Below are 144,179 nucleotides of genomic sequence, written 5' to 3' on the forward strand. Positions count from 1 at the left end.
GACCTCCGGGGTGATGGGATGGCAGCTGGGATGCTTTGGCTCCCCACAGGCGGAGCGGGCCCCCGGGGCAGGGTTGATGGAAGGGATGCAGGTGAGAGGTGGCCCGGTCGGGTCAGGGGGAATGGGGGCTACGCACACAGGGGATTCGCTTCAATACCTTTACTGGTGCGGATGTCAGGTACGGTCGAGGGTAGTCAGTAGGAAGGGTGCACTTCTGGACTTCTCCCCAGTGAGCGAGTATAAGGCCTCCTGATCCGTTTCTTCCTCTCTCTAAATCTCCTGGCCATCCTGGAACTAGGCCTAGCTTCTGTGCTGTTTCACTCTCTCACCTGTCGGCTTCGTAGTAGAACTTTTCTCTGGCAACCACTATCCTTGGACGCTGGGGCCTTCTTGGTTCCTAGTTCTGTAAATGATTATAGCTTCAGGTTGACCAGGGGTCTGTAATCCTCCTGGTATGGCGGTTGTCGCTACTGGGTGTAGAGGACCCTGTTGGCGCGGACCCAGTGTCCGGCTTGTGTCCTGGGGTGAGTTTAAGGTGCTCCTCTGCCCCCTTAACTCTTCTCTCCTCTCCTTGCCTCCGGCCACACTCTAGGCCCTCAGGCTTCAGCACGTGCTTTGGGCCCTGGCTTGCCCTCAGCACAGTAGCACGACAGGTGCTGCCTCTTCACTGATCTCCAGTGCCAGCACACTCTGCCTACCTAACTCCACCCTCCAGTATATATATCCCTAACAGGGCTCCCTCTGGTGGTATGAGGTGGGAGGGTGGAGGTGTCTGTGTGCAGTGAGGGCCTCTTGTGGAGAAGTCCGTCGATGCACCCTTTTGGGTCCTGTGGTACCTGTGGTAGCAGGGTGCCACAGACACACACAATATTTTATCACAGAGTGTATTGTACATACTGGGAGTTCTCTGCTAAAGGGAACAAGAGAATCTGTCATCTCATTTGTGCTGTCTGATCCGCGGGCAGCATGAATCAGTCACCGTGTGTTACTGCAGCTGTGTATATTTTACTCTGAAACACTACGGCGTCCGAGAAAACATAGTTTCAAAAGTCAACCGGGGACCATGTGTCTGAGATGACTAATGTGACGCGCCCCCTGGGGCCATGGGGTACTCAGTAGTGTTGAGCCACCCCCGTAGTGTTCGAGTTCGGTTCGTCGAACACCCGTGTGTTCGCCGAACTGTTCGTCGAACTGTTCGTCGAACACCTTCGAACACCGTTAAAACCAATGGCAGGCAAACAAAAACGCATAGAAACACATAGAAAACACCTTCAAAGGTGTCCAAAAGCTGACAAACTGCTCTGAAGACACAACTAACACATGGAAAAGTGACAAGTACATATAGTCATGCGAAAAGAAAAGAGGTGGAGGAGTAAAAGGAGGGGGAGACACAGATATAGGCATGTCATGCCCTTCTAAAATCCAAAAAGTGAGAAGCCGACACGTTCAGTCCGCTCCTGCCCGTGCCACCTCCGTGTCGCTGGGTTTGTGCCAGAGCCGCGATGAACCCTGACGGCCAGCCCCCCTCTCCCAATACTGGTGCCTGTCCGCTGGTGGGTCGAGCGAGCCCCCCTGTGGTGGAGGCAGCTCTAAGCTTTTTAATTTAAATTGTCTCTCTAATTTGAATGAATACACTTTAAATCCATTTACAAGGATCTTTTGGAAGGCAAGTCTCATGCCAGCAGCCGCGTAATTCCAGCTCCAGTAGCGTCCACTAAAGCTGCTGCAGTTAAAAAGCTTTTATAAGGATCGAGCTCGGCTGTCCACCGCAAGGCATCCTACTGCCAGTCCCAGCCCCTATGCCTTGGGGTGCCTCCTGATGCTCTTCACTGAGTATCCCGTGGTCCCGAAGCATTTCCTTTGAAAAAATTAAGTGTCAAAACTACAGGTGGTGTAGCTTGCTTAACAGCCGGGATAATCCGCTGACTAGCAGACACTGCTACTAGGCACAAAGTATTTCCTGGGCTAGATGCAGTTAAAAATTTGTAATTAGATACTCTCGTTGGATGCTGAGAAAGCATTCCATATAGTCTCCTGGCACGCCATATATGATTCTCTTAAAAAGCTTGGGGTAGGGGTCTAGGGGACCCTTTTATAGCCAAAATCACGGCCCTGTATCGCAATACGTCACCTAGGCTGAAGATAAATGGAACTGTATTACCCTGAGGGCTCGGTTGCTACAGAGGTATTGCACCTCACCCAGAGGTGTGATATCTCACTCTCAGGTAAGGATGGAGTGTGGATCAGGACCCGACACCTGCATGCATTACACCACATTGCCGTGGGGCAGGGCGACCAATATGCCCCTGAGATGGGCACGACAGTCCCTGTCCCTGGCTGGAGTGGGGGGAGGGAACACTGAGGAAGGGGAACGCTGTAGTGCAGGAGCAGGGAGGAAGCAGTTCCTGGGTGCATTGAGAAGGGAGTATAAAAGGTGGGCACCATCTTAGTTCAGTGCAGAGAAGTCTGAGCAGAAGTGGCAGGGAGCAGGGGCTCTGCATGAGCTCTGCTCCGGAGGCGGGCCTAGTAACAGAGGCCCAGGCCTGGAAGAGGGAGAAGGAAGGAAGAGGAGCGGAGAAGGCTCCAGGAACGAGGAACGAAGGGATCCCAGGGGTGCAGACGGGCGAGTCGCCACCGCACGCCCGAATCCACCTGCGTGGAGGGGTCAGGCCAAAGGGGGAGACCGGTCCCTGAAACTAGTGGAGGCAGGAAACGACCCTCAGCTAGAAACAGGAGGCTGTGACATTTTATGTGGCGCAGCCCCTCGCTACACCCGCTAGGAAGGCACCACATAGGGTCAGGGAAACTGGCGCCAAGTTTACCAAGAGGAGGCCCGAGGCAGCCGGACAGAAGGGTTGGTAAGAAAGGCCAGACAAAGGACACACAAAGGGGGTCCTGTGAAGCACTCCAAAGTTATCTGGGAGTTGTATGAGCCCCTCACCTGGTGAGCACAGTATGACGTGGGCAGCCGTTACCTGCAGACGTGGTCTGGATAATAAGAACTGTGAGTAAAGGCCCTGGACTGCATCACTGACTCCGTGTCATTACTGCTGCTGCCCTGCACCATCACCCCCATCCTCCGCATACACTGCCCTGAGGCTATACTCCTCCCGTGGGGAGTTATGCTATGCTCTGCTGCACCCACAACACCAGCCTCAGCGGTCTGCCCTGGAGCGGCGGTTCACTCTGACCGCAATCCACGGGTGGCGTAGTCGGACATTTAAACATCAAAACCACATAAATAGTTCCGCCACTGGTTTGACCGCCCTGAGCCACGGAACCGGGTCGCCGCCACGGAGACTACAACCACCAGCATCCACCAAAAAGGGTCCGGCTCCGGGTGTCCCAAGGCCCAGGGGGCGCGTCAGAACATTTTCATCACCTTTCACAATCACCAATGGGACAAGGCAGGGATGTTCTCTGTCCCCTCTCCTATACATCCTAGTGACGGAGCACCTGCTCTCATCAATTCGCCATAACCCCAATATTAGGTGGATTGAGGTGGGAGGCACCGAGTACAAGTGCTCTCTATTTGCTGATGATGTCCTAGTATATATCACTCAATCACATATATCCATCCATGCTGTTATGGCTGAAATAGATCACTTTGTTACATGGTCAAATTTTAAAATCAATGCAGCGAAGTCTGAGGCCCTCGATGTCTCCCTCCCCAAATCCATATAGGATTCCATCCAGTCCAACTTTCCCTTTGCCTGGCCCTCACAGGGTATCAAATACTTAGGAATTCCTATTCATAGAGACCTCTCCCATCTATGTTATCTTAATTTTGGGCCCTTTATTGAACAACTCCATACAGACCACGGTTGGCAAGTTAGAACTGTAAGATTTACTACGTGAACCACTGGTGTTTTGTGGAAAAGCACATGTACACTGTGTTCCAAATTATTATGCAAAAAGTGTTTAGGAGTGATAAGGGAAGAATTTGTTTGTTTGTCAGTTAAACTCATTGATGGTGATGTGTGTCAGGGCTCTTTATATCACTGTAAGCAATTGCAGACACCTGTGCTAATTAGTTTGGCAGGTGTGTCCAATAAAAGGCAAGACTACTTAAGAAGGCTGTCTCACATTATTAAGCAGCCTACATTTTCTGCCAAAATGGGAAAGAAAAAGGATGTGTCGGCTGCTGAGAAGCAACAAATTGTGGAGTGTTTAGGTCAAGGCATGACTACAATCAACATTGTGCGATGATCAGGATGAAGTGTCTTGGCAATCAAGAAGTATGTAGCTGATTCACAGTACACACGTGTGCGTGCTGATAAGGGCAAATTGAGGACTCTTTCCTACAGGCAATTACGTCAGGTTAAAAGAGCAGCGGCAAAAAAGCCTTGTCATAGCAGCAGACAAGTTTTTGAAGCTGCTGGTGCCTCCAACGTCCCCCGAACAACAAGATGCAGGGTCCTTCAGAGGTTTGCAGCTGTGCATACGCCATCCTGTCGACCTCCTCTATCCACTTCACACAAGCAGAAACGGCTCCAGTGGGCCAAACATTACATGAAGACGGATTTCAAAACTGTTTTGTTCACGGATGAGTGCCGTGCAGCGCTCGATGGTCCAGATGGATGGAGTGGAGGATGGCTGGTTGATGGACACCCCACGCAAACACGGCTACAGCGCCAACAAGGAGGAGGTGGAGTAATGTTTTGGGCTGGAATCATGGGGAGAGAGATTGTCGGCCCCTTTAGGATCCCTGAAGGCGCTAAAGATGAACTCCATAATGTATGTGGATTTTCTCAAACAGCACTTCCTGCCATGGTTCAAGAAGAAGAACCGTGTATTTCACAGCAAGATCATTTTTTTGCATGATAATGCACCATCTCATGCTGCACATAAAACATCTGCATCTCTGGCTGATATGGGCATAAAAGGGGACAAACTTATGGTGTGACCCCCATGCTCCCCTGACCTCTACCCCATTCAGAACCTCTGGAGCATCATCAAAAGGAGTGTCTATGATGGCGGGAGGCAGTTCACATCTAAGCAACAGCTCTGGGAGGGTATTCTGTCCTCATGCAAAACAATTGAAGCAGAAACCATCCAAAACCTGACAAATTCAATGGACGAGAGAGTTCAGAAGCTCCTTTCGAACAAGGGGTCCTATGTGAAAATGTAACATCACCTAGAATAAAGTTTTGAGTTGAAAACTGTTTGATTTCAGTTTCTAATAACCTGCTAATGCTTATAATTTCAAAAATGACCATTTTTTTGGTCTTTATTAAAATGAAAAGGTTGATCAAAAAGTTTGGGGGATCTAAGAGTGTGGCAACCCAGTAGTCATGATTACTTCGAATTCTGACAATATGAGGGTCATGTTGCAGGTAGTGCAGCAAGAAGGCACTTATGTGTCTTGCGCATCTCGGAGCCCCAAAATTATTTTCCGGGCTAGATGCAGCTAAAAATTATTATTAGTTTTAAATCTGGTGGAGCTTAGTATAGATGGCCTAATAGGATCAGTGCTGCACACTGCTACAAAGCCCAAATTATTTTCCAGCCAAGATACAGATAAACATGATTAGTAATTTTAAATCTGGTGGAGCTTATTATAGATGGCCTAATAGAATCAGTGCTGCACACTACTACAAAGCCCAAATTATTTTCCAGCCAAGATACAGATAAACATGATTAGTAATTTGAAAGCTTAAAACGGTTGGTAGGGTGATTTTAACCAATCATCCATCTTTTACTCTCCCCAGGATGACACAGGGGTAGAAAAGTCGTTTCGGATCCATGATTTGTTCATCTTTATGAACGTGAGTCTGTCTACATTATCAGTGGAGAGCCGCGTGCGCTTATCTGTCAGCACACCACCAGCAGCGCTGAACACACGTTCAGACAGAACGCTGGCTGCGGGGCATGACAAGATCTCCAAGGCGTAAGTGGCTAGCTCCGGCCATTTATCCAGATTGGAAGCCCAAAAAGAGCAAGGGTCCAGTGACACAGTCATGGCTTCAATGTTTACTTGGAGATACTCCTGTACCATCGTCTCTAGGCGTTGACTATGTGTCAGACTTCTTGTCTCCTGTGGCCTTGCAAAGGATGGGCTAAAAAAGTGGTGAAATGATTGCGCAAAATTGATGTTACCAGCAGATACTGTGGTTCTGTTACGGTTTGAGTTCTGAACACTTGACGGTCCCACGGTTGGCAAGTTGGAACTGTGAGATTCACTACGTGCACCACTGGTGTTTTGTGGAAAAGCACATGTAAGATTCTGCAACAGTCTCTGCTGATACTCCTGCATGCGTGCATCCCTTTCTATGGCAGGAATAATTTCTGCAAATTTACTTTTGTACCGGGGATCTAACAGTGTGGCAACCCAGTAATCAGGATTATTTCTAATTCTCACAATTCGAGGGTCATGTTGCAGGTAGTGCAGCAAGAAGGCACTCATGTGTGTTGCGCATCCAGGAGCACCAAGTCCCTGTTGTGTTGGTGGCGAGGTAACAATCATGCTTCCTTCCTCTGTCCTCTCCCCCCAACCTCGCACAACAGAAATGTGATCAAGGTCTCCCTCATCTGATGAGTCTTCCATCAGTTCGTCCTCCACTTCTTCCTGGGCTCCTGCACCTTCCTCACTAGTTTGGCTGCTACCATGCGCCCTGGTAAAACCATCTCCCCCACCCTCACATGCCTGCCGACTTGGTGCTGCCGACCGTCTGGACCTTGCAGATGTTAGCCCTTCCGCATACAACTCCTCCTCCTCTACTTCCTCCACCTCCTCTTGTGCCACCACCTGACTCCGAATTCTGTTTAACATGTGCTCCAGCATGTAAATCACCGGAATAGTCATGCTGATAATGGCATCGTCAGCACTAAACATCTTCGGCGCCATTTAAAAACTGTGCAGAAGGGTGCATAGGTCCCTGATCTGAGACCACTCCTCCAGCGTGATTTGCCCCACGTCTGGATCTCGTTGGCCCAGGCTATATGTCAGAACGTATTGCACCAGGGCTTGTTGGTGCTGCCACAGTCGCTGCAACATGTGCAGAGTTGAATTCCACCGGGTAGGTGTAGCACCCTGAGGACTCGGCTGCTACAGGGGTATTGCACCTCACTCCAGAGGTGTGGTATTCCACTCCCGGGTAAGGATGGAGTGTGGGACTGAGCTCAGTAGGCTGCATGCACTACATACATCCCATTTCCGGGGGACAGAACTACGGTACTCCCACCAAGTAAATATGCAGGTACGACAGCGTCTGTCCCTGGCTGAAGTGGGAGGGGGGGTGGAACATCCCAGTAGTGTAGGGGCAGATAGGGGGAGTACTCTGGGTAAAGCTAGGAGCCCATTGGGTGCTGGTCACCTGGGCTCACACATAGAGGGAGTATATATGGTGGGCACCATCTTAGGACAGAGTCAGTCAGTCTGAGGAGAAGCTGAAGGAGAGTTCAGCCAGGAGGGCTGACTAGGAGCTGTGGCTCCGGCTGGGCCCAGCTCCAGGGCCAGGCTTGTAGTGGAGAGGAAGAAGGAAGGCCCAGAGACGCAGAAAAGAGGGAACCCTAAGATCCCAGAATTAAGCCAAAAGGGTGAAGGGTTGGCAGAAGAGGGCACCGGATCCCAAGCTGGCGGAGGCAAAAGTAACCCTTAACCAGGAACCGGAGGTCGTGGTCAAGTTTTGCCACGACCCTCACCACATCCACCAGGAAGGTACACCAAGAGTAGGGTCAGGAAAACCAGAGAAGGTTTTACCGTAGAAGGCCCAAGGGAACCGGACAAAGGTGGATCCCTGGTGGGGACGGCCAGGAGAAAGAGAGTGAGAGGGAAGCTCAGGACCACGCTCCGGAACTGCCTGGGGGTTAGCCGAGTCCCGCACCTGGTGAATGCAGTACGGCTCGGGTGGTCACTCCCGGCCGAAGTGACTAAAGCAACATCAGTGAGTAAAAACCCTGAAACTGCATCTCACGTCTCTGACTCTCCTTTCTGCACTATCACTACCTCCATCATCCGCACCAGCTGCCCTGAGGCCATACCCCTCCCGTTGGGGGTTATACCACCATTGCTGCACACATACTACCGGCCTCAGCGGACTGTTCTGCAGCGGCGTCCTTGTGACCGCAAATCAACGGGTGGCGTAGTCGACACTGAAACAACATCTACCAAGACTGCCACACACTTAGTTTGACCACCCTGGGCACGGACCGGGTCACCGCCACAAGGACTACTACCCCTATCTAGATCCGGCTCCGGGTATCCCTTGAACATGGCCCAGGGGGCGCGTCATAGGCACATCGCATTTTAGCCGGTGAAGTGGCAGGCCCAACGACTTCTGTAGAGATGTAAGTCGCTGAGCGGCGGGATGCGAACGGCGGAAGTGAGCACACAGCGACCGTGCCCTCTGCAGAAGGCCATCTAGTCTGGGATAGTGGGCTAAAAATTGCTGGACAACCAGGTTCAACACGTGAGCCATACAAGGCATGTGTGTGACATTGCCCCGGCGAAGGGCCGCACCCAGGTTTGCAGCATTGTCGCACACGGCCTTCCCTGGTTTCAGGTCCAGTGGAGACAACCATTCATGAAATTGGTTCTCCAGAGCTGACCACAACTCCTCAGCTGTGTGACTCACATTTCCCAGACATTTCAAAGTAAAAACCGCCTGATGACGTTGAGCCCTACTGCCAGCATAGTAAGGAGGTGTGCAGGATCCCTTCTGCGCAGTTAGAAAGCTTGTGGCATGACCAGACAGGCTTTGGGTGCAGGTGGAAGACCGAGAGGAGGTTGAGGAGGCAGAAGCAGTGGAGGAACTTTGACATAAAGAGGATTGACGCACAACTCGTGGGGACGGCAAGACTTGGACAGCAGCCCCTTGTCCTGCTGTCACCATAGTTACCCAGTGCCCAGTCAGCGACATGTAACGCCCCTGTCCATGCCTACTCGTCCAAGTGTCTGTGGTGAAATGCACCCTGTCACACACAGAGTTTCTCAAAGAAGCGGTGATGTTGTGTGCGACATGCTGGTGGAGCGCAGGCACACCTTTCTTTGAGAAGTAGTGCCGACTGGGCATCTGGTACTGGGGCACTGCGACGGACATAAGGTCTCGAAAATCCTCTGTGTCCACCAGGCGGAAAGGCAGCATTTCTGTAGCAAAGAGCTTGCAGATGGTGAAATTCAACCTCTTAGCTTTCTCATGGCTAGGAGGAAATGGTCTTTTACTTGTCCACATCTGAGGGACCGAGGGCTGGCTATTGTGCTTAGACGGGGTTGATAAGGGTGTCCCCGGCAAACTGCCGGTCTGTGAGGAAGATGCAGGCGGACATGTTAGGTTGCCTTGATCCAAAGGTGGTGCTATCGATGTCGGACAACACTCAACACCAGCTGGTGTTACCACCTCCAAAGAAAATGATGACCTGCCAATCACGCTGGCTGTTGCGGGTAAAGAGGTGGCAGGTCTGCGCCCCAAAACAGGTGTGACTGCTGTCCCCCCAGTCACAGAGGATGAAGAGGCCGCGGATGCACAAGATATGGCAGACGGTGGTTGGCCCGGCCGGCTAGGCCGCATTGTAGCACACTGAGCTTCCCACTGCAACTTATGCTTAATGTCCATGTGCCGGTTCATGCATGAAGTACTCAAACTATGTATTTTTTGGCCTCTATCTAGCTTTTGCTGACAAATGTTACAGATAACACGAGTTGGGTCATCTTTATCGATCTGAAAAAATGCCCAGGCTATGCAAGGCTTAGCACCCATGCGACCTGAAGAGCCACCACGACTTGTGGTGAGAGGCAGAGTTGTGTTTGAGGATGCAGTTGTTGACGTGCTTCCAGTACTACGTCTCTGTCCAGGAAGGCGCAACCTGACCTCGTCGTCACTAGCATCTTCCTCCACCTCCTCTGCTGACCTCATCTCTTGGCTGACTGTGGGTTGACAGTAAGTGGGATCTCCAACCTCATCATCATCACCCTGTGCGTTATCACACCCGTCGTCCTCAGAGCCAACCTGTTCCTGCCCTGACAAAAAACTAAAGTTGTCACTCCAATCAGGTATTTGAGTCTCATCATCGTCTTCCTCATTGTCTCCACCAACAGGAGTTACAGTTTGGGAATGAGGGTCTACATTATGGTCAGAACCTTCTGCGTCTGTTCCTGGATCCGACTCATAAAGATTCTGGGCATCAGTGCAGATCATTTCCTTGTCTGGATTCACAGAAGCGCTGGAGTCGACCTCTGATTCCCAGGCTATAGTATGAGTAAAGAGCTCTGCAGACTCAACCATCTGTTCTACCTCATACTCAGACGGGCAGCTGGAGATTTGGGAGCTGTGAGGAAGCAAGTGCGATTGGGGTGACACCTTTGAGGACTGGAGTATTTGTGATGTTGAAGTTGATGTGGAGGAGAGCCCACTTAAAGGAGCACTTGATATCCGTTGAAGCACCTGCTGTTTTTGTGCCTCATCTGGAATTTGTAGCGATTGGCGTGGCCGTAAGAAAGGGATCTTATCACATTGTCCGCTAAAAGAAGTAGACATTTTAGTTTGGCTGGAAGATGGTCTTTCTTCTGCAGATGTTACTGTTGCTTTAACACCTACCCCACGGACACAACCTTTTTTCCCCTTCCCAACATGCCTATTCCCCTTTCCACCAGCAGCAGGCCTTTTTCCACTCATTTTGGTGGTTAACTAATTCACAACTCTGGAGTTGTTTGCACAAAAAAACAATGGATGGGAACCGAGCAGAGCTGAGTGGCCAAACTGTGGTATTAGGCCAAAACTATTGGCTGGGTTAGATGCAGAAAAAAATTATATTCAATTTGCAACCTGATGGAGGTCAGTATAGATGGACTAATAGAACAAGTCCCACACACAGCTAGAAGCCCAAATATTTTTTCAGAGGTAGATGCAGAAAAAAATATATTCAGTTTGCAACCTGATGGAGGTCAGTATAGATGGACTAATAGAGAAAGTCCCACACACTGCTAGAAGGCCAAATATTTTTTCAGAGCTAGATGCAGAAAAAAATTATATTCAGTTTGCAACCTGATGGAGGTCTGTATAGATGGATTAATAGAACAAGTCCCACACACAGCTAGAAGCCCAATATTTTTTCAGAGGTAGATGCAGAAAAAAATATATTCAGTTTGCAACCTGATGGAGGGCAGTATAGATGGACTAATACAACAAGTCCCACACACAGCTAGAAGCCCAATATTTTTTCAGAGCTAGATGCAGAAAAAAATAATATTCAATTTGCAACCTGATGGAGGTCAGTATAGATGGAGTAATAGAACAAGTCCCACACACAGCTAGAAGCCCAAATATTTTTTCAGAGCTAGATGCAGATAAAAATTATTTTTATTTTGCAACCTGATGGAGGTCAGTATAGATGGACTAATAGAGAAAGTCCCACACACTGCTAGAAGGCCAAATATTTTTTCAGAGCTAGATGCAGACAAAAAATTATTTTGAATTTGCAGCGTGATGGAGGTCAGTATAGGTGGACTAATAGAACAAGTCCCACACACAGCTAGAAGCCCAAATATTTTTTCAGAGGTAGATGCAGATAAAAATTATTTTTAATTTGCAACCTGATGGAGGTCAGTATAGATGGATTAATAGAACAAGTCCCACACACAGCTAGAAGCCCAATATTTTTTCAAAGCTAGTTGCAGAAAAAAATATATTCAGTTTGTAACCTGATGGAGTTCAGTATAGATGGACTAATATAACAAGTCCCACACACAGCTAGAAGCCCAATATTTTTTCAGAGCTAGATGCAGAAAAAAATTATATTCAATTTGGAACCTGATGGAGGTCAGTATAGATGGAGTAATAGAACAAGTCCCACACACTGCTAGAAGCCCAAATATTTTTTCAGAGCTAGATGCAGAAAAAAATTATATTCAATTTGCAACCTGATGGAGGTCAGTATAGATGGACTAATAGAGAAAGTCCCACACACTGCTAGAAGGCCAAATATTTTTTCAGAGCTAGATGCAGAAAAAATTATATTCAGTTTGCAACCTGATGGAGGTCTGTATAGATGGATTAATAGAACAAGTCCCACACACAGCTAGAAGCCCAAAATTTTTTCAGAGGTAGATGCAGAAAAAAATATATTCAGTTTACAACCTGATGGAGGTCAGTATAGATGGACTAATACAACAAGTCCCACACACAGCTAGAAGCCCAATATTTTTTCAGAGCTAGATGCAGAAAAAAATTATATTCAATTTGCAACCTGATGGAGGTCAGTATAGATGGAGTAATAGAACAAGTCCCACACACAGCTAGAAGCCCAATATTTTTTCAGAGCTAGATGCAGAAAAAAATTATATTCAATTTGCAACCTGATGGAGGTCAGTATAGATGGAGTAATAGAACAAGTCCCACACACAGCTAGAAGCCCAATATTTTTTCAGAGCTAGATGCAGAAAAAAATTATATTCAGTTTGCAACCTGATGGAGGTCTGTATAGATGGATTAATAGAACAAGTCCCACACACAGCTAGAAGCCCAATATTTTTTCAGAGGTAGATGCAGAAAAAAATATATTCAGTTTGCAACCTGATGGAGGTCAGTATAGATGGACTAATACAACAAGTCCCACACACAGCTAGAAGCCCAATATTTTTTCAGAGCTAGATGCAGAAAAAAATGATATTCAATTTGCAACCTGATGGAGGTCAGTATAGATGGAGTGATAGAACAAGTCCCACACACAGCTAGAAGCCCAAATATTTTTTCAGAGGTAGATGCAGAAAAAAATTATATTCAGTTTGCAACCTGATTGAGGTCTGTATAGATGGATTAATAGAACAAGTCTCACACACAGCTACAAGCCCAATATTTTTTCAGAGGTAGATGCAGAAAAAAATATATTCAGTTTGCAACCTGATGGAGGTCAGTATAGATGGATTAATAGAACAAGTCCCACACACAGCTAGAAGCCCAATATTTTTTCAGAGCTAGATGCAGAAAAAAATTATATTCAATTTGCAACCTGATGGAGGTCTGTATAGATGGAGTAATAGAACAAGTCCCACACACAGCTAGAAGCCCAAATATTTTTTCAGAGCTAGATGCAGATAAAAATTATTTTTAATTTGCAACCTGATGGAGGTCAGTATAGATGGACTAATAGAGAAAGTCCCACACACTGCTAGAAGGCCAAATATTTTTTCAGAGCTAGATGCAGAAAAAAATTATATTCAGTTTGCCACCTGATGGAGGTCTGTATAGGTGGACTAATAGAACAAGTCCCACACACAGCTACAAGCCCAAAATGTTTTCAGAGGTCGATGCAGAAAAAAATATATTCAGTTTGCAACCTGATGGAGGTCAGTATAGATGGACTAATAGAGAAAGTCCCACATACTGCTAGAAGGCCAAATATTTTTTCAGAGCTAGATGCAGAAAAAAATTATATTCAATTTGCAACCTGATGGAGGTCAGTATAGATGGACTAATAGAATGATGCTATGCCCAAAAGATTTTACTTCACTAGGTGCAGTAAAAAAAATTCTATTCTATACACAGGTGGTATATCTTGCAACACAGATAGGCTACTCCACTGACTAACACACTCTGCAATAGGCCAAAAAGGATTAGCTTTGCTAGATTCAGCCAACTGCTGTGAAAAAAACTTGCACAGCACTGGCACAGACCTGCCTGGCAAAAACTGATAGGAACTGATGTAACCTAGTCCTGAAAAGGACTGCAATTACAATTAGTCTTTACTCCCACAACCTATCTATTTAAGAGCACAGACCTGCCTGATAAAAGTCGTAGGAAATGCTGTAACCTAGTCCTTAAAAGGACTGCAATCACAACTATTCCCTACTGCCAAGCTATCTGTAGATTTGTGCGAAAATTGGCTTGAAATTAACAAGGTATAGCGCACAAAGCAACAGCGGTGCCGTCTAACACGCAGCTGCAGCAGTGAGAAAATGGTGGCGACGGGGAAAATGGCTTGGTCTTATAGGGCAAGGACATGTGACATACACTGCCAATGACACATGCCCTTGCTTGTGTGAAAAAAAGCACTTCGCTCCGTGTGTGCGCTGCTGATAGGCTGACAGATTGCACCTCCCCACTGTAAATGCGGGAAAGAGAAAAAAAAATGGAGATCTTCATTATTCCTGCAGAGATCCATCCCCTGCCCCTCCCCCCACCCCGCTGTACACTCAAACTGCGTATTAACATTAATTTTCATCATTACTGAGAAAAAATCCAGTTATGATTTTGGTGCACGAACAGTTATCGAACATAACCTCGAACAGCCGAATTTTTCTCAAATCGTTCGTGTTCGCCGAACGGCTCGCACACCGCCCAAAACAGCTCGAATTTGTGATTGGCGAACAGTTCGAGTAGAACAACGCTCATCTCTAGTACTCAGTAGCCGGGCCGGTCCTTTTTGGGGTAGTCACGGTGGCAGTGACCCGGTCCGTGGCCCAGGGCAGTCAAATAAAGGAAAAGTGTCAATTGGGGAATAAAGTTTTTGGGGATAAAGTTCGTGATGCCACCCGTGGTATGCGGCTATAGGGGGCCGCTGAGGTGCAGATCCACTGGGGCTGATGGTGACACAGCAGAGATAATGCAGCTCTCCACGGGCAGAGCTAAGCTCTAGGGCGGGCAGTATATAGGATTTGATGAGGTAGATGTTGTTGGCAAGGACAGTGTAGTGCAGGGCTGGTGATGCAGCAATAAATCAAGGACACAGTGGGGTGCAGTCTTCAGGCTTTACTCACAGTTCTTAGGCAGTTCCAGGTTACCGCTGCAGCCGGTCATAACCGCCCACGTCCTGTGTCCTCCGGGGAAGTGATCCAACCAACTCTCAGATAACTTGGGTGCACTTGAACGGGACCCCTTCCTTATGTACCTCTCCAGGTCGTCTCTCTCTGTTCTGGCTCTCTCTCTCTCTCCTGCCCTGCGCCTCATACACAGTGTCCCAAGCCAGTGGCCCCGGGCCTTGTTGGTCGACGTCCTCTCTGTCCCCTTTGTCCTATATGGCCACCTTTTCAGTGATTGTGTGTGGTGTTTGGCTACGGCACATGAAGATACCGCAACCTCCGATTTGCTAGCTGAGTCTTGCAGTACTCCACTAGTCTGGGGCCGGTCCCCTTCTGCGGCCTGATCCCTCCACGGTCAGCGTGAACTCGGGCGCATTAGTGGCATCCACACTCGCAATGCCCACCTAAACTACTTCCTCCACCCACCTCCTCTACTTAGTTCCACCCTCCTGACAGGGACCAGGCCTGTGCTCTCCCTTAGGAGCTATTTGGACCTTCCCTCATGAAGTGGTGTAGTGTTGGATGTGAGTGGTTGGGTCCCGGCTAGTGCTCCCTCCTTACCTGAGAGTGGGGTACCACACCTCTGGATGAGATGCAGTACCTCTGTGACAACTGGACCCGCAGGGGCGCCACAAATGCAAGGCAGGTCCTGGTGGCTTCTGCCCTCCCCGATCCCATTGACAAGTCTCTCCCTATACACACACATAGAGAGACCTGTCAGTCTAGGGGAACAGAGCAGGTAGAAGCTTCCAGAGTCCAGTACTTGGACTAGTCATCTGAGACACAGTCCCCAATTGACTTATCAAAACTGTTTTGTCTGACGCTGGAGCATTTCAGAGTAAAACCTACACGGCTGCAGTAACACACAGAGTCTGATTCATGCTGCGGTGCTTCACACAGTACAAGTCAGACAATAGGTTCCTTATAACAAGGTACTGTATATTAGTCACTGGCTGATTTATGCTATTAATATCTAGTAGACAGTACTGATATGAACAAAGCTTAACCTTTAAAGGGGTTGTCCAGTCTTTGCGGAAGCTGCAGTGGTTGTCGAATAATAGCAGTGTGTAGCAAAGGCGAGAGAACTTGTAAGGGAACTCCTACATGATGTTTCAAAGATGGAGAGAGGCTGCCATCTGCTGGCCAGACACAGTCAAGCGGAACCAAGATATGCAAGGGAAGTTGAAGGGAGAGCAGATTTAGAGGCTGGACCCGATCAGGTGACTTCCAGAAAGGAGCAGACGTGTTCCCGGCGTGCTGACAAGCCCCGCGTGACAGGCCTAAGCCAGAGGCCTGTGAGGTGCCACAGCCGGGCACCGGTAGAAGAGCTCCGGATCCCTCACAGATGTGACCCGAGTGCTGCGCCTGCTGAGGAGACTCGGCACCTGCTTGCTGTGCTGAGTGAGTTCGCGGAACCCGACGTCGCCCGCCGACAGACGAGGTCTGGACCCTCCTCCACAAGGCTCCAACAGCCAAGCAGAGAGGAGTTGAGAGACGGCTGCCCCAGGAAAGTCACGCCAGCGAGAGCAGAGGAGCTGCATATGTGACCAGGGCCGTCACTTCTACTGTTCACCCACGGTACCGGGGCAAATTGGGTTTAGGTATTCAGGTTGGGAGGGGAACGGTTGGGGCTAAAGAAGCTCAACGTGATCTAATTGAATTTATCCGGAAAAGACTCACGGCCTAGCGGGAATAACCGGTGACCCCCGCTAGGGCCATATGCACAGTTAAGGAACTCACGTGGTGTCTCCCATGATCTGGGGCACCACATTACCTTGAGAGACTTCGCATTTTGCTAATACTTCAAATTACTGTTTATTATAATAACAGTGTGCAATATAAACACTGTTGGGGCTTGCTCTCATTGCGCAAAAAAATTAGCTCCGATGTTGATTCAGAAAAGTAGGATGATTGTCATACAAGTGCAATGCGATTTTTCTCTCCTAGCTTCCATATGACATGCGTTTTTAACATCATTTTTTTTATACTGGAATTCTCTATGTAATTTAAAGCTAGTTTACAAAACGAATAAAGCAATCTTATATACAGTGTGGTAAAGCGACTTGCTCAGCTCTAACTGAGGCACACACAGGAAACAATTCTTGGGTTAACTTCCTGCTAGTTTATTAATACATGGCATAAACCATGGCAGGGTTCCACAAAATAAATATCTGGGACAACGGGAAACAAAAAGATAAAGTTTAGTACAGTTCATAGGTGAGCGGGGCTTCGCCCGCTTCGGGTATCATAATAAAGTTTCACCACAAAGTCCTTCTGTGGAGCTCTTTGGTTTCCACACACATAGTCTGGAGACTTCCTTCTCCAAACCACACCTGAGAAAAAAAAAACTGTAGCTGAGCATTTAACTTCTCCAGCCACACCCTTGAGGTGGAGATATGGAGATATGGTGAGTAAGCATCCCGCCCATCTCACACCTAATCACAAAGAACCAGACCCAAAATGGCTGATTAACCTCTTCAGCATCTAACATGTTGAAGAAACTTCTAGGTTCATTTCACTGACGCTAGTAGCCGCAGTGAAACATATCTTCCCTCACGTACATCACCAGTGACTCTGTCACAACATATATAGATAGATAGATGGTGTAGCGTCGGCGTCCCTGCCTCCTGTTAGGCAGGGACGCTGTTCCCCTCACCTCTCTGCTCCGTGCCCGGCGGCTTCCTTCCGCTCTGCTTGCAGCGCCCGCTCTCCCCCGGTCACTGTGCTTAGGGCGCGCGCGCGCTCCCCCTCTCTTGAAGGGGCCGTGCGCGTCGCCCTAAGGAGTCCCCGGTCAATGGCCGGAGGATCCCTCCATATATAAGGCACCTCCTCCAAAATGGAGGTGCCCGAGCAATGTTGTTGCACTGTTCACTACTCTGCTTCAGCCCTCAGGTCCCGTTTCCAGTTACCTGCCAGTTTCCTGTCAGTTTCCTGCCAGTTTGCTGTCTGATTCCTGCCTGTTATCCGCTTACCTGTTTGCTAGCCTGAGGTCCAACGGTCTGCCTTCCGACTCCTGTCAGTCTGTCTATGGACCAGCTAACCCGCTCACCTGGGAGCGCTCATCTGCTACCTGCCTGTTAGCCTACCTGGAGGCTCCGCTGTCACGTGCTGTGACCACCTGCCAGTCCAGAGACTCTTGCCCGCTCACCTGGGAGCGCTCATCTGCTACCTGCCTGTTAGCCTACCTAGAGGCTCCGCCGTCACGTGCTGTGACCACCTGCCAGTCCAGAGACTCTTGCCCGCTCACCTGGGAGCGCTCATCTGCTACCTGCCTGTTAGCCTACCTGGAGGCTCCGCCGTCACGTGCCGTGACCACCTGCCAGTCCAGAGACTCTTGCCCGCTCACCTGGGAGCGCTCATCTGCTACCTGCCTGTTAGCCTACCTGGAGGCTCAGCCGTCACATGCTGTGACCACCTGCTTATCCAGAGACTCTCGCCTGCTCACCTGGGAGCACTCATCTGCCATCTGCCTGCTAGCCTACCAAGAGGTTCAGCCGTCACAGGTCGTACCTGCCCGTCTACCCAGAGACTGTCCCGGTCACTTGCTGTGACCTCCTGTCCGTTTACCCAGAGACTGTCCCGGTCACTTGCCGTGACCTCCTGCCCGTTCACCCAGAGACTGTCCCAGTCACTTGCTGTGACCTCCTGCCCGTTTACCCAGAGACTGTCCCGGTCACTTGCCGTGACCTCCTGCCCGTTCACCCAGAGACTGTCCTGGTCACTTGCTGTGACCTCCTGCCCGTTTACCCAGAGACTGTCCCGGTCACTTGCCGTGACCTCCTGCCCGTTTACCCAGAGACTGTCCCGGTCACCTGCTGTGACTGCCTGCCTGTCTTCCCTGGTCGCCACCCGCTTCCTTACAAGGACCGCCCCCTTGTATAAGTTGCTCAGAGGTTCCGTCTCCCAGACCCGTTACAGTTTGCTCGGGCCATGGAACCCGGTGGCACCCAAGCTCCCTCGCTCTCGGACCTTTGTCATGAACTGTCCCGACAGAGGTCCCAACAGGAGTCCATCCTGGGTCATCTGCGGAATGTCAATACTCGCCTGGACACTTTGACTGCCCCACCAGCAACCACCGCTAGTGTCATGACTCGCAGCCCGGCTGCTCCGCTGCCCACCAATACCATAGTATCCTGCTCTGGAATCCGGCTTTCTGCACCTCCTCGCTTCGGAGGCGACTCCGCTCAAGCTCGGGGCTTCATTAACCAGTGCACCCTGCACTTTGAACACCAGTCCCACCAGTTTAATTCCGACCGGGCCAAAGTAGCCTTCATCATGTCCCATCTCACGGGGGAGGCACTGGCTTGGCTAAATCCTCTATGGGAGAGAGGAGACCCTCTGGTGTCCGACCTGCCAGCCTTTCTCACGGCTTTCCGGAAGGTCTTCGACGAACCCGGACGGAAGACCTCATCCGCCTCATCTCTGCTACGCCTCCGTCAAGGGAGTCTCACCGTTGGCCAATATGCCATACGGTTCCGTACCCTTGCTTCGGAGCTGGCCTGGGATAACGACGCCCTGGTGTCCGTCTTCTGGGAGGGTCTGTCCGGCCGTATTAAAGATGAACTCGCCGGTCGGGACATTCCTACCACTCTCGACGACTTGATTACACTTGCCACCCGGATTGACATCCGGTTCCAGGAGCGCGCTAGGGAGGTCACCCGTGAGAGGAGGATTCCACGTCTAGTCCCTACCTTCCAGAGACCCGTCACTCCCTCTGTTACTCCCCAGGCACACTCACCTGAGCCTATGCAGGTCGACCAGACCAAGATGGTCAAGACCCGTCAAGACTTACGTCGTGCCGAGGGGAGCTGCTTCTACTGTGGCAGTAAGGAGCACCGGATCCGTTCCTGCCCTGAGAGGTCGGGAAACGCCTGTGTCTAGGATCGCTCAGAGAGGTCGCCCTAGACAAAAGTAAACCCTCTCCATCCCTGATGCTGTCTGTTTCTATCTTCTGCGGAGAGAACCGCTATTTTGAACTGGCTCAACTTGACTCTGGAGCTGCTGGAAATCTCATCTCTCAATCCCTGGTAGAAAAATACCGCATTCCCACCAAACCTCTGGCCGTACCTTTATCTGTCGCCGCCGTGGATGGGGGTCTCTTACCACATCCCATCCAACTCATCACCGAATCTCTGACTCTACAGGTGGGAATGCTGCATTCTGAGAGCATCTCCTTTCATGTTCTGCCTGGACTCTCTCACGCACTATTGCTTGGCCTGCCTTGGCTCCAGAAACATGCACCCGTGCTTGACTGGCAGACCGGAGAGGTCCTTCGCTGGGGACAGGACTGCCATAAGATTTGTCTAGTTCCCGTTCGTCCTGCCCGTCCTTCTCCTACCCCAGCCAATCTGCCCGGTCTTCCGGTTCCCTATTGGTCTTATGCGGATGTCTTCAATAAAAAAGAGGCAGAGACTTTACCTCCTCATAGACCATACGACTGCCCAATCGACCTGATGCCCGGCTCTACTCCTCCCCGTGGGTGAATCTACCCTTTGTCCGCTGCTGAAACCCGGTCCATGTCTGAATATATTGAGGAGAACCTGGCCCGGGGATTTATCCGGAAATCTACCTCCCCGGCGGGAGCAGGCTTCTTCTTTGTCAAAAAGAAGGACGGCTCACTCCGTCCATGTATAGACTATAGAGGCCTAAACCAGATTACTGTGAAGAATAAATACCCCCTTCCGCTTATTCCTGAATTATTTGACCATCTGAGGGGGGCTAGAATCTTCACCAAACTGGATCTCCGTGGGGCGTATAACCTGGTCCGTATCCGTCAGGGGGATGAGTGGAAGACGGCATTCAATACCCGGGACGGCCACTATGAGTACCTTGTGATGCCCTTCGGTCTCTGTAACGCTCCTGCCGTCTTTCAAGAGTTGGTCAATGACATCTTCCGTGATCTTCTCTACTCCTGTGTGGTGGTGTACCTGGACGATATCTTGGTCTTCTCTCCGGATCTTCCTACTCACCGGAGGGACGTTCGTCAGGTCCTGCTCAGGCTCAGGCAGAACCACCTCTACGCTAAATATGAGAAGTGCTTCTTTGAGCAGACCTCTCTTCCATTTCTGGGCTACATAATCTCTCAGACTGGTCTACAAATGGATAGTGAGAAACTGTCTGCCATCCAGAAGTGGCCCCGACCAGAGGGGTTGAAGGCTATTCAGCGGTTCCTGGGCTTCGCCAACTATTACCGCCTGTTCATACCGCACTTCTCTTCCCGGACCGACCCTATCTCTGCTCTCACCCGTAAAGGTACGAACCCCAGAGAATGGCCGCCCGAAGCAGAGGAGGCATTTCTTTCCTTAAAACAGGCCTTCCTCTCCGCCTCGGTGCTGCATCGTCCGGACGGCAACAAACAATTCTTCCTAGAAGTTGACGCCTCCTCCTCCGGAGCTGGGGCGGTACTTACCCAAAAATCTTCTTCCGGAAGAAAGGTAACCTGCGGCTTTTTCTCCAAACTTTTCTCCTCTTCTGAGCGCAATTATTCTATAGGAGACCGAGAATTGCTGGCCATTAAGATGGCACTGGAGGAGTGGCGTTACCTGCTCGAGGGGGCTCTCCACCCGGTAATAATTTACACTGACCACAAGAACTTGGCATATCTCCAGAGCGCCCAGAGACTTAACCCGCGCCAAGCCCGGTGGTCTTTGTTTTTTGCCCGCTTTGATTTCATTCTTCATTTTCGTCCGGCTGACAAAAACATCAAAGCTGACGCCCTGTCCCGATCCTTTCTGGTGTCTGATCTTGAGGAGGAGCCTAAACACATCATCGATCCCGCCAGAGTAATGCAGGTAGCCCCCGTGGGCCTAAATCATCTCCCTCCCGGTAAGACGTTCGTAACGGAGTCCGATCGGGAGAAGATTCTACACTGGGGTCACTCGTCTAAGCAAGCTGGGCACGCCGGTCAGAAAAAGACCCTCCAGCTTATTACCCGGCACTACTGGTGGCCTACCCTGCACAAGGATGTAATTGACTTTGTTTCTGCCTGTGTGTCCTGCGCCCGCAACAAAGTTCCGAGACACCTGCCTGCCGGCCGCCTTCTTCCTCTGCCAGTGCCTGCTGCCCCGTGGCAACATATAGCTATGGACTTCATAACAGATCTCCCCGTCTCTGCCGGTTGTACGGTCATTTGGGTGGTCGCTGACCGCTTTTCCAAAATGGCTCATTTTATTCCTCTGCCAGGCCTCCCGTCTGCTCCCGAGCTAGCTAAAGACTTTATCCGCCACATCTTCCGTCTCCATGGTCTGCCTCTCCACATCGTGTCGGATCGTGGGGTTCAGTTCACCTCACGCTTCTGGAGAGCCACATGTAAATTGCTCGATGTCACCCTGGACTTCTCCTCCGCTTACCACCCACAGTCCAATGGTCAAGTGGAGCGGATCAATCAGAATTTGACCAGTTACCTCCGGCACTTCGTTAATGCCCACCATTCAGACTGGGTGGATCTCCTACCATGGGCCGAGTTCTCTTACAACAATCACGAGAGCGAATCTTCTTCTAAATCCGCGTTTTTTGTAGTCTTCGGTCAGCATCCTCGGATCCCTTTTCCTGTCTCCACCTCTGTGGACAACCCGGCCGCGGAATCTCTCGTTAGCAAATTTTCCTCCATTTGGGAGAGTACCCGATCCGCACTCCTTCAGTCGTCCGAGCGGATGAAGAGACACGCCGACAAAAAACGCCTGGATTCCCCACAATTTCGTCCCGGAGATAAAGTCTGGCTCTCATCCAAATATGTCCGGCTCAAGATTCCTTCCTATAAGTTAGGGCCTCGGTTCATCGGCCCACTGGAGGTTATCAAACAGATCAACCCGGTGGCCTATAAATTGAAACTCCCGGCCAACTTACGGATCCCTAACTCCTTCCATGTATCTCTTCTCAAACCCGTGGTACTTAACTCCTTTTCCAATTCTACAGGTACGCCTCCTGCTCCGGTTTTTGCTGAAGACGAGTTTGAGGTAGAGAACATTCTGGCCACCAAAAGGGTAAGAGGAAAGACCTTTTTTCTAGTGGATTGGAAGGGGTTTGGTCCTGAGGAGAGAACATGGGAGCCCCGGGAGAACATCCATGCCCCTCTCATCCTTGCTAAATTTCTGTCTGGCCTAAAAAGGGGGGGGCCTAAAGGGGGGGTTACTATAGCGTCGGCGTCCCTGCCTCCTGCTACGCAGGGACGCTGTTCCCCTCACCTCTCTGCTCCGTGCCCGGCGTCTTCCTTACGCTCTGCTTGCAGCGCCCGCTCTCCCCCGGTCACTGTGCTTCGGGCGCGTGCGCGCGCGCTCCCCCTCTCTTAAAGGGGCCGCGCGCGTCGCCCTAAGGAGTCCCCGGCCAATGGCCGGAGGATCCCTCCATATATAAGGCACCTCCTCCAAAATGTCTGCCTTCCGACTCCTGTCAGTCTGTCTATGGACCAGCTAACCCGCTCACCTGGGAGCGCTCATCTGCTACCTGCCTGTTAGCCTACCTGGAGGCTCCGCTGTCACGTGCTGTGACCACCTGCCAGTCCAGAGACTCTTGCCCGCTCACCTGGGAGCGCTCATCTGCTTCCTGCCTGTTAGCCTACCTGGAGGCTCCGCCGTCACGTGCCGTGACCACCTGCCAGTCCAGAGACTCTTGCCCGCTCACCTGGGAGCTCTCATCTGCTACCTGCCTGTTAGCCTACCTGGAGGCTCCTCCGTCACATGCTGTGACCACCTGCTTATCCAGAGACTCTCGCCTGCTCACCTGGGAGCACTCATCTGCCATCTGCCTGCTAGCCTACCAGGAGGCTCAGCCGTCACAGGTCGTACCTGCCCGTTTACCCAGAGACTGTCCCGGTCACTTGCCGTGACCTCCTGCCCGTTCACCCAGAGACTGTCCCGGTCACTTGCTGTGACCTCCTGTCCGTTTACCCAGAGACTGTCCCGGTCACTTGCCGTGACCTCCTGCCCGTTCACCCAGAGACTGTCCCAGTCACTTGCTGTGACCTCCTGCCCGTTTACCCAGAGACTGTCCCGGTCACTTGCCGTGACCTCCTGCCCGTTCACCCAGAGACTGTCCCGGTCACTTGCTGTGACCTCCTGCCCATTTACCCAGAGACTGTCCTGGTCACTTGCCGTGACCTCCTGCCCGTTCACCCAGAGACTGTCCCGGTCACTTGCTGTGACCTCCTGCCCATTTACCCAGAGACTGTCCCGGTCACCTGCTGTGACTGCCTGCCTGTCTTCCCTGGTCGCCACCCGCTTCCTTACAAGGACCGCCCCCTTGTATAAGTTACTCAGAGGTTCCGTCTCCCAGACCCGTTACAGATGGATAGATAGATAGATAGAATGGGGTAGATAGATGTGAGATAGATAGATGTCAGTGAGATATATCATCAGTGCTTTGTGTGTGTAGTTTACAGTACATGTATTTAGCTAATAAATAAAAAAATAAATGATCAAAATGGCGTGAGGTCCCCATTATTTTTTAATAACCAATAAATATATTAATAGACTGGGAAGCTCTGTGGTTATTGGCCCCTTCCCAGACTAATAACACCAGCCCCCTGCGGTCTGCTTTCCCTTAGCTGGTTATTAAAAATAAGGGGTACCCCACACCACTTTTTTCATTTATGTTTTTATTTATTAACTTAATACATGTACAGTAAAATACACACGCAAAGCACTGATTATATATATATATATATATATATATATATATATCACTGATGCATTTCTATCTATATATATATATACTAGATGGTGGCCCGATTCAAACAAATCGGGTATTCTAGAATATGTATGCGGTACACCGGGCGCAATCAGCAGAGCGGTGTTTAAATTTGGCGCCAATATCGCTGAATCGTCGTGGCCGGCGGCTGCAACCAATCAGCACAGCGGTTTTTAAATTTGGCGCCAATATCGCTGATTGGTCGAGGCCGCGAGCAATCAGCACAGCGGTTTTTACATTTGACGCCAATATCACTGATTGGTCGCAGCCGCGAGCAATCAGCACAGCGGTTTTTACATTTGACGCCAATATCACTGATTGGTCGCGGCCAGCGGCCGCGACCAATTAGCGAACTGTGTTAGTGAGGGCCGGAGAGCGTGTTTAAATTTGGCGCCAATATCGCTGATTGGTCGCGGCCTGCGGGCGCGACCAATCAGCACAGCCGTGTTTAAATTTGGCGCCAATATCACTGATTAGTCGCAGCCGGCGGCTGCGACCAATCAGCGAATTGTATTAGTGAGGACCGGGGAGCGGCGCTGCGGGAGATGACCGGCTGCTCGCAGCAGAAGTATCCCGACCTGCGGCGCCGCTACCCGGTCCTCCCTTCACACTTGCCGTCGGGAGATCAGTGGCCTAGCCGCTGATCTCCCGACGGTAGCCGCATGGAGGTCAGCGGCACCGCCGGTCGGGGTACTTCAGCTGCATCGCCGCTGACCACTGTGAAGAGCGGTGTTGGCGTCGGCAGCGACCAATCAGCTATATTGGTGCCAAATTTAAACACCGTTGTGCTGATTGGTTGTGGCCTCCGGCCGCGACCAATCAGCGATATTGGTGCCAACTTTAAACACCGCTCTTCACAGAGGTCAGCGGCGATGCCGCCGAAGTACCCCGACCGGCGGCGCCGCTGACCTCCATGCGGCTACCGTCGGGAGATCAGCGGCTAGGGCCACTGATCTCCCGACAGCAAGTGTGAAGGGAGGACCGGGGAGCGGCGCCGCCGGTCGGGATACTTCGGCTGCGAGCAGCCGGTCATCTCCCGCAGCGCCGCTTCTCACTAATACAATTCGCTGATTGGTCGTGGCCGCCGGCTGCAACTAATCAGCGATATTGGCGCCAAATTTAAACACCGCTGTGCTGATTGTTCGCGGCCGCCAGCCGCGACCAATCAGCGATATTGGCGCCAAATTTAAACACCGCTGTGCTGATTGGCACAGAGCGGTGTTTAGACTTGGCGCCAATATAGCTGATTGGTCGCGGCCGTCAGGTGCGACCAATCAGCGTCGTATTAGTGTGGGCCCGGGAGCGGCGCTGCTTGTGCGGGTACTGGGAGATGACCGGCTGCTCGCAGCAGAAGCGTCCCGACCGGCGGCGCCGCCGCTCCCCGGTCCTCCCTTCACACTTACCGTCGGGAGATCAGCGGTCCTAGCCGCTGATCTCCAGACGGTAGCCGCATGGAGGTCAGATGAGCCGCTAACGGCCGCCATCTTTTTTCTGAAATCCCTCGTCGCTGATTGGCCGCAGCCGGACCAATCAGCGACGCAGGATTTCCTGGACAGACATACAGACAGACGGGATAAGATAATTATATATATTATATATATATATATTTATCACTGATGTATTTCTATCTATCTGTATATCTATTTTATCTAATCTATTCTGACGGTTCAGGCTGTGAATTTACTGTACTTGGCTGATGAAATGTCGGGTTTTCTTTGAGATGTCTGCATAAAAATCAGACGGCATACACATGGTCCGTGTGCAATTTTTTTCTTGCACCCATTGCCTTGCATTGGCGAGTCTCGTCCAATATACGCAACCACTGGCAGCATGCTGTGATTTTTTTCTCATCCAGATTCTAGGTGAGAAAAATAATTGCAGATGAGCACAGAATCTTTGAATAACATTAGTCAGAGTGAAATCCGATATTTTATTGAATTGCACTCTTATGATTTATACGCAGATGAGAACGAGCCCTTAGGATTCGGCTCTGCTTATCGATTTCAGCGATCATCATGTGATCTGCATACTTGAGGTCACATTCCAATTAAGGTAATCAGTTGCAATTTTTTAATCAAAAAAGCCTTAAAGCCATCCCACCACGACAAGGTGTACCCAATCAGAATGGTCCCTAACCCTGGTAACTCACCTAGCTATGTGCCAGCAGGCCTCAAAATAGACCGAGACAGAGGTGGTCTTGGGCCTAAGTGTGTTTTACACCTTCCTGTGGAAGACTAAACCAACATGGTGCACAGTCCTGACTGCCAGGACCACTCCAGCAGAGGACCACTGCTAAGAAATGTGACACTTAAAAGAGTCCTTCATCTGCTCTGGTGTGTGCTCGGCTGCTATGTGGATGAAACAAAGAGATTATCTATATGAGAAGGAATGGCTGCTGAAGTATTTGCCAGCATTTTGCCACAAGTATGAGCAAAGTGTCAGCATTGTTAGCTTGTTGCTGTAAACAAATTGCCAACCTTGTTAAGGTCTGTTATTTAATTAGTAAAATTCACTTTCACTGTTGCCTGTCAGCATTGCTTTTGCCATTTCTCAGTGAGGAAAAAGCTCTTTCCAATATGGGCTATCACTTAAAGGGGTCACACACACAATCCCTGACATTACTCCAGACTAGTAACAGCAATGGTTAGGAGATTGAATTGATAGCCATGGTAGCCGGAAAAATGACTAGCTTAGGAATGCATGATCACTTATGTGCACTTTGGTCATATATACTTTATCTGGATATGACTGGGCTTATTTTTCGTGGGGTCATATAGAATTTAGTGAACATTGAAAATGCTGAAGATTATTCAGTAAAATAACTCTAATGATTAGCAAATAAAAGCTTTATTGGCACATAAAATATCCAATGAGAACTATAGCAAAATAGACACAAATGTGAGGAGCTTTTATGTTCCTATGTAGCGCAGCCATTAAGCTCCAGAGCATCAGAAAGTTCTTCAAAATCGTCACACTGCCCCCGGTTTTCTTGTTCCTGGCACTCTCTGTCATTTGGCCACCATTCAATCCAGGTGTCTCTTCCAATAATGTAGGAAAAACTAAAAAGAGGAAAGATAAAATATGCAACTAGGTTTCTATCTATAGTACAGTATAAACGGCCCATTACAAGACAGGAAAAGGAGGACTATTACATCCCTACCACATGGCAATGTAGAAAGGACGTCAAGGATGAACACTGACTGCAACAGCAGAATAATGAGTGCAGCCATAGGCGGATTATAATGAGGACGATCTGGGCTACCGCCCGGGGCCTGAGGCTCCGGCAGGGCCCACGGCCAGATCGCCCTCATTATAATGTTTTCTGGAGAGGCAGGGGCAGGGGGACCGCACATTACCATTAGACGCCGGCCGGCCGCATCAGGGAGACAGACACGCCCCCTGCACGCTGTGGCGGTGTCTCCAGGGCTGAGGTCACATAGCAGCTCCTGGAGCTTCTTCACTTCATCCTGCCAGAGAGGAGCTCGTGCATCAGTGGATGGCGGTAAATACGAGGTCGAGGTCGGGCCCTGGGCAGGATGTCTGGAGTTTGATGAGTTCACACGGATCCCTTAGTGTCAGGTCGGTGGCCACTCTGCTGGGGCTCTGTGTGATTTATTGCAGGACCTGACCTTTGCTGCAGATCAGGTCACTCTGGGTCATCGGCTCCAGAGTCACCAGATCTGCAGGAAAATTCAGAGTCCTGCAATAAATCACACTGAACCCCTGCAGAGCGACCACAGACATCAACAGAGCGGATCCTGCACTGACTGATCAACCCTGAATCTACAGGACGTCACATACTATACTGCTCCATATATGATATGTGAGGTCCTGTAGGCAGGTCCAAGTGTGATCAGTACAGTGTATACCCATGTACAAAAAATGTCATCCAGTATATCGATTACTGTATGGTATACTGTAGTACAGACATCAGATGGGATATAACAATGTGTATAGCATATAACATCTAATGTCTGTATCACAGTATATCATACTAGCTATTGAACCTGCTCTACGCCCGGGTGGCTACCTTTTTTATTGGTATATGCTCTCCCATCCTGGCCCCGTATCCTGGTATATGCTCCCCCATCCTGGTATATGCTCCCCCATCCTGGTATATGCTCCACCATCCTGGTCCCCCATCCTGGTGTATGCTTCCCCATCCTGGTATATGCTCCCCCATCCTGGTCCCCCATCCTGGTGTATGCTTCCCCATCCTGGTCCCCCATCCTGGTATATGCTCCCTCATCCTGGTGTATGCTCCCCCATCCTGGTGTATGCTCCTTCATCCTGGTCCATGCTTCTCCCCCATTATGGTATATGCTCCCCCATCCTGGTCCATGCTTCTCCCCATCCTGGTATATGCTCTTCCATCCTGGTATATGCTCCCCCATCCTGGTCCATGCTTCTCCCCATCCTGGTATATGCTCTTCCATCCTGGTATATGCTCCCCCATCCTGGTCCATGCTTCCCCCCATTCTGGTATATGCTCCCCCCTCACTCTGGACCATGCTCCACATGTCCGCATAGCGCAATATCTGGTTTCATTTGAATGAATACAAATGTGCAGAGTGTATTCAGCAAAATGGTGCCAAAGTACGCGCATGCGCATACCACGCTGTCCATTTTGTCGAAGACACTGTTCATATTTGTCTTCACTAAAATAGTGCCAGAAATCGGCGCCTGCGCCACACTCCTCCCCTGGCCTCTCCAGAGATGACAGGACCGAACACGTATGTGTTTATGGTGCCGGAGATTGCGGTATATGCTCAGTGCTTATGCATACCGCGATCTCCGGCGCCACACTCCTCATCTCTGTCTGGGATGTGGATGTGTCTTTCTGTCTGTGGCCAGACTGCGCAGGTATTGCGCTTGCACAATCTATAGAGGCTTCTGGCAGAAGGACACATCCCTGATTATACTATAGATACCAGTCATGTATTGTCATATAAACTATACAGGGCCATACCTAGGGGAATCAGGGGGGCATGTGACCTGGGTACAGCCGTCAGGGGGGTGCCTTCAGGCCACCTCATGCGGTGGCCAGAGGTGTCTTCCAGGTAGCTGCATTTTGCATTCGACCATTCTCTGAGCTGGCTGTGGAACCGACAGTCGATCAGAGAAGGGAGCTATGTACAGGCTCATATTGTATATAGGGAGCTATGTGGGTGCTCTTAATGTATATAGGGAGCTATGTGGGGCTCATAATGTATATAGGGAGCTATGTATGGGCTCATACTGTATATAGGGAGCTATGTGGGGGCTCATACTATATATAGGAGGCTATGTGCGGGCTCATTGTATATAGGGGCTATGCGGGATCTCATACTGTATCTAGGGAGCTATGTGGGGGCTCATACTGTATCTAGGGAGCTATGTGCGGGCTCATACTGTATCTAGGGAGCTATGTACGGGCTCATACTGTATCTAGGGAGCTATGTTCGGGCTCATACTATATCTAGGGAGCTATGTGGGGGCTCATACTATATATAGGAGGCTATGTGCGGGCTCATTGTATATAGCGGCTATGCGGGATCTAATACTGTATCTAGGGAGCTATGTGGGGGCTCATACTGTATCTAGGGAGCTATGTGCGGGCTCATACTGTATCTAGGGAGCTATGTGCAGGCTCATACTGTATCTAGGGAGCTATGTTCGGGCTCATACTATATCTAGGGAGCTATGTACGGGCTCATACTGTATCTAGGGAGCTATGTACGGGCTCATACTGTATCTAGGGAGCTATGTGGGGGCTCATACTGAATCTAGGGAGCTATGTGAGGGCTCATACTGTATCTAGAGAGCTATGTGCGGACTCATACTGTATCTAGGGAGTTATGTGGAGGCTCAAACTGTATATAGGGGGCTGTCGGCATACTTATTTCTGCTCAATATTAAGGCTTTGTGCCCATGATGCGTTTAAGCGCTTCCACAGTGGCAAAAACGCTGCAGAAACGCTTAAAAAATGCTTGGTAGAAGGTCTGCCATGTTCCCCAATGATAATCCGCATGTGCTGTGCACATGCTGCGGAAATTTCCGCTGCGGATTATCATTGCGGATAAAAGCGCAGCACTACCAATTATTTTGCGGAAGCGCTGCGTTTATGCCACCATTGACTTGCATTGGAACGCATGGATTACGCATCACTGTATATGTAGATGCGGAATTCACGCGTTCCAATGCGCGGATGGTACCCAGGTCTAGAGGACAGGAGACTCTCCTCCGCACCCGGATACCATAGAACCTGTGAAAAAAAGAATAAAATAAAAAATAAATGTTATATTTACCTTCTGGTGGCCCCCGGTGCGCTCTTCCTCTCATGCCGGCAGTTCGCGATGGACTGAAGGACCTGCGCTGATGTCATAGTCATGTGACGGGTCACGCAACGCTGACATCGGCAGGTCCTTCAGTGTACCGCAATCTCCCGACAAGGGAGAATGGAGAGAAGCAAGACTCCGGGGGCCATCAGAAGGTCAGTATAGATTTATTTTTTATTTTTAAACATTCTTTTCGTCACAGTATATAAATCCATGCCGGTTGCCGGTTGCATGGATTTATATAGTGTGACCAAGTTGTCAAGCACTTTTCCAAGTGATGCTAAAATCGCTTGGAAAGCGCTTGTCAACCCGCATGCGGAAATGCAAGTGAAGAACGCTTCACACCTGCATGTCCCTGGCAGGAAAAACGCATGTACAATCCGCATGTACAATCCACATGTACAATCCACATGTACAATCCGCATGTACAATCCGCATGTACAATCCACATGTACAATCCACATGTACAATCCGCATGTACAATCCGCATGTACAATCCGCCTGTACAATCCGCATGTACAATCCACATGTACAATCCACATGTACAATCCGCATGTACAATCAGCATGTACAATCCGCATGTACAATCCACATGTACAATCCGCATGTACAATCCGCCTGTACAATCCGTATGTACAATCAGCATGTACAATCAGCATGTACAATAAGCATGTGCAATCCGCCTGTACAATCCGCATGTACAATCCGCATGTACAATCAGCATGTACAATCCGCATGTACAATCCGCATGTACAACCCGCATGTACAATCCGCCTGTACAATCCGCATGTACAATCAGCATGTACAATAAGCATGTGCAATCCGCCTGTACAATCCGCCTGTACAATCCGCATGTACAATCCGCCTGTACAATCCGCATGTACAATCCGCATGTACAATCCGCATGTACAATCCGCCTGTACAATCCGCATGTACAATCAGCATGTACAATAAGCATGTGCAATCCGCCTGTACAATCCGCCTGTACAATCCGCATGTACAATTCGCATGTACAATCAGCATGTACAATCCGCATGTACAATCCGCCTGTACAATCCGCATGTACAATCAGCATGTACAATAAGCATGTGCAATCCGCCTGTACAATCCGCATGTACAATCCGCATGTACAATCCGCATGTACAATCCGCATGTACAATCCGCATGTGTTTTTTCTGCCAGGGAGATGCAGAAACACTCAGGAAAAATCCGGAGCATTTCTGCATCGTGGGCACATAGTCTGAGTCATACAATTAATATATATTTTTATTATTTTGTTAATATTATTAATATTGAGCAGAATTAATTTCAGCCTATTGATTCACCTTCCACAACAGTCATGGTCTCTCATGTGGCCCTTCAAGGAAATTAATCTCCCACCGCGACTCTACTATATATAGCGCTATGTTATAGGGCTGTGTACATAATGGAAAAAAATTCTATAATTTTCCGTCTACACATGTCACCAAAGCATCTGTGTTAGTCACATGACCTATCACATGATCTATCAAAGGGGATCATGTGACATGTCACGTGATACATCGGGTACCTGTGGGGGGGCCCACACCTTCTAAACTGCCAGGGGCCCTGGCTACTCTTAATCCACCCCTGAGTGCAGCTCTGGAGTATAATACAGGATGTAACTCAGGATCAGTAATGTATGTACACAGTGACTGCACCAGCAGAATAGTGAGTGCAGCTCTGGAGTATAATACAGAATGTAACTCAGGATCAGTAATGTAATGTATGTACACAGTGACTGCACCAGCAGAATAGTGAGTGCAGCTCTGGAGTATAATACAGGATGTAACCCAGGATCAGTAATGTAATGTATGTACACAGTGACTGCACCAGCAGAATAGTGAGTGCAGCTCTGGAGTATAGTACAGGATGTAACTCAGGATCAGTAATGTAATGTATGTACACAGTGACTGCACCAGCAGAATAGTAAGTGCAGCTCTGGAGTATAATACAGGATGTAACTCAGGATCAGTAATGTAATATATGTACACAGTGACTGCACCAGCAGAATAGTGAGTGCAGCTCTGGAGTATAGTACAGGATGTAACTCAGGATCAGTAATGTAATGTATGTACACAGTGACTGCACCAGCAGAATAGTAAGTGCAGCTCTGGAGTATAATACAGGATGTAACTCAGGATCAGTAATGTAATGTATGTACACAGTGACTGCACCAGCAGAATAGTGAGTGCAGCTCTGGAGTATAATACAGGATGTAACTCAGGATCAGTACAGGATAAGTAATGTAATGTATGTACACAGTGACTGCACCAGCAGAATAGTGAGTGCAGCTCTGGAGTATAATACAGGATGTAACTCAGGATCAGTAATGTAATGTATATACACAGTGACTACACCAGCAGAATAGTGAGTGCAGCTCTGGGGTATAATACAGGATGTAACTCAGGATCAGTACAGGATCAGTAATGTAATGTATGTACACAGTGACAGACCAGCAGAATAGTGAGTGCAGCTCTGGAGTATAATACAGGATGTAACTCAGGATCAGTAATGTAATGTATGTACACAGTGACTGCACCAGCAGAATAGTAAGTGCAGCTCTGGAGTATAATACAGGATGTAACTCAGGATCAGTAATGTAATGTATGTACACAGTGACTGCACCAGCAGAATAGTGAGTGCAGCTCTGGAGTATAATACAGGATGTAACTCAGGATCAGTAATGTAATGTATGTACACAGTGACTGCACCAGCAGAATAGTGAGTGCAGCTCTGGAGTATAATACAGGATGTAACTCAGGATCAGTAATGTAATGTATGTACACAGTGACTGCACCAGCAGAATAGTAAGTACAGCTCTGGAGTATAATACAGGATGTAACTCAGGATCAGTAATGTAATGTATGTACACAGTGACTCCACCAGCAGAATAGTGAGTGCAGCTCTGGAGTATAATACAGGATGTAACTCAGGATCAGTAATGTAATGTATGTACACAGTGACTGCACCAGCAGAATAGTGAGTGCAGCTCTGGAGTATAATACAGGATGTAACTCAGGATAAGTTTGTGTAGAATAAAGTTATACATAAATTGGCCAGAATTAAAGAAAATAAACACAAGAAAAGTTTAAAAGTAAAAACCATGTCTCCATTAAATGCCCCCACTGTATGTATGCCGCCTGCTCTGGCTGACGGGCTACAAATAACCCTTCTCCGCTTGCGGACGCTAAACAGCGGCGTGTGCACAGATTGTCACTGTATCTATGGTCTACAGTGTCTCATATGTTAATAAGCCCTAATACGGGTGATTCTATAATATAATGAATATATTGATTATGTCACTCACCCAGCAGGTTGGTCCCAAAGGTCAATTCTTACTCCCCATATCAGGTAATCGCGCCCTTTCTTCAGATCTAATGCTTTGCGGCACTTTATATGGCTGATAAAATTCTTCCGTTTGTTCAGAACATTTACGTCTGTACCTATTAACGAGACAAAAGATGGAAAATAAAACTCCAACAGATTGGAGGCAGAAGTATATACGACGAATGCCACAGATGTAACTTATTGGTGTCACCTGTAGACGTGAGAATGAGCAGCAGCACCAAACACAGCGGTGACTCCTGGGCCCTAAATCAACATTTCCTACAGGGCCCCCAACGTCCATGGGGTTTTAATAATAATGCTCTACTCATATGGGTCAAATGTCCGGGAGCGACCCATGCACGGACTATAGTTGTGCCCCTGCACAATCACAGGCAGGGGTACATCATAGATGCTTTGTTCTGCTTATTAAGGGGGGTCCAAAGATTTAGGTCACAGCCGATCACACAACCATAACTGGGACTGTGGAATCTAAAGCCCCCCATACACATTAGACCAACGACATCTGAACCTGCCGATAACAGTGGGCTCGGCTGATAATCTTAAGTGTACTTCCCGGTAATCCCTCGAGAACTTATATCAAGGCAGATAGGGATCTAGCATGTCCGATTTCATTCTGACTATTCTTTTCTGTTCTCGGAGAGATAAGCTGCCGCCAGAGGAATCTGGCAGTGGCTCTTTTGTAAAGAGCGAGAAGGAACACTTCTGTGTATGGCGGAGTCAGGAGAGAATCTGTCAGCTATCTATTCCTTATGGGCCCCCTCAGACATTTGACAGATGAAGAAGGCTTTCTGTGTTACACAATTGGCTCCTTCGAGATTACATGGATAGGTTACTATGGCAGTGAGGGGGATGTCATAATGGCAGCCATCTTAGTCCAGAGGCCCTGCCTCTGGTTTTACACTAGAAAGTCTAATACATTGCCATACAAATGTATTGCAGTATATTGTATTAGTGTTATGTATCGTGATTCGAACCCTTGAGCCTGTGGTTTGTGGTCGGCTTCTCTGTCCACCGAGCCCCAGCAGATACACCTTTTCTTTGGGTGTTCAATTTCTGTTACCCTAAAAAGACTGCAGCAAGGATAAGAGGTGTTTTCATTTACTCATTTGTCTGCCCTATCACCTTTTGGGTGCGGCTTTATATACTTTCCCCCTGCTGGTATTTCCTGCTGGTGATAGTCTCATTTGAATGTCCAGCCATACTGCTGTAATATAAGCCAGTCAATGAAAGACCAGCTAGGGTTTATCTCTCTGCTGATTATGTTCTTTACCCTGCACCTATCCTGTGTTTCTTTTTAGGAAGTAGGCGGCATATTCTCTAACAGTACGTACTTAATCCTTTATTTTGTATTTCATGATTTGTTTTACTCACTCTGGGATCTTTTTCTATTTCAACACACTTTCCCTTCTGTAGGCAATTTGCACTCTGCTCTTTAGTAGGAACATGAAGCTCTCGACAGCCTTTCAGGCAGCATAGGGCCGAGTTGTCATTGTCTAGTCTGTGGTTAGGGCTATCTCAGCTCACGCGGGAACCACTAGGGACTATGGGGTTGGGATCTCTAGTCAATACAGGAACCGGCAGGGACAGTTGCAGTTTTTAGCATGGTACCTATTTTCCCGAGTGATTTGCTGCACTATCATAACAATTAGCAATCAAAATGTGTAATGGTTTAGACCCTAACAGGACCCCAAAAAAGTGAAAAAGAATTAAAACATTAACTCCTTCACGACATATAACATACATTTACGTGATATGCCAGCTTCCTGTCTTTGATGCGGGCTCGCACACAGAGACCGCATGTTTCCCGACAGATGATGGCTGACATGAAGAGGTTGTCCACTACTATACATAATGCCCCCATCGATTTACAGAGTGGATGGAAGTGTTTTTGTAATTACAAAAAAGTGAGAAAAAAAACACAAAAGTTCAAATTCCTTTTGCCCCATTAAAAACAAATAAAAATAAAAATACACATATTTGGTATTGCTGCATTTGTAAAAGTCCGATCTACCAAAATATAAAATAAATGAATCCAATCAGTAAATGTCATAACGAGAAAAAAATCTAGAAATGGCAGAATTAAGTTTTTTTCCAATAAAATGCAATAAAGGGCTATAAAATGATCGTATCTACCCCAAAATGGTATCAGTAGAAACATCAGCTCGGGGCGCAAAAATACCCCTCAAGCGGCCTCAGATCTCGAAAAATGTTGAAGCTGCGAGTTTCGGAAAATGGCGACATAAGCAAAATTTTTTTTTTCTTTACAAATTTCCGAATTTTTTTTACCACTTGAATTAAAAAAAGCAACCTATACCTGTTTTGTATCTGCGTAAATGTAATGACCTGGACAATGATATTGCCAGGTCAGTTGTATAGTGCACATGCTAATAAACAAACAAAACAATTGTGAAATTGCACTTTTTGCTTGAAATTGCATTTTTTTCCTGCTTTTCAGTGCATCACATAATAAAATGAATGATGTGATTCAAGAGTACAACTCGTCCTGCAGCAAACAAGCCCTCATACGGCTATGTGGATGGAAAAATAATATAAAAAATGTCATGTCCCAAAATGGTAAAGTGTCAGCTCTTTCTACCTATAAACTGGGAATCTCTAGTGACAGAAAAATAAAAAATTTCCATCTGTCAGATTTAAAAGAAGTAATAATAAAAAAAAGTAAAGTTAAAAGTTAAGTTTTTTGTTAAAAAGTATTTTTCATAGGAAAAAGCAAAATTGTTACCATAATCCATCTGACCCAAAGAATAAGGCTATGTGCACACTGTGCGTTTTTGATGCGTTTTCGCTGCGTTTTTTTCTGTGCATAAATGGACCAAAAACACTAGGTAATCCGTCTGCCAGCTAATGCAATGACAATCCTGATGTGCTGTGCACATGATCTGGAATGTTCCGCTCCGGATTGACATTGCGTTTAAATCCGCAGCATGTCCATTCTGTAGCGTTTCCCGTCCATTGAGGTCAATTGAACCGCAGCAAACCCACAGGTATAAATATATCTGCGGATTTGCTGTATATTTGACTGACTCAATTCAAGTCAATGAGTCAAATACACCGCAAAAATGACACAAAAATGCACAAAAGAATGGTACCCGGGTCGAGGAAGAAGACTACTCCTCCCATCAGCTGATCACCACTCCCACTGATAACAGCGAGAGCGGCACGGCTGAGTGGAGAAGTAGTCTCCTCAGCCAAGCTGGCTTCTGTGCGTGGTGTTAAAAAATAAAAAAAAGTAAAAATCTACATTAAAATAACAAACACCTTATTCTCACCTGTCTGCCGTCCTCCCGATGTCCCCCGGCGACCTGATCACCCAGCAGCTGGCAATACACTGATGGGCTCGCTCCCAGCAGTATACATCGCTGCTGCCTGGACTGAGTTCACTGGAGTTCATCCGCTGGAGATCAGCTGAGAGCTCCGGGACCTCACTTTACAGCGCGGGAGCTGTGTGGGATTATTCCCATGCAACACTGATACTGTAAATGAGGTCACCAGAGGTGATCAGATGATCTTCAGCTGATGAACTCAGGTGAACTCAGCCTGCAGCACAGCGATGTACACAGACAGGAGTGATTACACTCCTGTCAATGTATAGTGCTGTCTGTGTAAGTGATTGATGTAGCTGCTGTAGAAGTGACCCAGATCGCCGTGGGACACTCGGATTATGTCATGACGGCGGACAGGTGAGGGATATGGTTGTTTTTTTATTTTTGTTTTTTTTACAGGAGACGAGGGATTCGGTGAATAGGCGAATAATAAATTATTAAAACCGTGTGTCATTTTATTTCAATAAAAGACTTTATTCTGGTCATGTCTTTATTGAAAAAGCATTGTAAACCTTTCTATGTCAGTCGCCAATACAAAGCTGACATGAACCCCAACCTTTTTACCCACTCGCCGCCGTTACACGGCAGTGGGAAGAGCGAGGCTAAGCGCCAGATTTGGCGCATCTTATGCACCGTTTCTGGGACTGCTGAGAGCTAATATTATTAGCTGCGTAGGGGGCCAGGATCCATGGCCCCTTCACTGGCTATTGATATAAGCCCGCAGTTGTCTGTTTAGCCTTTGCTGGTTAGATTTTATAAGGGGATCCTAAGTCAATTTTTTCTGGGGTCCCCCTGTAATCAAGCCAGTAAAGGCAAAGCAAACAGCTGTTAGCTGTTATTAATAGCCAGGGAACATTTTTGGCTAATGGCCCCTTACTCGGCTACTAATATTAGCTCCCAGTGGTCAGCTTTCCCTCTGCTGGTTATGAAAATGACTCAGGAGCCCACAGCATTTTTTTTCAATTTTATGTTATGTGCCCACGATCCGGACGTAGCAGCGCTTTGGACACAGCATATTTTTGCTGCATCCAAAACGCTGCATTCTATTGAACTCAGGTAAATCCGTATTTGTTCACTGAACCATGTGGATTTACCGCATTCAATACATTCTAGTGGTCAAATTTCTGTTGCGGAGACTAGTGATTCCACAAGAGAAATTGACATGCTGTGGTCCTGAATGACACGCCACATGTCAGTGTCCATGGGTGATCCACAACCTCAGATGCACGCATAGTGGACATACACTATACTGTAACATCTGGATGCTGCGGGTTCAATGCTGTATAAACACGCAGCTTCAAACCTGCAGCGGCTCCTCATCATTGCCAAATACCCAAACGCACCCACAGCCACCCGCAGCATGTCAATTTCTGCAGATTTTGACCGATTGAAGTGTCATTACATGCAGTGAATGAATTGACAACAAAAGTGAAGCATTAGAACACAATGTTTTGGACGCAGTGAAAATATGCTGCATCCAAAGCGCTGCTGGTTGCTGATTGTGGGGACATAGCAGCTAAACAAACAGATGTGAGCTGTTATTAATAGCCAGGTAACATGTTTGCCTAATGGCACCTTCCTATGCTAAAAATAGCAGCTCTCAGCTGCCCAAAAAATTACATGAATGAGAATGCTAATGAGATTGGGTTTAGCTGAAACCTAGCCATTTTGTTTAGTGATAACAAGGTGTCAATCAGACACTTTCATTACTAAACCTTATTAAAGTAAAGTAAAGAGTTAAATAAACACACACACAGAGCAAAACACTTTATTTGAAATACAACAGACACATTCTTTAATCATTTAATTTAACCAACATACTCACCCCAGGTCTGACGGCAATCCAAGGCTTAAAACGATGTCCCACATTTCTTTTTTCAAATATCTTTATTTAGCTCCAAAAAACAATCATTGATGTACAGAAACGCATTAAAAAACGCATCAAAATTCAGGGCAAAACACATATTTTTCCTGCAGCATTTTTCCTGCCAAGAGATGCAGAAATGCTGCAGAAATTTCTGCAATCAAATCCTGATTGTGCGTGCATATCCTAAAGGTAAAGAGATTAAAGAACAATAATATTACTCAATATTACCTTCCTTAATGACGCTGATTATCGTCATCACGTAATTATCATAGTTGTCATTCTCTTGTATTTCTTCCAGCCGCGTCTTGTAAACTATAGCAGGAAATAACATAGAAAGATATAATGGATGGTTAGTGAGCGCCTCGGCATTTATTCCAGCAAGTAGCAAACTGGCGACTCAGACGTGTGCGCCCCTCACCATAGTCCACTCCTGGGGCACATGCCCGCTCGTATCGTCCTTGAGCATTTATTCTCCCTTCCAGCTGTTGCTGCAAGAAACAATTCTCTAAAAGACAAAATACAAAAAAAAATCAATTTCAAAAGGTTTTAAAGTCAACCGACAAAAATTAGATTTTCGTCTACCTCAAAGCCCATCCGTCCTGTGCTCCTGAATGCCTCTGTGTACTAATCAATGCAAGTCTTGTTCTTATAATCTCAGTACTTTGTGCTGTTCTAAGTTTTTGTGGACAGTTCTTTTGATTTGTCTATCAAGCAGAGTAAGTATTGACAGCAGAGAGTGACTACAAGTCTTGTCCAGTTCCTGAATGATGGCTATTCTTTGGATCAATGGTGAACCTGGTGGCTAGATCGTCATTGATTGAAGTTACGACCACTCAGACTGACGTTGTGTAGGTTATACAGCATTTAGTCCAACACTACTGAATAGAGATGAGCCGATCTTTTGAAACTTGAATTCACTGTTTTCGCTGAGTTTTCCCCAAAAATTTCATTTGCCGAGAGGACCCCACTGACCATAAGAGTTTACACTCTACAGTAGAGATAGAGGACCCCACTGATCATAAGAGCTTACACTCTACAGGCAGAGAGGACACTGACCATATGAGCTTCCACTCTACAGGAGAGAGAGGACACTGATCATAAGAGCTTACACTCTACAGGAGAGAGAGGACCCCACTGACCATAAGCGCTTACACTCTACAGAAGAGAGAGGACCCCGCTGACCATAAGAGCTTACACTGTACAGGAGAGAGAGAGGACCCTACTGATCATAAGAACTTACACTCTACAGGAGAGAGAGGAGCTCACTGATCATTATAGCTTACACTCTACAGGAGAGAGAAAGTACCCCACTGACCATAAGAGCTTACACTCTACACGAGAGTGAGGACCCCTCTGACCATAAGCGCTTACACTCTACAGAAGAGAGAGGACCCCGCTGACCATAAGAGCTTACACTCTACAGGAGAGAGAGAGGACCCTACTGATCATAAGAGCTTACACTCTACAGGAGAGAGAGAGGACCCCACTGACATTAAGAGCTTACACTCTACAGGAGAGGGAGGACACTGATCATATGAGCTTCCACTCTACAGGAGAGAGAGGACACTGACCATAAGAGCTTCCACTCTACAGGAGAGAGAGGACACTGACCATAAGAGCTCCCACTCTACAGGAGAGAGAGAGGACACTGATCATAAGAGCTTACACTCTACAAGAGAGAGAGGACCCCACTGATCATAAGAGCTTACACTCTACAGGAGAGAGAGGACTCTGCTGATCATAAGAGCTTACACTCTACAGGCGAAAAAGAGAGGACCCCACTGATCATAAGAGCTTACACTCTACAGGAGAGAGAGGACCCAACTGATCATAAGAGCTTACACTGTACAGGAAAGAGAGGACCCCACTGATCATAAGAGCTTACACTCAACAGGAGAGAGAGAGGAGACTCTGCTGAGCATAAGAGCTTACACTCTACAGGAGAGAGAGGACCCAACTGATCATAAAAGCTTACACTGTACAGGAAAGAGAGGACCCCACTGATCATAAGAGCTTACACTCAACAGGAGAGAGAGAGGAGACTCTGCTGAGCATAAGAGCTTACACTCTACAGGAGAGAGAGGACCCAACTGATCATAAGAGCTTACACTGTACAGGAAAGAGAGGACCTCACTGATCATAAGAGCTTACACTCAACAGGAGAGAGAGAGGAGACTCTGCTGAGCATAACAGCTTACACTCTACAGGAGAGAGAGGACACTGATCATAAGAGCTTACACTCTACAGGAGGGAGAGGACCCCACTGATCAGAAGAGCTTACACCCTACAGGAGAGAGAGAGGACCCCACTGATCATAAGAGCTTACACTCTACAGAAGACAGAGAGGACCCCACTGATCATAAGAGCTTACACTCTACAGAAGACAGAGAGGACCCCACTGATCATAAGAGCTTACACTCTACAGGAGAGAGAGAGGACCCCACTGATCATAAGAGCTTACACTCTACAGGAGAGAGAGAGGACCCCACTGATCATAAGAGCTTACACTCTACAGGAGAGAGCCTTACCCAGTAACTCTGGAGATGGATAATGACTCATACAAGCTGTGCTCCACTGGGAACTGCTAAGCTGTTATGGCCCAAATATTGTCCACCACTGTACAAGGTGTGATGATCTCCTAGATGTCGTAGCTGCAGGGCATAATGGACACTTGGCTACATAAAAAGACATTGGCCCACTTTCTGATGCCTCACCAGTTTGGGAATTGGTGGTGAGTTAGTTCTATTTTGCAAACCGCGAATCGAATCTCACATATTTGACTTTGTGTGAAACCGCGAATTTCCGAAAATTCAGCTCAATATCAATTCTCTGTAGATCGATCCGCTCTTCTCTACTGCCGGACTTTATTTCGGTATGTCACCGTCACTTACATGTTTTCTTTTCTTTTTTTCATACACATGAATTCCATATTTTACTATCAGTAACACACAGTAAATCTCAATAATGAACCATTGGACGATTCATACAATTCACAGGGGATGTCCATCCGATACCATGATGTGAATATACCTCATTTACTGTATGTAGAATTTTACTCTCTTTAACCTTTGCTTCTGTTGTGACTTATCTTGTACATTAGCTGTTCGGGGACTTACCCTCCGCACACCGGCACACATCATTTTGACAGATTTTGCCCAATAACTTGCTGTTCTTATCCACATGGTAAAATTTAGTGCAGCGGTTTTCTACAAAGGGGAGAAAGGTAAAATATAAATTATACACATACACAGTATATAACACTCACATCTCAGTGATTGTCCGTTTGCCTTCTTTAACCTCATGTCCTTTCTTTATCTGAAACTGAAATGTTCTTTTCTGAAATTGAGCTTCTTAAGTTTTTCTTATAAGTGACCTCAACTTTCTATTACTTCTCAGTGTGTGTCACTGCCATAACTACAGGGGGAGCACTCCGGTTATTTTGGTCTTAAATTTGATTCAGATCTTTCTTTCAGTCCATTTATCCAATCACTTTGGACGCTCTTGTCAATTGCACCCTAAAAACATTACAAGAAACTTCCTTTTTCTTACCACAACAAAAACTCCTTGATCGGACTCATTCTTATCTTGATTATTATACTGCACTTCTAAGAAGTCTCCCCTTTTGTAAACTCTCCCTCTCAAATCTGAGTCGGATTTCTGTCCAGCTGCTACACCGATGCCTCCTCTTGTGCTTTTTCTAATATGGCTGCTACAGAATACACTATAGACTTATCACTCTCACCGGCACAGTTCTGCACCACCCTACATCTCCTCAGTTATCTCTGTCTACCTTCTTACTCATACTTGAAAAACCATCTGGTGACTAGTCGAAAAGGCCGGTCCCCTGCGACTTCTCACCACCTGCTGCAAATGACTGACTCTCCCTATGAATGTACGTAGAGAGGGATCCGTCACTCACGAGGAGCGGGCAAAGAGAAGCTGCTAACGATTCGCCTTTCAGACTAGTCTTCTATGTGGCTTGATCATTTTAAACCATGTTTTATACTAAAACATTTTAGATTCAAACATGCATGGCGGAAGTCATGCAGCCAGTGTCTGATACAGGCTGTTCAAGGTTCCTTTTAGGCAATCTCTAAAAGCACTAATTTCAGAAATTTCAGTAATTGTCACTATGCTGTTGTCTGACAACCCGGAACCAGGGGCTCCTACCCTGTCCCTAGCACAATGGGTGCCCTATCTATCCCTGTCCCCCAGGTTACTTCTAATGGTGAAGATGGTGGGGCCACATACCTTGTTGTTCTCCTGAATAAGCGCTTATCTGTTCCCTCCCCCACCCAGGAAAGTGGGGAGGAATAGTGTATGTAAATACACCAACCAGACAAACAAGGGAGGACCTACAGGGATAATATAAAATACCAAACACACAAAATATGCACTCACAGACAACAGAGGGAAAACACAGAAGGGATTAGGAAGATAAACAAAAATAGAAGAGGATGGGACTATGTACACAACCAAAACACCAAGCAACAGTCACAGATGAACGCTTCTTAAACATGTCTATCGAACACTGAATCCTCTACTCCTCACCAGGCAGTACAAGACTTAACACTAGCAATCAAGATTGTCATAACAGAGACAATATAGGAGAGGGGAGTGGCTAATGCTGCACAGCTGAGAACATCCAGAAGGAAGCTACAGAGACTCAAAGCTGAGCAGATTAACTCATGCACTGCTGAAAGAAACTAGCACCATTTAATAAGGGGGGAGAAGTGCTTCTACTCAATGCAGGAGTACGCGAACTCAGACGCTGCGGTCTTCTGACTCCTCTCTGTCACTGTAAACCTGGGACAGTAATCTAATTACTCTCTATTTCCTTTTTCTTTACTTAACGGGAATATATCAGCAGGTTATTTTTGCTATGTAATGTAACAGCAACAACATGAGGTAGGGAGAGAGACTCTGATTCTAGTAATGTACCACTTAGTTCACTGGGTGCAGCAGTTGTAACAGAACCATAGCTTTCTCTGCTGCAGATCTAGCAGCTCTCAGAATGCTGAGCTGTGTATAACCCTACCCACACCACTGATTGTATAGTTATATAAAGCTGCTAATCAGTGCTGGGGGCACTAGCGATAATCTCCTGTTGATAAAACGCTGATTCTATTGAAACAGCAAAACACAGCCCAGTAAGTGACACATCATGGCTGTCTTCCCCTTCATCATGATGCTCTCAGATTACTTACCGAAAATCTGCTGACAGATTCCCTTTAAAACCAGGTCACTTTTTTCAACAGCTTCCCACACACACTCCATGCACTTCGTAACACTTCATATTAGAGTAGCAACACGTTTTGAGGCTTACAACCATTTTGCTGAGGACCAGGAAAGGGGTTGAAATAATTATGGTCAATTAGCCATTTTACTTGCCGTCCAATTCTATCTGGCCTGTTTTATGTTCTCTTTGGGCATCTTTACTCTGCACTGCAGTTTCCGTGGTCGAGTAGCTTCTGATGACACAATATGAGTTGTGATGTCGGAGGTCTACTAACCAGAATCCTGGGCAAAGAGTGAAAATACCCAAAGAGGATGTTGTGTGCTGAATCAAAGAGGCTGAACATAGCCAAGAGCCAGCCAAGGGGCAGCAGCCAGCCAAGGGGCAGCAGCTGGACGGGTGAGCCGAAATGTGCTTGTTAATTTTCTTTTTTAACACCCTGTATTTATTATTATTTCTGGGGTCATCACTACTTCATATATGTACATACTTATAGCTGGTGACCACTTCATGCAGCTTTCCATATACTGCTTTATTTATTGTAAAAGATGGCTGGACCACACAACACCAGAACTTTTTATATCTTTTTGTAATTCCCATTTTGTCACAGATTGTAAACTCTAAACTCTAAGTCTTCTTTGTCACCTACCAGGGGTGTAATAGTCGTAGACAGTGACAGATGCCGGTTGAATGAGGCCAACTTTAAAGATCTGTTTAGTGGTGAACTTGATGCATTCCTCACGTTTATGTGAAATCTGTCCACAATAAGAGAAAAGTTAGTAGATCATTTAACAATGAATGAAAATGAACCGATATTGAGTTCTTTTTCTTGATCAATACTACATATATCAGATTTTCTAGGATCATCACTGCTAAACACAAAGATCACTGACTTGACCAAGTTGTTTTAACCCTTCGTAACCCTGGGATTTTCCGTTTCTGCATTTTCATTTTTTGCTCCCCTTGTTCCCAAAGCCATAGCGTTTTTATTCTTTGGTCAATATGGCCGTGTGAGGGCTTTTTTTTTGCGGGACGAGTTGTACTTTTCAACACCATTGCTAGTTTTACCATATTGTGTATGGGAAAACGGGAAAAAAATTCCATGTGTGGTGAAATTGCAAAAAAAGTACAATACCACAGATGTTTTTTGTAATTTTTTTTACCACGTTCACTGAATGCTAAAACTGACCTGCTATTCTTATTCTACAGGTTATTACGAGTTCGTAGACGCCAAACATGTATAGGTTATTTTTTATTTAAGTGGTGAAAAAAAATTCCAAAATTTGGTAAAAAAAAAAAAATGGCGCAAGTTTCCAAGACCTGTAGCGTCTCCATTTTTCGCGATATGGGGCCGGGTGAGGGCTTATTTTTTGCACACCGAGCTGAAGTTTTTATTGATACCATTTTGGGGTAGATATGATGTTTTGATCGCCCGTTATTGCATTTTATTGCAATGTTGCAGCGACCAAAAAACGTAATTCTGGCGTTTAGAATTTTTTTCTCGTTACGCCGTTAACCGATCGGATTAATACTTTTTTTATATTGATAGATCGGGCGATTCTGAATGCGGCGATACCAAATATGTGTATGTGTGTTTTTTTTTTTTATTATTTTATTTTGAATGGGGCGAAAGGGGGGTGATTTAAACTTTTATATTTTTTTAATATTTTTAAAAACATTTTTTTTCACTTTTTGCTTGCTTCTATAGCCTCCATAGGAGACTAGAAGCAGCAACTGTCCGATCGCCTCTGCTACATACAGGGGATCAGCAGATCCCCTGTATGCAGCAGAAATGGTCCTGTGCTATGAGCGCCGACCACTAGGTGGCTCTCATAGCGACCAGCTCATGACAACCACAGGCGTCTGCTGCAGACCCTGAGTTGTCATGCCTGCCCATCGATGACCCGCGATCACATGACGGGGGTCATCGGTGGGCGGGGTGAGTGACGTACCTCCGGCGCTGTGCTGTTAAATGCCGCTGTCAGAGATTGACAGAGGCATTTAACATGTTAACAGCCGTGGGTGGATCGCGATTCCACCTGCAGCTGTTGCGGGCACATGTCAGCTGTAATAATCAGCTGACATGTGCCTGGTTCAGTGCGGGCTCACCGCCGGAGCCCTCACTGAACCGGGGGATTACAGCCTGTGCGTACTAATACGGCACAGGCTGTAAAGGGGTATCTCATTGCCTTCAGAAGATCTAGAAAAATCGGCATGAAACGTATAACTGTCCACAGACGATTCTGATAATGTACAATGGAAGGTGTATTGGAAAATATTGGCCCATTTTTAACATTTGAAGGCCCATAAGAAATAGACGCCAGCACCAGGTGATTGGCTCTAAATGCAGCTCCAGATTGTCTTCTGCTCTACCTTCGGGGCCATTATTTTTTAATGCTTCCTTCTCATTCATAATGGTTGTTAGTACTTTGGTGAGCTAGTCCGACTCTGTAGGTTGATATTCTTTTACATTGTACAAGTACAGTACAGATCAAAAGTTTGGACACACCTTCTCATTTAAAGATTTTTCTGTATTTTCATGACTATGAAAATTGTACATTCGCACGGAAGGCATCAAAACTATGAATTACCACATGTGGAATAATATACTTAACAAAAAAGTGTGAAACAACTGAAAATATGTCTTATATTCTAGGTTCTTCAGAGTAGCCACCTTTTGCTTTGATGACTGCTTTGCACACTCTTGGCATTCTCTTGATGATCTTCAAGAGGTAGTCACCGGAAATGGTTTTCACTTCACAGGTGTGCCCTGTCACGTTTAATAAGTGGGATTTCTTGCCTTATAAATGGGGTTGGGACCATCAGTTGTGTTGTGCAGAAGTCTGGTGGATACACAGCTGATAGTCCTACTGAATAGACTGTTAGATTGTGTATTATGGCAAGAAAAAAACAGCTAAGTAAAGAAAAACGAGTGGCCATCATTACTTTAAGAAATGAAGGTCAGTCAGTGCGAAAAATTGGGAAAACTTTGAAAGTGTCCCCAAGTGCAGTTGCAAAAACCATCAAGCGCTACAAAGAAACTGACTCACATGAGGACCGCCCCAGGAAAGGAAGACCAAGGAAGACCACCTCTGCATCTGAGGATAAGTTTATCCGAGTCACCAGCCTCAGAAATCGCAGGTTAACAGCAGCTCAGATTAGAGACCAGGTCAATGCCACACGGAGTTACAGCAGCAGACACATCTCTACAACAACTGTTAAGAGGAGACTTTGTGCAGCAGGCCTTCATGGTAAAATAGCTGCTAGGAAACCACTGCTAAGGACAGACAACAAGCAGAAGAGACTTGTTTGGGCTAAAGAACACAAGGAATGGACATTAGACCAGTGGAAATCTGTCCTTTGGTCTGATGAATCCAAATTTGAGATCTTTGGTTCCAACCACTGTGTCTTTGTGCGACGCAGAAAAGGTGAACTGATGGACTCTACATGCCTGGTTCCCACCATGAAGCATGGAGGAGGAGGTATGATGGTGTGGGGGTGCTTTGCTGGTGACACTGTTGGGGATTTATTCAAAATTGAAGGCATACTGAACCAGCATGGCTACCACAGCATATTGCAGCGGCATGCTATTCCATCCGGTTTGTGTTTAGTTGGACCATCATTTATTTTTCAACAGGACAATGACCCCAAACACACCTCCAGGCTGTGTAAGGGCTATTTGATCAAGAAGGAGAGTGATGGGGTGCTACGCCAGATGACCTGGCCTCCACAGTCATCAGACCTGAACCCAATCGAGATGGTTTGGGGTGAGCTGGACCGCAGAGTGAAGGCAAAAGGGCCACCAAGTGCTAAGCATCTCTGGGAACTCCTTCAAGATTGTTGGGAGACCATTTCCAGTGACTACCTCTTGAAGCTCATCAAGAGAATGCCAAGAGTGTGCAATGCAGTCATCAAAGCAAAAGGTGGCTACTTTGAAGAACCTAGAATATAAGACATATTTTCAGTTGTTTCACACTTTTTTCCTAAGTATATAATTCCACATGTGGTAATTCATAGTTTTGATGTCTTCAGTGTGAATGTACAATTTTCATAGTCATGAAAATACAGAAAAATCTTTACATGAGAAGGTGTGTCCAAACTTTTGGTCTGTACTGTACCTGAACCTTTGTGCTGTTTCAAGTGTTTTACATTTATGATTTCGCAATGGTAGTAAGGCAAAGCCTTGAATTTTATCAATTATGGAGATCATCAGCTTAATAAGATCTCATGGTGAAGTAATTCCCAATGCTTGGTCCCGTCCTATCGCGTAACCTCTACTCAAGTATTGAGAATCTCATCTATATTTTGAAGAATGTGTAAAAATATCAGATGTCCATTTCCGAGATCCATTTACATGGTCCGATAAGAACGTGGATTCCTGATTATCAGGTTGTGGAAACAAGTCATCGATCAGCTGCTAAGCAAGAAAATCTCTTGTTCTTTGGCTGATTGGACTATTTACAACGGCATAAAATGATCATTGTCAGGAGCACATCGCCCCGTATAAACAGAGGATGTACTAAAGACTACATGCATGCTGTATGGGCACAAAATGATAGTCTCGTCCTTACACAGTTTGCATTGGCTTGTGTGAACAGTTCTTTAAATGAGCGTCAATCTATTTATATATAGTTCATCAGTGCTCATTTATGGGCAGAAATATGCCCATCTAAATGGACCTTCACATACTTATGTATAAGTTACCCTTAAACCTTAGAGTAGTAGTGCGGTTATGACACTTCATACCTTGTCCAGGTAGATGATGAGTGTTCCCTTATCAGTCGATTCCTTATTAATCTCAAACTTGGAGATATATTTGTCCACTCCCTTCGATAACTGTGTATAAGAAGAATGTAAAATTAGACTTCATTTATAAAGACAATACAAAGATATTTAGAAATATTTCATCTAATAATCTTACTTTATTAAGACTTTCAATATCAGGGGCGAATCCAGTCATCATGGAAATATCCAAGATAGACATGGTTGCATCACTGTCCTTAAGATGTCTACAGAAAGAGGACAATATGAGATTGATATCAGGTGACAACAACATCTAGATGACTTGCAGATATCTCGTGACTTTAGTGCTGTGTTTAGAATCGAATCAACACATGTGATTAGAGACAGTGGGAATTAGATGTTACCATTGGCTCCCTAATGAAAAGGTTTCAGTCTACAATGGACTTTTTTTGCTGATGAAAATTAAGTTTAATAAGAGGAATCCTGGGAATATTTTTTAAAACTATTGTCCTCCAATGGACATTTATCATATATCCACATCCGATGCCTACAATTACTGGAGTGGGAAGTCTGAACCCTCTTCTTTCTCACTGCACAACTCTAGAAAGGAGTGTTAGAGTGACCCTAACTCCAGCTTAGAAGTTTCTGTGATTCAAGTTATGGTTGATGAGAATTGAAGGAATACAAAGGCAAAGGATTTCCAACAATCTCCATGGGCTTCCCGGAATGTTTATATATTTATAGGCTTCATGAATATAGGCGCTTTGTACATAAATTTAGGAGTTTCTTACATAATAGGAAATAGAAAAATTAACAGCCGCAAATTTTATGTAAAAGGTACTCCTTGTAGCCCCCCAACTTAAGCTGGCCATGCATGTTAGACTTAAGTTGGCGGAACTCATATATGGTAGTGCCGGCCAAATGGTGTTCGGGAGTGATGTTGATCAGACATGTCCAATTTTGGACTGCCGAATGGATTGTTCTCTCTCAGATGAGCCATTGGCTGATGTGTCAGTTGGCTGCTTTCTCACAGAGAACACAGGAGCACTCGGCTGAATGAGTGCGATTTGTCTCGCTCCTGAAACCATTAACCCATTCCTTACTCTAACAGGAGTGTTTGTACTAGAGGTTGAACATGTGTTGTGCTGCTTCTTTTATGGGGTTGACAAACAACAAAGTGTTGTACTTGGCTGTCTCTGCCAGTCTCATAGACTTTGAATGGAGTGGCAGTAGACATGCTCAGTCACCACTTGATTATTTGACCTTCTCCTTACTTTGGCCTTACAGTGTAAAAGAACCGAGGGCTTTGAACTATTATTCTAGTGATCAAAGATACATTTCCTATCTATCCTGTGAAGAGATCCTAAATGGTCACTTAGCATAATCATTTTAAATAAAATGTTATTGCTTCATTATATTATTTAATTTATACATAAAACATTTTATTTCTGTGTAAAGATCATTTTGGAAACAAATTGTAGTGAATGTGCCAATATTATTGTTTAAAGAGGACCTGTCACCAGGTGAAAAGTGGTCAGTTTTATTCCTGTCGGACCCCTGAGTACAAGCGTCCTTGGGTTACGAACTAGATGACTTGTGTAGATTTGTTTGTAACCTAATACTCACCTAACCGCTCTAGTTGACCAACTGCTTGCCACCCATGATCCAGTCCTCTTCTTTCCATCGTTGCATGTTGCATCTCCATCCTCTTCACTATAGACCAGGATTTCCAGGTACATCCAGGCCTCAGAGGTTACTGCGTCATAAGGTCAACACCAGGACCTTATGACGCAGAGTGACCTCTGAAGCCTGGACGTGGCTGGAAGACTTAGAGATTTGGTGTGTGTTGATGGAAAGAAGAGGAACGGATGGCGAGCAGGAGAATCGCTGGAGAGGCGAGTATTACTTTTTTTATCCAATACTCAACACTTCAACCATTCCCAGCTGCTCGCTGCCTGCTCCTCTTCTTTCTGTTGTCGTTCTGCTGCATATTTGGCTTCTTCATCATAGGCCAGGACTTCTGGCCGTGTTCAGGAAAGAGCTCACTTCACGTTATAAGAATGTGATGATGACATGACCTTATGACACGTAGTGAACTCTGGGCTGGATACAACTAGTGGTCCTGGTCCACAATGAAAAGTCTGTAGATGTGGTGCTTTATGGCAAAAAGAAGAGGATCAGATAGCAACAGAGATATCAACGGTGAGTTGAGTATTCCATTTATTTTTTTGAACATTCGTAATTAGGAGGCATACATAAGTCGAATGTTCTTAAGTCGGGGACAGCCAGTATTCTGTTTTATTTGTGTTTTAAAACTGTCATACAATTCCAGAGATATGGGCATTTTTATTTAGTGCTAATTTTTCCATAGTTTTACCAAAGGGGCATTGCTCACAGGATTCTCTGGGGAAGTTTCTTAAGACTGATTTGTATAATTACTTTGTAAGCAGGTCCCCCTTTATAAGGACCATAAAAATTAGCACCAAATAAAAAATCTCACATTTCTGCAACCCTAAGGCGGGTTTACAAAAAAAAAAAACAACAACAATAACTGGTGTAGTCAGGGGAGCAGTGGGAATAAAAAAAAAAGAGCAATACCTTCCCATTTGTGACCGGGTGACAGGTCCTGCTTAAATATTCCTTTTCTGATCTTATCATGTAATAATGCTAGCATAACTTTCTATTATTCCCAAATGAATCAATTATAATTTAGTAAATCAATTTTTTACAGGAAATATTTCCTTACCTTGCACAAATCTCCATTGATGCTTTTGCCAAAGCATTTTCTTGGTCCCTATCATCTAAATAAAAATGTAAAAAAATCATTATTCGTATTCAAAACTGGGCCCTATGTTACAACCTATCCTACGCCCAACACATATCCTTCATAGCACTAGTGTCCTAATCTGACACAGGGCCAAAGGGCTAAACATATTCAGGCACACAAATTGGATGCAGGGGGCACTTATTTTTTAATTATACTCTTACCATTTGGTATATCCTTTATTGTAACTGTAAGATCAAAGTTTTTGCACTCCTTTTCTTTCTCTGTCACAAGAGCATGGTAAATCGACATCACCTAGAAAGTCAATGAAGAAAATGGAAACATTGAAAGCTTTCCCACATCTTACTTTAGATGTTTAACTCAATGTTGATGTGTACACAGAATTTTTTTGGAGCATAAACTGAGCGGAAATTCTCCAAATTCTCCTCAAAAGAGCAAAACTCTCCAAAAATGTGAAGTTTCCATTCAGTTTCCTATCCAAAAACACAGCAAAAAGACTCCATGTGTACATACCCAACGATGGACAACAAATCCCATATTCTAATCTGGTTTTGAGGTTTACCCTCTTGTTATTGGTGTAAATGAAGGCAGTGATGAGGCAGACCACACCACAGTCATTGGGCATGGGGAGTAAGGGAGCTTAGATCTGAACCACCTAACCAAATGTTGACACCAGCTCTTTGTAATGGTGCACTTTCTTTCCATGCTTACTTGATTTGCTTCCCTGAGTAACTAAGACCTCCAAATCATTTATTTTAACTTGTGATATCGGGTAGTCTCTAGTGTTGAGCGAATTTGTTCGGCATTTCAAATTCGGGTACGTGTTCGGGATTCCCACTTGTTTGTGCCAAAAAAATCGGATTCACCCATGAATATCCCTGATTTGCCACGCTGTCAAGCAGATGTCATCTGACTGACAGTGTGGCAAATCAGGGATGTTCGTGGGTGGAGCCAATTTTTTGGCCCAAACAAGCCGGAACCCCGAACACGAACTCGAATTTGAAATGCCGAACAAATTCACTCAACACTAGTCGTCTCCATTCAGCGTATGCACAGTTTCTTCTCAGACACTGTTGATGTGTTTTTTTTTTAAACATTGCAGAAGGCCATAATTTAATTTGACACAAAGATTTCAGCCAGACCTTTTCTTTGTAGCCCAATTACCATCTGACTCCACTGCAGTGCCTCTGACTCCTTAAAGAGAACCTGTCAGCAGAATTTTACTAAGTAAATTACAGACGGCAATATTGGGACTGTCATACTGATTAAAATGATACCTTAGGTGAAGAAATCAATTTTGTAGATTTTCTTTAGTCATTGTTTGAAGTTTCCTTGTATTCATATCTTGGTGCATCGGGACGGGCCTGGGAGCGGGACTGTGGGTGGGGTCTTCAGCTATGTTCCATCCCTTTCCGCTGTGTCTGGGTGTATTTTCTTCTAATTTATTTAAAATTTCACACTGGTGTGTTCGAGCCACGGGCGGCGCTTGCGCAGATTGAGCCCTTGAAAGTCTTCAGGAAAATGGTGTTGGTGGCTGTGACTAGCCCAGAGGAAGATGGGGGATAACTCAGTACCCGGGCCTTTAGCCTGGCCTTTAGGGATGTCGCGGTGGTCGGCTCCCGGGCCCGTACCCTGGGCCTCTCTTTAAAAAGGGGTTAATATTTGTAAAGTTTATAAAAGAGTTCGTGACGCCACCTGTGGCTTCTGGTTAGGATCACCAGCGCTGCACAGTCCACTGAGGCCGGTGATAAGGCAGCTTGATGGTACAGCTCCCCACAGGTAGAGCTAGGCCTCAGGGCAGTATAGGAATGGGGATGCAGGATTAAGAGACTACGCCGGGCCAGAGCAAGAACAGGGACGGACACGATAGTCACTTCAGTACCTTTTACTGGTGGAATTTCAGGCACTCTCCGGAGCACTGTAGGGTGAAGGGTGTATGTCCGGATCCTCCCCAATGAGCAGGTTTTGGGCCTCCTGGTTCTGGCTGCTGCGTAGTAAGTTTCTGACCTGCCTGGAGCTAGGCCTAACTTTGTCTCTGTCCTGCGCTGGCTGACCTTGTGGTAGGGCCTTCTCTTGGAGTGCACGCTCCCGACTTAAGGGGCCTATGTGTCTCCTGGCTCTGGTACGTATCAGCACTTTAGCGATCCTGGGACCTGTAGTTCTCCAGGGATTCCGGTTTATCTTACTGGGTCGTGGAGATCCCGGCAAGCTTCGGACCCGGTGTCCGGTAACTTGTTCTTAGGGGTGAGCTAGTTAAGCTCCTCTGCCCCCTATGTACTAGCTCTCTACTCCTTCGCCTTCGGCCTACTCGAGCCCTCAATAGGCCACTCACAAAAACGGCAGCGTGCCGCGGTTCACCGATCTTATGGCGCCGGCACACCTACAGCTCACCTCACTGAGCTACAAAAGAGTCTAGAACTGGATAAGCTCCACTGCAGGGTAGCAATTGCAGGAGCTGGCACAGGCTTTTGTCCTCTGAGGTAACACGTCTCAGACTGCACTGGACTCACTGCTAATCCAGCCTCACACAGACTTGGACTTAGACTCACTGCTGCCTGGCTCCACCTTCCCTTATATATCTCCCTAAGGAGCTCGCTCTGGTGGTCTGATGTGGAAGGTGGAGATGTGTGAATGGTTATGGGGGCCTCTTGTGGAGGAATCCTTCAATACACCCTTCTGGGTCTGTGATGCCAAGCACAGCTGGGCTTCACAGCTGCACATGTTCAGTGCCACCGGCACCATTTTACTGAAGCCCACCATTAGTGCTAGCTGGGGTTGGCACTTGGGCAGATTGATCTAATGGTGGGCTTCAGTAAAATGGCACTGGTGGCACTGAGCAATCTACAAGGCGCGAAATTTTAAATAAATTAGGAGAAAATACACCCAGACGCAGCGGAGGGAATGGAACAAAGCTGAAGACCCCACCCACAGTCCCGCCCACAGTCCCACCCCGATGCATGAAGATATGAATACAAGGAAACTTCAAATAGCAGTTAAAGTAAATCTACAAAACTGATTTCTCCACCGGAGGTATCATTTTAATCAGTATGACATCACCAATATGGCACTGTCTGTACTTTATTTAGTAAAATGCTGCTGACAGGTTCTCTTTAAGGGATTATTTATATCCTTTTGTTTTTGCCACATTTTTCCCACACTTTTTTCACAGCCCAAAAAAAAAAAACCTCTGCAGCACGACAGGTTAATAAAGTTTTTTTTAAACATGACAGGTTCCCTTTAAAGTCTCACACTTGCCTCAGACGAGGCTTTGTAATACCACTGCTGGGTTAAAGGGAACCTGACAGGTCCCTCATGCCCTCCAACCCATCACAGTTTGCATATTCCTTTATAAATTCCCTGCCTAACAAGCCGTTTATCCTGAATGATACATAAACAGGTGTTTAAAAAAAGTATTTTTACAGTCCATTTTTAATATGCAAATTAAGCTTTTGACTAGTCGATGGGTCATTTGTTTCAACAGACTAGTCGCCCCACTCAGCATGTTCCCACTCCCCTGTGGGCGTGATAACATGATTTGCAAGAGCCGTTGTCCTACATGTCTTTGCGCTTCTGAAGCCGGGTGCACGTCCCAGCTTCAGAGGCGAACTTCGAGAATTAAGCTTCCTCTTTGTTTTGTGGATAAATCCTGGAGCAATTCAGAAGGTTGAGGAGGGTATCTAAAGGGACTGACAAATCTTTTTAAATGGGAACAATTGCAAAGTGCTTGTAAAACAAAGAACTTTGGAATTTCATCTCTTTAAAATCCACTCTTTTCTCAAGATTGGAGATATTTGTAATCTCATAGTTTAGGGCTCGTTGCTTAGGTTACCGGCCACTTCTGAAATCTATCAGCGGTGTCTGGTCTCCAAGGCAGGGAGCTCAATGCTCTTGCAATGTAAGCAGGCTGACAATCACCTAATGAACAAGCAAAATACGTTATTCTCGGTGATGCATCGTCCTATGCAAACAGAACTAGTTCTGCCAAGAACCAAGGTGGCCTAAGCACACTGAGTAATCTGCTATAAATCACATTCTTTACTTTGGTCTACATGTGTAATCAGGACTTTAAATCCGCCACTAGGTAAACATTTACCGTTCGGCGATCGTATTGTATCGCGAGTGTAAACAGACCCCTTAGGTTTAGTAATTATGTTTGCTGACTGCACATATGAACTTACCGTCAATGTACCTTGTCCTTTGCCCTTGGCTTTCACAACAAACTCTTTATTCACTTTGGTCTGTAAAATGGAGTTACATAATTACATTTAGTTTATTCTGCATAGAAAAAAGTGCTCTTAGATAATAGTAATTTCACATTTATTTTATATGTCTTGAGATTTTCTTTGATTCTTTCGCACCAAATTCTTCCAAATGGCGCACAGGGTTTATGAATGTGGTTCCAAATTAAAAATGCATTTTTGTTTTCGTCTTTAATCACTTTTTTTTGTGACTTTTCTACAACATAACTCGCAAATCCTTTAAGGAAAATCGCCAAATTGAAAATTCCTCTAGAAATCTTACTCCCAGGTTGGGACTGGAATGAAATGTGGCAAAAAAAATGCCACCTTTGGTAAAAGGGCATATTTCACGAATTTGTGCAAAACATCAGGATAAGGAAAGTTGTCGAAGAAAAATAAAAAAAGAGAAAAAAAAAGAGACCACTCAAAACATATAGAGAATAAGTAGAAGATAATAAAGTCACTAAAAAGGAGAAAATTACTTCAGAAAATTGGAGAAATAGCATTGATGAATCGAGGGCCTGTGTGTCTTGACTGACTAATCCAAGACACGTCACTATCCCGCCCATCTTCAATTGGCTGCCAGAAGAAGAGACATGTCAAAGGCATTTGGTGGAGAAAAGTCGACTAGAGTAGTCATCCAAAACACATAGGGGCTGATTCATCAAAGCTTGGTCAGGTGACCACCGTGCGTTCCACTGCCGTTCACCTAGCACTATTTTGGAAGTCCCTTTAGATAAAGGAGGCAGAGTCCGTGCGGCAAGCGCCATATGGAGACACTGAAAAATAAACGCCCCCCAGTGCACGACGGGTCTCTATTGGTTAATGGGCATATATAAACATCTCATGGCCCTGCTCTGGTATGACATGCCCCCAGAAGACGGGAGCAGCACACCACTTTGGATCAGCTCTGCCAAAATGGGCAAAGATGGGCAGGATCCAGGGCGGGACTGGGCGACCACACATCTTATTCATGAAAAGTAACAATTTTTTTATTATGCCAGAAATACTACTTCAATCCCTGACTGGAGTAGCATTTCTGGCATGGCACTCGGAGGAGCACGCATCATATGAATTAAGTGAATCTTCTACTTCATCAAAACTGGTGTGCACTATGCCAGTCTTGATGAATCAGCCCCAATGTCCCCAACACACAGTTCTCAGTGTTTCAGAGTAAACCATACCCGTCTGTAATCGCATAGCCAGTTTTTGATTCATGCTGCCCTCGGTTCGGGCATCATGCCTCTAATGGCTCCCTTTAAATGTTACAATGCCTTTTTTACATGCCCTAATCCAACAGCTAATGAGAAATATAAATCATTTAGCCAAGAGAGTATAGGGGATATATAACATGACCAAATGAAGACTTTTGTTAACCCTATGTTAGGCAACTAGGAAGGTGGTGGCGGTCTTACCGACGCAAGCATGCCCCTTGTGCTTCGGGGCGTACTCCAGCTCCCCTGGTATCACCTTTGGGGGGCAGAGCTGGTGCAGGGCTCCGCCTTGCCCCATGTACTGATTCCAGGGGACCTGCCTCACGGTGTGGTGTGCTTCGGAGGCGGGCACCCATTGCTCCCAGTGCTGACGCTATTCAGGGGTCCTGGGACACTGGATTCCCCAGCGTCAGCTGTTGCCAGAAGACATGGAACACTATGTCTCCTGGCTCAGGTATGTGGATCGAGATTCCTTTATCTCCACCCTCCTCGCCCCTTCCTCTGTCTCTCTAGAAGGGGCGCCAGATCCTCTTGTTGATTGCTGATTATTCAGTTGCGTCTCAGTGGTACGGTTGGTAGTTCTTTAGTGAGTGTTTCTTTGCTTTGTCTCTGACTCTGGTGTATGGTGCCCTCTGGTTCCTATGTCCCTGTTTTATGCTCTCTGACTTTCCAAATTTGTTTTTTAGGTTTGATTTTTCCGTACCATACTGGTATAGTTTATCGGTGTGTTTGACCCAACTGTGGCCAGTGTGCCCAGCCATCAGCCATCCCGCTATTGGCACCTGGGTAGGGCTCTACAAAAATCCCCTTCTCCTTAGTATGAGCCGGTGAAGAGTACCGGGCACTCAAGGGTGTGCATAAGCGTGGCGACTTGTGTCAAGTGTGTTTAGCATACTGCTGTTGCTGGCCTTCAGTCATCTCCACTCGAGTGTCACACCCTAAATAAATCAGGGAAAGGGAAGGATATTTCCAAATGTAGGTAAGATTTTGCTAAATTTGGTCAAATCCCCTGACCATGGTTGGATACCTTAACTCAGGACAGAAAGCCATGTTCCTAAATAAAAGGACAATAGATCTAGAGGGAACAAGACATATTATGACCTCAGGTCATCAGATTACCATACAATACCAAATTCTCTGCATCCACTTTCAGAACACTTTTATATAAAAATCATTCTTATTCAAAACAACTCTGTCAATTCCATATATCTTACATCACCATTGTATTTTGAAAGTCAGCCCATAACTTTTTTTCTATTCATACAAGCAGAGTATCCTGAAGATTGTGAACACCACAAAGCTCACCTCAGAAGAACGTGAAAGCATAGCATTGTCCATGTTGATACGATAATTCAATGGAGAAGACCGTCCTGGGAGATTTATGGATACATCGAGGTCTAACTCATTTAGAGCTGGGATGTCTATCTGATATTGGGCCAAAGCTTGGAACATCACGATGGTAGCCTACAAAACACAGAAGCACACGGAAACCATAAATAACATGAATGATGAGGAAAGAAGATGAAGAAAACTAAAGTCAGACTAAAAGCAAAGCCTACATGACTGGGTTTGGAGAGAAAGAAATTGGAAGGACTCAAGATTGGCAGATCAGACCACATTAGGACGTGAGAGCGGATATAAAAGTGAGTCTGGAACAGGCTGAGGTGCCGTTTAATGGTTTATGACATATTAGAATGGAGTAGTATAGAAACAGATGGTTTATTTTCATGTGTCATAGCAGCTTTTGGTGGAAGGGGGTCCTCAGAATCAGTTTAGATATATTCATATTGGAAGTTTGTGGAAGAGGGGACCAAAAAACGGTTCTGGACAGCAAGGATTTTTGGTCTAGTGTGAATGGGGTCTCACCAGCCTTAAGTTGGTGAAGCAGATACAGACATGCATACTAACAGGAGCCTATGAGATGGAGTTAATCAGCTGAAGATAGGAAAAAAGTTGGTGGACTAATAAAAATTTGTAGACTTTGAAGATCACCACCCTTAACCATTGTCCAGTTCAATTTTGTAGTTTGGGAGGGACCTTGAGGGACCTTACGAGATCTATGAATGATTAAATGTGTTTAATATCATTTACTAAAATGGCTGCCAAGACCATTTCAATCCATTCCATTATCATGTCTTTATTTAAAGGGAGTGGGTTGAATAGTAAAGAATTGACAATACCCTTCTGAATTATTGACACGACTTACTTGAGTAGATCCATAAACTGCTCCATAATATCTTTGCTCGGTTATCCAGCGAACAATTTTTCCCGTTAGATCATATTCCTTCAAGCGCAAGAGAGTCAGAAGAGCGTATGATGTGGCCTCAATAGTGATGAAACGGGATCCTGCATCCCAATGAACTTTGTCTTGTAAAAACAAAAAAAAAGTCACTTGTGAAAAACATTTCTGGTGGAAGCGGAATAAGTCGGATGATTCTTCTGTGGACTATGAGAACTTTGTAGAACATACTGAGTAGGTCCACCAAAGAAAAAAACATCCTCTTTATATCCATATGTGTGACAAGTCAGTTCTATGTAAACTTTTTCCTTTAAATGGACGCCCTTGGGAAACTTTTTTTTTTGCTCATATAGATAGATTTGTAAAAAAAAATTCTTTGTAATTTTGTTTTATGAAATATTTTGCACCATTTGGCTTTTATGGGCTTCTTGGTTTCTCTGGACATTTCTTGCTACAGAATGAGTAGTAAGATAAAATGCCTGTTTACTGGAAGCAAAGATTTTTAACACGGCTTAAAAATCATCATTATCGACTGCACATTGTATTTTGTAAACCAGAGATGTGCTGCTGATAAGATGATATCCTAAGTGCACAGAACGATCATATTAACGATTGTTCTGCTTCCTTTAAATGTTTATTGGACTGTATGAACAGGTCAGTAAATGACCGCTGTTTATGTTGCATGCAGCTCATCATCTGTCAATAAACAGTCTGGATTGAAAGAAGTTTACTGATAGATTCTCAGATATCTCATTCTACGGCCAGCAAGAGACAGCGCTACACGAAGGCAAATGATGCTAAATTTGGTGGTTGTTCATATCATTTAAGTAAAGGGTCTCAAAAAAGCGGGCGTTGAGGCGAAGCCGGCAGGGGCCACCGACGCCAACGCTCCTTGTCAACTGAATGTGTGGTGTCCTCGGGAGCACATTCAATTGAAATATGTCTGGGCACAGAGACCAGCTCTCTGCACCGTAATACCTATACTAGCCACCAGCCAAACAGAGGCCGACAGCTGACATCAGCACATCGTGGGAGACATTATTACGGCATGGGAGCCAGCATGGATGACATTACTAAGAGATGAGGACCAAGATGGCAGACAATACTATAAGAGGTTGACCAACATGGGGTACATTACTACAAGATGAAGACCAAGATGGCAAACAATACTATAAGAGGTTGACCAGCATGGGGGACATTACTAAAAGATGAGGACCAAGATGGCAAACAATACTATAAGAGGTTGACCAGCATGGGGGACATTACTACAAGATGAGGACCAAGATGGCAAACAATACTGTAAGAGGTTGACCAGCATGGGGGACATTACTACAAAATGAGGACCAAGATGGCAGACAGTACTATAAGAGGTTGACCAGCATGGGGGACATCACTACAAAATGAGGACCAAGATGGCAGACAATACTATAAGAGGTTGACCAGCATGGGGGACATTACTACAAGATGAGGACCATGATGGCAGACAATACTATAAGAGGTTGACCAGCATGGGGCACATTACCTGAAGATGGGGACCAGTATGGGGGACATTACTACAATATGGGGACCATTATCGGTGAAATTACTACAAGATGAGGACCAGGATGGTCTATCTTACTATAAGATGGAGACAAGGTGGAGACCAGTAAGGGGAACATTAGTATAACATGAGGATCAGGATGGGGGAAATTACTAAATGATGGTACCCAAGGTGCGGGACATTGTTACAAGATGAGGACCAGGATGGCGGATGTTACTAGAAGATTGGGACAAGGATGGGGACATTAGCACAATATGGGGACAGGGTTGAGAAACATTACTACAAGATGGTGACATTATAAAGAGATGGGGATCAGAATGGGGGGCATTATTAAAAGATAGGAACTAGTATGGGGGACATTTCTACATGATGGGGTAAGGATGAGGGTCATTACTTCAATAATGAAGACCAGGATGAGGGATATCACTACAAGATGGATACCACGAAGTGGGACATTGCTACAAGATGAAGACCAGGATGGCGGAAATTACTGCAAAATAGGGACCAGCATTGGGGACATTACAACGGAAAGGGTGAGAGGATGGGACACATTCTCACTAAATGGAGGCCAAGATGGGGAGATATTACTGCAACATGAGTACCAGAATGGGGACATCGTTACAAGATATTGACTAGGATAGGGGACTTACCACAAGAAAGGGATCAGGATAAGGGAGATTACTACAAGATGGGGACCAAGATGGGGTACACTACAATAAGATGGGGCCCACAATGAGGGTCATAATTACAAGATGGGGGGCAGAATTACTATATGGAGCTTAATGTAACACAATATTACTGTACAGAGTCAATTGCTGGATAAAAAAAAAGAAAAAAAATGTAACAATGTAATTTTTTTTTAAATAAAGTATTAAAAGATAATGGAAACATATTTTGCCACTAAAAATGCGGTTTTATGTGTAAACGAGAGTAAATCCCTAAAATCCCATTTTATACGGTGATTTCCGGTATTAATAAAGTAGGGTTGTGTATAGTCTACAGAACATTTTAGGTGAGTTTCAGTACCTGTTGTTGCAGAAAGCAGCTTCTCTGGTTCGGCTATTGCATCAGCCATAGCAAGAGCATATGAGGTAATAGCGATGGTGTATGGTTTTTTCAGACCTGGCAACTGACCCAGCAGGAAACTGGTCGCTTTTTCAATACTACCTTTCAGGCTCTATAATAAATTATTATTTTATGTGATTACGGGCATGTGTTAGATTGTGGTTCCACTAAGGGTTGATGCAGATAGGAAACTCACGTTGACATGTGGAGTGCAAGTCTTCTCACTTTGCAACAAAGCTATAAGGACAAAGGCAGTGAGAGAAACGTCTTCTGATGCCCCTTTAATATCTCCCTGGAAAAAAATAATGAACAAAATTATTGTAAGTGTAACACCATATTTTACAGAGCACTAAAATCAATCAAGCTAACGTGAAGGAAGTCCTCTGCCGATACATACCACCATCTCCTGATGAACAACTGGGGCGTCTTCTTTGAACATTCCATCCGGCTTCTGTTTATCAAGTATCAACCATTTGATTGCACCACACAAAACATGGCTTTCAATATCCACCAGTGGTTGAGCCATCGCAAAAACTTTGGCTACGTAAGCAGTTAGCCTGGTCATAAAGAAAAGGTATTATCCAAAAAGGGAAATATTTACAGTACAAAATATATAATCCTAAGCCAAAATGAACTGTGACTAGTGATGAGCGAGTATGTTCTGTTAACCTTTTCGCCGAGTATGCTCAGGCGAGCACCGAGTAGTTACAGCTGCTCGGTGTTATGTTTGAATCACTCCCGTGTGCATGATTTGCAACTGTTTGACAGCTTTAATACATGTGAGGAAGAAAGAAACAGGCATTCCTCACACGTATTAAAGCTGTCAAACAGTCGCAAATCATGCACACGGGAGTGATTCAAACATAACACAGAGCAGCTGTAACTACTCGGTGCTCGCCCGAGTATACTTGGCGAAAGGGTTAACAGAACATACTCGCTCATCACTAACTGTGACGTCTTCTCATTATCCAGATTCACCAGAAAGTTGCTGCTGCATTTCCTGCTTCTGCTTTTATACAGACTTTAATAGTCTCTCCTATTTAGCTGTGCTATATGATGGGATATGATAACTGCAAGGCATTGTGGGTGAACCTTCCTGGGGTCATGTGATCCTACTGTGGCTAAATGTTTAAAATGATAGTGGCATTCTTAAGCCATGCATGCAAAATGAATGGCATTTTTTTAAATTGTTTTGAATTCATAAAAATTTGACACTTATTCCATTTGTATCAAATCAATTCTCTCATTTCTTGTCTTAATCATGATTTTTTATGCTTAAGAATAAAGCTCAGATTTTAAGTGTTGGATTCTCTTGAAGTTATTCTGGAGGACATATGGCAGGGATTTCAAACTCAAACACACCAAGGGCCAAAATTAAAAACTTGGACAAAGTCACGAGCTGATCAGTATACAGTAGAATGGGCCTCACAAAGTCCTCCATACAGAATAATGAGCCCACATAGTCCTCCATACAGAATAATGGTCCCCACACAGTCCTCCATACAGTATAATGGGCCTCACAAAGTCCTCCATACAGAATAATGAGCCCACATAGTCCTCCATACAGAATAATGGCCCCCACACAGTCCTCCATACAGAATAATGAGACCACATAGTCCTCCATATAATATTATGGGCATCACATAGTCCTCCATACAGAATAATGGGCCCCACATAGTGCTCCATACAGTACAATGGCCTCACATAGTCCTCCATACAATATAATGGCCCCACATAGTCCTCCATACAGAATAATGGGCGCCACATAGTGCTCCATACAGAATAATGGGCCCCACATCGTCCCCCATACAGTTTAATGGGCCCCACATCGTCCTCCATACAGAATAATGGGCCCCACATAGTGCTCCATACAGTACAATGACCCCACATAGTCCTCAATACAGTATAATGGCCTCACACTGTCCTCCATACAGAATAATGGGCGCCACATAGTGCTCCATACAAAATAATGGGCCCCACATCGTCCTCCATACATAATAATGGGCCCCACATCGTCCTCCATACAGAATAATGGGCCCCACATAGTGCTCCATACAGTACAATCGCCACAAATAGTGCTCCATACAGAATAATGGCCCCACATAGTGCTCCATACAGAAGAATGGCCCCACATAGTCCTCCATACAGAATAATGGGCCCCACATAGTCCTCCATACAGAATAAAGGGCCCCACATCATCCTCTATACAGTATAATGGGCCCCACATCGTCCTCCATACAGAATAATGGGCCCCACATAGTCCTCCATACAGAATAATGGGCCCCACATAGTCCTCCATACAGTACAATGGCCCCACATAGTCCTCCATACAGTAGAATGGCCCCACATAGTCCTCCATACAGAATAATGGGCCCCACATAGTGCTCCATACAGAATAATGGCCCCACATACTGTAGTCCTACATACAGTATAATGAGCCCCACATAGTCCTCCATACAGTATAATGGGCCCCACATAGTCCTACATACAGAATAATGGGCCTCACATAGTCCTCCATACAGAATAATTGCCCCACAAAAGGGTGGTCATTCTGGTGTCACTGGCCAAATAAAACCACCCTGCTGGCCAGATTTGGCCCACAGGCCAGAGTTTGACATATATGGCATATGGCAAGGCAGGAGGTGATATCGTCTCCACAGAGCCCTAGTCTCAACATCATCATGTCAGGGAATTACATAAAGAAACAGAATGGTTTGTGTAAGCCGACATCCATAGAAGCTCTGCGGTTAGTTCTCAAAGATGTTTGGAACTTTCTTCATGAGTTGTGTGTAAGTGTACGGGAAGAGTCAGACTACGGCATAACTTGGACAAGAATCGCATTGCAACTTTTGGACTGGCTGTCGGCTGTCCCGGCCTGAGCGTGACAGCTGCATAGAAATGCATGCTGTCAGATGCGGGTCAGGAAAGCCAACGGCCAGTCCAAGCATTGTGATGCGATCCTCGTCCAAGTTATATGGCCATCTGACTCTTCCTGCCTTGATACTATTTTGTAGGCAAAAGTCCATCACCAAATATTGATTTGCTTTAGACTTCTCTTTTGTTCATTCCACTTTGCATTTTATTAATAAAAGTAAACTATTAACACTTCTATTTTTGAAGCATTCTTACTTGCAGCATTTTTTTCACACTTGCCTAAAACTTTTGCATAGTAGTGTATAGTATATACTGTAGTATATAGAGTTAACGGGTGTTTTGCCTGGTTATGAGCTGATATGTCTTCATGAAGTATTGGCTTTTGGAACATAAAATGACTAACAGAAATTAACATTTTCTTGTCCATGGTTTTGACGATCTGTAAATATCCCACGTCCGTACAGATGGCGCTCACCATGTGCTGGCTGGCCTCTGTACGAAAGCTGCATAGGAACCATCTGCTTTACGGTAGACAAGTTGCTGTACATAACCTAAACAGAAAGATAAGAATCAAAAATATCCTCCATCATAAAAAATAGATATGTTACCATAGGTCACAAATCTATTAAAAGGGGTTGTCCACTGCTCGGAAAACCCCATCTCAATCACTGTTTTCCCACTTGTAAAATAATAACACTTAGATTCATCTCGCGGCACTTTTCCAGCAGGTTCGACATTGTTTCCCCTGGGGATCTTGTGACATTGTTATGTCACGCGATTCCTACAGCCAATTAGTGGCCTCTTCATTTTATAGACAAATCACATACACGCCGAGGAAGTGAGAGGGCAGCAGATCTCACTTCCTTTGGATGTATGTGATTAATTTGAAGGAGAGGAGAGTGAAGTCAGTGCTGATTGGCCACAGGGATTGCGTGACATGTCACGAGATCCCCTGGAGAACCAGTGTCAACCCCGCTGGTACAGAGCCAGCATGAGAGGCAAGTATAGGTGTTATTATTTTACAAGAAGGAAACAAGGGGATGAGAAGGGATTGTCTGAGTAGTGGACAACCCCCTTAAGAGAAAAATGACCGGTAACAATTCCATATAAATCGATACAAAAGTCTAAAAATATATAAACAATTCCAGAAGATAACAGTCTTTAAGATCATGCCCTTTTCAAGTTTATCAGAGAAATTAAGGAAAAAGGATTCAGGCATGATTTTGAAAACTTTTTTTCTCCATGAAATGTTTGAAATATACAATAATGTGACACTTTTTAATCTTCAGGGCCGTCCAACCCCCAATGGAACCAAGCATCAAGCAAATCTGCATTATGACTACTTCTGAAAGTTTCTAATTAAGGGAGTATCAGCATTTTAAGAGGGTCTAGTCTAGGTTTTCACTGTCTAAGAATTAGACCATTTTCATAAATGTGTCCCACTGTCTTATCTACTGTACATCATTGCATCTAACATTGTAGAATACATGTTATGTCATAGGGAAATATTTAGTATGCCCGTTCTAGGCGATGTCATGATGATTGCATTCCCTTGTTATGATGATTGCACATCATTTTGGAGCTCTGAAACATTTATTAACCCCTTAAAGAAACATTTTTTTCCTTCCAAGAGCCATGATAACCTTTTTCATTTTTCCATTGACGTATCCTTATGAAGTCTTGTGTTTTTAATGTGGGTCAAGTTGTCAATTTGAATGACAACATCCATTTTACTATGTGGGTGAAAGTGTGAAAAACAACCCGTAATTCCATCATTTTTTTTGTTTTTATGGCATTAATTGTGTGGTAAAAATGATCCAGTAAAATGGTTCTCCAGGTCTGTACAATTGTGGTGATACTAAACTTGCATATTTTTTTATATGTAAAAAAAAATTTTAAATTCTCAAAAAAACAAAATTTTGCTTGTGCTAACATTTACTGTAACTTTTTAACTTTTCCATCACAGGAGATGTCTGAAGATTGTTTCTGTGTTGCGAGCTAATGTTTTTGACACTATTTTGAGGTATATACAACTTTTTGATTGTTTTGTAGTGCATTACTTTTCTACAGCTTTGATTTTATTCACTTTACGTTTTCTTACCGATCAGTTTAAGTAACGTTATATTTTGATAGATCAGACATCTATGGATGCGACGATACCAAATATGTATTTTTTTTTAATATCTCGAACCTGCAATCATTTGATCACTTATACTACATAAGAATCACTATCTCACATGAAGACCCAGGCACAGGCCATAGGCATCATGATGGCAGGCAATAGAAATATGGCATTTTAGCTTTTGAATTCAGTAATGAGTCGACAAAAACATTTACATTTTGGAATTCCACTCTTTTATGTAAAACTTTTACTATGAAGCCATGAAGAAGAAAAAAATATAGAATAAAACAAGGAGAATGTTTAATATTTATTAACTAGTTCTTCAATTTTTTTCCTTACTTTTTCCATTACTTACCCTGCCTGATGTTCTTGATGGCTTCATCTCTACGGTTTATACCAATTCTCTCCCATTGGTTGGTGGCATCAAGGTAAATGGTTGCAATTACACTGGGAGTCATAGAGATCATGTTTTGTTCTCCACAACCACGTGGTACAACAATCAAAGGGTTGAGATTAGAGCCATCAATGGCATCCTCCACTATTTGAGCGATTGAGTTTCCTGAATTAATGTATGAAAAAAAAATTAGACATGATGTAGTAAGAAAATTCTAGTCTAAAAATTCTGACTTTTGTTAAAGTTGAGGTGTAATGTTATTCTGGGAAAATAAAAAATATAAAGAGATAACCACCACTTATTTGAAGACAACCTATCATGGGACTTGTCTTCTTTCCACTGCTCAACTGCATAGACTGATGTAACGATTATTGTATCTTTATTTTCATTTTTGTCTTTTACTGGTACAGGTTTATCAAGTTATTTTCTAATATTGAAAAAGGATGAACTTGATGGACCTGTCTTTTTTTCCACCAATGTAACTATACAAATATAAAAGGCCAGAAAGTCAACTCCAAAGTCGCCTAATTTTCGGCTTAGTAAGTACAGTAGGTTTAAAGTGGAGGCTAGAAGATATCTTAGTAGACTTTTTCCAAGTATGGCTAAAGATAAAACATAGATCATACAGTAATAGAAACTTCAGAGTAGAGGTCGATGTCATTTTTGTATAATGGTTTATGTTGGTTAGAAGCCGGTGGTTCTTGAAGCTTGGCCAGCAGGCTGTTTTCTTGTTGTCTTCAAGAAGAAGATACCGCAGGGGGCAAATGGCCATTGGATAACTACATGTTTAAGTGTGTGTTTGACCAAACCTTGTCTGTTGTTGGGGCATTGTAAGTGACAAGTGAGTCTCAGCCAATGCTATTATCAGATAGGGTTCCACAGACCATTATGACTTAGATACATTATAGCAGGGCACATGGGAGAAGTAACATGGTCAATGAGGGAGAAGGCATAAAGGTTAATCAAATGCAAAAGTTCTCACCTTGTATGGTCACGATTGTGTCAACATCTGTCCTCGGTACAATGTTTACGTCCTCCAATGCAGACACAAGCTCTTCCTGGACACCATCTATTAACGGAACACAGATCAGTCTATGACTAGTAGTGTGTGCATGGCTAGTAAAAAAAAATCATATATTTCATGTTGTAAAAACATTACTGGGGTCATTTAATGACTTAAGGAACGTTCTTATTAATGACTTAAGGAATGTTCTTATCATTGGAAGCTTTTAAGATATAACAGAATAAAAGTTGACTTCACTTGGGTCGTACTCAACTCTTGTTTGAAAGTCCATCATCAGACAATTAAATACTAAGAACTATATACTTCTACTCTTAAGATTTTTAACTCTTCTAATACCAATTTAGATGTGCATTCTAGCAGCCAATTGTCATTCTTCAGATAGATCTACAATATGGAAATGTAGCGACCTTGCAAATGGTTTTTATCAGTAATATTCTACCATCATAGGATTACAGCTCTGGTGGTGACCTAAGATTTTTCATGGTAACAGACACAAAATAAACCTAATGTGTAGTCTGATTCTAATCAGTCAAGTAATTTTCTACTTCTTTTGCCTCCTCGATCATTTATAATCTTGAACATTGGATTCACCTTTTCCTTTCGTCTGTGGTTCCAGCGTCACTTGTTTTATATTCTTTGTCAAACGAACACCTTCTGGCTGAAAGACAGTATACATGTATATATAAATTGTGCCCTAGTGGATGAGTAATATAATGAGATCTAAAAAAATACCTTAAATTAATACCTACAGTGATGTACTCGTAGGATATGCTCCACTCGATTGTCCACAAAGACAACACTGTATCTTGGTTTTCTTTTTAGGTCTCTGACAACTAGGCTCCTCAGAGTTTAGTCCTTGGTGCTTTCCACTCTTCTTTTTATAGAGTTTGGACAAACTATCCACTGATTTGGCTTCCAGAACTATCTCTCTGGAGTTGTCACCCAATTATATTTTATTTCTTGTGACATCTATTTCACACAACTACAGCAGGGTGGTGATTGTCTGTCTTCTCTGTCTAAGGCTAAGTGCCCACGTTGCGGAACTTAAGCATATTTTTTACGCTTCTCCCTGGCGGGAAAATCGCATGCGGAATTTACATGCGGTTTTCCCGCCAGGTAGAAGCGTTTGTGAGGCGTCTTTGCAGCGTCTTTGCATGCATTTCAGCATGCGGGTTATCAAGCACTTCTCCAAGTGATTTAAGCATCACTTGGAAAAGTGCTTGACAACTTGTTCACACTATATAAATCCATGCAACCGGCATGGATTTGTATAGTGTGACCAAGTAATAGTTAAAAAAAAAGAATCAGAATGGTAAAAAATAAAAAAATAAAGTTTATACTCACCTTCCGATGCATGCTCTGCCCCGTCCGGAGTCTTGAGCGGCTCACGCTGTTGTGTGCAGGACCTGCGGTGAAGTCATTGAGTCATGTGATGGGTCACATGACTCAATGACGTGGCAGATCCTTCACACAACAGCGCGACGGAGGGAAAACATCAGAAGATAAGTATAAACTTTATTTTATTCTTTTTTTTACAGGTTCTTTGGTACCCAGGTCTGGATGAGAGTCTCCTCTCCTCCAGACTTGGGTACCATCCGCACATTGATTCCGCATGCGGAAACGCAAAATTAATGAACATGCTGTGGATTTTTGACCGCAGCATATACGCTGCGGAAAAATCCGCAGCATTGGCATTGACATTGCGGGATGCCATTGGGGACCATGGGGTGCGGATATACATGCGTTTTACAAGCGTTTACGCGGTAATACGCAACATGGGCACTTAGCCTTACTTGACTTTTTTTCTATCTGAAACCAAGTTTTTTTAAAAAGTTAACATTTTGAGCTTTCCTTTTGAACTAACTACTTAAAGTGTAACTATCATTATATAAAAGTGCTGCTGATCTTGGTCTTGGTCTTGAGACCCCCACAGATCTGAAGTCCACAGCTCCTGCAGTAGCTGTACATACAGAGCAGTGTCCAGACTCAATAGTATCTATTGATTACTAAATTCAGTCTTACAGGGTTGTCTATGGCTAATATACTTACTATTCAACCTGCAGAGAGCTCATGCAGGAACTGTGGACTTAAGAGTGGAATTTTGACTGACTGGTGGGGGTCTCAGGCCCCAGAACCCCACCGATCAGTAGCACAGTGAAGCACCCGTCAAATATAAAAACGTTGATATAATGACAGCTATAATTTCCATTTTGGTGGTACACTGGGCTACATACATGCTGTTTTGGGCATCATTTTAGTTATAAGGCTAAAGTAATCTTGATTTTACACAATTTGGAATGGAGCTGATAAGAACGATGACTTTTTTTTAAGCAAAACCTTTATATATTTTTAGGACAGATTTCATTGCGATTCGTAACCACTCATCCCTCAAAATAGTCATTTTGTGTGGATTATAATTTGTGGACATACTTAATAATACATGTACCTCATGTTTTATGTAGTGTATATTCACCATCTTCATGCTTACTTACCACGACCTTCAGCTTCTTTTTGACACCATCTGACACAAACTGTCCAAACACCGCAGCCTTCACCTCTACGTCATGAGAACCCAAGCTTAAGGGGACAATAATGAAAGACACAGCAACAGAAGACTGTGATCTAATTTCTACAGTCTGACGGAATTTTGCTTTGGATGTAGAAAGACTGCAAAACTCTGGATTGTGGGTTAGATCCACTCGGACCTAAGATGAAGACATGAAAAGTTAAGACAATCTGAAAAAGAATATGGGAATGCAAAGCTTGTGCATATGGAAGTTTTGCAAGAGCATAAACTGTGTGCGGAATACTAGGAGCATAAAGAACATTTGATCCGCATCAAGTCATAAGGGTTAGCAAACTATTTTTAATCTAAAGAACATTTATTACACATTAAAAGTAGAGATGAGTGAATCAGTTTTAGGCCAATTTAATTTGTCTCAAATTTTTACATTTGTCTCGAATTTTACAAACAGTTCAGATTCTACTGAATCAATTTTTTTTGTGATTTGTTTTGTGCGAATCGATCAAAATGGTTGCTAAATTCTAGAGGGCTGGGAAAGTGGTGAAAAAAAATAATAATACGACGTCACGATGTGCATTGTCTGAGGTCTAGTTAGTGCCTTGTGTGACGAATGCTGTGACGATTTGCATCATGACTTTAAAGACCTACTCAGTTCCAGAAGCTCCAAAGTTAAGATAGCGGAAGGTGATGTCAGGTGCTATGGAAAAGTAAAGAAGAGGCTGGAGAAAGGAGCTGCGCCGGAGTGACAGGTGAGTAATGAGGTGAGTATTATTATTTTTTTTATTTTTTTTTAATGTTCATTACGTTCTAGGGTTTGGAAAGACCCCAAAACATAATATAACACTGTGGATTTGCATCTCATAAATGTAATGTGAATAGAATTTTCTGGCCAAATTTTAGTCAACGTTCAAATTCGAATTTCTGAAGTCTCTTTTATCACAAGTTTAAAGGAAGTGGAATTCTCTCCATTATCATCATCTAATAAGTAATACTGACTAGTAAAAGTTAGGAGTTACTGGTATAATCATGGAACCTGGAGAAGTCATTTCTTACCTTGATCTTGTCCTGGCCATAGTTGTAAAGTACGGCTCGAATTTCCACCTGCTCATTTCTCACCACAGAGTATGGGAGCTTCAGATCAATAAAAAAGTCCTTCATGACCTGGATTTCATAAGGCTTGGCTATACAGATACCTGCAAGGCAGAAAACCTGGTGATACTTGAACGTATACTGTACATTAGTCCGGGTTGTCCAGGACTGACATATTGATGACCTAGCAGTAGGATGGTGGTATTTTCAGTGACAGTATGGCGGCACTATGTTCTTATTGTATTTATAAACATTTGGATTTAGGGCCAATCTTTGTCAGATTGGTGAGCGTATAGCTGGAATGTTACACAAGTTATTTTAACGCCCTGTATGTGCGATATCCTTTTGTCTTAGGCAACCCAGTGAATTCAAAATGTACAGTAGGCTTTGGAGACATCTTAAGTCTGTTTGTTATATATTTTGTGACTTTAAGATTAAATTTAGGGTTTTCCAATTCTGGATACAATTTGTGATGACCACTATTAGCCATCACTTTCTCATGAATTTGATTACCGTATATTATGAGACATACCATATCGGTTATAATTGGGTGTGATTTTTCCCTGCTAAATATATCTTTGTGATCACTGTCTGATATAATAATTTGCATAATATATATATATATATATATATATATATATATATATATATATATATATATAGCTTTACAATCTCAGCATATCACTTAATAATTATGCTATATAACTACAGACATAGACTGTCATTTTGTACAATCACACGGCCATTACACAAAATATCATACAGAACAAAGTCCTAACTATTATCACCTCCTTATTTTCCCAAAATATACAGAATGGTTATATTGGTTCCCACCTTTATTTTGAGAGAGACTCACAGCCAGAACCTCCCAAGTAGTGATTGAGTCCTTCAAAAAGATGTTAAGCACCTTGCTTGAAATTCTATAGAAATAAAAAAAAGTCAGTGGTGAAGAAATATCAAATGACCAGTATGTATTATACAAGCATGTATTTCTTTCAAAGCCAAGTCCAGCAATACCTTTGCATGGCCAGTCCATTCCTCCGTTACTGAGAACTCGGCATTTGAATTTATATTGAAATAAGGCTGTAGATCCATTTCTAGATCTGAAGCCTCTATCACTCCAGCTCTATTCCCCACCCAGAACTGGGGAACAGGGCTTAATTGAGAACTTCTATGCTGTGTGACAAAAGAGCTGTCAGTCAAGCAGGAGGTGGAAGCGATAGGCGGGGCATAGAGCTGGAGTGACAGAGGCTTTAAATCTGCAAATAGTATTTCAGCTTAATTTGCATAGAAATTCAAACACTGATTTCTCAGTAACAGAGGAACGGACTGACCTTGTGAAGGTATTACTGGACTTGTCTCTGAAAGAGCAACATGTGCTCATAAATAGTTTAGGGAGAATTATTGGATGCCTCAAAAAACTCATCAATAGTGTAGCCGAATGGTAGTAGGGAGAAAAACAGTGAAGGTCTCCTATTCTAGCTGTAGAAGAAAATGTCTTCTTCCAAGGGCGTATAGAGGTAGCTCATTTAGCGGCTTCATGACCCTTGGAGAGAGGAGCCCACCTCCAATGATTCTCATCCTTTATGCCTGTAAATGACACCAACCTATATAGGAATTTACAGAAGAATTACCCATTATTATCAGGTCTTTCTGTCATCTGTTCTATTTTCCAGAACCATGACTCTGGAAACTCGGTTCTGGAAACAATATCGGCATCTGGAAGATATTCATCATCTTCATCACCTGCAAAATAAAACACATCACACTTATAGGACATTTTAATCACTATTTCAAGTAGAAATCAAAGTTTTTCACCTGGATTAAACTTAAATAAAGAAGGGTTTAAGTCTCACAAGTATCTAAACTAGTTTCTATGGACTTGCTTTCTGATCGCACCATTCAGAAGACTGTGTTTGTTAGATTAGTTTCTTAAGTGTCTTAGGGTGTGTTCACATTGTGTCTTTTTCCGCTGTTCAAAAACATCTGTATTTTTGAAGCAGAAGACACTCCAAGAATTGGTACTTTTCTCTAGAACTTTTTTAAACCTGAAGCGTCTTTTTTATTTAGCATTTTTTTGGTAATTTCTTGAGTACTTGTTCGATGTTTTTTTCCAACCTGTGTTTTTTTTTAGTGTTTTTCTCAGCATTTTTTGGTGCCTTTTTACCGATGTTTTCCAAACATTATTTTAAAACTATGAAGAAAATATTAGCATCTTGTACAAGGCAAAAACACTGTCAAAATGCTCAAAAAGATGCCGGGGAGTCTTCTGTCCATCCTTTTAGTCTTCCCATTGACTTCTATTGTTAATATTGGGCGTCTTCCTAGTAGAAAACATTCACTTCTTTTCAAAGCATGGCATCTTTGAAAGCCTGAAGTATTTAAAAGATGTTCAAAAGTCTGAAAACAAGTCGTTTATCCATACAAATGAATAAAAACATTTCTTTTGATCGTTAACACTTTTTCTGTTCGCTCAAAAAAAAATATTCAGTGTTGACCATTGTGTCTATCTAGAATAAATTGGATATTTCCAGCCTTCTAATATCCGGTAATGTTATTGTACTGTAAATTTAGCATTTTCGTATCAATCTGGAAATTAACTTTCAGTCACACTTTTATATATTTTATAGTTAAAGGGTTTGTCCATTGTATCTTAATTAAAACAGATTTGTTAGGGGAAATCAACTTGTGGCAGGTATTAATATAAGTATTAATGGTTCTTCTTCTGTGATGATTAGTGCAGGTTTTTTCATAATCTGAACAGCTCTCCTGTCCTAAAAATGGCTGCTGATGGAGGAGCATGTGACCAGACCTGTCCTTCAGGCTCCTCCAATTAAAAACAGCTTACCCATGTAAAGTGCTGTTTAATTGGACGAGGCTGATGGAGAGGTCTGGTCACATGCTCCTCCATCAGCAGCCATTTTGAAAACAGGGGAACTATGCTCTGAGTCTACGAGTATGGCTGCATTAACAAGCAGGCAGTGCTGGACCCGTAATGCTAAAATTTTACCAAGTGCCCAAAAAATATATTCCCAATGCATTTGTTAAAATAAAGAAAAAGTGGACAATCAGATTTAAGCATGTATAATTACAATTTGAAGGAGGTGTCGTCAATGAACATTAGTCCCATATTTTTATGAAAAGGCTTCTTTCACTCACTTCCATATTAGATGGAGAGCAATGCCAATGATGCCTCACTGGTAGATACCCACCAGGAGTATTCTATTCATTAGAAAAGAACATGTCCAATACACCTAAAAATCGGGGACAAATCTTGGCAGATACCCGCTGATTCAATGTCATGGGCACTGCTCAACTTCCCATATGGAAATGGGGTTGCAGGACAACCCCTTTAAGGAATTATTAGGAATTTTGAAGACCAAAAAAAAGCTTGATTCTAGAAAGTTAAAAAAAATTCTGGTGAAGCTGTAAGATGAAAAATAACATTGAAGCATTATGGCTGGAGATAATCAAATTTGTAATGCTTCGAATTAGGTAGATTCTATTGGGAAAATGGAAAGTGACTTATGATTTGGGGTCTCTCTTTAAATTTGGATGGGAAAAAAAATATAAAAATTATACTCGCCTCACCACTCAACTCTCCAACTGCCCTTGCTGCTTCCTGTATGAACCTTCATGTATCTTCTTTTCACCCTTACCCATCTTCTTTGGCCTACTTCACTCTATGCTTGACCTTCAGACGACAACTAAATGTTAAGACAATGACTGAGCCTCTGTTGTTACCATGTACTGTGCCATCGATGCCCCCATCATGAAGTCACTGTGTGTTGCCGAAGCCTAGTTAGCACCTCGGTGGATGACAAGCCAAGCAGTGATGTCAAAGGCTTAGTTGGCGTCGAAATTCCCGGCATAGAGAGAAGTAGGCCAAAGAAATGTCAAAAAGAAGAAGCATGGAGGACCATTCTGCAGGCTGTGGGGGAGGTAAGACAGGTAAAGAGTGAGGTGTGAATTATTATTATTTTTTCTAGATTTTGGTGGCCCTCTATGGTTCAGCAAAATGGTTGCTGCCACTGGCCACCACTGTGGTGACTGTCCAAGGAGCAAATTACAAGAAAAAAATCTGTATTCTGGAGAAAACAGCTTTCTGAAGACTTTGGACGGAATTTACATTCACTAACAGTTATAACACATCGCTATAACTTTGAAGACCATTTTAATAGACTCAGGGGAGAATTTTGTCAAAATCAGTTATTCAGAAGAATGGGACAGCTGCAGAAATTTCTGTTCCTTGTGAACATACCCTAATAGAGGATATAGCTTTATCACAAGACTAAATTGTACTGTGAATTTTTCAGGTAGCACTTCTTACTTCTGCCCAGGTTATCCCCATCTTTTGCAGCTCTCTCCTCCTCTCTCTTCATTTCGATGTATTTGCAGCAGTCAATGAAAGCGTCCACACATTCTTTGCCTTCCAGGATGTTTGATGCTCGTCTTTCGCAGTTGTGACCCATTGGATTTTCATGCATGGCATCGGTGCAGCATCTCCTTACTGATTCCGTGTACTTGGAGGCTGAAAAATATATTTTTATTGATAGACATACCAAAACTAAAGCCACATTCAAAAATCCGAGTAGATGATTCATTTTTTAATGACATAGATGGAGAAAACTAAAAACTAAGATCTCTTTAAGGCACAACATTTTTAACATTTTAATTTTGACTGTTATTGTTAATGGTGGGGTGAAATCACATACGTTTATGCCTTGAACTATTTTTCTTTATTAACTTCGTTTTAGTTAAAAGAATTAATGTATACCGATAAGGTGCAAAGGTAAAAAAAATAACCTGAAAACCCTCCACAAAAATAGTCTATCTAGGACAATATTCTAACCATCATTGTTAAGGACAAAAATGAAGTATGAGGTGTAGGCCATTTTTCCTCATCTGTGGTAAGCTGTACCCAGAAGAGACACCATGGTTTGTGTCTTGGCTTAAGCAACTTTATTTAGGTAGACCAGAGAACTTGACCAAGCAAAGTCTGAAATTCTCCAAGAAGGAAAACTATTTGCTAACCACATTACATAATCATTTCCCGATACCTATCATCTTACCGTATATAGTCTTTAGTTCAACCAATTGTGCCGAGGAACGGCGCCTTCGAGCCGCACGGACTTCACATTGTAGTTCTGTAAAAGATTAAAAAAAAATATTTTATATGTATTATGGACAACAAATAAATTTTTACTGCACAATTATTCATTAGCTTTCATATCAATTCTAAAATAGATGAAATTGATCATTTCTAATGTGTGTAGAAAGATTTATTAGCTGAGCACCTCCTCCACCTATTACCTTTCTTTCAAGGCTTTTCCATCCTTTACTCATTATCTCTTCATATTTCAATGATTCTGCCCTCTTTTTCATTTTTAGCCCCTTCAAATTCTCACCTTTAAGACTTAGTTATACATCTTTTGACCCCTCATCTTCTTATTCTTATGATCATTTCTCACCAGCAGAACTTCTCCAATGCCTTCAAACTCTTCGTATTGACTTTTTAAAAGTAGTCTGTCACAACCCAAACTCAAATTGAGCTGTTTAAACATTCATATATGGGAATGTAGCTGCTGTAACAATTATACTGGTACTGTAGATTTTGCAGATCTTTTTTTAATGAGCAGGCTTCAGTTCTCTCTTGGCGTGACTGAAGGCGCAGTGCACCATTTTGTCCCCCTCAGTCACCATCCTTCACTCTTCCCGTATGGAAATTCAAAGTGGTCGCTTTGGAGTGCTTTCTGTTTTAAATCTCCATTTTTGCACCCATTGAAACTTCTGGGGCAGTGTGCACACATTGTCAGTGTGTGCAGGAGCATTATCATCCCTCTCCTGTGTGTGCCGGCCACTTGCTGCAGACAAGATCCCAAAGTATTAGGCAACCTATACTGACAGGAGAAGGAGACGAGAATGCACACAATATCAGTATGTGCACATTCTCATCTCCCTTTCTGTCAGCATCAGTCGCTTACTGATTTCTGACCTTATCTCCGGCGATCGGCCGGCACACACAGGAGAGGGATGATAATGCTCTTGCACACACTGACAGTGTTTCTGCTCTCAGCCCCAGAAGTGCATGGCTGGGGATTTAAGGGGAAGAACAGTTCACTGAGCCCTTGGCCACACCAAGGGTGTACCGAAGCCCCCTCATTTACATATGTAATAAAACTGTATTTATAGAAAACTAAATTAGTAAATGCTACAGTACCAATATGACTTTTATAGGGACAGAGTTCCTTATATGAATTTCTAAATAGTTCAATTTGACCTTTGGGGGTGACAGGCTACCACTAAGAACTAACCATTTTCGTTGGAAGGTACCCTATTAACTATTTCATCTTAATATTTTTAGTCCAAGATATCTCCATTGCCTGTTTTTCCTTTCCATATCCTCAACATCATATTCAAAGCATCTCCCTACTTGCCTCTTCTAATTCAATTTTTTACCCCTTAGCTTCACGACCTCCCCATAACTTACTAATTTCCTTTTCATTTTCTCATAATCTGGACATTTTTAATCTCTACTCTAATTTTGATTTCATGCCAACTTTTTGAGAACTCCTCTTATGCCTATTTCTTATAACAGAATTTCCACTGGTCAGTTCACTTGGCAAACTTCTACTTTACAAGCCTTTAAATACAATCTAAAAATGTTCTCTTGTAATTTCTTAATAAAACATTTTTTTAATAATAACAAGAAATGATCTCCATTACCTGATCTCTGTTGTGTTGTTGTTTGGAAACTTGATTGCAGAGCCAAACCAGCGTCATAAAACACCCACATACTATTGGCGCCACTCCCAGGCGTGCATCCAATGTCTGATTTCTCCACCGATTCCCACACCTAGACAGGTAAGGCGGACATGGATGATGTTTAACCTTAATAAAGCATAACTTGCACAATTTTCTATAATTAGAATTTTTAATGCAATTTACATAGGCTCCTCACCTTTTTTTGGGAGATCTTATATTTTTTGTTCAGCACAAAGACACCTTTGTCTACGGCCACCAATCCCACATAGGCCTTGTGATCTGCTTGCAGTTTCAATTTCATAGAAGAACCAGGGGTCTGCACTTTGTTGTCTCTTTCCGCATTGCCGGTCACCAATATCTATTTCACAGTATGACATGGGTATATATTAGTAAACATTTTCTCTATAACATTGGAAAATTACTTTTGTGAACAGTTTGAAAAGCAACAAACTTCTTCAACTATCTCATACATCTTGTCTCTCTCTATTTCTTAATAACCGAAGATTATAAGATCACGTGCAAAGTCAACAACCTTTATATTTTAGGGATGATGCTCACCGTTCCCATGCAGGAGTCTGTTACGTCCACCCAGATGGAATCTGAGACAATCTCATTTCCAACAATATAATATGCAATTATCCGAAATGATGGAATAAATTCTTCTGTGATGGGGAGAGACATGGTAACCAAAGACTGACCCTGCAACCGAGGTTGCTTGTTCACTTTAAGTATCCTGCCCTTGTTCATGACCTAAAAAGCATGAAAACAGTAGATAAAACCTGAACTTGGATCCATCTGGTCACACAAAACATCTTACACTTTAGTTCTGGTAGCCATAGTAGTACTGTTCTCTGCTTTCCGATAAGTTGACCACTCCCTCCTCATACAAACTACTTTATACCTTTCCATCATAAACTTGACCCTCTCTTGATCTCCTCATACCTGACCAACCTGACCAACCTCACTTCTAGTATCGCCCATTCTCTTGGTGTCGCTCAAGTCTGTGTCCCGAGACCTCCACTCTTTTTCATTTATACCTCATAGAATGAGCGGATCTGGCAAAATTCTAATTTTCCTTTTTTGCTTTAATTTTCTTTGGAACTTTGATTTGCAGAGAAGTTATTGTTTCTAGATCCTAGAGCATAATAAAGATAATAAAACACCATTCTGATCCTACCACTCCTCATCGTCATCCATCCGATCTTCATCTCATTTTCTTATCGACGCCGAATCCCTGAGCTTCTTTACACTAAGCTACCGGCTCTGAAAAGGCTTGGGGCGGATCTGTGCATTTGCATGTGAGATGATGGCAAATGTTGTCATGATGCTATGAACTTATTCCCTCCTGTGCAGAGCTGTCCGGGCTAATCAGAGCTGGAAGTCTCGGCCTAGCATGAAGATGGTTCTGCTCAGTAAGAATAAGGTTACGGCATCACAATGTCATGATGTGGACCATAACCTCGTGCACGATTGCACAGAACCATCCCTGGTCTCTTCAGAGCCACAGTCCTAGCCTATCGTGAAGAGTCCTGGTGATTCAGCATGAGCAGCAATGATAAAAAGATACAATGAAGGCCAGACGGGTGACGGTGAGGAACAGGCGGGCTGGATCGGTGAGTAGTAAGGTGAGTATACGTATGTTTTTTTTATTTTTTTTTAACACTTTGATGGCCCTAATGGCTCAGCAAAATGGTGGCAACTGCAGAGTTTTGTGATATTCAAGTAAAATTTAATTTCACTCAACCATATCTGCTTATTTCTACTAATGGCTCTACACTTTCTCTAATCTCTCAAGCCTTATGTATTGGTGTATCCTTTGATTTCACTTTGTCCTTCAAAACACATATGCCTTCAACAACTTCCATCTAGACTACTGTAACATCCTTCCATATGAGCTCTCTGCCAACACTCTTGTGTCCCTACAAGAGGGTTCTGCTGCCCGATTTATACACGCTGTGTTCTTATTATTATGCCTCTCTTCTTTTCCAATCCCTTCAATGGCTTCCCAGTGTCCATAGAATTCTATTCAGAATACTATCAATGTCGTCCATAACCTGTCTTCTCCAGAGATCCGTGACCAATCTTCTGCGATCCAGCTCCCCCTATATAATCTCCAACTCTCACAAGACCTCATTCTTTGCTCTTCTCTTTTCCACTCCCCACACAACTCTTCTAGATTCTTCGCGTGCTTTCCCCGTACTCTGGAACTTGCTACCTCAGTTGGTCAGACTCTCTCCCACCCTTGAAATCTTCTATCATAATACAAAGTAAAAAACTCTCTCTTCAGGAAAGTCTACAACATGCATGATATATCAGCAGCTTGTACCCTGGCCTACTCTTCCCCTTTCCCTGGAGGTTGTAGGCCCTCAAGGGCAGGGTTCTTTCTCCTATTCTACTTGTCCCTTATTTTGCTATTTTCATTTGCACTTGTTTTGTACTTGTTATGTTTTGTTAAATGACTTTTATGCACTGTAAATCCTTTTTCGCATATGTGGTGTCTTAAAACTAAGGAGGGCACTCTATAATAAATGATAATAAATATCAATCATGATGGTACAATAACCTTAAAGGGGTATTCTCATCTGCAAGATTATTAATAATATTAGCAAATACCTCCAGTTAGAAGTATAGTATAGGTCTTCTGATTCGCTATGTCACTTACCTCATGTGCAGGGCGTTGCAGTAGCTTTGGTATCTATGGTTATGACCACTCATATAGTGACAGTTAGTTGTTGTAACAATGGATACCTAAGCTAAGGCAATGCCCTGCACATCGGGTAAGTGACATAGCTAATCATAAGAACTATACTACATTTCCAATTTAAAGTATTTGCTATTATTATTAATATTATTACAAATATTACACATTGGGATAGGACCTTGGAGATGGGAATACCACGTTTAAGTTTTTTCTTAAATAAAATATTCTATAACCTCTGTAAAGCTTCATTCAGACGTCAGTGATTTTTCACTTATGCAAAAAAACACTCTGTGTGTCATCAGTGTTTTTCATCCACGTTTCAGTGTTTACCATCAGTGTTTAATCAGTGATTTTCAAATTAAAAAAAATTAAAAAGCTTCTCCTACGCATTGCAGACAGCAGACACGATCTTCGCAGACTCATAGACTTGTATGGGCAATTTGGATCCATGATCAAAAATGGACATCTCTCCAAGATTTTTTTGGCGGACACACGAACATGTGAACAGCCACAAAGGCTTTATTGGGTGCATGTTGTATCCGTGATTACCATATGCAGAACATGTTTGTGAAAAACGGATGTCTGAATGAAGCCTTAAGGATTGTAGCCCCTAGATAATCATGTGAGTTCACCCTGTACGTGACAAGATTGAGTTGTGGAACATATAGAAACTGGTTACCAGGTAGGTGAAGTGCTGGATCTGGTTCTGTAAGGCTGCGTTGTTATTACGAATATTGAAATTTACAGCAAGATTATCTCCAGGTTTGACTTCTGCGGAGGTGATACCAATGTGCAAGTAATTTCCACCTGACTGATAAGACGTGGCCGTCATTGATTCTGTTGCTTGCCGGGCATCAGGGAGCTGAGGACTTGTTGTTTTCACCTGTAATCAGTAAAGATTGTAAAAATACAGGGTACATTGAGTCACTTGGGCAAAAAAAAGTACCGTATATTCCATCAGGTCAAAATTTAAAGATTATTTTGTTACACCTATTTTCCACTGATCACTGGATGCCATACATTGCACCATTATGACTACAAACCTAGGAGTATGGGTGCTTTCACATTGCGTTCAGTGACCCCGTTGCGGCTGGCGTCTGAACGGGATTTGAGCTTCTGCATCCACTGCTTGACCTCGTCGGGGCTTGTGTCCGCAAAACAGGATTCGGGCAAATGGGGCCATAGACTATAATGGTGCTGGCAAGAGCTAACGTGCACTCTGCCGTGCATAATTTTCGGGAGTGTACGCCTAAAACGAGGCAGACACTTAGATGCAATCTACTACATATAGGTGTCCACCTCTTGTAGGCATACACTCCCGAAAATGCTACATGACAGAGCACACGTTCACTCTGCCAGCACAATTATAGTCTATGGCCCCGTCGGCCCAAATCCCGTTTTCCGAACACAAGCTCCGACGAGGCCAAGGAATGGGTGCGTCAACGCAGTGTGAGATCATCCTAAGACACTGAACAGTTGGATCCCAGAAGCTGAGAAAATTCTTGTAAAATGTCATCAAATAACATATATAGGTGGAAGCTATCCCTAAAGCCCAATTCATAGACAAGGAAATTTTAGACTTATTTTTTTTACTTTTTAATGTTTATTATTCTTTCATTGAAACAATTTCCAATATACAATCGTCATTATTTTTTCTATATCAGTCCCAACCATTGACCCTTCTCTGTCTCCATGAGCAAAATATATAGCAAAAAATAGAGTAGAAAAGTTTTTTTTCTTTTTTTTTTCATGCTTGTATAAATTGAAGGGAACCTGTCATCTGAGTCATGCTGCCCCAACCAACGACACCATAAATCAGAGCCTGGCCGCACAATCGCAGCCAATTATATTTTTCTCTGAAACAATCAGGCGTTTCAGAGAAAATAGTCTTTAATGCTCCACCTTCAGCAGCTTCTCCCAATGCCTAGACAAGTGATTGACAGGCCTCTCATGTAAGCGTAGGGAGAGACCTGTCAATCAATTCCATCGGCGCTAAGAAGAGCTAGAACTTTACAGCATATCCATTCTGAAATGTTGGATCATTTCAGAGAAAAATATACCTAACAGCAATTGTTCAGCCAGGCTATGATTAATGCCTCCCGTGGTTTGGGCAGCACAAATCAGATAATAGGTTCCCTTTCAATCATGGATACCAAGATTCTACAAAAAACAGAATTTTTTAGAATGCACGGATTTTCTTTTCATGCAGCAAAAATAACTTAAAATATTTTTCCTACTGCTTAAAATTGAGTGTAATTTTGGAAAGCCATAATTGAGCAATTAGATTACGGCAATGGATAGGTCATTATAAATTGAGGTCATAGGGTATATTGGTATACAGTTGAGAGCCAGTACACATAATCTGGGACCACTAACACCTCCATATGAAAAATTTGTCCTAATTTGCACAAATTAGCCCTCACAATCTGAGAATTTTGAGTATCCTTAGGTCAAGTGGATCCAGTCTGCCTCTTCTCAATGTTAAAAGTGAATTCAACAAAGTAGTTAAGTCTATGAATAAAGATGGGTCATTTTATGCAATCAGTTGTTATTTGTGATGCAGTTTGGCATCTAGTATTCAATTCTCCTAAAATGCCACCAGAAGAGGAGCAAAGCTAAACACAATTCCCATTGATATTCATGTAAAGTCCATGTGATACACAGATTTTCTGAGACATCTCCAGCGCGTTTCTCTCTTTTTAGCACATAATAACATAATAATTTGCTGATACTCACAGTAATTTTAAGTGAACTTATACTTGAAGCCGTGTTCAATGTTAGCTTGGCCGTTCCCTCTGGTCCGGTCATTCCCTCCACTTTTCCTGGTTCAGTCACGACTGGGACGCGAATTGCTGGAGAACCATCAGGGTTTGTCACAAACACCTAGGGGGAAAAAAAGATAGGTATGATAAATAATTAAAGAATAAAACAGAAAGGAACTGGTTACTTAAGTCCTTATTAAAAGTGAAGGCACATGAGAATGTAAAAAAAAAACAGGCCTGCAAAGTGACCTGCATGGAACCACCTAAGGAACCATAGTCTTCTCAAGAAGAAGTAACGACGGCCCTGAGATAATTCATAGAATACAATTGTAAATGTGATCCTGCTTTATTACCAGTGAGTGACCCATTCTTTAATTTCAATTCTTCCTGTTAAAAAACATTAATTCTATAAACAAGTATGATTTCGTTTGTATACATCTGTTAATAATGTGTATATTGGGTGGAGTTAAGGTCTCAAAAGCTGTGCAACTTCAAATAATTTAAAAAATATGATTTAGAGCATTGGTTCAACGACCTGTGAAATCCAGAGATCTGTAGATTATAATCCGCTTATTTTTATAACTTTACGAGGCTTTGTTCTTGAGTTGCTAATCCCAGAGTTGAGACTCACATCTACTGCATATCCTTGTGGTTGTGCCATTAATGTCCAAGATGGTGGTGAGGAATGTATTTTTGTATTATCACACACGTCAGAATTATGGACTTACTTCCATAAATATAGGTCAACAAGGGTAACATACCATAAAGTCGAAAGGCATTCCAGGCTTGAAATATTTGGTGGTTTTGGTAAATAGAATTTTAAATGGTGACTTCACAATATGAATGTCTTCCAGCTCACTTTCCACAATTTCACTGCCTAAAACGAAGATAGAAGTTCTGGAGGTGAATGCAGGACTATGTTGAGGGATCACAATTAAACACTTAAAGATTAACCATCATTTTGATTTTTATTTCATAAATCAATAGCACATGTGAAAATAAGAAACTTTGTTAATAGAGATATCGGCTTCTTTCTCAGCCAGGACTGATCTTTCAATCTTAATTTACAAGTAAAATCTGTGAAAATTGACACAGTAAAAAGATAGGAGATGACAGTTGATACTGATGAAATTCTAAGAAGTAGGGAGGAGGAGGAGGGAGGAGCTTTGTCTTCCTCCTCCACCTTTCCTCGTCTTCATAGAATCTCATCAGTAGTAACTGTCTGCTATCTCAGTAATGTAACATTCTATCTTCACTGAATACAGATTTTACTCGTTATTTGAGAATTTTATGAATGAATTATCAATCCAGGAGGAGAAAGAAGCGGATTTCTCTGATAAGATATATTGCAAAGTTGCTTATTTTCATGTATAATATTGATTTATAAATGAAAAATTATAACAACGGTTAATCTTTAAATGACTATAAGATGTAATTTGTAATGTCCTAAATAGTCTAACTTCTTTATTATCTACATAAAATATCTAATCAGTTATTATTTATAATAACCCCATTCTAGGCCACTTTTATAGGAAACCAATTAACACATTATAACACATCTCCATCCTTACCTTTCCTTGAATTTAGTTAAAGGGGTTGTCCATTACTTTTAAGCACTTTATTAATGGACCCAGGGTGGAGCAAAAGTTAAAAGTAAACTATGCTCAACTCCCGGACAGATGCAACTCCACTGCTCTGCTACAGGCATTCTCTCTTTGGGCAGGAGGAATCACTGAATTATTTCCACTCAGATAGAATGAAAGGATTTAGTCAATCAGTGGACACTGATTGGCTACAACAATCATGTGACTATTCCGGCCAGAAGAGGAATCCAAGATCCTGGAGGGAGATGATAGCCACCGGACAGAGAAGTGGCACTTGACAAGTAGATCAAGTAGTTTTTTCTTTTTTAATTCTTTTCCCGCTCTGGGTCTATTCATAAAGCATTTAAAAGTGGTGGACAACCCATTGAGGGACTCTAATTTCTCATTAAATACATAAATTATGTAATACCCTTTATGGGCTGATACTATCAATAGTCCAAAAAGGGGGGAGCTCTCCAGCACCAAAGAAAACTAGTTAAAACTTAGCTTTTACTTCTATAGGATAAAAAAATTGACAGATTGTAGACATATTAAACAAACTTCAGTATTTTAATGTTCCCCCTCCACATACTCACCAGAATCGGTGATAAGAGTAATCGACATATACAAGGTATATTGCAACATATCATCAGCGTTTTTAAAGCTCTTCACAAGATCTTCTCTTTTTAGCGTAGCAAGTCCTACACCATCTTCAATCTAATGGACCAAGGTCATAAAAAATGAAGATTAACAACAAATGCTTTTAAATACCTCTCAAAATTTCCTTCAAGAATCGTAAAATATTCACAAATTTCTTCTACTATAAAAAAAGAGGGAAATACGATCTTGTTTAGATTTAGAAATATTTTTTCTTACGTGAATCCGTCTCAGGGTATTGGGTAGACTGGTCCTTACATCATCTTTCTTGACCCCAAATATTACGAAGGCGGTACCTTCTACAGACTTCCCATAGAGGAACCTGGTATTGAAGAGGAAAGCAAAGATGGCAGATATCATAACCCATGGAGTTGCGAGATCATGCAGATATTAAGACATCAGAATCACTCATACTCATAAACACCGTGATTAGGCCGGCTATAGACATGAGATGGCTTGGCAGCCTCAACTTCCCCATTTACACTTACATTTGTCTAACATGAAGATTTGTGCTATTTTATGACGATGAACAGGCATCAGGTACCTCTCCTGCTCCTCTTTGGTGTTAATGAATGATCTGATATATAAAAATTTCCAATTTTTGGGATTTCCCAAATGAAAGACATAGTAGGACCCTTTGCCATGCTTCATCACTAATATTAAAATGGATAGACTGAAAGAGGATTCTTTCGATTGGACTATTTAGAGCGTTGGCTTTCAAGAGCCTTGAACTGCACACCCCAAATATATTTTAATAGCTCAAAAGTCTCAGTCTTGAACTCACTGTTTTTTTTACTCAGATTCAACCTTTAAAAATCTAAAGATAGGTGACACCTAAAGGAGTTGTCCAGCATTGAAAAATATTCTGCTTTCAGACATGGGTATATTGAGGATAACAAACGGGAATACTCATCTCTAGTGTTGAGCGAGTATGTTCTGTCCGAGTATGCTCGGGTGAGCTCCGAGTATTTACAGCTGCTCGGTGATAAGGTTAAATCGCTCCCGTGTGCATGATTTGCAACTGTTTGGCAGCTTTATTACATGTGAGGAATGTGTAAGAAATAGACATTCCTCCCATGTAATAAAACTGTCAAACAGTTGCAAATCATGAACACGGGAGCGATTCAACCATATCACCGAGCAGCTGTAAATACTCGGAGCTCGGCCTGAGCATACTCGGCGAAAGGGTTAATAGAACATACTCGCTCAACACTACTCATCTCCTATAATCCTTGTGGATCCAGCACTGGATCCCTGGGAGTGACTGGCGCAGAACATCTGATGATGAGCTGTTCTAGTCACCTGACCACTGCAGCCAGTCACAGAGAGAGAGAGATGTAATCCACTGGAAACTGCTGCACTCTGATAACCCAGGCACTGGCCACCACTGTACAAGATATGATAATCTGCTTGGTCAAGTGGGCTCGACCATGTAATGCCATAGCTGTAGGACATTATGGATAAGCCTGAGCGACCACAGAAAATGTCTTTAGCCCACTTGAGCAGTATGTGAAATGGTGCTGGGCATGTTTTTGTTTTGCGATCCTCACAAATTTAATCTCAAAGTGTTCGAATTCACATGGAACCATGGCTTTCAGTAAATTCTGCTCATAGTCAATCCTTTGTGAATCGATCTGTTCATCTCTAGCCACCACCATTGAAGCTGGTTCCGGCCAGCTTTGGTGCCCCTACATTCTTCTGATGCTAAAGAAGCAAAGCTGACTCTGCTTGCAGCATGGGTTTGGGTCAGCGATACAATAATGCTGCTTGCCTGGAACTGTAAGTCATCAGGAACAAGCCGTCCCATGGCAAGCAGGAAGCCAAGAAGCAGGAAAGTGGTGTGCTCCGACAGATTGAACATGAGATAAGGCTGAACACACATACAATGGTTTATAGAAAAATACAGGAGCCAAGGTTACTTTATTGATACACAAAGAATTCACATGCAATGTTTCAGCCATACAGGGCCTTTATCAAGCCATAAAAATAAGAGATATGCACTTTATGGCTTGATAAAGGTCCTTCGTGGCCGAAACGTTGCATGCGAATTCTTTGTGTATCGACAAAAGTGGACGTCTGGTGCCTTGGTTCCTGGATTTTTCTGTCCTAATACCACCTTGTGGATGGTTGTGCAGACTACAGAGTAGTGCACGGGATTCATCTACTGCACCTACAATGGTTTATGGCTGAACTCCTCATCACTCAACACACATGAGGAGAGCGTATGCCTCTACCAGACTGTAGCAGATGCTTATCTCTGTCCAGAATCAAGCATTCATTTTTTTCCTATATTTGTCAAACATATGTGAGATAGACATTCAATGGCAATAGATTTCTGATCCTTCCACAGTTCCTGATTCGGCCAACTTTTAGTCTCAGATTTTTTTTAGGATTTGTATTATATTAGAATAGGTATATATTTTTTTCCTACATGAAGTTGCATGTTGTCATTTTAAATCTGTATTTTTTTTCCAATTAATCACTCAAATGTTTCATCCGTGCTGAACTTACTTTGCGTTAATGTCCACTACAAATTCAGGATCATCGACATAAAAGTATTTCTGCTCCGGAATCAGCTGAATCTCAAATGTTGGTAGGACTATAAGGAAGAAAATTAGACATTGATAGTAATAATTGGAGGACGCACTGTAAACTGCTATTACACTTTTGTCTATTAACAATATTCTCTTACCATATTCTTTCACCTCAAAGTTTGTGGTATAATTTTGCAGTGGAGAATCTTCATATTTTGCTGATATGGTCCATACACCCACACTGGAGGGGTAGATCAATATGGCATTATATTATACGAGTGCTGCCTGGCACTTTCATTTATAAAATTTTTTATATAAGAATTATATGTGCTAAACGTGTATGCCATTCTTTATGAGCTGAGACGTTCTATGACTATCCAGATTCACTTCAAAATGGCAGCTGCGTTTCCTGCTTCTGCTTTTATATAGGCTATGTCAGCACTACCAATTAGCTGTACTATACAATGTGACATGATATCTGTAAGTCAGCCCAGCTGTACCTGAGATCTAGTGATCATCTCCCTGGTGATGTAATCTTCTGCAATGTGTAAAATGACGATGAGCTTTTTGGATGATTTATTATAACGAATCACACGTTGTATGAATTCACAGGGTTTTATCAATTTTTAACAATTCAACACAAATTTAATTCACATTAAATAGATGTTCTCATCTCTACTGATTAGTAATGATGTAGTTAATAGATCAGACCAGGATTTAACATATCCTACATTTCCATGTATGTATATGACTCGGCCAAGATATGGTTCCAATTACTCCACCCAGTTTGTTCTTGGCTTTTCTTTTCTATAGTAAATGGGGTTATTATATATTTTCCTATATCTCAAATTACAAGTCTGAGAAAGAAATGTGATATTTACCTTACTAGTTCTGGTAGTTTGTGGGATAAGGAAATGATACCAGATTCTCCTTCAGTTTTGACTGTATCTTTCTTAACAATTATGTTTTCAGGTGTCTATATAAAAAAAATTAAGCGAAGCCATTAATATAATGGATGTTAAAAGTAATATTATCTGGGACCATCTGACTCATATAGTAAACGATTATAATAAATAAAGGGCTTGTCCACTACTACCCCTTCTCATACCCAACACTTAGCCCCAATAAAATAAAAAAGCATATACCCACCTCCCATGCTGGCACCATTCCCGCTGTGTTGGCACTAGCTCTCCCCGGGGCTCGCTTGTGTGGTTTTTGTGACATGTGACACCTACGCCCAATCAGAGCTGGCGTCACTGTCCCCGCTTCCTGTCGAATTGAACATGAAGAGGAAGTCCGGGCTGCAGCTAATCTCTGACTTCCTCTTCATGTTCAATTCATATGAAGGCGGAATCAGTGACGCCGACACTGATTGGCCCCCAGGGTCACATGGCACTACACCGCACTAGAGCCCTGGGGAGAGCGAGTGCCGACACTGTGGGAACGGCGCCGGCATGGGAGGTGAGCATATCCTTTTTTATTTTATTGGGGCCAAGCGATAGGTAGTAATGGACAGCCCCTTTAAGTAATAATATAAATTAACATATTGTCATTATGGGATCATACTTAGTAATTTAGTTTATGCAAAGGGTATTGTGAAGGTATTTTAAGAAAGCGGAATCAGAAGTCGTCTGGGGAGATTCAGTGTTCATCACCACCCTCCTCCACCATGCTTGTGTAAGAGTGGTGGACCCTACAGTACTATTATACATACCCCTGAAGACACCAATCACGCAGTGCTGTATATTATGTGAATAGTGTCATGGGGTTTTGCATATATTTTAATATGTGAAGTGTGAACTGTATATTGTGGTTTTAGGCTTTCATAATGTGATATGGTAATGGGTAACGTGTGATAAACATTGTTAGTGTAATGGAAATAGTGTGCAGCGCGAATACAGGGAATGTAAAGTATAAGATAAGCGAGATAAGATAAGATAAGATAAGATAAGATATACTTTATTTATCCCGGAGGAAATTGCGGTATATAACACATGGGTTAGGCTTTAGGACATAAGGTAGTGACTATAGCATAAGATAGGCTCTGGTAAGCATTATATGCTTAATGTATAATGTTGTGAAAGTGCTCTGCCTAGCCACATGCTGTAGGGACAGAAATAGTTAACGCTCGGGACTAGCCCATACTGGGAGGGACAAGACCCAGTAAAAAGGGACTGTTTCCTGATAGCAAAGTACACTAACCAAGGTCAAGTTTGTGTTGCAGTGGGCAAGCATATATCGATTGGGTCAGTGGGAAGCTTTATTGGAAACCCTTGCGGACATTCCTGCAACGTCTGGAGCTGAAGGTTCGGTACAGATACTACGAAGAGTGCCTTATCCTCTGGCGTACAGGGGATCATAGATGTGGAACTGCATGAAGTGCCACGGCATTATGGAGCAGCAGCTCGTCCAGTGCTACCACCCTCGGTCACTTTACACTTGTCTTGCCCTTAAATTACAGTAAGTGTGTAAGTTTAATGGTCCATGGTCTCTTCCCAATGTAGGCTTACAGCTGACACAAAAGGGTTATTTTATTTGAATAGTTATGGCACTGTGTTTCATTTTTTTATATTTAACTGTATGCTAGGTCCTCACATTATTTGCGTGACTTTACCCAAAATCAAGATCTCAATGCTACAATGCAATGTTCATCTCTTTTGAATTTAATTGCAAAAAGATTTGTTTTTTGTACAATTCCGGTTTTGGTGGCACAGTAGTGTGGTGACGTTACTGCTAATTAGCTTTTGCTTGGCAGTTTTAGTTTCTTGGATTTCTTTGTGATCACAAATAGGAAAAGGATACAGTCATCTTACCAGAAACTCAATGATAACCGCCTTATTGACAGGAGACATCTTGTAGTTCATAGAGAAGATGCGGTAGAGAACTGTGGAATAAATACAGAAAAAATAAGACAAATGGGAACAAGGAGGCTGCATTGCTTTCTTTTCTAGGAGTGCCGATGAATGACCAATGCAGCCAATGAATCTCTACAAAGGCAAGCAATGCATCACCCCTGTGGCTGTTAAGAACAAAAAGTGAACAGAACACGGGTACCAATGGGGAGGTACATCAAGGATAGTTATGTGAGTCGCTTTTTGTTTCTTTAATTTTTCTTAACTGAACTGTTCCTGGAATCCCCTTTACACAACCAAAGTGAACAAGACCCCTTTAGCAAAGCAACTGTGGGGCATATTTATCGAAATTGTCTAAGTGAAAAGTTAGACAACGCCATCGTATGTGCCACATTTATCAGAGTGGTTCATGGAGTTTGATAAATTTGTCTAATTTTAAGACTGTCCAATGTAAGTTTGCGCCACCTATTAGTTGATCTACTTTGTACCAGAAATATGCCCAACAATTTTGGATCCAGTTGGATGAACACGTAGGTGGGCTGCTCTGCTGGAATAAATAAATTCTTCAGAAATGAAGGTTTTTGATTCGCAACGCGTTTCAGCGCCGTACCGGTGTCTTTATCAAGCGAAAAAAAAGGAAATGTGTTGTGAATAAAAAAAACTTATTCTCATCATAATTTCTGAAGAATTGATTTACTCCAGATTTACTACAGCCCACCGTCGTGTTCATCCAACTGGATCCAAGCAACAGCTATTTTTCTTCATGCCTATATAGTAGTTTTGCCTGTCACAACTCCCCCAGGTGAGGGTAACCAGCACTCTCCTACTCTCCCTCCATAGGGTATCACCCTATTATATGCACTGTTTTCCTCTTCTACATATATTCTTGCTCCACAATTTTGTCATTTTTTGGGGCGCATGTTATTGGACATTAATGCTTTGCCCCTTTAGATATGCCATGTTCCTTTGCTGCAAGACTTAATATACAATTTTTTGATGCAAAATAAGTCAAATAACTCTTCGATCACACACACTGGCTCATCCTCTGCAGTTAGCAGTAGAGAGAACTGTACGGTATCTACACTGCCATGATCTCAAAAATCCAGTGTTATTACCTGTAGACGAAGGCGTGTAGATTGTCTTATCAGTTTGGAGGAAGATATATCCGCTCTGATAGCCGAGCAGGACAACTTTTTCCATGTTGCACACGGGAGACTTAACCGTCACATAAACGTATTGTTTCGTTTTTGGGTCTTTAGCTACATCTTTAGATGGAATCTGTCAAGAATCGAAAGAAAAAAATAACAAATGTTCTATAGAGAGCCTGATGAAAGATCGAGATCAATTGTATACACCGCTTGCAGAATTATTAGGCAAATTAGTATTTTGATCACATGATACTTTTTATACATGTTGTCCTACTCCAAGCTGCATAGGCTTGAGAGCCAACTACCAATTAAGTAAATCTGGTGATGTGCATCTCTGTAATGAGGAGGGGTGTTGACTAATGACATCAACACCCTATATAAGGTGTGCTTAATTATTAGGCAACTTCCTTTCCTTTGGCAAAATGGGTCATAAGAGAGATTTGACGGGCTCTGAAAAGTTCAAAATTGTGAGATGTCTTGCAGAGGGATGCAGCAGTCTTGAAATTTCCAAACTTTTGAACCATGATCACCGAACAATCAAGCGTTTCATGGCAAATAGACAACAGGGTCGCAAGAAACGTGTTGGCTAAAAAAGGCGCAAAATAACTGTCCATTAATTGAGGAAAATCAAGCGTGAAGCTGCCAAGATGCCATTCGCCACCAGTTTTGCCATACTGCAGAGCTGCAACATTACTGGAGTATCAAAAAGCACAAAGTGTGCGATACTCAGGGACATGGCCAAGGTAAGGAAGGCTGAAAAACGAGCACCTCTGAACAAGAAACATACGATAAAACGTCAAGAATGGGCCAAGAAATATCTTAAGACTGATTTTTCAAAGGTTTTATGGACTGATGAAATGAGAGTGACTCTTGATGGGCCAGATGGATGGGGCAGAGTCTGGATCAGTAAAAGGCAGAGAGCTCCACTCCGACTCAGACGCCAGCAAGGTGGAGGTGGGGTACTGGTATGGGCTGGTATCATCAAAGATGAACGTGTGGGACCTTTTAGGGTTGAGGATGGAGTGTAGCTCAACTCCCAGACCTACTGCCAGTTTCAGGAAGACAACTTCTTCAAGCAGTGGTAAGTAAGAAGTCGGTATCGTTCAAGAAAAACATGATTTTCATGCAGGACAATGCTCCATCACATGCTTCCAACTACTTCACAGCGTAGCTGGCCAGTAATAATGACATGGCCGCCTTGTTCACCTGATCTGAACCCCATAGAGAACCTGTGCTCCATCATAAAAGGTAAGATCTACAGGGAGGGAAAACAGTACACCTCTCGGAACAGTGTCTGGGAGGCTGTGGTGACTGGTGCACGCAATGTTGATTGAAAACAGATCAAGCAACTGACAGAATCTATGAATGGAAGGCTGTTGAGTGTCATCATAAAGAAAGGTGGCTATATTGATCACTAATTTTTTTGGTTTTTGTTTTTGCATGTCAGAAATGTTTATTTCTAAATTTTGTGCACTGATATTGGTTTACCTGGTGAAAATAAACAAGTGAGATGGGATTATATTTGGTTTTTATTAAGTTGCCTAATAATTCTGCACAGTAATAGTTACCTGCACAAACAGATATCCTCCTAAGATAGACAAATCTAAAAAAAAAAACCCACTCCAACTTCCAAAAATATTAAGCTTGGATATTTATGAGTCTTTTCGGTTGATTGAGAACATAATTGTTGATCAATAATAAAAATAATCCTCTAAAATACAACTTGCCTAATAATTCTGCACACAGTGTATTATGTATTAGTGACGCTTGTCTTATGCCATGATTGTACCGTGACTGTAGCTGTGCCCAGGAATTTGTTGTCATTGTTCAGGGAGATTTTCTGCTTTGCTAAACTTGAAATTCTCTTAGGAAAATCTTGAATCTCAACTTCAGCCTCGAAAGCTTTGTTGTGTCCATCTACGACGATGATTTCTTCACTTTCCAGTCGTAGCACGTTAGGTGTAATGAGAGTGCATCTGTTATAGGTACACAAATGAAGACATCAGTCAAAAAGATCAGAACAGCCATTAAGGTCCATCGGCCCCTGGATAGAACTTTTGGGGAGCTGATTTTCTATTGTTTCCTACTTTGGAAGAAGGGAATGAGGTTGATATGCCATAATATGTCCATGGTAGCTATTCTACACAGTGCCTAAAAAGTGGAACATGCAAATAACTATATAACACTCTATAGAAAAAACGTATAGTAGTTATAGAAAAAACGTATAGTAGAGCCATAATGTGCCACCACATACTGCCAGAGATTTCCGACATCATAATGCCATTTAATTCTTACTCAGTCAAACTATCCAATAAGAACGCAATAGCTAAGCAACAAAGTTCCTAAACAATACGGTATAACGTTAATAAATAAAACCACAGTGGACACCATGACCTAAGTCTCCACCATTGGGGTGGAGACCCAAAGAACAATTGCCCCTTAACTTATGCTATATCCAATTGGCACAAATACTTAATGACATGTTGAAACAATCATAGATCTAGCTTGGATCTACAGTGGCATGTAAAAGTTTGGGCACAACTGGTCAAAATGACTGTTATTGTGAAAGTTGAAGTTCAAATGATCTCTAAAAGGCCTAACGTTAAGGATGACATATTTCTTTTGTATTTTAGGCAAAAAAAAACTGTCATTTTTTTTTTATTTTAAAAATTACAAAAGGGAAAATGGGCAGATGCAAAAGTTTGGGCACCCTTGGAGATTTGTGTGCTCAGATAACTTTGACCAAGGTTTCAGACCTTAATTGCCTGTTAGGATTTTGGCTTGTTCACCATCATCATTAGGAAAGGCCAGGTGATGCAAATTTCCCAGCTTTATAAAAACCCAGCCTTCTCTAAGCTTGTGTCAAAAAAACAGCTGCCTAGCACTCTAAAAATGAAAATGGTGGAGGCCCACAAAGCAAGAGAAGGCTATAAGAAGATAGCAAAGCGTTTTCAAGTTGCCCTTTCCTCAGTTCGAAATGTGATTAAGAGATTGAAGTTAACAGGAACAGTGGAGGTCAAGATAAGGTCTGGAAGACCAAGAAAAATTTCAGTGAGAACAGCTCATAGGATTGCTAGAGAGGCAAATCAGAACCCCGCGCTTGACTGCAAAAAACCTTCAGAAAGATTTAGCAGACTATGGAGATGTGGTACATTGTTCTACTGTTCAGACACCTGCTCAAATATGGCCTTCATGGAAGAGTCATCAGAAGAAAATCTCTCCTGCATCCTCACCATAAAGTTCAGTGTCAGAAGTACGCAAAAGAACATCTAAACAAACCTGATGCATGTTGGAAACAAGTCCTGTGACCAATGAGGTTAAATCAGAACTCTTTGGCCACAATAATTAAAGGTATGTGTGGAGAAAAAAGGGCACAGAATTTCAGGAAAAAAACATCTCGCCAATCATCAATGGCCCTCACAGTCCCCTGATCTGAACATTGTTGAAAATCTGTGGCTAAACCTCAAAATAGCAGTGCATGCAAGACAACCCAGGAATCTCACAGACCTGGAAGAATTTTCCAAGGAAGAATGAATGAAAATCCCTCAAACAAGAACTGTGAGACTCTTGTCTGGCTACAAAAAATGTTTACAAGGTGTGATATTTTCAAAAGGGGGCGCTACTTGGTACTAATCATGCAGGGTGCCCAAACTTTTGTATCAACCCATTTTCCTTTTTGTAATTTTTAAAATGTAAAAGATGAAAATATATATTTTTTTGCCTAAAGTACAAAGGAAAAGCCTTTTAGAGATCTTTTTATCTTCAACTTGCTTAACTGTTCACAATAAGACTATGTTCACACATTGAATTTTTGCAGCATATTTTTTTGCTGCGTTTTTATGCTAATTTAAAGCTGCGTTTTACAGTACCAGCAAAGTCTATGAGATTTCAAAAATCTCATGCACACACATTGGATTTTTTTCCTGACTGTATTGTCAAACTGCTGTGTTTTTGCAAAATGTAGCATGTCACTTCTTTCAGCGTTCTTTCAGCGTTTTTGCAGCGTTTTTCACCAATAGAAAGCAATGGGCAGCGCAAAAAACCACAGCTAAAATGCAGCAAAAAATGCAGATATCAGGTTTTACTACGTTTCTGGTGCAAAAACCTGAGGAAGTTGAATCATGTTTTTCTTATGCACTAAAAGAAAAAAGAGACTTGTTCCCAGGTCAAAAGTAACAAGTTTTTGTTCTTATTTTATTCTTCCTGCTCTGAGTATTACAATCTTTGATTTTATTTTTATTCGCCATATGGTTTCAGAAATAGAGGCCTTTTCACTTACTGCTAATTTTATGGTCCACACCGAGAGGACTCAAAGGACAATAATACAGAATACTCAGAAGACACGCCTCCTGAGAATCCCGTGAGCCAAGCCCAATTTTTTAATTACCATAAAAATGAGTGCGAAATAAAAAGGCCGATATCTCTGCAACCATATGGTGAATTTAAGAGAAAGCAAAAACGGAATAAACAGGGGAGTAGCAAAAATAAAATAAGAGCAAAAATGTGCCACTGTTGAACTGGTGGCAGGTCCTCTATAAAGGGAATTGTAGAGCGCTCTCCCCACAGCATTGCTTTGCATACTGTTAGCCATATCTGTTTTTTCCAACTAATCATTTTATCTAAGTTGCAATCTGTTCCGATGAAGGCCAAATAAGCGGAAATGTCACATTTTGTATATGCAACTGATTGCCACCACGAAATAAAGTTTCAAAGACTTTTGCATCTACATTGGAGTGTCAAGTTGTTTGGTCATTATCCTACTTGAATACCCATGTCGAAAGCACACAGCCTTTAATTATTTGTAAAGAATGGAGCAACAATAAAAATGATTAGTTTAGCTTTTAAAACCATTCCTACATTGCCCCCCAAAAAGAACTGAATTATAATATTTGAATGAGATTGCTGTGTGCACCTCTGACATGGCTAAAAGTCTTGGTGCACTGTTCCTCACACTTATTTAGTGTGCCGATACCTTCTTTTATGTTGATTGGAGATAAACCTGCTGCATGATTACATTGCAGAACTGAATGTCACTCTATCCTTTCTTCTGACATCACTTATTACATAGATATAGATTATAGAAGCGAGCAAACACATCACTCTCTTCTCGCTGCTGACATCCCTCAGAAATAGCTCTGTAGCCAGCATTGTCAGCAGAAAGGAGAGAGTGATTTGTACACTTGTTTCTCCAATGGGTAAAATCAGCAGAGAGGAGAGAGTGATGTGTATACTTGCTTCTCCAATGGGTAATATCAGCAGAGAGGAGAGAGCGATGTGTATACTTGCTTCTCCAATGGGTAAAATCAGCAGAGAGGAGAGAGTGATGTGTATACTTGCTTCTCCAATGGGTAATATCAGCAGAGAGGAGAAAGTGATGTGTATACTTGCGTCTCCAATGGGTAATATCAGCAGAGAGGAGAGAGTGATGTGTATACTTGCTTCTCCAATGGGTAATATCAGCAGAGAGGAGAGAGCAATGTGTATACTTGCTTCTCCAATGGGTAATATCAGCAGAGAGGAGAGAGCGATGTGTATACTTGCGTCTCCAATGGGTAATATCAGCAGAGAGGAGAGAGTGATGTGTATTCTTGCTTCTCCAATGGGTAATATCAGCAGAGAGGAAAAAGTGATGTGTATACTTGCTTCTCCAATGGGTAAAATCAGTAGAGAGGAGAGAGTGATGTGTATACTTGCTTCTCCAATGGGTAATATCAGCAGAGAGGAGAGAGCGATGTGTATACTTGCTTCTCCAATGGGTATTATCAGCAGAGAGGAGAGAGTGATGTGTATACTTGCTTCTCCAATGGGTAATATCAGCAGAGAGGAGAGAGCGATGTGTATACTTGCTTCTCCAATGGGTAATATCAGCAGAGAGGAGAGAGCGATGTGTATACTTGCTTCTCTAATGGGTAATATCAGCAGAGAGGAGAGAGCGATGTGTATACTTGCTTCTCCAATGGGTAATATGAGCAGAGAGGAGAGAGCGATGTGTATACTTGCTTCTCCAATGGGTAATATGAGCAGAGAGGAGAGAGCGATGTGTATTCTTGCTTCTCTAATGGGTAATATCAGCAGAGAGGAGAGAGCGATGTGTATACTTGCTTCTCCAATGGGTAATATGAGCAGAGAGGAGAGAGCGATGTGTATACTTGCTTCTCCAATGGATAATATGAGCAGAGAGGAGAGAGCGATGTGTATACTTGCTTCTCTAATGGGTAATATCAGCAGAGAGGAGAGAGCGATGTGTATACTTGCTTCTCCAATGGGTAATATGAGCAGAGAGGAGAGAGCGATGTGTATACTTGCTTCTCTAATGGGTAATATCAGCAGAAAGGAGACAAGTGATGACGGCAGAGAGAAGAATGATGTGTATGCTCATGCCAACACAGAAACATTTTGCAAATAACAGAGATTTATTTTCATACAGTGCTGGCTCTGGAAAAAAACAGCACTTCCAATCAAAATAGAAGTAGGCGGCTGCTTTCTCTAAAACTGGGTGGTACATTAGGCATTTAGCCAAACCTATGGTGCGCCGAGCACTCTCAGTTGCATATTTCAATAAAAGTGTTTTAGCTGCCAATGAAGGAACAGATTTGAAAACTAAAAAAAAACTAATTTTTATTGTTGCTTCATCCCCTACAATGCTACATGATTAATCTGAAATAAAAAAATGGGATTAAAGACTCCCTTTAAGACATGATATATTGACACCCCGAATAAACATGAAGCCCTGACAATAGAGTAAGTATTCTCCTCCCATACTTTCCTTCTGTAGATGATAATTCTCACATCTTTTTTGAGCTAATTATTCATCCTACACATCACCATCATCGTACTAATAACAGTACTATTAATTACCAAACTATCAGGGTTGCCAACTTGACTTTTTACTATTTCTAAAAGCTTTGTCAAAAAATCACGGACAGACGTTTTTCCGGACGCATTGTAAAACAATAATGAAATTAATAAAATTATAAATGATTCTTAGCTCCAGCCCATAGTTCTGATATGAAGACATTCGCTGCATTCACTGTGACTTGTAAAATGATAATTAGAATCATAATAATCTGTACAAGTTTCTCTAGCTTCAAAAAAGCACAGATGCATCAAATTCTTTTATCAACAGGGGAAAAAAATTGCCCTATTTTTACTGATTGTCCGAGTACTTCTGGCCGGTTGGCAACCCTTCACATAACACAACTGTATCAGATTGAAATAATATCAAATGTTCACATAATACTATCTTAAATTTCACATAGAATATTGTTCTAAAGTTCCCATGTAAGGCTACGAATCAATGACTCTATAGACGGTTATTTACTACTGGACGATTTGAGTTTGCTTCCTTGAATTGCTATCGCAAAGGACCACATGGTTAATTGGCATTTAGCCCGTTTGTCTGGCCCTGCCTAAAGAGCTTACAATCTACTGACTCCTCAGTCTTTACAACATACAATATCTTGGAAATACATTTTACTTACGGTTGTCCAAAGCAACCGGCCAGTAGGGCGAGGAGGGTCAGACACAGAAGTCTGCACCCCATGGTGGATCCTTGATGCTATGCAGGTTCTCCTGGCCGGTGGAGTTTTATATCATCTCTGGTATGGACAGAGCAAACACTCTCTCTAATCAGTAACAAGGAGGAGCTGGAGAGATCTGCAAACTTTGTAATTTCCAGTAAAAGCAGCAGATACTGAAAAATACACAAAGGTTGTGTCCTTCACATGCCGATGATCTGCAAACCTTCATGAAGCCTGGGGAAATCGAAACAAAGAATGAGAAACTCCACAGTGAACAGTGATGGGCCCTATGAGAAGATCTGTACATGGGGGCCCCAAATGTCAAGTATCCATTTGTAAAAAAAGGTTGGTCTGTTATGTGGAAAAGAGGACTCCTTATTTTCTGAAAAAAACTGCAAGCTTTGCATCCATTATTGCTAATTCATAAGCCAATCCTATCTATTTATGGGAAAGATGAGTGCCCATAATATAGCCATCATTGATTCTTACTATAGGGTTGTCACACATCTGTCCTATAGTCTGTAATAGCAGTACTGTCTTGTTATATAATGATATTCAAAATTGTTGCATTTATTTGCTTTCTAATCAGTCTTAGAGAAGCGAGAAAGTGATGCTGACTTAGTAGAAAGAATAGCAAAAGAAAAATAAACACTATGCAAGTTCCCTAGAAAACAGTGCTCACATTTTGCCCCTTTGATGGTCACAATATTCTGAGTGCCCCGATAATGCTTCTTAAGTGCCCACTTAACATTTACTAATGTCCCGAGTCCCCTAATATACAGCTCCTCTGTACACAGTAATGTGAGCCCAAAGCTCCCTTATACAGAGTGTGATGTCTCCACAGCTCCACTATATACACTATGGTGGCCCACAGCTCCCCTATACACAATATAACGCCCCCACAACTTCACTATACACAGTATTGTGGGCTCTCAGCTTCTTTATACACAGTATGGTGGGTCCACAGTTCCGCTATACACAGTATGATAACCCCACAACTCCCCCATACATACAGTGGTGGCCAAAAGTATTGGCACCCCTGCAATTCTGTCAGATAAAACTCAGTTTCTTCCTGAAAATGATTGCAATCACAAATTCTTTGGTATTATTATCTTCATTTAATTTGTCTTCAATGAAAAAACACAAAAAGAATTGTCCTAAAGCCAAATTGGATATAATTCCACACCAAACCTAAAAAAGGGGGTGGACAAAAGTATTGGCACTTTTTGAAAAATCCTGTGATGCTTCTGTAATTGGTGTAATTAACAGCACCTGTAACTTACCTGTGGCACCTAACAGGTGTTGGCAATAACTAAATCACACTTGCAGCCAGTTAACATGGATTAAAGTTGACTCAACCTCTGTCCAGTGTCCTTGTGTGTACCACATTGAGCATAGAGAGAAGAAAGAAGACCAAAGAACTGTCTGAGGACTTGAGAAACCAAATTGTGAGGAAGCATGAGCAATCTCAAGGCTACAAGTCCATCTCCAAAGACCTGAAAGTTCCTGTGTCTTCTGTGCGCAGTGTCATCAAGAAGTTTAAAGCCCATGGCACTGTGGCTAACCTCCCTAGATGTGGACGGAAAAGAAAAATTGACGAGAGATTTCAACGCAAGATTGTGCGGATGGTGGATAAAGAACCTCGACTAACATCCAAACAAGTTCAAGCTGCCCTGCAGTCCGAGGGTACAACAGTGTCAACCCGTACTATCCGTCGGCGTCTGAATGAAAAGGGACTGTATGGTAGGATACCCAGGAAGACCCCACTTCTTACACCGAGACATAAAAAAGCCAGGCTGGAGTTTGCCAAAACTTACCTGAGAAAGCCTAAAACATTTTGGAAGAATGTTCTCTGGTCAGATGAGACAAAAGTAGAGCTTTTTGGGAAAAAGCATCAACATAGAGTGTACAGGAAAAAAAAAGAGACATTCAAAGAAATGAACACGGTCCCTACAGTCAAACATGGCGGAGGTTCCCTGATGTTTTGGGGTTGCTTTGCTGCCCCTGGCACTGGACTGCTTGACCGTGTGCATAGCATTATGAAGTCTAAAATCTACCAACAAATTTTGCAGCATAATGTAGGGCCCAGAGTGAGAAAGCTGGGTCTCCCTCAGAGGTCATGGGTCTTCCAGCAGGACAATGACCCAAAACACACTTCCAAAAGCACTATAAAGTGGTTTGAGAGAAAGCACTGGAGACTTCTAAGGTGGCCAGCAATGAGTCCAGACCTGAATCCCATAGAACACCTGTGGAGAGATCTCAAAATGGCAGTTTAGAGAAGACACCCTTCAAATATCAAGGACCTGGAGCAGTTTGCCAAAGAAGAATGGTCTACAATTCCAGCAGAGCATTGTAAGAAACTCATTGATGGTTACCGGAAGTGGTTGTTCGCAGTTATTTTGGCTAAAGGTTGTGCAACCAAGTATTAGGCTGAGGGTGCCAATACTTTTGTCTGGCCCATTTTTGGAGTTTTGTGTGACATGATCAATGATTTGAATTTTGCTTCATTCTCTTTTGTGTTTTTTCCTTGCAAGCAAATTAAATGAAGATAATAAGACCAAAGAATTTGTGATTGCAATCATTTTCAGGAAGAAACTAAGTATTATCTGACAGAATTGCAGGGGTGCCAATACTTTTGGCCACCAGTGTAGTATGATGTCCCTGCTGCTCCCCAAAACAGTATGATCCACATTAGTCCCCAATCTGTATAATGACCCCCATATTAGCCCTCAAACTGTGCAATGACCCCCGCATTAGCCCCTAAGCTATATAATGACCCCACATTAGTCCCTACAATGTATGAAGGCCCCTATACTGTTTCAGAGTTCCCCAAAGTAATTCCCACTAGAGATGAGCGGTGTTCGACTAGAACTGTTCGCCAATCTCAAATTCGAGCTGTTTTGGGCGGTGTTCGAGTTGTTCCACGAACCCGAACGATTTGCAAAAAATTCGGCTGTTCGAGGTTATGTTCGATAACTGTTCGTGCACCAAAAGCGTGTCCTGCATGTCTGGCGCTATTTAGAGCACCAAACATGCAGGGATTGTCTGCCACTCACTGTAATGCCACAGCCATGGTGGTTGTGGCATTACAGTGATTGCCCAAATCGATGGGAACAGTGCCAACAGTGAAACATGAAAAGCCGGCAATTCAGCAGCGGCATACACCTGTACCCGACAATTTAGAACCGAAAGAATAGAGCTTCACACATAGATTAGATAGATATAAACATGTCAGCCACATATATACGAAGTACAGTGACAGTGTTGCTTACTGTACTTGTCATTTAGCGTAAAGGATTTATCAAAAAAAATAATAGTGTTTTCATGCACCGTCTCTTTAAAAAAGCCGGCCGGCAATTCAGCATCTGTACCCGACAATTTATAACAGACAGAATAGAGCTTCACACATAGATTAGATAGATAGAAACATGTCAGTCACATATATATGAAGTACAGTGACAGTGTTGGTTACTGTACTTGTCATTTAGTATTAAAATAAAGGATTTATTATTAAAAAAATTGGCGTGGGGTTCCCCTTAATTTTAGGCTCTAGCGGAGGTTAAGCAGACGGCTGGGGCAGATGTTTGAAGCCTGGGAAGGGGGTAATACCCACGGAGCTTCCCAGGCTACTAATATCAGCCCCCAGCTGAATACATAGCCTTTACTAGCTATTAAAATGGGGGACCCCCCCAAAAAAATGACGTGGGGTCCCCCCTAATTTAATAGCTAGCAAAGGCTAGGCAGACAGCTGGGGGCTGATATTAATAGCCCAGGAAGGGAGCCATGAATATTGGCCCCCTCCCAGGCTAGAAACACCAGCCGTCAGCCGCCCCAGAAATGGCGCATTCATAGGATGCGCCAATTCTGGCACTTAGCCTCGCTCTTCCACGCTGCCCTGGTGCGGTGGCAGGGGGTAATAGGGTTGGGGTTGATGTCAGCTTATAATGCCAGCTGACATCAAGCCCAGGTTAGTAATGGAGAGGCGTCTATAAGACACCCCCATTACTAACCCCATAGTCAAAGTTAAAAAAAACACAAACACCCAGAATAAAGTCCTTTAATTGAAATAAAGACACAATCCTTTATTGTTCTAAATTAAACCATACTTACCGTCACGCCCATTCCAGCTGAAGCCAACGATCTCCTGCAATAAAAGAAAAATAATAAAGCAACCTCATCCTTACCTTTCCATGGTTCCCACGACAGCTTCAGCTCTGCTACATCGAGATGACAGGCTGGACCGCAGCAGAACGCTGCCATCCAGCCTCTCATCCCGCAGACACTGAGAAGCGCAGGCTTGCTTGTGTGACACCCCAGGGGTCTAGTTGCCACAGTGATAGAGATATTACGTCTGAGAGCAGGTGGGAGGTCCTTTGGTCAGGGATCCTGTGCATGCCACACCTCCTGCCCAGTCTTGGGAGGGGAAGGACTTCCCCTATATAAACCCGGGGCTGAGGCAGGGTTAGTGAGAAAGAAGACAGAACAAGAGTAGAGAAGAGAAGCAGCATAGCAAGAAACATCAGGAGCTCTGTGGGGAGCAGTGTTACAACGAGTCAGGGGCTGGCAGCTGCAGAGCTCGCCCTGACTGAGAAGATTTCTAACCGGACCCGGAGTCCGAGGCTGTGGGGACTAACTCCTACCCAGCAGCAGAAACCGTCCGGCAGAGGATTTCAGGTCCTCTGGCCCAGAAGCCCGAAGGCACGGTCACACGCGTGGGACCAGCACCGCCATCGTGGAGCGGAAGCCATTAGAAGGCCCCGAGTCACCGGCCATACGGGTGAGCACCACACGGTACACTCAGGGACGTGGGCTACTTATTCCCGCCTCTAGCAAGGTAGCCAGAAGAGTACAGTTAGTTGGGAAGGCCTACAACTCCGCCTGGCCAGGGGAAATCCCATCTGCTCAAGGACTGACCAGGCCCCTATCACTAGTAAGTACTCCGGGAGGGTCTTTCTTTGTCACCAGTAAAGACCCTGAACTACACCGCACCGTCTCTGAGTGGTTCCTGCTACCCCCATCATCCACGTCGGCTGCCCTGAGGCCATACCCCTCCCGTTGGGGGTTATACCATCCACGCTGCACCATCCTTCCACCGGCCTCAGCGGTCTGCCCTGCAGCGGCAGCTCCATAGCTGCATTCAACGGGTGGCGTAGTCACCAACCATCTACTGCTAGTACATCGCCGCTCAGTTTGACTCCCTGGGCACGGACCGGGTCGCCGCCACGAGACTACAACCCTCAAGAGATCCGGCTCCGGGTAAGCTCCCGCGTGCGCATCGCAGCACGACACAGGCCCAGGGGCGCGTCAACTTTGGCGTAGTCGGCAGGATCTCGTGCCCGCAACCACCGGGTACTGCGTGCCTGAAAAGCAAAGACTGTTCAAACTTACCAGTGGTGAAGATTCCCGCTATCCGTGGAGGTTTCCCGCCATCCGGTGCCATCTTCTACCTTCTTCCCGCCATCCGCGAAGTTTTCCCGCCATCCGGCGCCATCTTCGACCTTCTTCCCGCCATCCGTGGAGTTTTCCCGCCATTGGACGCCATCTTGAGGACGCCGCGCGGGAAGAAGAGGGGCGTGGACTCCGAAAGCGCGCGAGAACTGAAGCCCCGCCTCACGTCCGGACGTTGCGTAAGGTCCTGGAAGGAGCCCAGCAGACGCCGACGTCACCGGAGCGCGACGGAAGGTCCTCAACCCTGACGATCCACTGCGGAGCCGCGGCCTACGGAACAGGATCATCGCAAGGTAGGCCACGGTCCACTAGGGGGGAGGAAGATGTCGGATACGGAGGAGAGCTTCACTGCCTCAACCCCCGCCAGCGCCACCGCTGCTGCAGTTATGCCCTTCACCATGCCCTATATCCCGGGAGCAGCTTGGCTACCCCAGTACTCAGGGGAGTCACATACCCTGCATGACTTTAGAGAAAAGCTGGATAGCCTCTTCCAGGTGTACCCCCTCACAGAAGAGCAAAAAGTGAGCATCCTGGTGGCCCAACTAACTGGGGCAGCCAAAAGGGAAGTAAAATCCTGGCCACCTGGGAGGAAGACTGTCGCAGGGATACTAACCCGGCTGAAGGACACCTTTGATACCCGCACCTCAGCCGAGATTAAGCTTAGATTCTACGGGTGCAAGCAGCGAGCGCATGAGAGTATAAGGGACTATGCACTAAACCTACAAGAGGCCCTGAGGGCCATAAAGCAGACCGACCCTGATGGGGTGGGAAACGAGGACAGGCTGTTGACTGAACAATTTATAGAGGGTTTATATTGCAATGCCCACCGAACCCAGTTGCGGGCAATGGCCTTACAGGATCCCCATCTAGACTTTGCACAGTTCAAGGACAGAGCCATCCGGGTGCTCCGAGAACCGGCACCGGGTGGCGTTGTGACCCACAGGCGCCCAGCTATCACTTACCACCAGGAGGCGGCGCCCTTGTCGGCAGGGCCTGTGGGAGCTGATGCGCAGGCTTTGGACAATGACCCGGCTCCAGACCTACGCCATCAGGTCCAAGAGCTAGCTAAGAGCGTTGCTGCGCTAACCCGAACTGTGCAGTCTTTACAGGTTTCCACCCCAGGGAAGATCCAGCTGGCATCCGGACCGGAGGACATCCCGTGGCGTCGACCAAGGAGGACCCCAGCGGCCAGAGGAAGACCCAGTGACCGATACAGCGAGGACGGACGACCCATCTGCCGCCGCTGCAATCAACCCGGACATATGGAAAGGTACTGTTCTTTAAACGGGCACAACCTGGGGTAGAGGGCCAACCCCCAGGAAAAAGATCACCAGGCCCATCGAACTGGCGCGACAGATATGTGGGAGGACGTCCAGTCTTGCCTGTGGTACTGGATGGCATTCCCATGAGTGCCCTACTGGACACCGGGTCACAGGTCACCACCATCCCGTACGTGCTCTTTAAGCAGTACTGGGATGACTCGGATATTACCCGCTACCCTGACGACGACTTGAGTATCATCGCCAGCAATGGCCAGCCCGTGCCACAGATCGGATTTAAAGAGGTGACCATCAAAATCGGTAGAGTCGAACTGGCAGCACAGGGACTGATCATTGTAGACATTGACAAACATGAGAGCCACCCAAAAATAACTCTAGGAACTAATGTAATTGAAAATTGTCTTGCAGAGGTGATTTTCCTTCTACAGCAGGTTGCCAAGAACGCCAGCTCCGGCGAGCAGCGAGTGCTCCAGAAAGAGATCCGGGCACTGATGCGACGGCAACAGGTGGAACTCTCCGGCGGTGAGATTGGTAGCGTAAGAATGTGTGACCCTTTCCCTATTGCCATGCCCCCAAAAAGTGAAATGATGATTTGGTGCCGGGCAGCTATTGGTCTGAGAGGTAGAGATTACCAGGCAATGGTAGAACCAGTTTACTCAGACAGTAGGCCCACCATTTTGACAGCACGGGGGGTGGTCAATGTACGCCATGGGAGGGTGCCCGTTCGCATAATCAATATCGGGGAGAGGGAAGTGTACCTGCCCCGGTATGCCACGCTAGCAAAATTATATACCATCAACCAAAACTCTATACAGTCTGTGGAACCCTTGCCTCCATCTCACCCGGAGGAAGGTAACGGCTCTAAGAAAGTAATGGAGGATTGGTGTCAGCAACTACACTTGGGAACTGACTCCACTCCCTCCCACCAGAAACAGGGAGTCTACCGGGTGGTTCAAGAGTATGAGAGAGTGTTTAGTAAACACCCGTTAGACTTCGGGCGAGTCAAGGGGGTAGAACACCGCATCCCCACGGGAGATCATCCTCCCATAAAAGAGAGGTATCGACCCGTACCCCCTGCACATTACCAACACGCCAAGGGGATGCTTAGAGACATGAAGGAGGCTGGGGTAATCCGGGATAGTTGTAGCCCCTGGGCAGCCCCGCTAGTTTTAGTCAAAAAGAAAGACAACACCATGAGGATGTGTGTAGATTACCGGAAAATCAACCGTATCACACACAAGGATGCGTACCCCTTACCAAGGATAGAGGAGTCATTGGCTGCTTTAAGGTCTGCTAACTTCTTCTCTACCTTGGATCTCACTAGCGGGTACTGGCAGGTTCCTGTAGCAGAGGCGGACCGGGAGAAGACCGCATTCACCACCCCGATGGGACTTAGCGAGTTCACCTGCATGCCGTTCGGACTCTGCAACGCCCCAGGAACCTTCCAACGATTAATGGAGTGCTGTCTGGGCCACAGAAACTTCGAGACGGTCCTGTTGTACCTGGACGATGTCATCGTATACTCCAAAACTTATGAGGACCACCTGAAACACCTGGCGGAGGTGTTCGAAGCTCTGGCGAGTTACGGCCTAAAGGTGAAACCCTCCAAGTGTCACCTCCTGAAACCAAAGGTGCAGTACCTGGGACACGTGGTGAGCGCTGATGGAGTGGCTCCCGACCCCGATAAGATCACCGCAATTAAGGGATGGCCAAGCCCCTCCAGCGTAAAAGAAGTGCGGCAGTTCCTCGGGTTGGTAGGCTACTATCGAAGGTTTATTCCCGGTTTCACCAAAAAGGCAGCGCCTATGCAGGACCTCCTGATAGGCCAGTCCCGGAAGGTCAAGAACCAGAAGCCGCCCTTCAAATGGGAAGAGCTAGAAGAAGAGTCCTTCCGCCAGCTGAAGATGGCCCTCACGGGGGATGAAATCTTGGCGTACCCGGATTATAGCCAGCCCTTCATCCTCTACACCGACGCCAGTAACATCGGGCTAGGAGCCGTACTGTCCCAGATCCAGCAGGGGAAAGAACGAGTAATCGCCTACGCCAGCCGAAAACTGCGACCCACCGAAAGGAACCCCGAGAATTATAGCTCATTTAAGCTAGAGTTCCTGGCCGTGGTATGGGCAGTCACTGAGCGCTTTAAGCATTACCTTGCTTCTTCCCGGTTCACCGTGTACACGGATAACAACCCGTTGACACACCTGGACACGGCAAGACTCGGTGCCCTGGAGCAGAGGTGGATGGCCCGTCTGTCCAACTACGAGTTCATAATCAAATACCGGGCAGGGCGCTCCAATACTAACGCGGACGCCCTGTCCAGGATGCCCAACCTGCCGGACGAAGGAGAAGATCCGGAGGGACTGGAGGAAATTGAACTCCCTGCGTTCCACCGTCATGGGACTATCCAGTATTCCCACCGGGTAAGGAGTAAGCAGGCTGCTACGTTGAACCCCTTACCTCACTACAACTGGGCGGAAACGCAAGACAGCGACCCTGCCGTCCGACTGGTGAAGGAGATGCTGACTCGGCCGGAGGCTCGCCTTGAACCAGACGCTCCGGAGGAAGCCAAACAACTATGGGCAGAGAAGAGTCGACTGTTCCTTTACAAAGGGAAGTTGTGCCGCAGAATGGTTAACTCACGGACGCATGAATTACTCTGGCAAGTAGTGGTGCCACGAAGAGACGCAGCCATGGTGATGGAGGCATACCACGACGGAGCTGGACACTTCGGGTGGAAGAAGCTGGAGTTCCTGCTGCGCGAGCGATTCCACTGGGTAGGCATGAGGGGAACCATTGAGAAGTGGTGCAGAGACTGTGGCCCGTGCAACCTGAGAAGGAAGGACCGCGCCAGCCAGAAGACTCCCCTGCAGTCCATCGTCACCCGGCAACCGTTGGAACTGGTAGCCTTGGATCATGTAAAACTGACCCCAAGCAGAAGTGGCTACGTCTACGCGTTAACCATCGTGGATCATTACTCCCGGTTTCTGGTTGTCGTCCCCGTCAAGGAGTTAACGGCTCAAACAGCAGCTAGAGCCTTCCAGCAGCACTTTTGCCGTCCACACGGGTACCCGGACCAAGTGCTGACGGACCAGGGACCTGCCTTTGAAGCGGAGGTCTTCCAGGAATTCTGCAATCTGTATGGCTGCCGGAAGATAAGGACGACACCCTACCATCCGCAGACTAATGGACTTTGTGAAAAAATGAACCAGGTGGTGATGGATCTTCTAAAAACGTTGCCCCTGGAAGAACGCAGTCTGTGGCCTGAAAAGTTGCCCGATCTGGTGGACCTATACAACCACATCCCGGTAGGTTCCACCAACTGTACCCCGGCTTACCTAATGAGGGCAAGACCTGGTAAGTTACCTGTTGACCTGGAAATGGGAGTCCTGACACCCGAGGACACTTCACCAGAAACAGACTGGGACACAGAGAGGCAGCAGCAGTACCGGAGAGTACAGGAGAGCGTGGAGCGAAGTCTCTGTCAGGCTAGGGAAAGACAAGAGAAAACTTACAACCAGTATGCTCCCGCTGTTCCCCTGGTACCCGGAGAGCAGGTCTTGAAGAGGAAGAGACGGCTCCACAAGTTGGACGACCAGTGGGAGAAGGACCCGTACACCGTACTGCCCTCAAGCCACGAAAACCCGAAGGTCTGTACCATCAGTAAAGACGGAGGGGAAACCACAGCCATTGTATCCCGGGACCACCTGAAGAAGTGTCCCGAACAACTGAGGAACCCTGAAGAGGAACAAGAAGACCATCGACCCGTAGAGGAAAGGGAAGATATGGTTAGTACCGTGCTCGGGGACTTCCCTCGGTCTTGGACTCAAGTCAATGGTGCAGTTGTGGTACCCGTACTCACCTTTCTCCAACCATCATCCCAAGAACCTACGGAGCAACCGGTAGAGCTGGAAGAACAGCCGGTCCAGGAGGCAGAAGACTCTACACAAGCAGACCCGGAAAATCAACCCTCTGCTTATAGTGAGCCTGCCATACCCCTAGTGAGCCAGAGGGCCCATAGACAGCTGCCCAGTTTACCCTTGACAGCTCCTACACCCTGTAGTTCAGGGCCAGACAGTCAGCTCCGTAGGTCCACTAGGGCCACTAGAGGCCAGCTACCCGCACGTTGGAGGATCTAAATGTTTAAGCTATCTTATATGTTTACTTGTTTATAGTTGCTTGTGTATAATTTTGTGTTTCTAGTTCTTTTTAGGAGTCCTTGGTGGATTTACCGGGAATCCTTGCACATAGTTGGAGCGTAACCCAGGATGGACTAAAGACTGTTAAGGACTCGGGGCAGGACAGGCCCCTACCTGGTTACGTCTCCCTGTTTTGGTGAAATGGACACCTTGCTTTTCAAAACTGCACCCGGTTGCGGACACGCCATAACCATCTTATGTGTTTTTCTTATTGTATTGTTATTGTTATACCTTGTTATGTTTTTCTAAAAAAAAAAAAAAAAAAAAAAATATGTTTAGTCCCGGAGTACTAAATTTCACTAGGGGGGAATGTGACACCCCAGGGGTCTGGTTGCCACAGTGATAGAGATATTACGTCTGAGAGCAGGTGGGAGGTCCTTTGGTCAGGGATCCTGTGCATGCCACACCTCCTGCCCAGTCTTGGGAGGGGAAGGACTTCCCCTATATAAACCCGGGGCTGAGGCAGGGTTAGTGAGAAAGAAGACAGAACAAGAGTAGAGAAGAGAAGCAGCATAGCAAGAAACATCAGGAGCTCTGTGGGGAGCAGTGTTACAACGAGTCAGGGGCTGGCAGCTGCAGAGCTCGCCCTGACTGAGAAGATTTCTAACCGGACCCGGAGTCCGAGGCTGTGGGGACTAACTCCTACCCAGCAGCAGAAACCGTCCGGCAGAGGATTTCAGGTCCTCTGGCCCAGAAGCCCGAAGGCACGGTCACACGCGTGGGACCAGCACCGCCATCGTGGAGCGGAAGCCATTAGAAGGCCCCGAGTCACCGGCCATACGGGTGAGCACCACACGGTACACTCAGGGACGTGGGCTACTTATTCCCGCCTCTAGCAAGGTAGCCAGAAGAGTACAGTTAGTTGGGAAGGCCTACAACTCCGCCTGGCCAGGGGAAATCCCATCTGCTCAAGGACTGACCAGGCCCCTATCACTAGCAAGTACTCCGGGAGGGTCTTTCTTTGTCACCAGTAAAGACCCTGAACTACACCGCACCGTCTCTGAGTGGTTCCTGCTACCCCCATCATCCACGTCGGCTGCCCTGAGGCCATACCCCTCCCGTTGGGGGTTATACCATCCACGCTGCACCATCCTTCCACCGGCCTCAGCGGTCTGCCCTGCAGCGGCAGCTCCATAGCTGCATTCAACGGGTGGCGTAGTCACCAACCATCTACTGCTAGTACATCGCCGCTCAGTTTGACTCCCTGGGCACGGACCGGGTCGCCGCCACGAGACTACAACCCTCAAGAGATCCGGCTCCGGGTAAGCTCCCGCGTGCGCATCGCAGCGCGACACAGGCCCAGGGGCGCGTCACTTGCGCTGCTCAGCGTCTCTCTGTGACGACATCCAGATGAGCCGAGTTCATGTCCAATGAACTCGTTTCACCTCATGCACGTCACTGACAGCGTGGGAAAATTCTCAAGCTGAAGTGGTGAGTGCAGGAGAATTCTCCCACGCTGTCAGTGACGTGCATAAGGTGAGCTCATGTCCAATGAACTCAGCTCACCTCCTGCACGTCACTGACAGCGTGGGAGAATTCTCCTGCACTCAGCGCTTCAGTGTGAGAATTCTCCCACGCTGAAGCGCTGAGTGCAGGAGAATTTTCCCACGCTGTCAGTGACGTGCATGAGGTGAGCCGAGTTCATTGGACATTAACTCGGCTCATCTGGATGCCCTCACAGAGAGACACTGTGGAGCGCAAGCAAGCCTGCGCTTCTCAGTGTCTGCGGGATGACAGGCTGGATGGCAGCGTTCTGCTGCGGTCCAGCCTGTCATCTCGATGTAGCAGAGCTGAAGCTGTCATGGGAACCATGGAAAGGTAAGGATGATGTTGCTTTATTATTTTTCTTTTATTTCAGGAGATCGTTGGCTTCAGCTGGAATGGGCGTGATGGTAAGTATGGTTTAATTTAGAACAATAAAGAATTGTGTGTTTATTTCAATTAAAGGACTTTTTTCTGGGTGTTGTGTTTTTTTTAAATACTTTACTAGAAATTCATGGTGGTCATGTCTAATATTGGCGTGACCCCATGAATTTCGGGCTTAGGGCCAGCTGATAATGCCAAGCTGGCCCTAACCCCTTTATTACCCAGTGAGCCACCGCATCAGGGCCCTGGATGAGTTGGGTACAGCGCCAGAAGATGGCGCTTCTATAAACGCGCCATTTTCCGGGGTGGCTGCGGACTGCAATTTGCAGCGGGGGTGGCCCAGAAAGCTTGGGCCTCCCTGTGCTGCGGATTCCAGCCCCCAGCTGCCTAGTTGTACCTGGCTGGACACAAAAACAGGGCGAAGCCCCACGTCAATTTTCTTTAAATTATTTCATGAAATAATTAAGAAAAAAAGGGCTTCCCTATATTGTTGTGTCCGGCCAGGTACAAATAGGCAGCTGGTGGTTGGGGGCAGCCCATTCCTGCCTGCTGTACCTGGCTGGACACAAATATAGTGCGAAGCCCCACGTCAATTTTTTTTAAATTATTTCATGAATTTCCTGAAATAATTTAAAAAAATTGAAGTGGGGCTTCGCACTATATTTGTGTCCAGCCAGGTACAGCAGGCAGGAACGGGCTGCCCCCATCCACCAGCTGCCTATTTGTACCTGGCCGGACACAACAATATAGGGAAGCCCTTTTTTTCTTAATTATTTCATGAATTTCATGAAATAATTAAAAAAAATTGAAGTGGGGCTTCGCACTATATTTGTGTCCAGCCAGGTACAGCAGGCAGGAACGGGCTGCCCCCAACCACCAGCTGCCTATTTGTACCTGGCCGGACACAACAATATAGGGAAGCCCTTTTTTTCTTAATTATTTCATGAATTTCATGAAATAATTAAAAAAAAAGTACGTGGGGCTTCGCCCTATTTTTGTGTCCAGCCAGGTACAACTAGGCAGCTGGGGGCTGGAATCTGCAGCGCAGGGAGGCCCAAGCTTTCTGGGCCCCCCCCCGCTACAAATTGCAGTCCGCAGCCACCCCGGAAAATGGCGCGTTCATAGAAGCGCCATCTTCTGGCGCTGTACCCAACTCATCCAGGGCCCTGGTGCGGTGGCTCACTGGGTAATAAAGGGGTTAGGGCCAGCTTGGTATTATCAGCTGGCCCCAAGCCCAAAATTCATGGGGTCACGCCAGTATTAGACATGACCGCCATGAATTTCTAGTAAAGTATTTAAAAAAAACACAACACCCAGAATAAAGTCCTTTAATTGAAATAAAGACACAATTCTTTATTGCTCTAAATTAAACCATACTTACCATCACACCCATTCCAGCTGAAGCCAACGATCTCCTGCAATAAAAGTAAAATAATAAAGCAACCTCATCCTTACCTTTTCATGGTTCCCACGACAGCTTCAGCTCTGCTACATCGAGATGACTGGCTGGACCGCAGCAGAACGCTGCCATCCAGTCTGTCATCCCGCAGACACTGAGAAGCGCAGGCATGCTTGCGCTCCTCACTTTCTAGCTGTGACGGCATCCAGATGAGCCGAGGTCATGTCCAATGAACTCGGCTCACCTCATGCACGTCACTGACAGCGTGGGAAAATTCTCACGCTGAAGTGCTGAGTGCAGGAGAATTCTCCCACGCTGTCAGTGATGTGCATGAGGTGAGCCGAGTTCATTGGACATGAACTCGGCTCATCTGGATGTCGTCACAGAGAGACGCTGAGCAGCGCAAGCAAGCCTGCGCTTCTCAGTGTCTGCGGGATGACAGGCTGGATGGCGGCGTTCTGCTGCGGTCCAGCCTGTCATCTCGATGTAGCAGAGCTGAAGCTGTCGTGGGAACCATGGAAAGGTAAGGATGAGGTTGCTTTATTATTTTTCTTTTATTGCAGGAGATCGTTGGCTTCAGCTGGAATGGGCGTGATGGTAAGTATGGTTTAATTTAGAACAATAAAGAATTGTGTCTTTATTTCAATTAAAGGACTTTATTCTGGGTGTTTGTGTTTTTTTTAACTTTGACTATGGGGTTAGTAATGGGGGTGTCTTATAGACGCCTCTCCATTACTAACCTGGGCTTGATGTCAGCTGGCATTATAAGCTGACATCAACCCCAACCCTATTACCCCCTGCCACCGCACCAGGGCAGCGTGGAAGAGCGAGGCTAAGTGCCAGAATTGGCGCATCCTATGAATGCGCCATTTCTGGGGCGGCTGACGGCTGGTGTTTCTAGCCTGGGAGGGGGCCAATATTCATGGCTCCCTTCCTGGGCTATTAATATCAGCCCCCAGCTGTCTGCCTAGCCTTTGCTAGCTATTAAATTAGGGGGGACCCCACGTCATTTTTTTGGGGGGGTCCCCCATTTTAATAGCTAGTAAAGGCTATGTATTCAGCTGGGGGCTGATATTAGTAGCCTGGGAAGCTCCGTGGGTATTACCCCCTTCCCAGGCTTCAAACATCTGCCCCAGCCGTCTGCTTAACCTCCGCTAGAGCCTAAAATTAAGGGGAACCCCACGCCAATTTTTTTAATAATAAATCCTTTATTTTAATACTAAATGACAAGTACAGTAACCAACACTATCACTGTACTTCATATATATGTGACTGACATGTTTCTATCTATCTAATCTATGTGTGATGCTCTATCTTTCTGTTCTAAATTGTCGGGTACCGCTGCTGAATTGCCGGCCGGCTTTTTTAAAGAGACAGTGCATGAAAACAATATTATTTTTTTAAATAAATCCTTTACACTAAATGACAAGTACAGTAAGCAACACTATCACTGTACTTATTATATATGTGACTGACATGTTTCTATCTATCTAATCTATGTGTGAAGCTCTATTCTTTCTGTTCTAAATTGTCAGGTACAGATGCTGAATTGCCGGCCGGCTTTTTTAAAGAGACGGTGCATGAAAACACTAATATTTTTTTTAATAAATCCTTTACACTAAATGACAAGTGCAGTAACCAACACTGTCACTGTGCTTCTTATATGTGTGACTGACATGTTTCTATCTATCTAATCTATGTGTGATGCTCTATTCCTTCTTGTCTAAATTGTCGGGTACCGGTGTATGCCGCTGCTGAATTTGCCGGCCGGCTTTTTTAAAGAGAGTGTCTTCTGAGCAGTTTGTCAGCTTTTGGACACCTTTGAAGGTGTTTTCTATGTGTTTCTATGTGTTTTTGTTTGCCTGCCATTGGTTTTAACGGTGTTCGACGGTGTTCTAAGGTGTTCGACGAACAGTTCGACGAACAGTTCCTCGAACATCCCGGTGTTCGACGAACCGAACCGAACCCGAACACTACGGGGGTGGCTCAACACTAATTCCCACACTGTATGATGCCCCCACAGTCACACCACAAGTTTTAATGAAAATAAAAAGCAACATATATTCACCTAATCCAGGATTCTCATGAGTCAACAGGGCAGACTAATGCACTGTCATAATCCTTGCGTGGTGCAATGACGTCTCTATGCCAGGACTCTGACATCCTGTGCTTGCACTGGTGCCTTGGTCAATGCATTAGTTCTGTAGACTGCAGGCTTAAAGTGACCTGGGTCTACAGAACAAAGAGTGGTAGTGCAGGAAGGCCATATCTCCCTGCCCTGCTGCACAGCTTATCTCAGGGGTGTACAACATTTTTTGGTTCAAGGGCCATATTACCATACTGAACCAACCCCAAGGGTGGCAGAAAACTTTAAAGGTGTACTTACATGAATACATCCCCAGAACCACCATCAGTACACTAATACATTACCAGAACCAAGTGTTGAGTATTTGAGGAGGATTTGGCGCGTTCAGTTTCTGCTAAAAAAAAATCAGTATGAGCACACACTAAGTTAAAATGAGTTTCTGCAGCAGAAACTTGACAAATCCAAATCTCTAAATTTTGAGAATTTTTAAGATTTAACATAGTCATGAAGCATGTTATGGATTGCTGCATGTATATAAGATCAAAACCACCGTGAGCACATCAATGCTGCACCAGAACCACTATCAGTACATGAATTTAGCACTAGAACCACTGTTAGTACATGAATACTTCTCCAGAACCACTGTCAGTACATGAATGTAGCACCAGAACCACCATCAGTACATGAATGCAGCACGAGAACCTCTGTCAGAACATGAATGCTGCAGAAGAACCACCATCAGTACATGAGTACAGCACGAGACTCACAATCAGTACAGGAATACTTTACCAGAACCATCATCAGTACATGAATGTAGCACGAGAACCACAGTCAATACATGAATGCAGCACGAGAATCAACATCAGTACATGAATGCAGCACCAGAATCACTGTTAGTAAATAAATGCAGCACCAAAACCACTGTTGGTACATAACTACAGCACGATAACCACCGTCATTACATGAATGCAGCATTAGAACCACTATTGGTAAATGAATGCAGTGCCAGAACTATTGTCAGTAGATGAGTACAACACTAGAACCACATTTTCTCTTCTGTACATATTACTCACATGATACTGTGCCTTCACATTAACATCCCTCATATACAATAAAAGTCCCTATAACCTTCATCAGTGGTAGACTCAGGAGGGTGACAGCCTCAGCAGGGTGATGGTCTCAGTAGGCTGACAGTGGAAGTAAGGTGACTGCCTCAGCCAGATCTAGACCTCTGACCAGTTATGGATTGCTACATTTGTACATAATCAAAACCACGGTCAGTAGATTAATCCATTAGTAGATCCACCGTCATTACATGAATCCAACTTCTCCATACGGTGCCCCCGCTTCTTCATATTGACCCAAATGTTCTCACCTCTCCATACTGTTCCTTCACCTCTCCATGCTGTTACCCCATGCTCCAAATTCTCCATCTTGTTCCCCCACTTCTACATATTGTTCCCCACACTCTCACCTCTACATACTGTCCCTCCACTACTCCATATTGTCCCCCATGCTCCCAATTCTCCATCCTGGTCTCCCAATTCTCCATATTGTCCCCTATGCTCCCGCCTGTCCATACTGTCCTCCACTTCTTCATAATGTACACCCACTTCTCTATACGGTCCTCCCACACTCCCATTTCTGAAGTCTGTCAGCAATATATTTTAGAGATGAATAAATCAATTTATAAGACTTTGCTCCGTGGTCACATCAGTAGTTTATGGCTGCCGGATGGAATCTCTGCAAGCCACCTCGTAGCAGCCAGAATCACTGGCTCGTATTCCGATTTGCAGATCCAACTTTATATTATCGCTTTGGAATCAACCTTGCATGATGTAGCACTAGAACTACAAATCATAAATGGTGTCAGTGAAAGCTGGCAAGTAGGAGGCGATTTGTAGAGCTCTCATCTGGCAGCTACGGCTACAGACATGGCCACGGACTATGATCCTGAAAATTGATTCGCTCATCTCTATTATCTTTACGTGATTATGTCAGTGTCTCCATCAGTGTTCCCTTTACACAATCCTCCAGTAAGTCTCAGATATTTCCTCATACTACTTTATACAGACTTTTGTAATCTTTGTGAAACTGTTTTCCGTAAAAGCCGGAATGGACATTTTGGCCTTGACTATTACTAAATCAACTCGATTGTAAACAAGATCTACCTAAACATTGGAGGTCTCCAGGCTAAACTCTGTTTTTAAGTCTCATTAGGCTCACACTGATTTGGTATTTTGAGGATTTTTTTTCTCATTAGAACTTAAGTTGATTAAAATGTATAATTTTTTCTTTATTATTATGGAATCAGCATTTCATGTATTAACTTTATGGTGGGCTTGGGGTTATATCCAGGGGCCAATCTGAGGATCTGCCGTGTAAAGGTTCAAGGAAGACTAGACTACAGAAGTTTGTTCCTCTGATTAAGGGGTTGTCTCCTTTTAGAAACTCTTTGTCCTCTGCTGTAGTAAAAAATAACATTTTACTCACCATCCACAGATCCAGCGCTGCCTGTGGTGCTGCTCTCAGTGTCTGATGTTTTCCTCGGTGGGATTTGAGCCCAAAACCCCTGCACTGAATAGCACTAGCCACTGACCTACTATGATTCCCTAGCTCTACTGATAGTGTCACTGGTGTGTCAGAGGTGACAGACAGTCGCCCTGCAGTTGGTTGCAGGAGATCTCTACGTTTGGCATTACAGACATCTTCTTAGAGGCTGTCTCTAGGATCCAGCGGCTATCTCCCTCTGGCTAATTAACACCCTGGCCTGGGAGTATAAATACCTGCTGTGTTTCAGAGAGAGGTGCTGGAAATATTCATTACTACTTGTGAAAGCTTTAGCAAGAGCAATACTTTGTCCTCCCTGGAGCTTGAGGATCTGTGCACATTTGTCTGGAGTTCGTCTAAAGCTAAGCAATTTCCCCCTGTTTGTCTACCCCTGTTGTCTATAGTGTTTTGTGGAGATCGACTAGTGCTCATCTCCTCCCTTCCCTAGCCTTAGCCATACGCTAGGGAAAGACAGGACGAGGTACGCTTGCGGCGATTGGTGAAGAGCCAATACAGGGACGTTAGGGAAGACAGGGTGATGCTAGATCAGATTAGGAGGTCTCCACTTCCCACCTTTCCCTAGAGTCTGGGCTCCCTTTCTCTCTTCCCTTTGTGTTGCACTAAGTCTTTCCCACACCTTGCGTGACAGATAGGGAATGTAGATTGCGAGCCCCAATATGAACAGTTATACAATGTCTGGAAGGCGCTGTATAAGGGCAGGTGTAGACTAGCGTATTTTCGGTCTGAGTGCTATCCAATAAAACACAGATCACATTTGAATCAATGTTAAAGTTTGGGGTCGTGCACATGTCCGACATTTTCCTCGGACTGAGAGTGTCCGAGGAAAAATATCCGACTGCACTCGGATGACATCTAAGTGCTATCCAATTTCCGCTGGCTAACAAAATGGAGAAGATGGAGACCTTTTTTTCTCCATCTTCCACTCATCCAAGAGAATCGGATCACACTATGCTCACACTCTGATCAAACTCTGACCAGAGTGTGATTAGCATAATCGAGCCGATTCTCTTGGATGAGAGAATCTACAGCTGTCTGCACCTAACCTAAGTAAAATAAATAAAATTGTTAAAGAAAAGGCTACTACTGAGGTAGTTAAAGGGGTTGCATGGTCCAGATAAATAAGTCTGCAGTCAATCTGCGTAAATGCAGACTTTTGAACCCCTCCATCGCAAGCACAATGCATGTAAGAATAAGGGTACCGAGAACGGAGGGTATGTATGTGTTACTTCCGGTCAGTTGGCGTCATGGCGTGGCCTCGCTCCATTCATTTGTATGGATTGAGGCCACGCCCTCTAGTCAGTCACGCCCACTTGACGGTTGCGTCTTATTGTATCGGACCCCAACTCAGTGAGGCAAGGTCAGTGAAGGACAAATTGCAGCTTGTTACTGCTGCTTACATGACAGTGTACTTATAGTGCTGCTACAATTCAATCACTTATTTTTGCAGTTATGCAGAAGTAAGCCATCAATATTGCTGAAGAAAAAAAAAACTTTTAACTCTTTGAAGGCCTCCCAAACAGTACTTATCTATTGAATATATTTTTTTATTAGTCTAATTAGACTTACACACATGACAAGAACAATACAGCTACCTGTACTTGCTGCTGCAGTATTTTTGTGTGCTTTCTATAGAATTTCTCAGTTGTTCCTTTTATGGTGATGAGCGATGCGCTGCTTAAACATTATGGTCTATACATCACATCACTCATCACTCACAGCAGATTGAGTCAATATGTTGCATATTTCTCCTTCTTTAACTGCTTAACAGCTGATCTTTTCAATTACAGACTTTCAATTCCATCAAGAACATCTTTGTCTTCTCCGACTCCTATTCAGGTGCTTTGTCACTTAAACCACAGAACTCCAGGTGTTAAGGAAGATATATCACAATGTCTTCTAGTCAATGCATTGGATGAGAACAATCAAAGTTTGGTCTTGGTTGAGATTGGGCAGAGTAGGTAGTGCTCATGTCTCAAACGCCTACAGTGCTGCTCACCATTATTGGCGCGTCTTCATTTTTTTCATAGACTGTACAATGATCCAAAGTAATACAACAATAAAACATTGTTTTTCAACTTGGAAGTAGAAAAACAAAGAAGAAACCGACTAAACAGCATGTGCAGCAATAAAGGCACCCCTAATTACTACTTGGCAGACCCTTTGGCATTGCTGATAGCCTCCAAACATTTCAAAGAAGCCATCTATAAGCTTCTCGCGCTTCTCAGCTGGAATTTTCCCCCACTCTTCCTTTGCAGTTTGTTTAAGCTCTTGAATGTTTGCAGGGTTCTGTTTCCCAATGGCAGATTTCATCTCACCCCAAAGATTTTCAATGGGATTTAGATCAAAACTCATTGCTGGCCATTTTAAAACAGTTCATTTTTTCTTTTTCAATCATTCCTGTGTACTTTTGGATGTGTGCTTTGGGTCATTGTCTTGCTGGAGGACCCATGTTCTAGGACTCAAACCAAGTTTTCTTACATTGCGTAGGATATTTCGCTCTAAAACCTCTTGATAATTCTCTGATTTCATGATTCCTGTGATGCAATCAAGGCCTCCAATACCAGATGTAGCAAAGCAACCCCGCAGCATTATGGATCCTCCACCATGCTAAACTGTTGATAAGGTGTTATTTTCCTTATAAACTTCATTGCGCCATCTGTAAACAAACTGTTGCTTTGCATTGCTAAAAAGCTCTATTTTTGTTTCATCTGTCCACAGAACATTTTCCCAGAAGGATCTTGGTTTGTCAAGGTACTCTTTGGCAAAGATCAGTCATTCCTTTTTATGTCTTTTCTTCAGCAATGGTTTCTTCCTTGGCCTTCGCCCATAAAGCTCTGGTTGATTTAGTGTGCTGTTTATGGTACTTGTTGAAATCATGACCCCTGATTGTTCCTGGTTGACCTTCAGGTATTTGATTGTTTGACGTGGTGGTTTTTCCACCATTTGCACCAACCTTCAAAGACAGTTCTTGTCAATTTTCCTCTTTCCCCCACATCTAGGGAGGTTCTTGATGATTCCATGCTTGGCAAACTTCTTAATAACATTGCGCACCATTGAAGCTGGGATACCAAGGTCTTTGGAGATGGCCTTATACCCTTTGGAAGTCTTGTGTTTGCTAATAACAGCAGTTCTGATGTCCTCATTGTGACAAAGGAAAAGGGCTTACCATGTGGCTTTTTAAAACCGTGAAGTCATCATTCATTGGCTAATTCATGTCACATGGGCACCAACAATGAATCACAGGTGAATCTCTTTTGTGATTTACCACAGGCGAGTCAAAATGTGCTTCAATACTAAAATAATGTAAAGGTGCCAATACCAGTGACACAGCAAGCTTTAGGTTTTTCTATCTTTCCCGCCCATTGTTTTTTGTTTTAAATTATGGTTTATCATTTGCTCTTTTGTATTTAACACGAGTCTCTATACAAAAAACTGTTTCACTTGATTCATTTTTTTTCAGGAGATTTTTTACATTATGTTCTTAGTCTTCATGGGTGCCAATAACGATGAGCAGGACTGTAGTTGTGTTGGTGGTGGTTGTTATGATCTGCTACATGAGCTAAGGAAAGATATGGGAAAGCTGTCCCTACAGTAAGACTAAGCTGAATTACTACGATATAGCGGGCTGCCTGTTCCTAGCGAACAGACCCACCTTAGTCCTCAGCTAGTCTGAACGAAGACCTATAGCATAAGGGGAGGGGACCCTAAAAGAACTAAGGACTGGGACAAAAATGGGACACCTCCTAAACAGAAAAGCAGTTGCAGAACACAAAAAGACAAACTGACAAAAAAGTACTAGAGGTCCCAGAAGGACCAAGCGAACTGACAGAGAAAGGCACAGAAGCACTTGGCGAGAGAAACAGTCAAACACTGAAGTCCAGCACAGCCAAAAGGGCAGAGGTGGAATATAAAGGCTGATGGTCACTTGACCGCAAAACACAAGATGGAAAAAACAAACAGGAGGGTTTTAACAGTACACCCTCTTTTATGAGGATCCTCCAGATCCCCCATGCCCAGGCCTATCCGGAAACCTCTTGTGGAAAGCCTTAACAAGCCTGGAAGCAGAGACATTATCCGTCCTTACCCAGGAGTTGTCTTTGGGACCGAAACCCTTCCCGGAGACGAGATACTGCAATCTCCCTCTATGCCATCTAGAATTCAAGATACAAGAAATTTCATATTCGCCATCTTCCACCACCGGAGGAACTGTGACAGTGGCGTACATCAGCCTTTTTCAACAAGGAAACATAAAACACAGGATTAATCTTCCAGTAAGTAGGGACATCCAACCTAACAGCAGATGGGATAACAACCTGAAGCACTTTAAATGGACCCACAAACTTAGGACCCAGTTTTTTAGAGGGAATCCTCAACCGCAGATTCTTCGAGGACAACCAAACCATGTCACCCACAGTAAACAAAACCTCCTTACGTTTCCTGTCAAAATACTTCTTGGACTTTTTGTTAGCCTCTTGAAGGTTGAAACATACATTAGTCCAAACTCTCTCCAAATCACCAGAAAAATTCTCCTCCTCCGGCACCGCCGACCCCAATTTGGAGAACGAACCAAAAGACGGATGTCTCCCAGTAAAACAAAAAAAAGGAGAACACCCAGCAGAGGAGGATGTATGATTGTTATGAGCAAATTCTGCGAGAGGCAGAAACTCAGACCACACCTCTTGATTGTCCGCCACAAAACAACGCAAAAACTGTTCAACATTCTGGTTCTTTCTTTCAGTCTGTCCATTAGACTCAGGATGATAACCAGACGAAAATGACAAATGGACTCCCAACCTTTCACAAAAAGCACGCCAAAAACGAGCCACGAACTGAGGTCCCCTATCAGAAACAATATCCATGGGAACGCCATGGAGCTTGACAATCTCCTTAACAAATGCCTTAGCGAGTGTCTTGGCGCAGGGCAACTTAATGAATAGAACCAAATGACACATCTTACTAAAACAGTCCACGATCACTCAGATGACAGTAAAACCCTCGGACACAGGAAAATCAGTAATAAAATCCATTGTGAGATGCGTCCAAGGCACACTAGGAACCTCCAGAGGGCAAAGCAACCCCGCAACAGGAGTATGTGAAGCCTTTGACCTAGCACACACAGTACATTGACGCACCCACTTGATGACTTGTTTCTGCCATCCAGGCCAGCAAAAACTGCGACTGATAAGTCTCTTAGTCACCTAAATTCCTGGATGACCTGCCAACCGAGACTCATGACACTCCACAAACAAATCTCTCCTAAAGGCTCTAGGCACGAACAACCTCCCATGGGGAGTGTTAGATCGAGCATCATCTTGAGCTTTCAGAATCCCATTCTCCAACTCGGAGTCCAATGCCGCCACCACAACTCCTTTCTGTAAAATGCTCTCCTCCTCCTCGGCACCGACCATAGGAGAGAAGCTGTGAGATAAAGCATCAGCTTTAACATTCTTAGTAGCAGGGATATAGGTAACAGAAAAATGAAACCGAGAAAAAAAAAGTGCCCACCTAGCTTGACGGGCATTCAAACGCTTGGCAGCATCCAGATAGATGAAATTCTTATGATCTGTGAAAACCTGAATAGGAAATCTTGCGCCTTCCAAAAAATGACACCAATGTTCAAACGCGAGTTTAATAGCCAGCAACTCCTGATTTCCAACATCTTAATTCAGTTCGGTTTCCGAAATTATTTTCGAAAAGAAGGCACAAGGATGTACTCCACCCTTGTTCTCCTGAGACAAAACTGCTCCGACCCCCACCGATAAAGCATCGACCTCGACCAAAAAAGGCTTGGTCTCATCAGGCTGCATAAGGATAGGGGCAGAACTGAACCTCTCTTTGAGATACTCAAACGCTTCAATGGCCTCAGTAGTCCACTGGACTGTATTCGCACCTTTCCTGGTGAGATCGGTTAGAGGTTTAACAATTACAGAAAAATTCTTAATGAATTTCCTGTAATAATTGGCAAAACCCAAAAATCTCTGTATAGTTTCAACCCAATAAGCCTAGGCCATTCCAACACAGCCTGAACCTTCACCGGGTCCATCTCAAAGTCCTCGCTGAAGACAATGTAGCCCAAAAAACTAATTCTCTGCACAGCGAACTCACATTTCTCCAGCTTAGCAAAGAGTGAATTATCACTCAATAACTGCAAAACTTCACGTACACTCTGCCAATGGGACTCTAGATCTGGTGAATAAATCAAAATGTCATCCAAATACACAACCACATTCTTACCAATCAAAGGTCTCAGGATGTCACTAATAAGGTTCTGAAAAAATGCAGGTGCATTGGTAAGACCAAAAGGCATCACCAGATTCTCAAAATGACCTACCGGAGTGTTAAAAGCGGTTTTCCATTCATCACCCTCCTTCACACGCAACAAATTGTATGCCCCCCGGAGATCAATTTTAGAGAACCACATGTATTTTCATGACTATGAAAATTGTACATTCACACTGAAGGCATCAAAACTATGAATTAACACATGTGGAATTATATACTTAACAAAAAAGTGTGAGACAACTGAAAATATGTCTTATATTCTAGGTTCTTCAAAGTAGCCACCTTTTGCTTTGATGACTGCTTTGCACACTCTTGGCATTCTCTTGATGAGCTTCAAGAAGTAGTCACCGGAAATGGTTTTCACTTCACAGGTGTGCCCTGTCAGGTTTAATAAGTGGGATTTCTTGCCTTATAAATGGGGTTGGGACCATCAGTTGTGTTGTGCAGAAGTCAGGTGGATACACAGCTGATAGTACAGAAAAATCTTTAAATGAGGTGTGTCCAAACTTTTGGTCTGTACTGTATGTGGTGTCTCAGTAAAAATGGCAGAAATGTGTTTAGTTTGTTGCTACTCCTCCCTAAAAATGCAATAAAAACTAATTTAAATGTGATATATAGTAAAAAATGGAACTGATAATACCACCAGCCCATCTCGCAAAAACAAAAATGTTACAGGTCTCAAAATTTGTTTTTTACAAATTTAAATAAAAAATTCTGTATTTAAATAAAAAAAAAATCTTTACAAGTTTGGTATAATCATAACAGTGCTATTCTGGAAAATCATGATTCAGAGTCAATTTTAACCCAGAATGTATGCTGTAAAAACAAAGCACAAGAAACCATGGTGCAATTGCATTTTTTTTCCCAATTTCACCACACTTGAAATGTTTTTTCTAATTTTTTAGTACACTGACTATGTGGGTATAAAAATAAAGAAAGGTATGATTCCTAGAAGAAGAGGAGGAAAGAAAAAGCCCAAAATACAATAATTGGTTGTGGAGAGAAAGGGTTAATAAAGACCATAAGAATTAATATTTAATAAAAATGCCCATATCTGTGGAACCATGTGGCGGTTTAAAAAAAACAACAACCAGTGTTCAAAGGAAAAAAGAGAATAGAATAAGAGCACAGACTGGTCACTTTTGACCTAGTTATGCTTTAAAGAGAATCCGTCAGTGCAAATTTACATCTCGAACTAACCACATAGTCTTGTAGAGGATGGAGCAACAATGAAAATCATTCTTTTAGTTTTCAAATCTGTTCCTTTGTTGATCTGAAAAAAAATTTAGTACAATATGTGAATGAGGGTGCTTAACGCACCCTACATGGCTAAATGCCCAAGTGTACTGGTCCTCCCCATTTAGCATGTCATCAGCTCCTTTCATGTTTACTGACAGCCATCAGATTTTTTATGTTTACTAACAGCCACCACCTCCTGTTATATTTACTGACAGCCACCAGCTCCTTTTCTGTTACTGAAAGCCAGCAGCTCCTTTTATGTTTACTGACAGCCACCAGCTCCTTTTATGTTACTGAAAGCCACCAGCTCCTTTTATATTTACTGACAGCCACAGCTCCTTTTATGTTACTGACAGCCACCAGCTCCTTTTATGTTTATGACAGCCACAAAACCTTTTGTTACTGACAGCCACCAGCTCCTTTTATGTTACTGACAGCCACAACTGCTTTTATGTTTACTTAAAGCCACCAGCTCCTTTTATGTTGCTGACAGCCACCAGCCATCTCTTTTTATGTTTACTGAAAGCCACCGGCTCTTTTTATGTTTAGTGGCAGCCACCAGATACTTTTCTGTTTATTGTCCCCTGTACAGGGACAGTGCATCATTTGATTCCAGATTGAGAAATTGATTAGTAATATGGTGTAGCTAGCATATGAATTACACATTTGTTTCTCATTTTTCATGCACTAGAAAGCAGCAAGCCACTCAGTTCAACATTTTTCCAGAAAAAAATTCACAGATTAGTGTCAGTCTGAGAAATTGTGCTGCTTGTTATAAGAAACTATACTGAGGTGTTTGCATTTCTGATGCAATCATTTTTGGGGAAGTGGGAAAACTCTAGCTATCTACCTCCCCACGTCTGCATGTCACCAACAATATTTTCTGTGCACACACGTTATACAAGTCATATTTTACAACCATACACCAATACAGTGCCCTGTTGTAAGTGCTATAATTTGGGGTGTAATTAGCATTTCTAATTACTTTTCTGGGAAAAGGAGTGTTGAATTTTGTTACAAAATGTAAAAAAAATCTTTTAAAAAACTACACATTTAAGTTTTTCCTAACCTGTTTCAAAAGTCTAATTTTGAAAACTGTAGGCACCACAACAATATTGTGTATATATCAAAAGACTGACCATGACTTCCAAACAGAAAATTTTTTGTTTTTTCTTTGTATTTTTTGCATTCTGTGCAAATCTGGGTGTGGCCCCCCTTCCTAGAGCTGGTGTCCACAGTTTGGGACTCAGTCCTTTGTCTGCCCTTATTCACACATTGAGGTCAACTTTGACACTTGGTAAGGTTTTTAATATTAGACAGTGTAGGGCGGTCCCGAACCGGTTCACCTTGTCGATGGTGGGATGGCTTAGATACTATTTTTCATCAAAAACAGTGTTACTAAGAACACTATTCTGTTTAAATGTACTAGCTTTTTATTTTTTTACAGCAGGGTTTTTTTACATTTTGCTTCTTGTAGGTTTTTGTACAGGTGCATACTAACATTAGCCATCCCCATGTATAACTAACAAATAAAGTTGATCGGTCAGTCTTTTGATATATATACATAAGCTCTCTGACTGAGCACTCCAAATATTAAAATTTGACTTTTTGCATACCTGTTTTACTAGTCCAATTTGACAACCATGTGTGCCACAACAATACAATGTGCAGTTGCCACATTTTTCTTTTTGGATTTGCACCTAAAAACGTAGAATTTTTAATTATTGACTTTTTTGTCCAGTATGAATATTAGTGTTTAAAACCTGAAAGAAATTAACAAAAAAATACACATTTCACTTTTTGCATTCTTGTCCAATTAGTCCAATTGAGTTCAATTGAAAACCATTAGCACCAGTACTACAGTCGGACGGTTGTTTCATTACGCTTTTTGGATTTTATGAGTAGCCTACACAGCATTTCTTTTTCATTGCTTGTTGTCATGGATTAGAAAAGTGTGAATGAACATTATTAGTACTATTTAATATTATAGCGTCATTTATTACATGGCGATTTACATGTGAAAAAGCAAAAACAATTACAAAAATCTTGAACAAATACGCAACGGCAAACTAGTATAGGAGGAGAGAGGACCCTGCCCGCGAGTGCTCAAAGTCTACAAGGGATGGGTGAGGATACAGTAGGTGAGGGTAGAGCTGGTCATGCTGCGGTTTGATGGAGTGGTGGTTACTGCAGGTTGTAGGCTTGTTGGAAGAGGTGGGTCTTCAGGTTCCTTTTGAAGGTTTCCACGGTAGGCGAGAGTCTGATGCTTTGGGGTAGAGAGTTCCAGAGTAGGGGGGATGCAAGGGAGAAATCTTGCATGTGGGAAGAGGAGATAAGAGGGCAATAGAGAAGGAAATCTTGTGAGGATCGGAGGTTGTGTGTAGGTAAATACTGAGAGACTAGGTCAGAGATATATGGAGGAGATATGTTGTGAATGGCTTTGTATGCCATGGTTAGGGTTTTGAACTGGAGTCTCTGGGCAATGGGGAGCCAGTGAAGTGTTTTACAGAGAGGAGAGGCTGGGGAATAGTGGGGGGACAGGTGGATTAGTCAGGCAGTAGAGTTTAGGATAGATTGGAGGGGTGCAAGATTGTAAGAGGGGAGACCACAGAGCAGGAGGTTGCAATAGTTGAAGTGGGAGATGATGAGGGTGTTCACTAATGTTTTTGCAGATTCGTGGCTGAGGGAGATGTTTTTGAGTTGGAGTCGGCAGGAAGTGGAAAGGGCTTGGATATGTGGTTTGAAGGAGAGGTTAGAGTCCAGGGTTACCCCGAGGCAGCGAGCTTGTGGGACTGGGGAAAGTGGACAGCCATTTATTTTGATGGATAGGTCAGACAGGGGGGCTGAGTGAGATGGGGGAAATATGATGAATTCTGTTTTATTCATGTTAAGTTTTAGAAATCTAGCAGAGAAGAAGGATATGATAGACAAACATTGTGGGATTATAGTTAGTAAGGAGGTGATATCAGGTCCAGAGAGGCAAATCTGTGTGTCATCAGCATAGAGATGATATTGAAAGTCGTGGGACTCTATGAGCTGTCCCAGGCCGAAGGTGTAGATGGAGAAGAGCAGCGGTCCTAGGACTGAACCTTGGGGGACACCGACAGATAGGGGACGAGATAAGGAGGTGGTGTGTGAGTGAGAAACACTGAAGGTCCTGTCTGTTAAGTATGAGGAGATCCAAGATAGGGCCAAGTCTTTGATACCAAGAGATGAGAGAGTCTGTAGTAAGAGGGAATGGTCCACTGTGTCAAAGGCAGATGACAGGTCCAGGAAGAGAAGGACAGAATAGTTTCACTTGGATTTGCGAGTTAGTAGGTCGTTGGTGACTTTAGTCAGGGCAGTTTCAGTAGAATGGTGCGGTCAGAAGCCAGATTGTAAGCGGTCAAAGAGGGAGCAGGAGGAGAGGTGGGAGGACAGTTCAAAATGGACGTGTTGTTCAAGTAGTTTTGAGGCATAGGGGAGAAGTGATATAGGGTGATAGCTAGTCAAAGAGGATGGGCCTAGGGAGGGTTTTTTGAGGATGGGTGTGATTAAAGAATGTTTGAAGCATGAGCGGAAGATACCAGTTGTTAGTGACAGCTTGAAGAGGTGGGTTAGAGTTGGGATGAAGACTGTAGTAAGGTTAGGGATAAGGTGAGACGGTACAGGGTCAAGTTCACAGGTGGTGAGGTGTAACTTGGAGAGTAAGGAGGAAAGTTGATCTTCCGTAATGGCAGAGAAGCTGGTTTTGGAGGAGGATTGAGTAGATATGAGGATGGGCTGTGGGGACTTTAGGCAAAAGCTTTGTCTGATGGTATCAATCCTCTGCTTGAAGAATGAGGCAAAGTCCTCGGCTGAGATGAGAGGAGAGGCGCTGAGGGACGGAGGAGAGAATTGAAAGTGTTGAATAGCTGTTTAGGGTTATGTGACAGGGAGGATATGAGAGATGAGAAGTAGGTTTGTTTTGCTGCAGTAAGTGTGGACTTGAAAGTAGTGAGGGACTGTTTGAATGCGATGAACTGCTTGTTGGAGTGGGACTTTTTCCATCTCTGCTCAGCAACCCTGGAGGTCCGTCTCAGTTCTTTAGTCAGGCTGGTGTGCCAGGGTTGTCTGTTGATTGTGCGAGCTTTGGTATGTGTGAGGGGGGCGACCGAATTGAGATCTGCAGCTGTTGTGGTGTTATATAAAGCAGTATCTGCATCGTGTAAGGAACTTATGTCTGTAAGAGAGAGAAGGAATTCAGAGAATGAGTGTAGGTCGACGTGTTTGAGATAGTGGGAGAGGTTTGTTGGAGAGGTTAGATATGGGACAGAGGCGGGTGAAGATGAGATCCAGTGTATGGCCATATTTGTGGGTGGCAGTGGAAGACCATTGAGCAAGGTTGAAGGAGGAAGTGAGGGATAGAAGCTTAGAAACAGATGAGTGGGAAGTGTCAATGGGGATGTTGAAGTCGCCCATGATGATAGTGGGGATGTCAGTGGAAAGGAAGTGAAGCAGCCAGGTGGTGAAGTGCTCGAAGAAAGTGGTGGCTGGCCCTGCGGGGCAGTAAATGACAGCCAGTTAAAGGTTGGAGGGGGAGTAGATGCATAAACTGTGTGCCTCAAAAGAGAGGAAAGTAACAGAGGGTGACAGTGGAATTGGGGAGAAGGAGAAGTTATCTGACAGAAGGATACCAACTCCTCCACCATGCTTGCCACTGGAGCGGGGTGTGTAGGAAAGATGAAATCCACCATAGGAAAGTGCAGCTGGAGAGGCTGTGTCAGACGGGGTGAGCAAGGTTTCTGTGATGCCGAGGAAGGAAAGTTTGTTAGTAATGAAAAGATCATGGATGTAGGAAAGTTTGTTGCAGACAGAGTGAGCGTTCCAGAGAGCTCCTGTTAGTGGGACTGGTGAAGCAGTGGCTGGGCGTATGCGTAAAAGGTTAGAGAGATTACGGAAATTTGTGGTAGGTTGTGGGTAGGAGGTAGAAGTGACTGTGGGGATGTGGTGAGGAGGGCCAGGATTTGGAGAGATATCGCCAATAGTGAGGAGGAGCAGAGAAAGTTAGTAGGTGGGAGCAGGAGAGAGCATGAGGAGGCTGTCTGTGTTTGGAGACAGAGGATTGAATATTAAAGAACAATTCTGAAGAGGAGGTGAGATGAAGGGGTAGGATGGAGGGAGAGATGAACAGTTCATTACGAGGTGTAGGTTTTAGGGCGGTTAGTAGAAAGTGGAGGACTATAGGGGAGAGGGGTTTCCAACATTTTTGGAAGCCTTATAATTGAGTACAAGATTTATGGTAAAGGAATAAGTGTCATTTGCATCGAATGTGGCACTCAGAATGCGAGAGTCGCTTTCATCAGCAACACCAACTCCATCGCAGATACAAGCCTTGCTGGGTTACTGACTGTCAACTGTGGTGGTAATAATAATAATAATCTTTTTATTTATATAGCGCCAACATATTCCCCAGCACTTTACAATTCAGACAATTTACAGACATTATCGGCAATGTCCCCATTGGGGCTTACAATCTACATTCCCTATCAGTTTGTCTTTGGAGTGTGGGAGGAAACCAGAGTACCCACGCAAACACTGGGAGAACATACAAACTCCTCGCAGATATTGTCCTTGGTGGGATTTTAATCCAGGACCCCAGCGCTGCAAGGCTGCAGTGCTAACCACTGAGCCACTGTGGTAGGAAAATGGAAGTGGTTGTAGCCCTTTGAATAAAGGCAAATCTAGAGGTGGGAACGAAGAAGAAGGTGGCTGAGGCAACTGTGTGATGAGTCAGGGGTGATGATGATGACGATGATTGTGTTGTAGACAAAACCTGAGAACCAAATCTGGATGCCAAGGCGGTGATGTCATCATTTTAAAAGAGAATTGTCCTCTTCGATACACAACAGAAGCCAAAATGTCTTTTAGGGGTGGATCTGCTTCTTCTGTGGTCATCTCTTCAGCAGGTGATGCCATATATGCTGTTGGTGGAAGAGCCTCAATGGCACTTAAAAATCTCAGGTGTGGGAGTTGTTACCTACATTTCTGACAGAAAATACTGGGCTTCACAAGCGCACCAAGATGGTTGAAGGCCTCAACTGCAATTGAGAGCCATTAGCCATACCCTAAGGGTATATTCACAAGCAGCATTTTAGCAACCTTTTTTTTATGTATCTAAAACCTTCTTTCTTGGCAGTAAAATGCTACATTCAATAGATGCTGGGTATATTTTGCAGCATTTTTGGGGTGCTGATTACTTTTGTGCTTTGTCTACAGTACATGATTAATTAAGTTAGTTTTATTCACCAAAAATCCTTTACAGTATCGCAAAAATGCAGCAATAAGTGACATGAAAAAAAAACGGTTTCTTTTTTTGCATTATTTTTTCACTTTCTCGTTGCTTTCTTTTGGTGAAAAAACGCTGCAAAAACACTGAAAGAACTAACATGCTGCGAGTGTCAAAAACGCTGCAGTTTTCCAGTTTAGTCAGTAAAAAAAAAACAAGCGAGTGCATGAGATTTCTGAAAGCTCAGAGCTTTTTATGGTACTGTAAAAAGCAGCTTTTAATTTACATAAAAATACTGCTGCAAAAAAATGCAGGAAAACTACAATGTGTGAACAAAACCTACGACCACCCTTTATTGTTTTTCAGTCTATGTTAGTCTAAGTTGGAATTTGATTTTCTGTTTTATGAGGCATTTGCAAGATGATATGTGAGCTCTGCAGGGGAGCATGGCCGGTAAACTGGATACGTCATGGCGACATCCGTGTCACCAGGCTCTAGCAAGCTTGTTAGACCATGCACAGTGATTGGTCTATGAAGCTTGTGTGAGAGCAGAAATGACAATTATAATGCTTTGCAATGCATTATAATAGAAATCAGAGCCATGAAAGTGAAAGTCCCATAAAGTGACTAATTAAAAAAGTAAATTTAAAAAAAAAAATATATAAAAAAAATAAATCACAAAATAATAAAAAAAATAGGAATATATTGTACCCATGAATAAGTATTATATATATATATATATATATATATATATATATATATATATGTTATATATAAAAATACACATATTTGGATTGCCGCGTCTGGAATGACTCGACCTATAAAACTATCACACTAGTTAACCTCTTCAGTGAACACCATAAAAGAGGGGAAAAGCCATACTTTTTCATCATACCACTGAACAAAACGTGATCAAAAAGACAAATGTAAATAAAAATGGTATTGCTGAAAAAGTCATCTTGTCCCGCAAAAAACAAGCCACCATTCAGCTCTGTCAGCGGAAAAATAAAAAAGTTATAGCTCTCAGAATAAAGCGATGCAAAAATAATTATTTTTTTCTCTAAAATATTTTTTATTGTGTAAAAGCTACAAAACATAAAAAATTATATAAATGAGGTATCGGTGTAATCGTACTGACGTGAAGAATAAAGCTGCCTTATGAATTTTATCACACGCAGGACGACATAAAAAAAAAAACTATTTCTGAATTGCTGGTTTTTGTTCATTTTGCCTCCCAAAAATTGGAATACAAAGTGTTCAAAAAATGTCATGTGCCCGAAAATGATACCAATAAAAATGTCTACTTATCCCGCAAAAAAACAAGCAGCCACACGATTGTCAGATGAAATATGGAAAAATTATAGCTCTCAAAATATGGCGATGCGCAATAAAAAGCGTCTTTTAGTTCGTGACAGCAGCCAAACAGAAAAAAACTTGATATAAAATTGTAATCGCACCGACCCGAAGAATAAAATAGTTTAATCACTTATACCGCATGAGGGACGACGTAAAAAATAAATACAAACAATTCTTCACCTGCTGTTGATTTGTTCATTCTGCCTCCCAAAGATCTCAGTAAGGCTCGGCGCACATTTATCCTGCGCTTTGCGCTGAACACTTACCCTGGAGTTTCCGTGTAAACCTCTGAAATACGTGATTCAGATGGAACCCCTGAAGATTTCCTATAATAAGGCAGATGGAGGCACTATGGAAGCCGTCTGGCCTGTGATCCGGCCGTGTCCGTCTTTTTAGGTGTTCATAAAAACGCGGTTCGCCACAGTTTTGTGCACCTCTGAAAATAAGGACACTGCTAAACAGAGGCCAGATGGAGTCCAGAATAACTCTACTGCCTCAATATAGTGAATGGATCCCTTGAAAGTTTCATCTGAATCACATCACTCAGAGATTTAGATGGAAACTCTGATATACACTATAAGTGTTCAGTGTAGAGCGCAGGATAAATGTGATCTCAAACGTTATGTAAAATGTTCCCAATAAAATCTTCAAATCTATCCACAAAAAAGCAAGTCCCCACTCAGATCCGTCATCTTTCAATGGAAATATAGGGGGCTTCCATGCTACTGGTAGTACAAAAGCTCTGGAAATGCTCCTCGTCCCCCAAAGGAAATCCAGGGAATTCTGTGCTCCCAAATCCAAGTGCCCTCCTCCCTTCTGAGACCCCACAGTGTGCCTAAAGAGCATTTAGCGTCCACATGTTTGGCATTTCTGTAGCGATAAGAGCCCGCCTAATTTACGGGTGAAGTTCTCAAGAAGCATGAGCTGGGCATCACGTACTGGGCACTACAACATACTAGGCACTATAATGTACGGGCACTACAGTAGCAGATTTGCAAACACCCATGCAATCAAATCATCACTACATCTGTAGATAAATTCCCAAAGGGGTATAATTTCTAAAATGGGGTCATTTCAGGGTGGATTCTGCTCTTCTAGCACATAGGGGCTGTGTATATGGAGTCTACAAACTATTCTAGGAAAATCTGCATTCCAGGAAGCAACTAGTGCTCTGTCCCTCCCTGCCGTGTGGCTAAGCAGTGCTGTGCAGCCACATATGGGGTATTGCCTGGTCCAGCAGAAATTGTGGGACAAATTTTGGTGCCATTTTTACCCATTTCCCCATGTGAAAATGTAATTTTTATCTTCACTGCCCAATGGTATAAAATTCTGTGACACACCCGTGGTGTCAATATGATCACTGCACCCCTAGATGAATTCATTGAAAGGTGTAGTTTGCAAAATGGGGATACTTAAGGGGGGTTCTGCTGTTTTGGAACCTCAGGGGCACTCCCAGTGGGTCATGGAAGCCGCAAACCATAACAGCAAAATCTGCATTATAATATGACACTCCTTCCTTTCTGAGCTTTGCACTGTGCCTCAAAAGTAGTTTCCGATTACATGTAGAGTATTGGCGCTCTTGGGAGAAATTGCACAACCAACTGAGAGGTCAATTTTTCCCTATTAACCCTTATAAAAATTAAAAATTGGGGGTTAAAACAACATTTTAGTGGTGAAAATGTAATTTTTCTTTCTTAACCTAACAATGTTATAAATTTCAGTGAGGCATATGTGTTGCGAACAGGCTCATTGCAATATGGCGCTTCTTCCCTTCTGAGGTTTGCAATGTCTCTCAAAAATAGTTTTCCCCCACATATAAGGTATTGGAATACTCGGGAGAAATTCCACAACAATTTGTATGGTCCATTTTGCTCCTGTTCTCTTGTGAAAATGAAAAATTTGGGGCAAAACCAACATTTTTGAAGTAAAAAATATTTTTTTCATTTTCAGAGTTCAACATTATAAACTTCTGTAAAGCACCTGGGAGTTCAAAGTGCTCACCAAACTTCTAGATAAATTCTCTGAGGGGGCTAGTTTCCAAACTGTGGTCACTTGTGGGGGGTTTCTACTGTTTAGGCATATCAGGGGCTCTTCAAATGCAACATGGTGTTCTCTAATGACTTCAGCAAACTTTGTGTTCAAAAAGTCAAATGCAGCTCTTTCCCTTCTGAGCCATGCCGTGCACCAAACAGTAGTTTTCCTCCATATATTGGGTGTCGGCATACTCAGGAGAAATTGCACAACAAATTTTATAGTTACAGTGTTACCGTTGTGAAAATATTTTTTTTTTTTGTGAAAAAAGTAAAATGTTAATTTTTTTTCTTCCACATTCCATTAATTCTTCTAAAGCACCTGAAGGGTTAATAAACTTATTGAATGTGGTTTTAAGGACTTTGAGGGGTGCAGTTTTTAGAATTGTGTCACTTTTGGGTAATTTCTGTCATTTTCAAATTTGACGAGGTCTCTAAAAAAATGGTTTTGTAAATTTTGTTGAAAAAATCAGAAATTGCTGATAAACGTTTAACTGTTTTAACTTCCTAACAACAAAAAAAATTCTCTTTAAAAAATTATGTAGATGTGAAGTAGACATGTGGAAAATGTTATTTATTAACTATTTGTGTAACATAACTCTCTGGTTTAAGGGCATAAGAATTAAAAGTTTGAAAATTTAGAAATTTTCAAAATTTTCGCCAAATTTTTGATATTTTCCTAAATATACACAAGTCATATCGAACAAATTTTACGACTATCGTGAAGTACAATATATCACGAAAAAATAATTTCAGAATCACTGGGATCCCTTGAAGGGTTCCAGAGTTATTACCTCATAAATAGTGATGGAAAAACACGAACGGTAAAGTTCGGGGTCCATACCGAACACCTACTGTTCAGGCACAAACCCCGAACATGGAATTCCTCTGGAAGTCCGTGTTATTGTATGGGTTCCAGTTTTGGTTCAGGTAAGTATTTTCTCACGTGGTGAGTATTTTCCCACGCTTGCGCTGAAGTCAATGTCACGGGTGTGTTGCCACGAAGATCGTCACGAGTACACAGCCTGACTTCTCGCAGCTGACTTGTTGGTGCTTTGTGTTTTCTCGGCAGTGAAGGAGTTAATTCTCTCTCTCTCTGGGCTAGCTGAGGTCCAGTCTCGCCCAGCTGCAATCAATGCTTCGTTAGTGAGACTCCTTTATATTCCTGCAGGTCTGTTTGTGAGGTGTCGGTGAAAGCTTTTCATTCAGACTTACAGAGCGGATCGTGGTGTTTGGAGTTGCTGAGATAAGTGTATTTGGAAGTGTTATTTCCCTTTCCTCGCTTTATCATTTATCTCCTTTCCCGTTGGTGTTCCCTCTGTTGTAGTTGTGTTGAAGTTGTATGCAAGGTGGTTTTGGTTTTTCCCTTGTACTGTCTCGTTCGTCTAAATACTGTGTGTGGGCATATTATTGCTGGTTCCCAATTGTTGTGATCGGGGTCCTTCTCAGGACTAGATTACTGTGGTGCAGGGATCCTCAGGAGGTAGGGGTTACGCTGGCGGCCTGGACCTCTGTACCTTTAACAGTACCTCCAGGATGAGGGATTAGTCAGGGCCCCAGCTTAGGGTCAGCTTAGGCCCCCTACCTCCAGTATTCTGTGACAGTGTGACATTTTCACCGACCAACTTAGTTTTTCTCCAGCTACCATGGATCCAGTAGCCGGTCTAGCTCGGCAGTTGCAGAGTTTGTCCATGGGGCTGGCGGACGTTAGGTCCAAGGTTTTGCATCCTCTGGAGCAAGCCGGACCAGAACCTAAAGTAGCTCTCCCTGACAGGTTCACTGGGGGGCGGGACAAGTTTTTTGTTTTCCGGGAGGCATGCAAATTGTACTTTCGGCTGCGGCCTCGGTCATCGGGCAGTGAAGAACAAAGGGTGGGAATTGTCATCTCGCTCCTACAAGGGGACCCACAATCTTGGGCGTTCTCTCTTCCCCCAAGCTCCCCGGTTCTCCAGTCAGTGGATAGGTTTTTCGCTGCTTTGGGACTCGTATATGATGACCCAGATCGGATCTCCCTTGCTGAGTCTAAGTTACGTAGGATTCAGCAGGGAGATCGTCCGGCGGAGGAATTCTGTTCGGAGTTCCGTAGGTGGGCCACGGACACCCAGTGGAATGACCCGGCTCTTAGGAGACAGTTTTGTCATGGTTTATCCGACAAATTACAGGATGTGTTGGCACAGTATGACTCTCCCGCGTCACTGGAAGCCGCTATGGCCCTTGCTATTCGCGTTGACAGACGGCTTCGGGAGAGGTGCGGGATAACTCTACCCCCAGTAATGTCTCCACCTCTTACAAGGTCCCCTCATATGGTGGTTCCCCTGGTCAGTCCGGAGGAGCCTATGCAATTAGGAGGGACATCATTTCGGGGAAGGGGACCGGTGGTGCGCCATAAGACAGGAAGGTGTTTCCTCTGCGGGAAAAAGGGACATTTTATTGGGGGATGTCCATCCCGCCCCTTGCAGAGTAAAGAGTCGTCGAAAAAACTGTTGATCCCAGGTTGTGTGGTGGACGGCAATCTGGGAGTAGGTATTTCGTCCCTAGGTTCGTCTCAGTTTCTCGTACCGGCGGAGGTGGTGGTGGGTACGAGAACTGAGAGGATATCTGTTCTGCTGGATAGTGGGGCCGGGGCTAATCTGGTTGATGCTCGGTTTGCCCGGGTTCAAGGTATGCGATTGAGTGAGTTGGCTAAACCCATCCCCATATTCTCGATCGATGCCAGGCCTCTCGGTCAGGGAAGTTTTTTGCAAGCTGTGCACGGCGGGGGATGCATTTGTCATTTTCGTCGGCTTTTCATCCTCAGACCAATGGTCAGACGGAACGTATGAACCAGAGCTTGGAGACATATCTTCGGTGTTTTGTGTCAGAGAACCAGGAGGACTGGGCTTCTTTCCTACCTCTGGCAGAGTTTGCTCTCAATAATAGGCGGAGCGAGTCCACTGGTAAGTCCCCGTTTTTTGGGGCATATGGTTTTCACCCCCAGTTTTGTACTTTCAGTAGGGGGGGCTCTTCGGGGGTTCCGGAGGAGGAACGATTTTCCTCATCTCTCGCTTCAGTATGGAGAGGGGTGCTGAAGAATCTGAATACTATGGGGAACCGATACAAACGTATGGCTGATAGGAGGAGAGTGTCTGGTCCGGACCTAAGTGTGAACGATCAGGTATGGTTGTCTACCAGGAATATTAAACTTAAGGTTCCCTCCTGGAAACTGGGTCCCAGGTTCATCGGGCCGTACAGAATCAGTTCTGTTATTAATCCGGTGGCATTCCGTCTTGACCTCCCCCCTACGTTTAAAATTCACAACGTGTTTCACAGATCATTGCTTAAGAGGTATGTGGTGCCGGTGGTACCGTCACCTTCACCTCCCCCTCCTGTGGTTGTCAATGGTAACTTGGAGTTCCAGGTATCGAGGGTCATTGATTCACGCTTTAATCGCCGGTCCCTTCAGTACTTGGTTCATTGGAAGGGGTATGGTCCTGAGGAGAGGATGTGGGTTCCTGCGTCGGATATTAACGCAGACCGATTAGTTCGGGCCTTCCACACGACTCACCCGGATAAACCTGGCCCTGAGGGTCCGGAGGCCCCTCGTAGAAGGGGGGGTACTGTCACGGGTGTGTTGCCACGAAGATCGTCACGAGTACACAGCCTGACTTCTCGCAGCTGACTTGTTGGTGCTTTGTGTTTTCTCGGCAGTGAAGGAGTTAATTCTCTCTCTCTCTGGGCTAGCTGAGGTCCAGCCTCGCCCAGCTGCAATCAATGCTTCGTTAGTGAGACTCCTTTATATTCCTGCAGGTCTGTTTGTGAGGTGTCGGTGAAAGCTTTTCATTCAGACTTACAGAGCGGATCGTGGTGTTTGGAGTTGCTGAGATAAGTGTATTTGGAAGTGTTATTTCCCTTTCCTCGCTTTATCATTTATCTCCTTTCCCGTTGGTGTTCCCTCTGTTGTAGTTGTGTTGAAGTTGTATGCAAGGTGGTTTTGGTTTTTCCCTTGTACTGTCTCGTTCGTCTAAATACTGTGTGTGGGCATATTATTGCTGGTTCCCAATTGTTGTGATCGGGGTCCTTCTCAGGACTAGATTACTGTGGTGCAGGGATCCTCAGGAGGTAGGGGTTACGCTGGCGGCCTGGACCTCTGTACCTTTAACAGTACCTCCAGGATGAGGGATTAGTCAGGGCCCCAGCTTAGGGTCAGCTTAGGCCCCCTACCTCCAGTATTCTGTGACAGTGTGACAGTCAATGAGTTGAACTGAGTTCAACTCATTAACGCAAGCATGGGAAAATACTTAACACGCATGCGCTGACCTCATTTGCCGGCAATAAGCTCAGTCTATTGCCGGCAAATGAACAGAGTGGTCACATTTTACAATGTTGCCGTTCTGTTCATGGGATCTTCGTGGGACCCTCGCTATTTGGACTGCAGCGGACAGGTTAGGATGAGATTTAGTGATGATCGAGCATGCTCATTGCTCGAGATTTACGAGCATGCTCAGGCGAGTACCTACTATCTTCAGCGTGCTTGGGGGTTAAGTTTTCGTCGCTCCGTAAACGTGATTTGCGACTGTTTGACAGCTTTAATACATGTGAGGAATGCCTGTTTTTCCAGCATTCCTCACATGTATTAAAGCTGTCAAACAGTCACGGAGCGACGAAAACTTAACCCCCGAGCATGATGAAGATAATAGGTACTCGCCCGAGCATGCTCATAAATCTCGAGCAGCGAGAATGCTCGATCATCACTAATGAGGTTGCTTTATTATTTTAAATTTATTACAGGTGATCATGGACTTTGGGGATTAGCTGTAAGGTTAGTATATGGTGTTTTTTTATTTTTTTATTTCTTTCAGGGGCAGAGAACATCGGGGACAAAGTGTAGGTGAGTATAATGTGTATAATTATGAGTAGGTGTAGGTGAGTATAATGTGCTCGCTTTTTCCTATGGCATTATGCGCCGGCTGATGGTGGTAGTAGTACAATCAGCCGGCGCCTATGACCCGCGTTAAGCTTTTTACCGCCGATCACTGTCACAGCTTTGGCATCATGCTGACACCTGTCAGCATGATGCCGCAGCGCTCTGACCGCGGTAATTCTATTACCGCCGATCAGAGCCTGTGTTTCCTGTGCTGTCACGCAAATGACAGCGTGGGAAACCATGTAAATTCGGCTCCCCCATTCACATGAATGGGGTCCGTGTTCGAGTTCAGGGTTCGAGTACTGTTCTGGTACCCGAACCCGAACTTTAAAACAAATGCTCGGCGTTCGGCTCAATTAGCCGAACCCCAAACAGTCACGGGTTCGCCCATCACTACACATAAAATGACACTGGTCAGAACTGTAACGTTTGGCTTGGTCTTTAAGGTGAAGACAGGTGTGGTGCCCCTGAGGGTTCGACCGCCACAGGGATACTGCATCTCTTTAATGGGGTGTAGTGTTCCTCCTTTGAGGTAAGAACAGTGCGATGGTCAGGACCCTACCTCCACATCCAACACCACACTTCTCCCACCAGAGAGGGCTAGTAGGCACCAAGTGATGCCCCTACTGGAAGTTGGGAGACTGGGGAACCAAGAGATAGGGGAACCAATTAGTGGGTGAGGGTGGAGGATTCACATTTTAGTGACACTTAAAATTTCATATTTAATACACAGCCATCTTGGTTCTGGGTTCTTTGATGTTCTTTGATCGTGATCTCCCTCCCTGAGCGTGGATCCTGTGTGGACCTGCAGAGAATGGAGACACGGCCCTCGTACCCTGGCCTTGGGTCGAGGGGCAGGTTGCAGATAACGTATGTCTCAGCCCGGTAAAGGACCATGACCAAGAAGGCCCGGAGCTTAGGAGTAGAGATGAGCGTTGTTCGACTCGAACTGTTCGCCAATCTCAAATTCGAGCTGTTTTGTTCGGTGTTCGAGCCGTTCGGCGAACACGAACGATTTGAGAAAAATTCGGCTGTTCGAGGTTATGTTCGATAACTGTTCGTGCACCAAAATCATAACTGGATTTTTTCTCAGTAATGATGAAAATTAATGTTAATACGCAGTTTGAGAGTACAGCGGGGTGGGGGGAGGGGCAGGGGATGGATCTCTGCAGGAACAATGAAGATCTCCATTTTTTTTTCTCTTTCCCGCATTTACAGTGGGGAGGTGCAATCTGTCAGCCTATCAGCAGCGCACACACGGAGCGAAGTGCTTTTTTTCACACAAGCAAGGGCATGTGTCACTGGCAGTGTATGTCACATGTCCTTGCCCTATAAGACCAAGCCATTTTCCCCGTCGCCACCATTTTCTCACTGCTGCAGCTGCGTGTTAGACGGCACCGCTGTTGCTGTGTGCGCTATACCTTGTTAATTTCAAGCCAATTTTCGCACAAATCTACAGATAGCTTGGGAGTAGGGAATAGTTGTGATTGCAGTCCTTTTAAGGACTAGGTTACAGCATTTCCTACGACTTTTATCAGGCAGGTCTGTGCTCTTAAATAGATAGATTGTGGGAGTAAAGACTAATTGTAATTGCAGTCCTTTTCAGGACTAGGTTACATCAGTTCCTATCAGTTTTTGCCAGGCAGGTCTGTGCCAGTGCTGTGCAAGTTTTTTTCACAGCATTTGGCTGAATCTAGCAAAGCTAATCCTTTTTGGCCTATTGCAGAGTGTGTTAGTCAGTGGAGTAGCCTATCTGTGTTGCAAGATATAACACCTGTGTATAGAATACCAATTTTTTTACTGCACCTAGTGAAGTAAAATCTTTTGGGCATAGCATCATTCTATTAGTCCATCTATACTGACCTCCATCAGGTTGCAAACTGAATATAATTTTTTTCTGCATCTAGCTCTGAAAAAATATTTGGGCTTCTAGCAGTGTGTGGGACTTGGTCTATTAGTCCATCTATACTGACCTCGATCAGGTTGCAAATTAAAAATAATTTTTTTCTGCATCTAGCTCTGAAAAAATATTTGGGCTTCTAGCGGTGTGTGGGACTTGGTCTATTAGTCCATCTATACTGACCTCCATCAGGTTGCAAATTAAAAATAATTTTTTTCTGCATCTAGCTCTGAAAAAATATTTGGGCTTCTAGCAGTGTGTGGGACTTGGTCTATTAGTCCATCTATACTGACCTCCATCAGGTTGCAAATTAAAAATAATTTTTTTCTGCATCTAGCTCTGAAAAAATATTTGGGCTTCTAGCAGTGTGTGGGACTTGGTCTATTAGACCATCTATACTGACCTCCATCAGGTTGCAAATTGAATAAAAACATTTTCTGCATCTAGCTCTGAAA

General features: G+C 44.0%; 1 protein-coding gene across 1 annotated transcript; it reads right to left on the reverse strand.

The window, feature by feature from the left end:
- Positions 1-27,249: 27,249 nt before the first annotated feature.
- On the reverse strand, positions 27,250-101,035 carry C3 (complement C3). Its single transcript, XM_073654377.1, has 41 exons — positions 100,883-101,035; positions 95,191-95,377; positions 93,369-93,531; positions 92,215-92,285; positions 90,283-90,377; positions 89,560-89,642; positions 89,379-89,466; positions 87,087-87,189; positions 86,807-86,927; positions 85,389-85,504; positions 84,602-84,748; positions 82,545-82,748; positions 79,723-79,914; positions 79,361-79,522; positions 79,126-79,255; positions 77,472-77,546; positions 76,730-76,930; positions 74,034-74,145; positions 73,234-73,319; positions 72,364-72,503; positions 71,279-71,491; positions 69,378-69,444; positions 68,745-68,831; positions 67,724-67,927; positions 65,722-65,797; positions 62,770-62,929; positions 62,569-62,664; positions 62,334-62,484; positions 59,735-59,895; positions 58,834-58,992; positions 56,255-56,314; positions 52,280-52,370; positions 52,038-52,092; positions 49,470-49,557; positions 49,295-49,384; positions 45,198-45,303; positions 42,429-42,518; positions 39,731-39,817; positions 39,541-39,624; positions 34,064-34,199; positions 27,250-27,477 (listed from the first exon to the last, which is right to left on the reverse strand). Exons 1-41 carry the CDS (start codon positions 100,942-100,944, stop codon positions 27,336-27,338), a joined length of 4,941 nt encoding a protein of 1,646 aa, XP_073510478.1. The 5' UTR covers positions 100,945-101,035; the 3' UTR covers positions 27,250-27,335.
- Positions 101,036-144,179: the final 43,144 nt, after the last annotated feature.

Source organism: Phyllobates terribilis, unplaced genomic scaffold (assembly GCF_046119375.1).
Source record: "Phyllobates terribilis strain yellow unplaced genomic scaffold, ASM4611937v1 Scaffold_11__3_contigs__length_659146591, whole genome shotgun sequence".
NCBI classification, from domain to species: domain Eukaryota; kingdom Metazoa; phylum Chordata; class Amphibia; order Anura; family Dendrobatidae; genus Phyllobates; species Phyllobates terribilis.

Excerpts from the sequence above, each read along its gene's own strand:
- C3 (XM_073654377.1), bottom strand. The coding sequence starts at position 100,944 with ATGGGGTGCAGACTTCTGTGTCTGACCCTCCTCGCCCTACTGGCCGGT. Across the intron at positions 74,146-76,729 it reads TGGGGATAACCTGGGCAGAA|GTGATGAAGATGATGAATAT; the intron begins GTAAGAAGTGCT and ends TTTATTTTGCAG. Across the intron at positions 52,371-56,254 it reads AAGGACAAGGTACATTGACG|GTGATGTCGATTTACCATGC; the intron begins GTAAGTTCATAT and ends TTGACTTTCTAG.